At 41.9% G+C, this 144,179-nt stretch overlaps 1 protein-coding gene across 2 annotated transcripts; it reads left to right on the top strand.

Moving 5' to 3' along the window:
• The first annotated feature begins 53,733 nt into the window (after positions 1 to 53,733).
• Positions 53,734 to 122,689, top strand: SEPTIN7 (septin 7). Of its 2 annotated transcripts, XM_081971259.1 has the most exons (13): positions 53,734 to 53,830; positions 61,976 to 62,082; positions 73,591 to 73,691; positions 74,372 to 74,506; positions 77,304 to 77,421; positions 82,088 to 82,180; positions 83,598 to 83,694; positions 86,564 to 86,615; positions 87,485 to 87,610; positions 92,369 to 92,389; positions 96,130 to 96,265; positions 120,233 to 120,372; positions 122,437 to 122,689. In XM_081971259.1, exons 1-13 carry the CDS (start codon positions 53,821 to 53,823, stop codon positions 122,474 to 122,476), a joined length of 1,176 nt encoding a protein of 391 aa, XP_081827385.1. In that variant the 5' UTR covers positions 53,734 to 53,820; the 3' UTR covers positions 122,477 to 122,689. The 2 variants fall into 2 exon arrangements, with proteins under 2 accessions (XP_081827385.1, XP_081827386.1); XM_081971260.1 differs by lacking the exon at positions 92,369 to 92,389.
• Positions 122,690 to 144,179: the final 21,490 nt, after the last annotated feature.

The following is a 144,179-nucleotide window of genomic DNA, read 5'->3' as shown; positions in this document are numbered from 1 at the left end:
GTTCGAGGATCAAACACTATCGTTCAGTCATTGGTTCACTATTATACATTAGTAGTTGGACCAGACCCGACATTGCACTCAGTGTTAATCTTTTATCATGACACGTAGGTAAGGCAACACAATTTCATTGGGCATGCATTAAGAAGTTGTTGAAATACCTGAAACACACTAAACACATGAAGTTATTGCTAGAACCAACACACACTGATCAACCACAGTTAATTTGCTATGCTGACGCTGACTGGGCAAGCGATAAGAAATCACGCAAAAGCACTTCTGGTTACATGATGTTCCTGAATGGTTGTCCTGTTTACTGGCAAGTGAGAAAACAGAGTTTTGTTTCATGTTCATCTATTGAAGCTGAATATGCTTGTGTTTCAGATGCTTGTAATTCTCTAACATGGTTTGATGCTTTGATCACAGATATCTGGACCAATGTTCCCTCTAATTTTTTTTCGATGTGAGCAGAAAAGTATAGTGTTTGAGCGGCACATTTTCATGCCTGAGCACCCGAATTTTTTTCACAGATGTCACCTAAGACAACAACGAAATCAGTATTATTTGAAACTCAAAGTTATGTTTCTTCAAGGTACCCGCTTAATTCAAAGTGTTATATAATATCAGTATCACTTAACAACGCTCCTGCTTAGCAACCAAAATGTTGGCTCAGAAACTCTGGCATTTGAAGCACGCAACTCTTAAAGCTGTCAAGTTACAAGACCCTTGCACCCCTAACCCTTTAGGGGAAAAAAACCCCAGGGGTCTTCAAACCTGACAGCTTTAAGATTTGTGGACTTCAACTCCCAGAATTTCTCCTCCAGTCCTGTTGGCTCAGGAACTCTGGCATTTGAAGCATGGAAGTCTTAAAGTTGTCAAGTTACAAGACCCTTCCACCCCTAGAAAAAAAATGCAGAGCTCTTCAAACCTGACAGCTTTAACACTTGTGGACTTCAACTCCCAGAATTCCTCCTCCAGTCATGTTGCAGCGACGTCATCTGCGTGGATCTGCTCCATCTCTGCTTTCTTCATTGTGGGCAGGGCTGCTGCTGAAGTTGCCGACGAGTTGCCACCAGAATAACTGCTGCTACCTCCTCCTCCTCCAACAGCACCACCAGATTTGCTCCTGAGCTCAGCGCTGGGTAACCCGTGCCCGCTCCTCCTCCTCCGTGCTTTTGAAGAACCATGAGGCTTTTTTTCCCCCTGCTCCCTCCCCGCCTTCCTACTGTCTCCCGCAGCCTCATGGCTCTTCAAAAGCACGGCGGAGGAGGAGGAGGGGGCAGGCAGGGGTAACCCAGCGCTGAGCTCAGGTGCTCCGAGCAGAGGGGAGGCGCCGCTGCCACGCGCGGAGATGCCGGCTGGAGCTTTGCCGGCTTCATCTCAGCCGCAGCGCCGGGCGGCAAATCCGGCAGTGCTGCCTGTTAGAGGAGGAGGAGGAGGAGGTGGCAGCAGTTCTTCCGGTGGCGGTGGGGGCTTTGGGGCTTCACAACTAGCCTCAGTCGCCCCGTGCTCCTCAAAGCAAGTCTGGGGAAGTCCTTTGCAGGCGGCCCGTTCTAGCTGCCTGCAAAGGACCTCCCCAGCTTCCAAAGCCTGTGGCAATAGAAATCACTGCGCAGCAGTTGAAAACTGCTGCGCGGTGTTTTCTTGCCACCTGCGCGCTAGCGCAGCCACGCACCTTAGAGGGAACGTAGATCTGGACACGTCCGATTCGACCAATCACCGTGATGGAAGATAATGTATCTGTGGTTTATATTTCTGAGTCACATTTCACAGGTTCTAGGTCCAGACACATTGACATTCATTATCAAAACACAAAGCAATTAGTTAAGCAAGGTTTTGTTAAATTGCAATATGTTTCTACACATGATCAGATTGCAGATATGCTTAACAAACCACTTCCAGCAGCACAACATGAGTTTCTGCGAAAGAAGATGTGCCTTAAGTGATGATTTGATGACGTCAGCCCAACTAGCAAAAGAAGGGGTGTCACTGTGTTAAATTGTTTGCTAGCCTGAACTGACGAATTGAAACTAAATAGTTAAACTGAAAGAGTTACTGCGCAGGTCATAAGGTCTTATCTGACAATGATGTACTGCGCCTGCTCTTCACACATTCCAGAGTCTTCCCTTTTGATCTTTGTCCGTCTTCCAGGAAATCTGGGAGACAGAATTGCTTTTTCCAAAATGTAACAATTAGTTAGTTTTGTTTTATTTCCATTTATTATTTTTGTATTAAAGTCTGTTTCTAATTAGAACATGTTTCTCCAGAATGTTTTATTTCTTTTCTTCGCACCTTAAAGAATATGCCTGTTTGAAAACGCCGCGGTCTAAGCCTCGTTTAGTTCAGGGTGAAATCTTCCCCTGACAGCCCGCGCCACCCACGCCAGCCCGCCGCTTCAGCGAGGGAAGGCCCGAAGGCCTCCCCTCGCAGAGGCTTGCTGCCCGCTGCCGGCCGCCCACGCCAGCCCGCCGCTTCAGCAAGGGAAGGCCCGAAGGCCTCCCATTGTGGAGGCTTGCCGCCCGCTGCCCCCGCCAGCCCACCGCTTCAGCGAGGGAAGGCCCAAAGGCCTTCCGTCGCGGAAGCTAGCCTCCCGCCGCCCCCTTCGCCCTTAGTTGCTTACCTGAGGGAAGCAGCAAGCTCCTGGAAGGCGAAGGGAAGGACTCCAGCTAATCAGTGACCGGCGGGCTGGGCTAGCCTAGTTTAGTGCAGATGGGCGGGGGAACTAGTGAGCTGCGTCGGGACGGCAAGGGCGATCGAGCGACAGGGCTGGTTGCGGTTCCAGAAGTTACTTCCGGGTCTGGTTACTTCCAGGTCCGTTCATGATCCGGTTCGCCCGACTTTCTACCACTAGCACGGGAGCTGCCAAAATTTTCTATGTACCCTTTTTTTAAAAATGTTTAAAAACCAATAAAATTCTTCGAAAAAAAAGATGCACATTTGGAAGAATGGCAGAAAGGTATTAATAACTTTGTCTGGGTGGGGAAGAAACCAAGAGTAAAACTTAAAATAATGCAAGATATACGGGAAAGAGGTTTGAAAATGCCCAATTTAAAATTATACTATGAAGCAGTAGTGTTATCAACAATTAGTGACTGGATTAATCTAACAGAGGATAGAATACTGAATATTGAGGGATATGATTTGGTATATGGTTGGCACGCTTATTTAATATATGATAAGAAGGTGGATAAGATTTTTGAAAGCCATATATTAAGGAATGCCCTGTTGCGTGTCTGGAAAAAATACTAATATAGGTTAAATGATAAGATACCTATGTGGGTAGTATCCAGACACACGATAGAGAATATAAGTATAGAACAAAAACAGGATGTAATTACATATAGAGAACTTCTTAATATAGAGAGAGGTGTATTACAGTTAAAGCCTTTGAACGTATTAAGAGAGGAAAGGGTAATTCAAACCTGGTTCCAGTTACAAGCTAGATGGAAAAAAGATCAGACAATTGGTATCACGCAAAATGAGGATAGTTTGGTAAAACAAATTAGGGACCAGAGTCAAATGCATATAAAAAGGTTGTACAATATATTGATAGAAATAGATTCTGAAACAGAGTTAGTTAAAGACTGCATGATAAAATGGGCATAAAATTTCGAAGAGCCAATAATGATGGAAATGTAGGAAAAGATTTGTGTAAGAAATGTAAAATTCACCCAAGCTCAGAATTTGAGAGGGAATTTTTATAAGATGTTGTATAGATGGCATTTAGATCCCAAAAAATTATCCTGTATGTATCTGAATTTATAATCTAAATGTTGGAGATGTGATTGTGCTGATGCTACATATTACCATATATGGTGGACTTGCAAAAAGGTCAAAGCATTTTGGATAAAAATATGGTGGGTTATTCAAAAAATACTTTAAAAAGGATAAAGTTCACCCCCAGTTGTTTTTGTTAGGTATAATTACAGGCTGTACAGTTATAGAGACTAATTTGATTTTGAACTTAACGATGGCAGCAAGATTGTTGGTGGTGCAGTACTGGAAGAGGGAAGAATTGCCTACTATTCAAAGATGGACGCTAAAAGTAATAACTCAAGCAGAGATGGTCAAAATTACAGCATATTTGAAGGACCATTTGGATGAAAAATATAAGCTGGAATGGAGAAGATGGATTGACTATATTCAAAATAAATATCGGACTAGAAAATTTCAATTAGCTTATGAGTGAAGGCACAAAGAATGTTACAATTTACCTAAAGTTAGCTTAACAAAAGGGGAATTAAAGCACAAGAGGAGGTAGGATGTTAAAATCAGTTAGCTTATGTTAGTGTTTGATTGTTAAATGTTTATACCCTGTATTTTGCTCTGGGAGGTTGGAGGGAGGGAGGGTTGGAGGGTGGGAAGGGGAAGGGGAAGGGGTAATATTTGTAAAATTTGTTAAACCTTTAATTAAAAAAAATGCTACCACTGACAACCATTTTGAAGAAAGTGAACTGTGGATACAAACTTGAAAAGAAAGGATTGAAAATTTCGACTTGGTGTACATGGATGATTTGAAACTGGTAAAACAAAAGCTGAACTGATTTCATTAATTGAAAACACAAAAGAATTTAGCCAAGACATTGGCATGCAGTTTGGAATTGACAAATGTGCAACAATGGCAATCAAAGCAGGCAAGGTCACTGAAGATGATGGAATAGAACTTGAGAATGAAGAAATGATAAAGGCAGTAAAACCAGAAGAAGGTTACAAGTACTTGAGCATTTTAGAGGCCTCTGACTTAATGCATAATAAAGTCAAGGAATCAACTTCAGCCAAGTACATTTGATGAATTCGCAAGATATTAAAGTCCAAATTGAGTGGAGGAAACAACATAAAAGCCATAAATACCTGGGCTATACCTGTGAATTGATACTCTGCAGGAATAATTGACCCAGATGGAGTTGGATAATTTGGACAGAAAAACAAGGAAGCTTCTGACAATGAATCATGCCTTGAACCCTAAAAGTGATGTTGACCGATTATATCTACCAAGAGCAGAAGGTGGTCAAGGACTCCTACAAGTAAAGCAAACTGTGGAAGAAGGAAGACACAGCTTGAATGACTACATCCAGAAAAGTGAAGAACCAATGATTAAGGAAGTAAATAAAGGAGGCCTTTTGAAGACAACCAAGTTGAAAACTGAATACAAGAAAGAAGTAATGGAGAAGCAAGCTGAAAATTGGAAAAGCAAAGCTATGCATGGCCAATACTTGAAAAGTATTGAAGGCAAAGCTGACCAAAAGCTAACTTGGAACTGGTTAAGATCAGGAGTACTGAAAACAACAACAACAGAAGGCTTATGTTTTAATTGCATAATATATGTTTTTATTTATTGTACACCGCCCCGAGTCCCTTTGTGGAGAGGGAGCGGCTAACAAATCTAATAAAATTCAAAAAATTCAAAATTAGCACAAATTGCATAAAGGCAAAAATTCAGCATGTTACCACAAACAGCAAATGCCACCTCTGTAATAAGAAAAATGACACAGTCAACCATTTGATCAGTGGGTGCAGAAAAATTTCACAAACTGACTACCTACAACACGATGACTGAATTGCTAAAACCATTCACTGGAATTTGTGTCAGAAGTTTGGATTTGAGTACAGCAAAAACCATTGGGAACATCAGGTTGAGAAGGTTCTAGAGAATGAGAAAGTCAAGATCTTGGGGGATTTCAGAATTCAGACTGACAGGCACTTGGCCTACAACACACCTGACATAACAGTATTTGAAAAGAAAAAAATTTGGTTCATTGACATTGCAATACCTGGCAATTGAAAGATAAGCAGTAAGCAAAAATCACAAAGTACCAGGACTTGCAAATAGAAGTTGAGCGACTGTGGAAAAAGAAATTGTGTGTTGTCCCGATTGTAATTGGAGCCCTTGGAACCTTTGGAGCAATATCTAAAGGGCTACCTCGCTATTTGGAAATTCTAAATTTATCAGACTTGAACATTCTGATTCTAGAAAAAACCACCCAACTTGGAACAGCTTATATCCTCCGACGTTACCTTAACAGTTCCTAGGCCCTTGGTTTGGACTCGAGCTGTTGAGCTACCAACCAGCTCCAAAGGCTGTGAATCTCACCAAAGAAATAATAATAATAATAATAATAATAATAATAATAATAATAATAATAATAATAATAATAACAATAACAATAATAATAACAACAACAACAACAACAATAACAACAACAACAACAACAACAACAACCTGATTAGAACAAAAAGTCAAAAAATTAAGGGCAGATGCTAGCAACTTAAAGAACATGCATGAGCAACGGCTTAAAAACAGAAAAATCATAGATCAGCTAATCAGAAGATATAGATTGGATACAAGAAACATCAATGAAGCTGTAGAGATTGTAAAACAGCAGATAACAGCAACAGCTAGAAAAATTGAGAGATATGAGGCACGAATCATTCAATATAAATAAAATTAACAATTTCAATCAGACCAACGGCGTTTTTATCAAAGTCTTAATGTGAATGGTGACACCAAAAGTGAAAAAACAGAAAAGCAGGCCACAGCTGAATTCTGGAAAGAATTGTGGGAAAATGCAAAGGACTACAATAAGGAAGCAAAGTGGATACATGACTTTGAGGAAAGCATTGGTAATAAACAAATGCAAGTATTAGAAATAACAACTGATGGTCAAAAATCGAGTAAAAAAAGTAAAGAATTGGACATCACCTGGAAATGACCAATTACATGGTTTTTGGCTCAAATATCTGACCAGTTTACATGCAATGTTGGCCAGGCAACTGAATGAAATTTTACAAAATGGTCAAATTGATGAATGGTTGACAACTGGAAAAACATACTTGATTCAGAAAGATGCAACTAAAGGAACAATACCTGAAAACTACAGACCAATAACATGCTTGCCAACAACCTTTAAATTACTCACAGGCATTATTGCAGGTAACATTATGGATTATTTGGAAACAAACATCTTGCCAGTAGAGCAAAAAGGCAACAAAAGAAGAAGTAGGGGCACAACACAAAAGATCAGCTCCTAATTGATAAAATATTAGAAAATTGTAAGAAAAGAAAAATGAACTTGAATATGGTCTGGATTGATTATAAAAAAGCATTTGACTCATTGCCACATAGTTGGATCATAAAATGCTTAGAAACAACTGGCATTAGTAAAAATATTACAACCTTCACTGAAAAGGCGATGAAACAATGGAGAACTGAGTTGGCAGTAGGGAATGAGAACTACGGAATGGTCAATATCAAGCGAGGAATTTTCCAGGGTGATTCACTTTCACCTCTTCTCTTCATCATCGCGACGATCCCACTATCAGTAATCTTAAAAAAAATGAAATTAGGCTACCAAACAGCCAAAGAAGCTGAAAAAAATTCACATTTATTATATATGGATGATTTGAAACTCTATGGAAAGTCAGAAATAGAAATCCAATCACTGACAAACACAGTCCGAGTATTCAGCACCGATATTTCAATGCAGTTTGGCATGGAAAAATGTGCCACTGTATCCATAAAAAGGGGCAAAATCACTACATGTGAGGGAACTGAAATGCCCAATGGCCAACTAATTAAATGCAACGAAAATGAAGCCTACAAATACTTAGGCATTTTGCAGTTGGATAACATAAAACATGGAGAAGTAAAAACTATTGTCAGGAGAGAGTACACCAACAGAGTTAGGAAAATTTTGAAATCTAAATTAAATGGTGGAAATACAATCAAGGCCATAAATACCTGGGCAATACCAGTTATAAGATACACAGCTGGTATAGTTAACTGGACACAAGCTGATTTGGACATTTTGGACCGAAAAACCAGGAAACTAATGACAATGCACTACAGTTTCCATCCACGCGGTGACACTGATAGACTATACCTGCCCCGAAAATCAGGTGGCAGCGGATTATTACAAGTGAAGCAAATAGTTGAAGAAGAAAAACATACACTGGCTGATTATTTAAAAGAAATAAAGAACATCTATTAATCGAAATAAAGAACAAAAATCTACTGAAGGCCCAATAGACGAAACAAGAATACAGAAAAGATGTGATAAAATCAAGAATGGAGAGTTGGCAGAACAAAGCATTACATGGTCAATTTCTGGAAAAAATAAAAGATAAAGTGGACAGTGAAAAAACTTGGTTATGGTTAACAACAGGTACATTAAAGAAAGAAACAGAGTCACTAATCCTGGCTGCGCAAGAACAAGCTATCCGCACAAATGCCATTAAGGCCAAAATCGAAAAATCCTCTGATGATGCCAAATGCAGACTCTGCAAAGAAGTTGATGAAACTGTTGACCACATACTCAGCTGCTGTAAAAAAATCATGCAGACTGATTATAAATTGCGGCACAATTCAGTAACAAATTGCAGCTTCCTGCAATAACACCAGCGGAACTGCAAAAAATGGCACTACTCGGATATTTTAAGAAGGTACTTGGTTGATACCTAGGACGCTGGCAGCAACCCATATCAACCATTAGCACCAGTCAATGGTATTTGTGATGCATTTTTGAATGTTCAGTTGACTGAGTTTCATGGTTAATGAATAAAGTATATAATAATAATTTTGTAAAGTCTGGAAGTGACTTCCGGTTTGCTTGTAGGGTCAGTTTAAGCCCTCCGGAGGCTTCAGGGACCTTCAGGAGGCTTCCCTGAAGCCTCTGGAGGGCTTAAACCGACCCTACAAGCAAATCTGAAGTTAGTTCCTGAAGTTCCGGTTTGCCCATAGGACTGGTTTTTTGCACTCCGGAGACTTCAGGGAAGCTCCTAAAGTCTCCGGAGGGCCTCGGGGGGGGGAGGCTCTTTTAGTCCTCCCCAGGCTCCTATAAAGCCTCTGGAGCCTGGAGAGGGCGAAAAATGGCTTTAAAAAAGGGTGAACTCAGCTGGCCAGCACGCACAGGCACACTGGCCGGCCGACAGGGCAATGCCTCGTGTGCCCTGAGAAATTGCTCCGCGTGCCACCTGTGGCATGCGTGCCATAGGTTCTCCATCCCAGATATAGGAGAATAGTCTTCCAATGAAGTCTTCGCCATAGAAAATGGAGTTTAGACTATTATTAGCTCCAGTGAAGTTCAGCTCAAATGTTCTCTAAAGGCTGGGCAATGCCAAACATTGAGCAGACTACAAAAATTTCAGGTAGTCATTTAAAGTTTACCCTATTTAGTAACTGTTCAATGTTATGACAGCACTGAAAAAATAACTTTTTGTCTGTTCCTCAAGCCTATGACTGTTGTAACAGCTCTGCATTCACAATTGCCATTTGACTGCTTTGCAACTAGAACACATTTATGACAGTCACAGTGTCCCTCTGTTATGATTGCCATTTGAGCTTCACAGCTGGCTTCAAATAAATAGGCCAATGGTGACTCTAGCGTTAAAATCGTAAGTTAAATCATATGATATCTTACTTAATGACCACAGATGATTTCCTTAATAACTAAAGTGTAACTGACATCCTAAATCCAATGCAGTCATTGACATTTCACTTCACAACTGTCGCTTAGCAATGGTGTTGTCCTCATTAAATGAGGACTACCTGTATTGATAAAAGTATAATTTTAGTTAGAATGTTATGTTACAAAGCTACAGATAAATACAGAGACCATTCCAATCAGTATATCTAATAAACAATTAGAAATAATGTAATTTTCTTATTTAAAATAAATAGCAAGGAATCCATCTCAAGTCCATTTGAATTGGAGACAATAATAATTGCATAAAGGATAACCAAATGTTATTTGCTAATTTTTTGGAGTTGATCACAAATTTTGTCAGGGATCATGCATCCTTGCTTCGTCCTGTTCTGAATGGGAATTGGAAAGAAAATCAGCAAGACTCTTAATTGACCTGCATAAAATATTATCATGAAATGTCATAATCTAGAAAATTAGGCCTTGATACTGGGGGAGGCAGCCAAAGACTCTCTGGGAACATAGCCATATGTTGCAAAGTTCGAGGCTTTGTGGGTATCAATGAATAGGGCCTGGAAATATTCTATCTAGATCTCAAGAGAAGTAAGGCTGAATAATTCAGTTGAAACCTTATGGAAAGAAGGCCAAAGTACCAGAAAACAGAAGAAATTTACTCTCCAGCTGAACTTCTACTAATGTTCAGTTGAGCGTGCAGATTCCAGCATTTTTGTTTAAGCAAACTCTTTTAAGATTTTTGTTTCCCTTGCAGGATCCAGTCCCTGCAAGTAGCATGTGGCTCTACATGTCCCATGTGTCTCTATTAATTTAGTCTTGATCATAATGCATTCAACATTAAACCTGGCCTAAAATAATGCTTGACTCTACTATTTTGGTTGAAGTTTGAGCCATAGAGATGTCATGGATATTTTTGATTTCAAAATGAACATTGTGCAGAACCTGTGTTAATATTCAAGTTGGTGCAAATAGCATTCTATAATTGCACAACCAGAGGAACTAAGGGAGAGAAACTAATCCTGGGACGCCTCAAACTGAAACAGACAGCACTAATTATGTCATAGTACAATACAAAGCAAAGCATAAATTAATGCTGTGTAACATCAGATAATAATTAGATCTAATCGGCAAACTACTTCTTTTGAAAAAATATACTATCACTTACAAGCTAAAGAAAAAAATATTATCCAATCTTAAAACAAAATTTAGTTTTCTGATAAATGAGCATATCAATACAGTTCAGGAATAGAAGAGTCATATCGAGTGGGTCTTTCGGAAAGGATATTCAATTAGCTCTGTTTCCCATCTCAACTCTTTTTGCTGTGATAAAATGTCTGCCAATGCTCATAAAAGAAAAATTTGGATGTCTCTTCATTAATAATAACTCAAAATATTTGGGAAACAGACATTCTTAGATAACATTCTTTACTTTTGGTTTGGTATTCAAGGATATGACCAAGAATATAGACAATATCCTGCAAAAGATAAGTGGTATTGAAAGAAGCCAGCTGTGAAATTCCTCCCTTAGACACATTTACACTAGAAGAGAAAAATAACAAATCACAATCCATTCCACTGCTGCTGTGGGCTACTGAAAAGAGATTATTTCCCAAGGAAATTGGGATCCTGATAAAACAAGTTTTCCAAGAATTCTGCCACATGATACAGCTACTTCCCATTGCAAAGTCAACTCCTGACCATATCCATCAGAGAGTATCCAGAGAATTCCAGCTTGATATTCAAGTGATAAATACTGTTGGAAGAAATATCCATCTGTTTCAGTTTCAAGCTGGGAAAAAATCACTGGAAACATGGAGGTTGTTTGGAAAGATGATTTCTTGATGACGCAGAAGCACATAGGTTTGTGGTTCTGGGCAGCTGACAAAATGGAGTTGAGAGGGATGGGTGGGTTATACCTTCTCTGGCTTTGCACTTGAGAATCCTGTTCCTGTGCAAGAACATGTATTCTATTGGACGTTGTCAGATTCCTATGGGGTCATGTAGGGGTTATGTAGGGGTCATACTGGCTTTATAGGCAAAAGGGGAAAAGCAAATCCTAGGTGTTCATCTGAGCTCCCAGGTTTGGTTGAAGTTTGGACTGCTCTGGGGTGATGCAATGAAGAGCTTGTACTCTGAAAGGGTATTGGGCAATTCCTATTGTGGCTTAACAGCTTTTGTCCTGTTTTGGACCTTGAGTGAGGGCTAATCCTACCATTCTGCCTTTGTTCAGACTTTGTCTTGAATGGATTACCAAAGCTGCATTTCTAAACGCTGCCTCCTAAGTATCTGCTGGGGGCTATTAACAAAGACTGAGTCTATTTCCTACTTCTAAAAACATATTGCTCCATTTCTCTCTTTGGAGAATATTCTGCCTTTTTTAATATTTCCCAAAATATTTCATTCTTCTAGAAGAGGTAGGTGCTGACTTTCTACAATACTATTATTTGTATATCATTGAGTCAATCAATCAATCAATCTTTATTGATTAGCCCTTTGGGCCATATCAAAGTACTAAGTTCCAGAGACAAAAACTAGAGTTTAAAATGAGATTGAAATAAACCACAATTTAAAATGTAAATGGAATAAAATACAATTTAAAATATAAACAGAACAGAGTGCACTAATTTAAATTACAAGTTAAATATGCTTAAAATTATATTACAATGTCACCCCTACGTCTACCCCGTCAAGTGGTCTTTCCTACAATCCACCGCGTTCTGCTGCACCAACTTTGTCCTTGTTTCCATCAACTTTACAGTAAATTTGGCAATCCATTTCACCAACTTCAAATTAGTACCTAACAAACAATGTTGCAAAAAGCGCTCTTTGGACTTAGGAGTACTGATATAAAAGATCCTACGCAACTGGTCTTCCCTCAAATCTGAGTACAGGGGGCAATCAAAATTATGTGGGATATTGTTTCGACTTTCCCCGTCCCACATAAACAGACTTTTTCACTTGCAGGGATCCCCTTATATCTGCCCCAAAGCATGTTTGTTTGAAGTTGGTCCAATCTCAATTTGGAAAAAAAATCTCCTTATGATGGGAGATAAAGACGAAGTTAAATATTCTTCTATTTTAAAAATTTGTTTATTTACTGATAGCCAGGGGCAAACTTTTGCTGCTGTCACTTGTGCAATGTCTGATTGTGCACTTATGTCCATAAATCTCTGTACAATCCAAGATCTGATCTGCCTAAGATCGTACTGCTGCCAGTTTAAAGAAATACCAAAGCTTGGTACCTGCTTCAAAATTCTTGATAACCAATTATTTTTATTACTTGAGCTAATCTGCTCCATTAGTGCTATCTTTACTAACCTCCCTTCCTCCATCTCGATTATTCTTAGCCAGTAATAAACAGTCTTCAACATGGCCCTTGTGCCAATCGCATGTACTCCCAATTCTGCCCTCACTTCGCAGGCTGGGGCTCCAGGGGGCACAGCCAAGATTCTCCTCAAGAACTTATTTTGAGTGATTTCCAACCCAGGCAACTTAACTAACCCTCATATTTTTGCCCCAAAGGTAAGTATTGGTTCAATTTTCGCCTCAAAGACCTTTAACACTGGGGTTAATGAAGATGGAGTTTTCTCTAAGATAAGTTTATTTAATTGGGCCGTCCGAGCCAGAGCCTTCTGATGTCATTTAGTCAATATTTAGATATTGTGAAATGACTATGTTACTACTGGTATATACTACATTTATCTGTTTATTGCAAGCTATATTTTCTTAAGGAGCACAGATTGCATGGGATCATCTTCTATATTATCATCTAAAACAAACATACAAAATAGGTTTAACTGAGATACCATGATTGGCCCAAACTCTCCCACTGAAGTGCAGATAAAGCTAGATTCAAGGGACTTGAAACTAGCTTTGTTCAGTCTTGATTAATTATTTATTTACAACAAAAATATTAACTGATGTTCCTGACAAACTTGATACGAATCATAAAGTACCCAATATATATTTAAAGCCTTGAAAATTTACCTAAAAACTGCTACCTAAGAGATTAAGAATTTGTCCTATTGTATCATGACATAAAAACAGATTTAGTACTACTATTATACTTACAACAAAATACTCTTTTTCAATTTCAGACAATAAGTATATGTTTGTGCCTCTCACCAAGATTACATCATTGGATTTCTTTGGATCAAAGCTTCTTTCTTTGGATAACTGATGCAATGGACATTCACCAATGCAACATAAACACTTCTAAAAACAAGATTTTTGTGTTACAATTGTTCAGTACACAATGTGTTAATGTTTACATCTTTTTTAAAAATTGCAGTTACATTATTTTCCATTCATTAGACTTGAGGGAGATCAGCACATAGCTGGATGTAAAAATGTCAGTTTATCATATATTAGACCTATATGGCTAACACACTTAACAAAATAAATTAATGCAAGGAACTTACACTAATATAAAAGTTTAAGTGAGTTTGATGGAAATAATAAGAAAATGTGCACAAGATTGCAGTTTTTAAATAATCTGATAGGATGATAGGGAGTAAGTAAATACTGTATTTTTCACACTATAAGATGCACCGGACCATAAGACACACACTAGGAGGAAAACAGGGGGGACCAGGACTGCCTCTGTCTCCCAGCATCCATCTGGCATTCATATGGCTAGTATCCTTACAATAAACAGCCTGGACAGCTTCAGCACATTATCACAGCCCCCGCACATGGCTTGTCAGGGCTCTGCTTCTTTGGGCTCACTGATCAGCTCAGCTGAGCTGCCGCTGGGGAATGCTGGAGCCTTCACTGCCCAGCACCTGATTGGCAGTTGGATTGGCCTCCTGGAATACTACCAATCAGCTGCTCTATGTGGTGGGCATCCCCACTGCCATTTAGCGGCAGTGATTGATGATGACTGGTGGTGGTAGAGATCCCCGCTACCTAGAACAGCTGATTGGTGGTATTCTGGGAGGCCAATCCGCCAATCAGCTGTTCAACAGCGAAGACTCCAGACTAACAAACTTAGAAATATTGCTTTAAAAAAAAGGGCAAGCCGCATGTGATATGAATTCAGCCAGTTTTTACAACAATGGTTCTCAACCTTTTCTTCACCATGAATCCCTTTTAATATATTTTGTGGTCATGGACCACCAAGATTTAACTCAAGATTTAAATCATAACATTTTTCCAAGCCATCACAGCTGCCCAGGGGTTTGCAGACCAGTGATTGAGAACCACTATTTTACAGTATATCCTGATTTTGGAAGGACTGCATTGGAAAAATAGCTTGATACAATTCCCATTCATACAAACAGAAAAACAAACCATCCCATTTTAATGTTTTCACTTAGGATTTTTTCCCAGAAACAGAGAATGTTTGTTAAAGCCTTTATGAATAGAAATCTGTATCTTCATTGTGACACCAGAGGAGAAATGCTGATAACCACATTCATGTCCTAACTTATAAAGTGCCTTGTTTATTTTGTGTTGGAATATTTATTAGTAAAAGAAATTTGTATCTCAGATAGTGAGATGAAATTTAGCCATTTTGTGCTAGAAACCCTATGTCTGGAGGGCGAACCTATGGCACGCATGCCATAGGTAGCACATAGAGCCATTTGTCAGGGCACGCGAGGCGCTGCCCTGTCAGCTGGCCAGCCCGCAGCTGAGTTCACCCTTTTTAAAAGCCATTTTTCACCCTCCCCAGGCTCCAGAGGCTTTATAGGAGCCTGGGGAGGGCGAAAGGAGCTCCCCCCCGTAGCCCCCCCGGAGGCTTCATGAGCTTCCCTGAAGCCTCCGGAGTGCAAAAAAACGGCCTTATGGGCAAACCGGAAGTTCGGGAATGGACTTCCGGTTTGCTCAGATGGTTGTTTTAACTGCTCCGGAGGCTTCAGGGAAGCTTCTTGAAGGTCCCTGAAGCCTCCGGAGAGCTTTCTGGGGGGGCAGGGGAGGCTTTTTTTGCCATCCCCAGGCTCCTATAAAGCCTCTGGAACCTGGGGAGGGCAAAAAAAGGATGCAAAAAATGGGGGGTAATGCCTGTAGTGCGCATGTGCACTGGGGGGGTCGCGCATTGCATTATGGGTGCGGCACACCCGTGCACGACCCCCCTGAACTCCCCCCACTTATGGCACGCGAACCAAAAAAAGTTCCCCAGCGCTGCCCTATGCCAATTATGGATTAACACTATATTTAAATCCTAAATCAAGCAGAATCAATATTTAAAAAAACATTTTCTGTAGGCTGGAAAGAAATCAAGAGTCATTAAGAGTTGGGAGTGAGTAGATTGCACGTAATGATCCCAGAAAAGCTTAAAATATTGTATATTGCCAAGTTTTTGTGGTTGTTCCAATGCACAAATTATTTATATTTTAACTATTATTTAATTTTCCGAAATTCAGAAGTGTGCGGTATTGCTTTTTAAACAGTAGGATAAGCTTAATTTGGAAAACCTCTGTGCTTTTTGTGTTGAAGTAAAAACCCGAAAAATGTTGCAACGTGAAGTTACAATGAATGGGCCAAGGATGTCCCACAAACCAATTTTCTCACAACTTCAAACACAGCAGATTGTAGTAAAAATCAAACTGCCACAACATTTCTTTGTGGACATGAAGCCCTTGCTGTTGTACTATTAGAAGAATTCTTTACTGGCCAATTGTGATTAGACACACAAGGAATTTGTCTTTGGTGCAGTGTACATACAATAGTGATAGATTATTATCATAGTCATTGTAAAAATATATTCATCATAAAATATTAGATACAACACTTAGTGATAGTCATGGATACTAAATAAGCAATCAACATAAATCATACTAGGATACTAATTAAACAACTTAAATCTTGGAGTTACGGGGTGGAGTCACACCGGTGTGGAGTAGAAGAACAGGGCTCTGTTCTTTCTGCCCAATTTTCTATGCCAGGAGGTTTGCAAAGGCAGAGCTGGGTCTCGGAGGGTCCAGGAACAGAGAGGGGAAGCTCGGAGGTAAGAAGGAGAGGTGTGATCCCCTGTTATAGTAAGAGAAACCTCTCAAATTCAGCACGGGAGAGACTGGCCTTTATTGCCAGATACGGAGGCATGACAGCCCTTTAAATGGAGAAGGAAGAGAGAAGAGGGAAACAGCTGAAAGTATCGGTGGAGTTCGAGGAGTTGGAATGAAGTACTAGTGTGACTCTCAGGAAGTGCAAATCTATAGCTTGATGGGTGAGTGAGTCTCCAAGGAAGAAAAAAGGGGCAATTTAGCGGTGGGAGCGGAACCTTGAGAAAATGTAGTTAACATTCAGAGAAGGAATGGAGGAAATGTACTGATGGCTTGAGCTTGCTGGAGAATTACCACAGGGAAACGGAACACGAGTTGAGATTGTGATTAGACTGGGACTAAACATTGTGGATTGCAGAAAAGGAAAGAACAAACGACCAGAAGCTTCTGACTGGGAAGAAGACAGTGGAGATTTGAGCTGGCAGGGGAAGTGAGAGAACTGTGATAGTGACTGTGCTAAATAGATAGAAGACAACATCCTGGACATTAAGGGAGGAGAAGCTGATGCAACAGTAAGAACAAGGAAAAAGAACTTTCTAAGTTTCTGGAAATCTGTGCAATTTAAGTAACCTGATACAATTATATAAAATCCTGTATAGATATTATTTACTGTATAGCTGTTCGTTTAAAACTATAATTGGAACTTTATATAGAATACCTTAATGACCTTTATATTTTATACTTTCTGACATATATATTCTCATAGATACTTACAGATAATACCCAGTGGACATATGCATATGTGAAAGCAAACTTACATAGACATATAGTATATTTATATATATTTATATAGTATATTTATATATCCTAGATATTTTTATAACATAATCAATTTAATAATCAAATAAAAAACCACTATTTTTTATATTTATATTTCTATAAGTAGACTTAAGATATTAAACCTGTGATATAAGTATTATATTATATTATTCATAGTAAATACAATATCTATAACTTTTATATTTCTTATAATTAAATAACAATTAGATTAAGATTGCTATAACTGTTTATGTTAGTAGTCAGAACTGTTAGACTATCATTAGATTATTATTCGATCATTAATTGTATTGATCAATTGTATGAATAGGGTATTGATTGTATTATATATAGGGTGCTCTATATTGTGGTCACCAATAATAGTTAGTGAAGTAGGTAGAAGAATTGTGAGGAAGTGAGGTAGAGACCAAAAAAAAAAAAAAAGATAGATAGATAAAGGGGGCGGGAGAACGGGGATATATGGTACTGTGGAAAGACTTTTAAAAAAACATTAAAATGATGAGTACAACCACCAAGTTACCAAAATAGGGAGGGGGAACAACTGTGACGATAGCATCCCCATGTTCAGTGTAAAGCATGCTAGGAAGTGAGAAATCAGGCTCCACTATAAATCTACATAACGTGCAATCAACCCTAACATCAATTCAGGAGACAATGATGAAGATGCAAGAGGTAATGACAAAAAATCATGAAGAACTTAAGAGTGATATGGGGGAGGTGAAAGGAAAGATATGCAAACTAGATGATAAACTTGGTACAATGCAGGAAAAAATAATACAAAATGAGCAAAAAATAAAAATAGTGGAAGCTAGAATGGAACAAACGGAAAAGAAACTAGATAAAACAGAAAGTAAAATGATGGTGGTAAACAGAGAAATGGAAGAGGCCATTATAAATTTAGAGATGGAGAGATCAATGTTTTATCTTAAGATTCCAAAATATAGTGAAAACTAAGGAGGAAGATCTTCCAAAATTAATGGCCAAACTCCTGGCTGAACTTCTGCAAAAAAGCAAGCAGGAAGTGGAAAATGACTTGGACAAAGTGTATAGGGTTCACACAAACTGTGTGTGCAGACATAAACTTCCAAGAGAGATACATATAAGATTTACAAGAAAAAAGACAAAATATTAAGTCTACAGCAAAACAAGAGAAGAGTCTTTGGCTTATAAGGAAAAATAAATCATAACATTAAAGCAGATACCAAAACGGATAAGGGAATAGAGAAGAAACTACCATTTCCTATCGACCCAACTGTTCAAATACAGTTTACATGGCTTATCCTTGAGGGGATGCTAATAACCTGGCATGAAAAAAAGATCCGCATTGACTGTCTGGAAAAGGCACAAGAATTTTATGATCACTATATAATAGGAGAAGACGAACAAGATAGTAGAGAGGAAACAGAAAATAAGAGTCAGAAAGAACAGACACCAGAGGAAAAACTTACGGAGCAGGATATAAGGGACCAAAGGGAACAGAACAGCAGGAGAGAGAAGGAGTCAGGAGAAGAACACAAACTGAGAGAAGAATAAGGAAAGGACCAAAACCAACATACAAATAAGACGGAAGACTAAATAAAGATGACATCCTTGAATATCAATGGCATCAACTCACCGGCCAAGCAAAAACAAAAATTAACAAGGCTCAAAAGACAGAATATGGATATTGTCTGCCTACAAGAGGTCCATATCGAAGAAAAATATGGTAATATTCTAGAATGCCCCAAATTAGGAAAGCTGCATCTGGCAGCACAAAATAAGAAAAGAGGGATTGTGGTATACATAAAAGATTGGTTAAATTTGAGGAAAATATTTAGTGACAGATAAGGCAGATTTTTAATGACGGAAATAACAACAAATCAAAAAAGAATTCTGCTGGTGACAATTTTTGCTCTAAATATAAACCAAAAAGAATTCTATAATAAATTACACAAGAAAATAATTGAATCAGATTGGGAAAATGTCTATATAAAGAACGTTGGTCTTACCTGAACGTTTCTTTTAAGGAGAGTAGAGGGAGGGGTCACGTGAGGGTTTAACACAGCCTGATTGGTCCATTAGACTGAGAGAAAACTTCTTAACCTTCAGCTTCTCCTGTTGGTTCCCAGTTTCCGCGATGTCAAAGTCAGCTTCTGCAATTCACAAGAAAACACAAGGACAAGCCCACCCAGGCCCCCCGGTCCTCCCCCCTCAGACCCTGTCTAACTAACTAGGGTGGGATCGTGACCCCTCCCTCTACTCTCCTTAAAAGAAACGTTCAGGTAAGACCAACGTTCTTTTTCCAGTAGAGTAGAGGGAGGGGTCACGTGAGGGACATATCCACGCTACATCCCAGGGAGGGTAGACTGGGTCCCCGGGGGAGGATCGGCCACCACCCTCTGGAGAACCCTCCGACCGAAGGACGCCTCAGCCGAGGCGTACACATCTAGCCGATAGTGCCTAATGAAAGGGGTAGGAGATGCCCAGGTAGCTGCTCAGCAGATATCTTCAAGAGGAGCCCTGGTGGCCCAGGCTGCAGTAGTAGCCGCACTCCGAGTCGAATGAGCGGTTATGCCCGGGGGAGGGGTCTGCCCTGAAGCTCCATAAGCGTCAACTATGGCCTGTCTAATCCACCTCCCAATTGTGGAGGAGGATACCTTGGCCCCCAACAACCCCGGCCGAAAAGAGACGAAAAGCGCCTCTGTCTTCCGCACGCCCTCCGTCCGCTTCAGGTAGATGCAAACGGCGCGTCGGACGTCCAGCCTGTGCCACGCCTGTTCCCTTTCCCTCGATGGATTAGGGCAAAAGTTGGGCAGGACAATTTCTTGAGCCCTGTGAAAGGGCGTGTTCACCTTCGGAATAAAAGAAGGATCCAATCGAAGGACTACCCTGTCCTGGTGGATAAGGCACAGGTCACTGCGTGAAGAGAGTGCCCCTAGTTCCGATATGCGTCTGGCCGTAGTGATGGCCACCAGAAAAACCACCTTAAGGGTGAGTAGACGCATATGGACTGTTCTAAGGGGCTCGAAGGGAGACCCTGTCAAAGCCCTCAGGACCAAGGAGAGGTCCCAGGTGGGAAACCTGTGAGCGGGGGGTGGACGGAGATTAGCTGCCCCTTTTAGGAAATGTTTCACCAACGGGGAGTGGGAAAGAGAAAAGGACCCCTCCCCTTTCAGGATGGTGGCCAAGGCCGCCACCTGACGCTTTAGTGTATTGTGGGACAAACCGTCCTCCAGTCCCTTTTGCAGAAACTCAAGGATGTCCGGGACTGTGGCTCTAGAGGGATCAAGCCCAAGGGAAATGCACCACCTGGCGAAGGCCGCCCAGGTGGCGTTGTAAATTCTGGTGGTGGATGGCCTCCTGGAGGCCTCCAAAGTCGCAATGACCCCCGAGGATAGTTTCCTCCCCCTTAGGAGTCCCCGCTCAAGAGCCAAGCGGCTAGTTTGAGCCACTGCGGATCTGGATGGAGTAGGACCCCCTGGCGTGGAACTATCTCCCCTAGGGGAATCCTCCACGGCTCGGACACCGACAGCTGGATCAGGTCCGCGAACCAAAGCCTCCGAGGCCAGTAAGGTGCCAACATTATGACCAGCGCCCTCTCTGCCACTATCTTCCGGATCGTCCCGGGAATGAGGGGTAGGGGCAGGAAGGCGTAGAGAAGGCCTGGAGGCCAACGGCACCTGAGGGCATCAGTGCCCTCCGCCGAGGGAGACTGGAACCGGGAGAAGAACCTCGGCAGCTGGGCATTGTCGGGATTGGCGAACAAGTCCACCAGCGGCGTGCCGAATCTCCGGCAAATTTTCTGGAACAACTCTGGAGCCAGCTGCCACTCGCCATTGTCCAGTGTCGCTCGGCTCAGCCAGTCCGCTTGGTGGTTGGACACTCCGGAGATGTGCTCCGCTACTATTGAAGCCAGGTGTCTCTCCGCCCACAAGCCCAGGGTCTGCACTTCCCGCCAGAGGGCGCGGGAGTGAGTCTCCCCTTGGCGGTTTACGTGTGCTTTTGTTGCCACGTTGTCCGTGAGCAGGAGGACGTGACGCCCCTGCAGGTGCCGGTGAAATTTGTGGAGAGCCAGTCTCGCTGCCTTTAGCTCCAGCCAGTTGATATTGTGGCTGAGATCTGAGGCAGTCCAGCGTCCTTGGGCCATGTTGGAGCCCATTATGGCCCCCCAGCCAAAGAGGCTCGCATCCGTCGTGACGGTCACCCTCTCCGGCTCCCAAAAGGAGCCCCCCCTGTCGAATCGCTGGGGACAACCACCACTTTAGGGACAATCTCACGTCTGTCGGTATGGGAACCAGTCGCAGGGAGTTGCTCATCATCCTCTTTTGCGCCGGGATCAAGGCCCATTGAAGAGGTCGAAGATGGAGTCTGGCCCAGGGGACTATCCCTATACAGGACACCATCTTCCCCAGGAGTTGGGATAAGGTCAGGATGGAAACAGACCTTTTTCTTCGGATGGAGGTAACTAACTGTCTTAAGCTGACTAGGCGGTCTGGAGACAGGCGTACCCTCCCTGACACTGAATTTATTACCGTCCCCAAATGGAGGATCTGTCTCGACGGGGTTAAGTGGCTTTTTGCAAAGTTCACCGAGAACCCCAGGGACTGAAGCCAGTGGATGGTCAAGTGGAGGTCTGAAACTGCTCCCGGAAAGAACCTTGCTTGGACTAGGACATCGTCCAGATAGCACTGGAGTCTCACCGGAATGGATAATAGGTGAGCCGCCAGTGCTGCCAGAACCTTGGTGAAGGTGCGGGGTGCTGAGGCCAGACCAAATGGGAGGGCTCGGTATTGGTAATGTTCCCCCTTGTGGGAGAAGCGGAGATAGCGGCGGTGATCCTGGAGAATGGGGATGTGGAGATAGGCCTCTGTGAGGTCTACTGAGGCCATATAATCCCCCCTCCTTATGCCCTGTAGGATCGATTTTAAAGATGACATTTTGAACCGCCTGTAGACCAGGTAGCGGTTCAGGCGTTTTAAGTCCAGGATTGCCCTCCAACCCCCCGAGGCTTTCGGGACTACAAACAGATTTGAGTAGTAGCCCTGCCCCCGCTCTGGAATCGGAACGACCTCCACCGCTCGAATTTCCAATAGATGAGCGACTGCGAGGTCCATAAGTTGACGACATTCCGGACTCCTGGCGGGGGGAAACACCTTGAAGAACCTCGGAGGTTTGGAGAGAAATTCCAACCTCAACCCGTGGCGCACCGTGGCCCGAACCCAACCGTCTGTGGTGACCCTGTCCCATTGGTCCGCGTATAGAGCAAGGCGGCCGCCTATGGGATGACTCGGGTTCGAGTCATTTCCCTCTGCGGAAGGGGCGGCCGCCCCCCCCCGCGAAAGGGCCGTTTGGACTGCGGTTGGTAGCATGAACGGTCTTGGTAATTTGGCCTGTGGAACTGCCTGTCCTGTCTGTAAGATTGGGAATGCTGTTCCTGATCCCTATCAGGGGGCCTGAAGGAGGTCCTGCGGTAAGGGTGGCCACGGGACTCCGACTTCTTGGAGGAGGAAGGCATGACCTTCTTCTTTTCTTTGTTCTCTACCAATATGGGATCTAGAGCTGCTCCGAACAGGTTAGGCCCGGCATAGGGGGCAGCCACGAGGTCCCACTTAGCCTTGCTATCAATTTGCCAGTTCCTAAGCCATAGGAGCCGGCGCGAGGCGACTGACATGGCCAGGGCGCTAGAACTGAACCTCACAGCGTCCAGGGTCGCATCAGCGGAGTACTGACAAGCGGCCATGATTTTAGTCAGGTCTTGGTGGATGCGGTCATCTAAGATGGGAATCCTGTTCTGAAGTTGGCGAAGCCACATTACCGTAGTGTGGTTGAAATACGAAGCTGCGGCTGCAGCTCTAACCGCCCACGCGGAAGCGTTGAAATTCTTCCGTAGAGTGAGTTCCGCCCTCTTGTCCTCAGGTTTGAGCTTATCGGCCGCATCCCCTGAGACTACCGGGGACGAGGAAACCAACGCAGCTATGGGCTGGTCAATGGCAGAAAGCTGCAGGGCCTGTACAAAGGACTTCTCCATATTGTAGGCGCGACGGTCGTTGCTGCCTGGAGATGAGAAATTAGAGGGACGGGCCCACTGGTTGGTCACTACTTCTAGGAACAGAGGAGGGGCTGGAATTTCCTCCTTATTGGTGGCCGTGGCTGAGAACATGGCCATGTCAGGGTCCCTGGGGGGGGCACCGTGGGATCCTCTGTCCCAATTTTGGTGGTTTTCCTGGCCTTTCTGAGCAGGGGCTTGAACATGGCCGGGATAAAAAGGTTAGAAGAAGGAGGAGAGTCAGGGGCCGCCTCCTCATCTTCAGAAAACCCCAGATCATCCTGAGCCCCTCCCCCCTGGAAGAAACCTCACTCATAATGGAAGGGGAGGAAGCCCTGGATCTGGACCTACTGAGGGGTTGGGCCCTGCCTAGCTGAGCCCCCTATCCCTTTGGGCAATGCCCCTAGTGATAGCTGCAGAAATTAAACGTTTCAAGCCTTCTGGGATGTTTTCCAAGTCATCTTTCTCATAGTCTGTACCATGGCCTCGAGGAGTCAAGGATCTGCTAGGCCTTCTGGCCCTGAGCTTTTCGTCAGAAGGATCAGCCATAGAATCCTGTTCAGCTGCAGGAGAAATAGATGGTGAAGGTGAATTCTCCCAACCCCCACTCCTCCCTGACCTGGATAGAGAGACCGAGGGCGAGGAGGGGCTGAATCCTCTGTTGACAGAAGGAGAAGGACATGAAGCTCCAGTTAGAGGAGATCTGGACCTGGGCCTGGTGGATTGTGCCCTCTTCTCAACTCTTGCAAAGGTTCTTTCCAATACCTTAGAGCATCTGAGTTCGTCCCTTTCTCTGGCTCTGGATGGTCTGGAAGGTGCAGAGGCCCCAGAGGCCCGAGGCCTAGGTTGCTCAGTGGGGCCTTCCCTGGTCTCTTGGGCCTGAGTGGGAGCGGCCTGTGCCGCATCAGCCCTCGCTGCCATCACCCCACTCACGTGCTCCTCAGCAAAAAGTCTGTACTTCCACCAGCTGCGGGCCTTGCCAGCAAGCTGCGCCGACTGGTAGTGGGCCTCGCGCTCACTTCGCGCCATTCCGAGCTGTCCTAGGGCCTTCCGAATAGATGCAGGCCCGGCGCACGTGGCGCCTCCCAAAATGGCTGCCGGAAGTTCGCCCGTTTCTTTTCGCTCTTCGGGCGGCCGCCGCTTCAGCGATCCGCCTCTAGCCTCCCTTCTTTGGCTTCTAGCAAGCCTTGCGCTCCCTTAAGGGACCGCGGCACACTCGTGGGCCTCCCAAAGGGCCTGAAAAGATGGCGCGGCAAAAAAACGGTGATCGCTGGGCCGGTTATCGCGCCGTATATCGCGCTGCGGCTCTTCCCTCACCTTTTGGCTGCTGCACGTTGCGGGCTGTAGCAGGAGGCTTGGTGACGCTGCTGGATCGCCCAGCACACCCGAAGCCCGGGAACCAGTCCGGAGCGTCCTGGCCCACAGGGAGGAGGGAAAACTGCCCCATGGGGCTCCCCCTGCCTGCTCAGGACAGTAACAGGCTGTCCTAAAGGGCACAGCGATTTATTTTAGTAAATTTAGAATATCCAATGAGTCAAATTGTTCTTTAAGAATTTAGATAGAATCAAATCTCACTAGGAACCAAACACAGTGCTTGGACCAGACTGAGAGGAAACTGGGAACCAACAGGAGAAGCTGAAGGTTAAGAAGTTTTCTCTCAGTCTAATGGACCAATCAGGCTGTGTTAAACCCTCACGTGACCCCTCCCTCTACTCTACTGGAAAATAGGCGATTTCAATGCAGTGGCAGACAACAAAATAGATTATAGGACTACAAAGGAATAAAAAGAAAACACGACAACTATCGAGTACCTTCTTTGAAATGGTGCAAGAATTAAATTTAAGGGATGCATGGAGACAATTAAAAAAAAAAAAGACAGTACACTTTTTTTCCCAACTGCACAATTCATGGTCGCAAATCGATATGGCATGGATGAACCCAGAATTGATCAATAACATAGAAGATATGGATATTTTGCCAAATACATGGGCAGACCACAATCCATTAATGGTAAAATGGAAAGGTCAGAGGAAAAAATTCAGACGGATGCTAAATAAGAGAATTGTAAAAGAAAAATCATATATACAAATGATGGATAAGGAATTAGATATTTTCTTTAAGGAAAACAAGAAAAATCAAACAATACTACAAACCTATGTACGGAGTATAACAATAGCGTATATGGCAAGGAGAAATAAGGAAAAAAGAAAACAGCAAACATTATTACAGGAGAAGCTTAAAGAATTGGAGACCATGTTGCAGGAAGAACCACAAAATACTAAAATGAAAGAAGAGAGAGATTTGGTGAAACATAAAATTAATCTAACACTTCAAGAAGAAATGATACACAATTTAAACATGGCGAAACAAAACTATTCCGAAGCAGCAAATAAACCAGGTAGATGGCTGGCCCACAAATTGAAGAAAGAAAAAAACAAAAAGCTAATACAGCAATTACAGGACGAACATGGGAATTTGTTCCATAAGACAGAAGAAAAAATATAATCCAAAACTTTTTTCAAACTCTATACAGTCAGGAAAATATCTCCAAGAACTCCAAAATTATTTACAAGAGAGAAACATACCAAGGATTTCAGAGGAAGCAAGAGAAATGCTAAATGAGAAAATAACTCTAACAGAGATAAAGGAGAAAAATAAGAAACAAAAAAAAAAACAATACATCACCAGGACCAGATGGGATTCCCGCAGATATATTAAAAATTTCAAGAAACTTTTGAGGAAATCATGTTAGAATTGTACAATGAAGTATTAGAACAAGCAAAAATGCCAAGTTCATGGACTGAGGCATATATAAGATTAATTCCAAAAGAAGAAACAGAAAATCAATTGATCCAAAACTATAGGCCAATCTCGCTGCTAAATGCTGACTATAAAATATTTATGACGATCATTGAGGAAACACTTTAAAAATATTAAATAAAATTACTCATTCGGATCAAAATGGATTCCTACCCAAGAGACAATTAAGAAATAATACAAGAATTATAATGAATGTATTAGAATACTATGAAGCACATCCAGAGAAACAACTAGCATTACTATTGGTAGATGCGCAAAAAGCTTTTGATAATTTAAATTGGCAGTTTTTTATTACACAATTAGCTATTATGAAATTTGGAGAAAAATTTATTAGAATGATTAAGGCAAAATATTCAAACCAGACAGCTAAAATAATGGTAAATGGATATCTAACAGACAAAGTCACTATAAATAAAGGGGTCAGACAAAGATGCCCACTATCTCTTCTATTTATCCTCTCATTGGAGATTTTACTAACATGGATTAGGGAAAAAGAGAAAATAAAAGGGTTAAAAAATTAAAAAGAAGAATACAAACGTCAGGCATTCGCAGACCATATGGTTTTTATAGTAGAAGACCCCCTTGAAACAGGGAAAATATTAATTCAAGGAATTAGGAGGAATCTGGTAAATGTTGCATGCTTAAAAATAAATAAAAATAAAACCAAGATAATTACTAAAAATCTTACACAATGATAAAATGAGGAATTAGAGAGAATATTGGAAATGCAAATAGTTAAAAAGGTAAAATATCTTAGAATCTGGCTAATGGCTAAATGTTCTACCATAAAAGAAGATAATTATTCAAAATTATTGCAACAAATACGAGACTTGGAAAATTGGGCTAAATTATAATTAGCGCTGATTGGAAGACTTGCGACCTTAAAAATGAATACCCTACCAACATTTTTATTTCTATTCCAAACTGTACCAGTAAAATTAGTGAAACATTTTTTCATAGAACTTTTATCTGGAAGGAAAAGAGTAAAGCCCATAAATATTTCCAGAGGCATCAGGTAAGAGGGGCCTTACTAGAAGTATGGATGAAAATTAAAAAAAAAACTTCTACACAAAAAAATTCCCAGATAGATATCAACCATGGAAGCAATTATCTACCCCAATGTAATAGATTTGAATAGGATATTGACATATAAAGAGTTATTGGATGGGCAAGGAAAAGGTAAAACAAATCAGGAGTTAAAATTACAGGAAATTGAATTAGGCTGGTGGCTGTACCTACAAATTCAAACAAGATACAAAAAGGATTTAGAACAGTATGGATTTCAAAACGAACAACAAGAATTGGACAAAAGAGTAACAGGAACAGAAGAAAAAATGATTAGAAAAAATTGTCTCTTAAAATTCAAAATGGAGGAGGAAACCGTGAAGGAAACAATGATAATTTGGGCTAAAAACCTTGGGTACAATATTGAATTGGAGTACTGGAAAAAATGATAAATTGACAATGTCAGCATCTTATAAAGAAAAAATCTACAAAATGTTTTATAGGTGGCATTTACCCCCAGTGAGATTGGCCAAAATGTTTCCAAATAGATGTCCAAACTGTTCGAAATGTAACCACCAACAGGGGACCTTCTATCGTATGTGGTGGATGTGTCTGAAAGCCAAAGAATTCTGGACAAAAATTCACAAATGGTTAGAAGAAATAATAGAACAAAAAATTGATATGAACCCTGAGCTGTTTCTTCTAGGAATTAAAAAAAAACATTAGTAAGGATATCCAATATATGATGCTTCATATAATCACTGATGCTAGAATTTCATTTGTCCAAAGTTGGAAACTAAGAAACATTCCCTCAAATGCAGAAATCATAAAAAGGGTGCTAGAATGTTCAGAAATGGACTAACTAATGATGGAACTAAGAGATAGAGAAGAAACAGAGTAGTACAAGATATGGAACAGGTGGTATAACTGGCTCGAAAAGAGATGTAAAATCAATACATAAGGAACATATAGCAAACACAATGAAGAGATGACATATACTTAGAAAGCAATAGAGATGGAAATATTGTATGTATGTGTATGTATGTATGTATGTATGTATGTATGTGTATATATATATATATATATATATATATATATATATATATATATATATATATATATATATATATATATATATATATATATACATACATACACACACACACACACATATATACATATACATATACATATACATATATATATATATGTTGTATTTGTGCTGATAAAATATATATATATTGTAAAACTGAGAAAGGATGAAACAAAGAAGAATATGTATAAGATAATAGAATGGAAAATGGAAAACCCAAAATCAGAAAAAAGAAATAACGACAATAGAAAGCTGTAAAAGTGTAATTGTGACTTTAATGTTTGGAAAATGTCAAATAAAATATTTAAAAAATAAACAACTTAAATCTTAAGATGCAAGCAACAAAATTATAGTTATAAGATAAGGTAATAGGTAATAGGGAAGATGAGAATAACGATGGTAATACTGCCTTCCTAGATAGTTTAACAGAGTTGTAGGAATTAGTTGTTTAGCAGAGTCATGGCATAGGTGAAAGGGGCAGACCTATCCTTGTGTCTAGTTGTTCTGAAGTGCAACGCCCATAGAGCAGAAAGAAAACTTTGGGGTGAGAAAGAGAAAGAGGAGCTTGCGAAGTCCTGTTGTTTAAATGTTGCAATTTCCAGGCAGTCGTTTCACCTTCATTTTTCACAGATTTTTCTATTCATTACTCAGAGCTGACCTTCCTCTCAGCTATAGCTCCCTCATAATTAACTACCTTCCTTGAGAAACTGTTGGCGCTTCTTCCACACGTTTCAGTAGGTCTAGAGGCCCAACCCTGAAAGCCTCGCAAAACTACGCCTGCCCACGAACAGCTCCTATCTCGCAATCAAAATAGCTGTTGCGCAGTAACCGTGACATCCATCTTTGAAATGGGCAAAATCTTCTATTTTTTTGTAGCTTCCCTTGCGGAAACTAACTGATCCTAAATAAGTACCTATCTATAGACTAAAGTTCGGTACGATATAAACACCACAAGCAGCTTGTTTTCATAGACATCACTTAAGTTTCATGATGGAGAAATATGCCCGAGATAAAGATGGAGGAAAGCGCCTTAGTGGTTGGGATAGAAAAAGAAGGGAGACAGAAAAGTGATTGCGGAAAAGATGAAATATTTTCAGGGTGGAAATTCTCGCGATATCTTAGACGAGGCCGGAAGAGGATAAAGACAGCGGAGTCTCCCAGCCCCTTCGGCCTATCAGTACGTGTGCGTAGGCGTCAATTAGGCTGTTCGGCGGTTACGCAGCGGAGTCAGCGTTGGGGTTTTTTGGGGGGTTGGGGGGGAGAATTGGTGGTGCAGCGGGAATAGTAGCAGAAGCACCACCGCTACTAGGTGCGGGAGGGAGTCGTTTAGCTTCTTGCCGCCGCGGCTGAGTGAGAAGAACATCAGCAAGAACAGCCACTGTCGCCACCAGCACCATGGGTGAGTCTCCATCCCGAGCTCTTTTCCGCTGCTGGGGAAGGGCGGGAGTGGAAATGCCTGCTTGAGCGGGGACGGTGACAGAAGGAGGAGCAGGTCCTGGGCTCATTTAGGCACCTTCAGTTTCTTTCTTCCCTTCTTCCGGTGGTGGCGAAAGATGTAGCGGGGGGCCGAGCCTCAGCTATCCGCGCTTGCTGCTCGCCCTTCATGGAGGCTCGCGCCCAACTAGTAGTTAACCAAAACCGCATTTCTTTCTTATGGCTCCTTCTTTCGACTGAAGGAGACTGAAAGGCTGCAGGGACGGACAAGCTCGCCCCAACTTTCCTCTCGATTCCTTGGGGCTCTGGGTTGAAGCTCGTTTTCTTTCCAAAGCGAAAGTCTCCCTTTATCCGCACTTTTGTTCGACGCTTCTCGGTCATATCTCAGTTCCCCGCCCTGCTTTCTCATTCAAATTCTTCTTCCCTTTACCGACCCTATTCTTCTTTTATTTTTTTTTCTATTGTGCTTTCGAGTTCTCTCAGTCTGAAAGGAGAGAATTGCTGATTGGAACCTCTATGCGCGCGGACACATTTCCTGTGTCTTATTTTACGGCGGCGACTTTCTGCGGGTCCCCCTCATTTTTCAATACAGGAAACTAAAACGCTCGAAAACGGAATCCATTCCTCTGTGATGCTTTCTTTTCTTTGCGTCCGTTCCTTAAACCATTCCTTTCAGCCTCCTGGTTTTGGAATGGATGGGATTTGTTAACAGGAATGTAAGGCAATATATAAGTTTGGGGTGATAGAAGATTGGGAGATATCAAAAAAAATCTCAAAGCAGGAAAAAGGAAGACCAAAATGAACGTGTACTTACCAGCATAAATATTGCTGTTTTCTCTGTAGTTATAGTACTCTTCTATAAGTTAAAGTTATTACCGTTTTCAAAAGCTACTTAATTGTACTTGTGGCTGCATGTGATTTCATTCTGGTTGTTTGGTCACACCTTGGAAAGAGCATTCCAGACTATTTTGTATTACTGGTATGTAGGATAATTTGAGTTTGCCTACTGTAGATCCTTCTAGAAATGTTTTTTTTTTAAATTGTAAAATTTAAATATTCATTTTGTAACATTTTATGCTAATTGTTTTTAAAGAAAGAAAATGTTTCTTATTCATGCTAATATTTAGAACCTGAAATTCTGATTTTGAGATACTGATTAATTTTCTAATTCAAGAATACGCATGTGAAGATCTGTATAACATTCCAGGTCATTTCAGTTATTAATACTATGAGATTTAAATATACTTGATCCAGATAAAAATTTAAATACGATAAAAGTATTAACATTTCACATACTTGCTGTTGTGCTTAAATCAGTGATTCCTAAACAATTATTACATGCATTCTAGTTAGATTGCTTCATTTTAAAACTGGCTTCAGAGGAATGGGAATGGCTGTTTGATTGGGAGAAAGTTTGATTGGGTGTATAAATGCCTTTTGGTTTTAATAGTTTATTCTTACATGGTAAATGTTGATCCAATTTAATGAAATTAATGCTGTTTCTGCTTAAATGCACACTAGATCAAAACATTCGTGGGTTTCAGTCTATAGATTTCATTTCAGTTAATATTTTTATCATAAAGGTAGAGAGATTTAATTAGGAATGGATAGTAGAGTGTGCTGAAAGATAAGTACTTACGTTTTATCAAATTGCATTCACAAATGTTTCCAAGATAATTATAGAAATTGAATTTTTCAAGAATATCTACAAAAAGATGGATTGGGCCAGGTTTCAATTATGGGAAATAAATCTTGTATATAGAAGTGTAATTATTTTTGAACCTGACTAATTTTTATGTCTGGTTTATCATACTTTTGAAAAGGGCCTTTTAGTCCAACTGCCTTCTCAGTGTAAAATCCAAATTAATGCATTCTGAGCAACTGGTTGTTCATCCTCTGCATACGCATATCCAGTCTGGCAAGATTTATTCTTGACAAATCTATGACTTCTGATAAATACTGCAGAGTTTCAAGATGCCTGGAGATTATTTTTTTTAATCTGTTGTAGAATCTTCCTAGGTGTCTACAGCTGTGATTCTTTAATCCCTTCTTTTTCATCTTTTTAAAGACATATGTTTGTTTTCTTCCACTCATATGGTATTTAAACTATTTTCTAGGTCAGCAGTTCACATACATTTTTCTCTCAGGACCTCTTTACATTCTAAAAAAACCAAAGAAGACCCCCAAAGAGCTCTGGGTTGTAGATATAGATATATCTATCAATATTCATTGTATTAGAACTTGAGACATTTCAAAATATTTATTTGACTTCAGAGACTCCCTGAAAGTGTATTGAAGACCACTTTGAGAACATCTGCTCTAGGTAATAGATAGGATCATATCTAAAGACTGTCTAGCCCATTAGCTGTTTCTTTCAATCTCAAATACAGCTTCAAACTGATATGCACAGTATCCTAACAACAAACTGATAATGTGCAGAGTGAGTTGTTTATGTACTTGTGTTCTGATACATCTATATAAATTGCAGCACTTGCATTACGATGTAATTTTGTCACTTCTTTCATCCCATCCACAGATACCCATCACTGGCCATTTAAATTTAAATAAACTAGGTATTGCTTGGTGCATTTATATTCTCCTTTTGGAGAAGACTTGGACAAAACAGGAGCAGAGTTTCTTAGTGTTATTTGTCAGCATTTTTTTAGCTTTCACTTGGTAGTTGGTATAATTGTTCATTTTTTAAATTTATCTTTTGATCATATTTAAAAAACAAACTGAAGTAGAATGAAAAAGAAGGGAAGAAATAATTAAATGTGCAAAAGGAGTACAAAGTAGAAAAATGAAGTTACAGCAATCTTCACACAATTATAGGTACAATTATATTTTAATCTCTCTAAAATTATTTTCTTTCTATAATTTATCCTGTCTAATCAAAGCCATAAACCATTCACTTTTTTTCTTTTTTTGCATAAAAAGTCTATAAGATGTTTTCAATCACCAATAATGTAAATATTTTCTCTAATTAAACAATTTATCCATTTAAGCAAGTTCTGTCATCTTTATCAACTATTTATCCATTGTAAGTATTATCAGATCTTTCCCTTTTTGTACATACAATGATGTCACTGTAGTTATCATATCTACTAAATGTTTATCCTTCAGTTCCAGGAAGATTTCTGAAAATTTCTGATTTCAATTGAATATTATTCTTTAAAATCCTCTGAATCACTGTATGTATTGGAACCCAAAATTTTCTAGCTTTTTATACATCCACCAATCATGATAACATGATTCTTCTGATTGCTTACATTTCCAAATGTGAAGTATCTTTATACATCTCAGATAATTTTTCTGGTGTCATATATCAATGGTACATGACTTTAAAAAAATTATCTTTAAGATGGTAATGTAAATTATAATCCTGTCAACACATATTTCCCATTGTTCAATTTGTACATCTTAACCAAAGTTTTTTACCCACTCTATTGTACATTCTTTGACCCGTTCCTTTTTTGTTTCAAATTTCAATAAAAATTGACAATTGACAATTACATGTTCATTATTTCATACACAATCCATCTCAAATTCTGTCCTATATTGTTCAATACCATGAATTCATTTATCTACTTTAAATCTTTCTGATAATTGTAAGAAAGCCATTGACAATTATGTCTCTCTTTTAGTCTTTAGATTTCATTTTTTATTCCCCTTTATCAAATTCTTCTATTTCATCTTTTTTGAACCATTTATCCTTACTTGGTTATACTTTTTTTGATTTCTGGTCATCTTATATATAAGTTCATTATTTTTAAGATTTTTACACAGTTGTCTAACTGCATTGTCTCTTTTCTTTTAAAACGATTCATTAAAATTATTTGTAATTTTAATATGTACTTTTAATAAATACTCATGTCTTTCCATTAGATTCTTTTAGTCCTGTTATCAATGCTCTGTTTTTTTGACAGTCTAAAGTACATGTTTCCTTTATTCAGTTTAAAATCAAGAATTCCAGCAGAACATAGTCGTTTCCTCCATTTCCTATTTTAACAAGTATCTCAGCTGGGTTATTGATTGATCTCAAATTAAAGATAGGTTAAGAGATATAGTATGCTTGACAGCTTCTTCCTAGATAGTTATCTCTGATACTTAATTATGAGTTTTTATTTGTGTGTGGTTGAAATTTAAAAAAAACATTCACATGAAATACCTGTTGATCATAGTGAGTGCATACATAAAAATTTGGATGGCTAAATGCAGTCTCATTATGAAAAATTCCAATCTGTATACTGTAGAATGTTCTAAAATAGATCAAAGACTATTTTGTGAGAGTGAAATACTTGTGATAATATTTGATTACAAGCCCTCACCCCCTTACTGAAGATATTTGTGTCTTGCAGAAACCTTTGTCAATGAAAAATTGAAAAAAATTCAAGCTGAATTGATCTTTGTAGTAGGTCTCTGAATGTAGGGTGAATGCCAACATCGTCTTCAATATTTCCATATAATAGACTAGCTGACTTTGTTTTAAAAAGTTGTGTACTATACTTGTAGTCTCTGATTTTGAAAATGTAATGATACAAAAAGTATATTCAATATTTTGCTGTTGTTGTTAGTTGCAAAGTCGTGTTGGACCCATTGCGACCATATGGACAGTGTTCCTCCAGGCCTTCCTGTCCTCTACCATCCTCGAGTCCATTTAAGCTCACACCTACTGCTTCAGTGACTCCATGCAGCCACCTCATTCTCTGTCGTCCCTTTCTTCTTTTACCCTCAGTCTTTCCCAGCATTAGGCTCCTTCCTTCTCATTAGGTGGCCAAAGTATTTGAGTTTCATCTTCAGGATCTGGCCTTCTAAAGAGCAGTCAGGGTTGATTACCACTAGGACTGAACGGTTTTATCATCTTGCGAGGGACTCGTAGGAGTCTTCTCCAGCACCATAGTTCAAAGGCCTCAATTCTTTGGCGCTCAGCCTTTCTTATGGTCCAACTTTCCCATCCATACATTGCAACTGGGAAAACCATAGCCCAGCGATGGTGAACCTTTTTTGGCTCGCGTGCCATAAGTGGGGGGAGCGCAGGGGGGTCGTGTGCAGGCGTGCCGCACCCATAATGCAATGCATGACCCCCCCAGAGCGCATGTGTGCACAACAGGCGCGACCCCCCCATTTTTGCATGCTTTTTTCGCCCTCCCTAGGCTCCAGAGGCTTTATAGGAGCATGGGGAGGGCGAAAAAAGCCTCCCCCGCCCCCCCCCAACTTTACTAGCATGTGAAATTAGTGCAATGGGTGCGATAGTTTGAACGTTCTTTAGCATTGCCTTTCTTTGGAATTGGAATGTAAACTGGCCTTTTTTCCAATGGTGTGGAAACTGTTGAGTTTTCCAAATTTGCTGGCAAATTGGGTGCAGCACTTTTACCACATCATTTTAAAGATTTTGAATAGCTCAGCTGGAATACTGTCACATCCAGTAGCTTTGTTGTTGCTCAGATTTCCTAAGGCCCATTTGACTTCATATTCTAGGACAGTGGTTCTCAACCTTCCTAATGCCACGACCCTTTAATACAGTTACTCATGGGTGACCCCCAACCATAAAATTATTTCCGTTGCTACTATGTAACACCGGAAGCCACAAAACCTGGTGGGTGTGGCCAACTCAACATCACTCCCACCCAGTCATATGACACCCCCCAGCAAAATGAGATATACCTGGTTGTCGCACTGTTCTGTTAGGTAGCAAGAAAGACATATGTTTGGTTGTTGAACTGCTCTATTAAAGGAATAAATAGACAAGGTTTGAAACTAAGTCAAAAGTCTGGAGTGGATGGCACAACGAGTCGGATAGAGTTCTTCGCCGATAACTGGGGTAGTACCTGGTGACCAGGGCGTGGCCTAAAGAGCTTATCTGACTCAGCCCAATCAAGAGAGGACAAGGTCAACCCATCCTGGATACTCCTCCCCCACTATGAGAAGAGGCGTATCAGGTAAGTACCAACGGTCTTTCCCCTGGCCGAAAGGGGTCGGGGCCAATACTCCAACCTGTTCGTGGTCCCGAAGAGTTCGGAGGCCTGGAGGGCAATTCCGGACCTCAAGCGCCTGAACCGGTTTCTAGTTTCTAGCGCTTCAAGATGTTCTCCCTCAAGTCTATCCTTCAAGGCATCTGGAAGGGGGACTTCTTAAGCGTCAATAGACCTGACAGAAGCCTATCTTCGTATTCCAATTTTCCCAACTCATCGCAGGTTCCTGAGGTTCTTGCATGGGGACCGCCATTACCAGTACAGGGCTCTTCCATTCGGGTTGGCTTCGGCCCCTCGCACATTTACGAAGGCATTATATACACTACAATACACTACAGTGCTGTATTAGTATTAGAAATGTGCCATTAAGGTAAGAAGAGACCCATGACAAAAGTATGTCTCCAGTTCTCAACTTCTTCAGATGGTTCAGAATAGTACATTAATTTATGGCAGTGGTTTTCAAGCTTATCTGTTTTAACCTGTGTGGACTTCAACTTCCAGAATTCTCAGGCAGTATGTTCCCAGCCAGTTCCAAGTTTGAAAACACTGATTATGATATCAAAAGTTCTAAAAGTCTCAGGTGCATAAACACACACACACACACCCATTATAATTTTTCAACAAATTATCTATCCCATTGGAGCAAAAAAGTTGTCTTTGTTAATTGCAGGTTCTATGTTTGCAAGAATGTTCCAATAAAATAGTATTAGGTGGCTGTGCTTCTGCACATTTGGTGGCATGCAGCCAAGTATTATTTTATCCTGAATGATCTAGTAATTATTAGGAATTGAATATGAATTTTACCATGGAATCTTTATAAAAGAGTACGTTTTATTCAAAACATTCTAAATGAAGTTATACTTCTTTATATAAATTATATATCTGAGGATGTTTCTAGAGCCATCATTATCATAGATGCAAATTACCTCTACTACAACTACCGTGTTTCCCTGAAAATATGACCCGTCCCGAAACTAAAGCCTTGCCACATTTTTCGTGTGGGCAAAAACATAAGCCCACCCCTGAAAATAAACCCCCTGGACAACCCCCCCCTCTGGCCAGGCAGAGCACTGCTCACTGACCTAACATCCTGAAAGTGCCAAGTCGCAGGAGCCGGGGGGAGCGCTCACGTTGCTTGCTGCCTTCGGGATACCGCTAGGTTGGGGAGTGGTGTTCTGCCTGGCCGGAAGGGAGAGTTGCCGAGCGGTTGCTCCCTTGTGAACTGGCTCCCGAAGAGCCGGGCACAGCCTCAGGGGCGACGCAGCCATGAGGTAACCATGCTCACGAGCAGCCGCCCGGCAAATCCCCTCTCCAGCCGGGCAGAGCACCATTCACTGACCTAGGGGGTATCCCTAAGGTGCCAAGCCATGTGGCGCTCTGCCCGCCCCCCAGCTCCTGCAGCTTGACACATTTGGGATACCCCCTAGGTCAGTGTATGGAGCTCTGCCTGGATGGAGAGGGGAGCTGCGTGAGCATCTGTTCCGCCTGCAGCCTCACCAAGCCCTTGCGCAGCTCTCCCAGGCCACCGCCGCTGGCTGCTGCTGCCCACCGCCGCCCCTGCTCCGAGCATAACTTCCAAAATCCAAAACTCAGGGCCGAGACTTCCGGCATCGGCCGCTCTAGGAGTGCTCTCTATGGTGGGCTGTCTGCCGGACAGAGAGTCTTCTGGACAGAGAGTTTTCCAGCAGCCGGCCCACCATAGAGAGCACTCTTACAGCGGCCGATGCTGGAAGACTCAGCCCTGAGTTTTGGAGTTTGGAATTTATGCTCGGAGTGGGGCGGTGGTGGGCAGCGGCGGCCAGCAGCGGTGGCCTGGAAGAGTTGCGCAAGGGCTTGGTGAGGCTGCGGGTGGAACAGGCACTCGCGCAGCTCCCCTCTCCAGCCGGGCAGAGCTCCATGCACTGACCTAGGGGGTATCCCAAATGTGCCAAGCCGTGGGAGCTGGGGGGCAGGCAGAGCTCCACATGGCTTGCACCTTAGGGATACCCCCTAGGTCAGTGAATGGCGCTCTGCCCGGCTGGAGAGGGGATTTGCTGGGTGGTTGCTCGTGAGCATGGTTACCTCATGGCTGCTTCGCTCCTGAGGCTGTGCCCGGCTCTTCGGGAGCCAGTTCACAAGGGAGCAGCTGCCCGGCAGCCCCAAAACAATAAGCCCTCCCTGATAATAAACCCAAGGGCATATTTCGTGGGGCAAAAGAAAATAAGCCCCTGTCGTATTTTCGTGGAAACACGGTATAGTAATTTTAGGTTTTACCTAGTATTCCAATTATGCGTATTCCCAATTCGGAATGGCATCTGGGGGCTGCAGCATTTGTCAGCTTGCTTTTTATGGGGTTTTGCTGCTTCTTGTAAAGCCTGCTTGGTATTTTCCCACCCCTTCCTTCAGTGACTCCATCCATTCATTTAGCAACATGAATGAGGGGGGCTCACTGGTGAGTTTCAGACATGGCAACGAATTCCATGTCACTGGAAATCTGGAAGGTGGTCAGGCCGTTGTAACTGTGCATCGCATTAATGTATGCTATCTCAGTGAATGACAGTAATTCTGCCCAATTAGACTGCGATAGTTGACATACCACCTCAAGTACTAATCCACCATTGCGTTTCTGCGTTCTGTTTTTTATTTGTTTATCCCTTAGCTTTTTTATGTATGAAGGATCAAAGACTCAAGCTATTATAATTCTACATTCCTTATTTACAGAAATCATATCAAAATTTAGAATGAAATTCTAAATCACTGGGAGCCATCTCATATAGGGCAGGCTCTGAGTCCCTCTAACCAAAAAGTGTTTATCGATAGAAAAGAATATTTGTAACTCATGGTTGAATTGTGGGGTCCTTGGTGCTCTCTGAGCTTGATGGTTTTCTTGCAGATGTTTCCTTATCTAACTAGATAACATCATCAGTACTAGAAGGGAATGGAGTTTCCTCTTATTTTCATATACTAGTGGCTTACTCTGTCAGTGTTGATCAATTGGTTCACAAAATGTGTTATGATTGGTGCCGGGTCTCTACAGCCTCAGGCAGAGAGGGCTATTCTGCATCCCTCCCGCAAATATTCTTGAAATACAGAGCTTCCCAGCATTCCTTTAGGAACCTCCAACATGCAAACTGTGGTTACTCATCCTAGAATAAATCCTCTTTAGCTGCAGCTTCAAAATTTGCTGTTTGCTGGGAGGGTATGTAACTAAAAGTCAGTCTACATTTAATGTACAATTGACTGGGAATATTTCTTCATAACCAAACAAAAGTGTATTTTCTGTACAGGTCATGCCCCTTGCTTGCTGGATATGGAATCACAAAGCAAAGCCCTCATTTTGTAATTAACCCCCGCGCCCCATTTTGGCTGGCAGAGTGCTTCAGGAGGCTGAGGGCTGTCATGGTTACGCACCCTTGCCATGCCCCACCAGCTCTCCAAGGTCAAACATAATTCTGATGCAGCCCTCAGTGAAATTGACTTTGACACTCCTGCTTTAGTTTTTATCTTCAGAATCAATCTCTTTCGCTAGCATCCTTTTCCTCTTAGAGCCTGCTCAGAAACATTCAAAGTGCCAGCTTCGCTAACATTTTCCACAGATTTGAGGTCTTTTTCCTTCTCCTTCATGGAGAGGAAGGAAAATCTCTGGTGCAAGATTTGAAATCTATTGTTGAGGAACATATCTCAAATTGTCTGAACCTTCCCTGTCAGTTTTTCCAGAAGCAGGCATAAAATATTGCAAATGTGATTACATAATCACTGGGTGCCTGGCAACAAGTTGTAAGGGGGTAATTCCATGTCAAGTGGTCTGATTTCAGAAAAGTGCCCCGCTCACCAACATGGATTTCGATGAAATTTTGTGCACACATGTAATCAGTGAACATTGGTAAAGTGTTAGGTGTGCTGATGCAATACCTGCGGAGATATAGTCATTTGTTTGACCCCATACCGCAGCCTTCTACAGCAGTTGTCACCAATCGATGGTCCATGAGAAAATTTTGTTGATCCACAGAGAAATCTTTGCATTTCTCTGGAGGAGCCCAGGTGAGGTTTCCTGTGCCACGTGCCTCAGCACTTTGACTCCCAGGGACAGGATGGGGTCCTTCAGGCAGTTAGCTTGGCCACCTGTTAGCGGAGAGAAATACCTGGGGTCAACCCTACCTTTGCTGCCCATTGTGGATGCTAGATTGGCCACCTGCAAACTCCTGTCTCTCGAGGAATGCTTGCTTAAGTGGTGCGGGAAACTTTGGCCCACTGACACTTCAGGGCTTTGGGGCTCTGCCCAGGGGTGACAGTCCCCCCCACATACCGCACCAAATGCACCTCGACCAATCCTGATTTAGCAGAGCAGGGGATTCCATCCACTTCTGCTGGCTTGCGCCCTGAGCAGATGTTTCCCATGTGTGTCCCCAATTTTCAGGACATTATAGCAAAGGCTCTGCAGCAGTGTATGGCAGCTGTGTTACAGCAACCACAAGCCCACTCCTACAGGGGTGTACCTCCTACAGGGGGGTACCCTACAGCACCATAGGAGTTGACATCCAGGCAGAGGATTGATTCGGAGGAAGGCGAAATTAGAGAGGAAAACCTCTCTGAGGACGAAGGTATGCTGCCTGCCAAACCCACGTTTTCTGGCCTCTTCCAGCCATCTTTATTGAAGTCTCTCTTATTCAAGGCAAAAGTCTCAGCTAAATTTGGCAACAAGACATCGGATACAACTGTGCAACATTCAGGGATTTCAGCAGAAACTATATTTGCTGAACAAGCCATTGAGGCGGAGACGGTGCCCACACCAAAGATCTTTCTGGATCTCGTTAATAGACAATGGGCATCTCCCTCTTCAGGCCCAATGCCCACCTCTAATTACAGGACATTTTTCAACGTCAACAAGGATTTGGCCCAGGTGCTACTACTACCTAGCATTGATGCCCCAGTGACTGCCTTGCATACTTCTGTTAATATGCCTGGGGCACCTGAAGATGCTCTAAAGCCTGAGGACAAGAAGGCAGACCTCACTTTACAACAGGATCATCAGGTGGTGGCCTGGGCGGTCAGAGCGGCTACGACTGCTTCCTTTTTTAATCGTTCTTGTCTGCTCTGATTACAGGATTTACAGCAGCGGATCCCTATAGCGGACATCAGAGCCCAACAGGACATTAACAAATTGGTAGCAACCATCCACTTTTTTTTGGATGTCACCTTATCTGCAGCCAGGTTTGCTTCTAGGGCGATGCCATCTGTGGCATCCCGCCGGTTGCTATGGCTACGTCAGTGGCAAGCAGATGTTTGCCACAAATGGTGTCTGGAGTCAGCGCCTTTCACTTGGGGGGGTCACTCTGGCACCACTCTCAATCCCTTTTTGGTGGAGAATAAGGATAAATGAAAGATCTCCCCACCGCACCAAGAAAGGGCAATTTCCGAGCTGCACCATCTCTTCAAAGGTCGTCCTTTCGTTCGCATGACTACGGGTCCTCCTTCTGGGGTCAGGATTATGGATCTTCCATTTGGGATTCTGAATGTGGGGCCCCAGGGTTCTGACAGTATCAGAGGGGCTACATCCCTAGGCAGAAATACCAGCCAGACTGCCGACAGAAGGGTAGACAACAGATACACCCTTTTAGAGGAGGTGGAGAGACCGATGGTGGCCGCTCCTACCAGAGGGTCTAGGTCTAGGCCTAGGCCTGGCTCTCCACCCATCAGGGGACGCTTGGCATATTTCGCCTGTTTATTGGGACTTATCCTCCTCAGATGCGTGGGTTCAGGTCAGATCAGGGCTCTCCCTGGAATTCCTTTCCAGCCCCCCGAGGTTTTTTGGGGACATGTGCCCGGTGTCAAATAACCCGACTCGGAGGAAGCTTATGCAGGAGGCCATTCAACACCTATTGGATATTAGGGCTATCCAGCCTGTGCCTCTGGACCAACAGGGTCAGGGTTATTATTCCATTCTCTTTGTGACCCCAAAACCTCGGGCGGTTGGAGAGCTATTCTTGACCTAAAGATGCATTATCAGAGATTCAAAATGCATTCGCTGCATACTATTGGGGGGGGGGGGGTATAAGGCAAGAGGACTTCCTCACTTCTATAGACCTCGCTGAAGCCTACCTGCATATACCCATAGTTCCTGAACATCGACAGTATCTCAAATTTGTTATTTAGGACACCATTTCCAGTACAGGGCCTTACCCTTTGGATTGTCATCTGCGCCTCGGGTCTTTACGAAGGTAATGGTGGCACTGGCAGCGTACCTGAGGCAGGTACCTGTAAGACTCTAGTGCTATTTAGATGACATATTGTTACAGTCATCCTCTGTTAATGGTGCCCTAAGAGACTTAGACATTGCCATGTAGACCTTGAGAGCTCATGGTTTTTCTATTAATCTGATGAATAGTTACCTGCAACCTATCACAAGGCTAATTCATCTAGGAGCCTTGTTAAACACAGTGTCAGGCACAGTCTTTCTGTCACCTGAGAGACAGCAAAACCTCAGGGAGTTGGCATCCCAGGTCATCAGGGAGAGAAGGGTGTCCCTAGCTACATTGTCCAGGTTGTTTGGCACTATGGTATCAGCCATTGGCATTGTCCTTGGGCACGCCTGCACACTAGAGACCTTCAATGGTTTCTTTTGCCATTTCAGTAAAGGCTCATGAGCTGCTCCCAGATCAAGGTCATTCTACCAGCGGAAATATCCCGTTCCTTGATATGGTGGAGGTCCCCAGCTATCATCAAGGAGGAATACTTCAGGACTCCAGACCTGTGACGGTCACAACAGATGCCAGTCTGTTTGGATGGGGGGCCCATCTACAAGCACAGATGGCACAGGGACAATGGAGCCAGGTGGAACTAGCTCACAATATCAATTGATTGGAAATCAGAGCGGTCTGCCTGGCTCTCACCACTCTGTCAGTGGCAGACATATACTTAACCTCACAGACAATATAGCCACCAAGGCGCATGTAAACAGACAGGGAGGGAACAGGTCAAAATCCCTCATGCTGGATGCCAAGAAATTGGTGCTTTGGGCCAAGAGGAATGTACTGTCCATTACGGCAGAGCATATAGCAGGGCCAAGAGGAATGTACTGTCCATTACGGCAGAGCATATAGCAGGGAACATACAGGCCGATTATCTCAACCGGACCGTGGTGGACAATGCTGAAGGGCAGCTTCATCCTTCGATCTTTCGGGCAATTGTGGACCTTTTTGGCAGCCCTCTGGTAGACCTATTTGCCACCCCGCTCAGTGCTCAACTCCTGAGGTTTTACTCCCGGTTTCCATCACCGAATGCGGAGGGAGTGGATGCGCTCCGTTACAGTTGGCCCCGGGGCCTCCCTTACACCTTCCCCCCATTACCCCTGATCCCGAGGGTCATACAGAAGATCATAGGAGAAGGGGTGGAGGTGGTGATGGTTGCTCCCCATTGGCCCCAGTGGCCTTGGTTCGCCGACCTTTAATTGCTCTCAGTGGACAGAACCTGGAGGATCCCTCGGGACATGATCTCCCTCAGCCAGGGGTCGCTGGAGCATCCAGATCCTCAATGGCTTCAGTTGACCACCTGGCGCTTGAACGGAGTGTCCTGAGGGAGGACAGTTATTCCTTCAGCGTCATACAGACAATCCAAGCAGCCCGCAGGCCATCCATGGAGCGGATCTATAACTCCACTTGGAGATCATTCTGCTCCTGGGGTGCTGGTAAGAATCTAGATCCTGTACAGGCTACAATTCCACAGATCTTGCATTTTCTCCAAGCGGGTCTGGACAAAGGGCTGGTGCCTAATACCATTAGGAGACAAATATCAGCGATATGATTTGTGGGAAATCTCAGCCACTGACTCAACATCCTATGGTTAAACGATTTCTTAAAGGGGCTTTGAAGCTTAAGCCATCCACGGTACATAGGTACCCTTCTTGGGATTTCCACAAGATGCTGGACGCTCTTATGAATGCCCCCTTTGAGCCGTTACAGGATGTGTCTTTTGGATATCTCAAACTCAAGGTGGCTTTTGGTGGCCATCACCTCCACTAGGAGGATATCTGAATTGCAGCCAATGTCTACCAGGAACAATTTATGCATATTTCATCGAGACAGAGTGGTTTTATCCCTCCTTCATACCCAAGGTGTGTTCCTGTTTTCATTGATCCCAAGAACTGGTTTTGCTAACTTCTGTCCAGATCCACCTCACCTCTTAGAAAATGGCACACCTTGGACGTGAGTAGGGCTCTAAGAATATATCTCAAAAGAACATTGCCAACTAGAAAATCTGAGGCATATTTATCTCTTTCCAGCCGGGATCCCTTGGGAACAAGGTTACATCTACCACCATTGGCAGGAGGTTGCGTGCCTGCATCGCGGCGGCTTATCAGTCATAAGGGGCCCGGGTTCCAGGGAGACTTACCGTGCATTCCACCAGAAGCGCGGCTACTTCAGCCACCTGGGCAACTCAAGCTTCCTTGTCAGAGATCTGTAGGGCAGCTATGTGGACATCTCCTTCCCCTTCATAAAGAATTACAAAGTAGACTCTTTTGCTTTGGCTGAAGCCGCATTTGGACGCAGGGTCTTACAGTCTGTTCATAGAGACGGTGATTCCACGGAACATGCATAAACCCTCCAAAGGGAGACCTTAGTTTTGGTACATTCCAGTCCTGATGCTACTCTCCCCACTATGGGGAAAGGGCGTTGGTCCTTACCTGATGCGCCTATTCTCATAGTGGGGGAGTAGCATCCAGCCTCTCCCTAAATTTGACAGGGTGTTCTTTGATTGTTAACCTATTGTATATAGATGTTTTTGCAGAATAAAACTGGCATTAACGACTTGATTCCTGGTTTGGAGAAGATGACACATCGAGTCTGATAGAAGTCTTTCGCTGGAAGCTGGGTCTGCTTAGAAACAGGGGCGTGGCTTAACAGTCTTCTCAGACTCAGTCCAATTAATGAGCGGATGAGGTCAATCCAGTCTGGATGCTACTCCCCCACTATGAGAATAGGCATATCAGGTAAGGACCAACACCCTTTCTCCATAAATACAGAGAAGAGCCACCTGGTTCCTAGCCCCGGCCTTCTCCATCCAGGGGCAGTGATCGACACCAAACTATCCATGGTCTTCCTCTCGCAGGATTGCCACAACAGCATACAAGTCCTTGTGAACACTGTCAGCTCTCACTACAATGTGCCACTGATTCTATTCTCCCGCCTCTTAGGGAAACTAATATCATGTATTGACATAACTCCATGGGCTTATCTTACACCCGTCCATTGCAATAGCTCTTTCTTCGGCACCAAAGAGCCGGCACCTTCACATCTCCTGCGACGAGCCACGTGCCTCGCAGAGTTGTCCGATCCCTGCAGTGGTGGACCTCCCATGCAGTGCAGAAGGGGACCTTGTTCAGGGAGCTCAATCAGGTCACTGTCACCTCGGACACCAGCCTGTTCGGCTAGGGTGCCTATATCCAAGTTCAGTTGGCCCAGGGTTGTTGGTCACAGGACGAGCTGGGGAACAGCATCAGCTGGTTAAAACTCAGGGCTGCCCATCTGGCCCTCCATCAGTTCCAGAGGCACATATTCAGTTGCCCTCGTCCCTTTCCTTGATTAGTGAAGTTTCTTCCAGGGGGGAGGACAACCAAAATAACATGGGGTTTTCGGAAGACGACGATGCTGCTCCTCCAGACTCCTCCTCTTCTTCGAGCCTGCTCCCTCCAGCCATGTTCAAGCCCTTACTCCACAAGGTTAGAAAGACCACCAAAATTGGGACAGGGAACCCTACAGTCCCCCCTCCCAGGGATCCCGACATGGCCATGTTTTCCAACATGGCTACCAATAAGGAGGAGATTCCTGCACCCCCATTGTTTATGGAAGTGGTCAAAAATCAGTGGGTCCGCCCTTCCAACTTCTCTACTCCTGGCAGCAACGATTGTCGCGCCTATAATCTGGAACAGAACTTTACTCAGGCCCTCCAGCTTCCCACTATCGATACGCCGATAGCAGCCCTTGTCTCCTCCTCCACGATAGTTTCTGGGGATGCGGCAGACAAGATGAAACCGGAGGACAAGCGGGCGGAATTAACCCTGCGGAAAAACTTTTAACGCTTCTGCATGAGCGGTCAGAGCGGCAGCCGCAGCTTCGTACTTTAACCATACAACAGTGATGTGGCTCCGCCAGCTCCAGGATCGGATCCCGATCCAGGACGACCACTTCCATCAGGACATCACTAAGATTCTGGCCACCTCCCAGTATTCCGCTGACGTGACTCTGGACACGGTCAAGTTTGCTTCCAGTGCCTTAGCCACTTTTGTCACCTCCCGTTACCTCCTGTGGCTCCGCAGTTGGCAGATGGACAACAAGGCGAAGTGGAATTTGGCTGCAGCCCCCTATTCGGGCCCCAACCTCTTCGGGGCGGCCCTGGACCCCATATTGGTGGATAAAAAGAAGGTGATGCCTTCCACCACCAAGAAGAACGATTCCCGTAACCACCCGTATCGCAGGCCCTTTTTTAGGGCCCCTGATCATGACCAACAGCAGCGGTATCAGTCATTCAGGCAAGGCAGACAGTTTCCGTGATCATCCTATCAGAACCGCTCCCGGTTCCAGCCCCAGTCTAAAGGGCCCTTTCGCGGAGGGGACGGCCGCCCCTTCCGCAGAGGGAAGTGACTTGAACCCGAGTCCTCCCATCGGCGGCTGTCTAGCACTGTATGCGGACCAGTGGGACAAAGTCACCACAGAGGCCTGGGTCAGGGCCACCGTCCGGTACGGATTGAGGTTGGAATTTCTCGCCAAACCCCCGAGGTTCTTCAAAAGTTCCCCCCCTCCAGGAGTCTGGAGAGACGCCGCCTCATGGATCTCGCCGTGGCACACCTCCTGGAAATTCAGGCGATGGAGGCCGTTCCGACTTCAGAACGTGGGTGGGGCCACTACTCAAATCTATTCGTGGTCCCAAAGACCTCGGGGGTTGGAGGGCCATTCTGGACCTCAAACGTCTAAACTGGTTCCTTGTCTACAGGAGGTTCAAAATGTCCTCCCTAAAGTCCATCCTGGTGGGAATCAGACGGGGGGATTACCTGGCTTCGGTGGACCTAACAGAGGCCTACCTCCACATTCCCATCCTCAGGGTCCATCGCAAATACCTGCGATTTTCCCACGGGGAGAACCACTATCAATACCGGGCCCTCCCCTTCGGACTGGCCTCAGTCCCACGCACCTTTACGAAGGTCCTGGCGGCATTGGCAGTTCACCTGCACTCGGTGCTGGTGAGACTCCAATGCTACCTGGACGACGTCCTAGTCCAAGCAGGCTCCCTGTCCAAGGCGACATCAGACCCCCACCTCACGATCCGGTGGCTCCAGTCCCTGGGGTTCTCTGTCAACTTCCCCAAGAGTCATCTATCCCCATCCACGTGGATCCTCCACTTAGGGACGGTCATAAACCCGGAGATATGGATGGTGCAGCTGTCCCCAGACCGGCTGTCCAGCCTTCGCCAGCTAGTCACCTCTGTCAGAAAAAGAAGGTCCGTTTCCATCCTGACCTTGTCCCAGCTCTTAGGCAAGATGGTGTCCTGCATAGGGATAGTCCCCTGGGCCTGTCTCCACCTATGCCCTCTCCAGTGGGCCCTGATTCCATCCCAGAGGAAGAGGATGAGCAACTCCCTGCGGTCAATTAGCCTCCAGGAAGAAGTGAAGTCATCACTTCAGTGGTGGCTGTCCCCGGCCTTGCAGCAGGGGGGTTCCTTTTGGGAGCCGGACAGAGTGATTGTAACGACGGACGTGAGCCTCTTCTGCTGGGGGGACATGATGGGCTCCAACATGCCCAAGGGCGGTGGACTGCCTCAGATCTCAGCCACAACACAAACTAGCTGGAACTAAAGGCTGCGAGACTGGCCCTTCGACACTTCTGCTGGCAACTACAAGGTCAACATGTCCTGCTGCTGACGGACAACGTCGTCACGAAAGCCCACGTGAACCGTCAAGGGGGTACGCACTCCCGTGCCCTCTGGCGGGAGGCACAGACATTGAGCTTGCGGACGGAGAGGCATTTGGCCTCAATAACAGCGGAGCACGTCTCGGGTGTGTCCAACCACCAGGTGGACTAACTGAGCCGGGCGACTCTGGACAGTGGCGAATGGCAGTTGGCGCCAGAACTGTTCCAGAAGATCTGTCAGAGATTCGGCGCTCCCCTAGTGGATCTCTTTGCCTCCCCCGTCAACTCCCAACTGCTAAGATTCTTCTCCCGTTTCCAGACTCCCACAGCGGAGGGCACGGATGCTCTCAGGAGCCGCTGGCCGCCAGGCCTCCTTTATACCTTTCCTCCCCTTCCCCTCATCCCGGGGACCATCAGGAAGATAGTGGCAGAAAGGGCCCTCGTCATCATGCTCGCCCCGTACTGGCCTAGAAGGCCATGGTTTGCGGACCTAGTCCAACTGTCAGTGTTTGAACCTTGGAGGATTCCTCAAGGGGAAGTCGCCTTGTGTCAGGGGGTCCTGAATCACCTGGAGTCTCAGTGGCTCCAGCTAACCGCCTGGCACTTGAGCGGCGATTACTGAGGAAGGCAAAGCTTTCCTCAGGGGTCATAGCTACCATTGAGGCATCCAGACGGCCTTCCACCACCAGGATCTATAACTCTACCTGGTCGGTGTTTGCGAGGTGGTGTTATTCCTTCGGCCTCAATCCTTCCAGGACCAAAGTGCTGAATGTCCTGGAGTTCCTTCAGAGGAGTTTGGAGGACGGCTTGTCGCATAGTACCCTGCGACGCCAAGTAGCTGCCCTGGCCACGGTACTAGGGGGGAGGGTTCCCACACGCTCTCTCACTCACCCCTGGTGAAGCGTTTCCTCAAAGGGGCGGCGAACCTTAGGCCCCCTACGGTCCATAGATTCCCGACCTGGGACCTTCCCCTAGTCCTTAAGGCATTAACGGGGTCTCCGTTTGAACCTCTTCGGAAGGTTCATATGCGTCTGCTCACTCTTAAAGTGGCGTTCTTAGTGGCCATCACTTCAGCCAGATGTATATCGGAGTTGGGAGTCCTCTCGTCCCGGGACGACCTCTGTCTTTTGTATCAGGACAGGGTGGTCCTTCGCCTTGACCCATCATTCCTCCCGAAGGTGAACCCACCTTTCCATAGGGCCCAAGAAATCATACTCCCTAATTTTTGCCCCAATCCATTGCAGGAGCGTGAACGTTTGTGGCATAGGTTAGATGTCCGCCGAGCTCTCCGCATTTATCTGAGTCGGACGGAGGGTACCCGTAAGACGGAGCACTCTTTGTGTCTTTCCAGCCGGGTCTCTTGGGACTAAGGTTTCCTCCTCCACCATCGGTAGGTGGCTTCGACAGGCCATTGTCGAGGCTTATGGTGCCTCTGGTCAGATTCCCCCTCCTGGTATTACGGCCCACTCCACGCGTAGTGCCGCTACCACAGCGGCTTGGGCTACTAGAGCTCCCTTTGAGGACATCTGCCGGGCAGCCACCTGGGCTTCCCCAACACCGTTCATTCACCTTTATCGGTTAGACGTTTACGCCTCAACTGAGGCGTCCTGTGGCCAGAGGGTCCTTCAGCAGGTGGTGGCCGATCCTCCCCCTGGGCCCCAGTCTGCCCTCCCTGGGACGTAGCTTAGGTATGTCCCTCCCTCTACTGGAAAAAGAACATTGATCTTACCTGAATGTGTCTTTTAAGTAGAGTAGAGGGAGGGGTCACATCCCTCCCTAGTTAGTTAAGATAGGGACTGGGTGGGGGAGGACCAGGCGGCCTCGGGGCTTGTCCCTCTTGTTTTGACTTTCAAGTGCAGACTTGCGACATCAAGGAAACGGGGAACCAATAGGAGAGACAGAAGGTTAAGAAGTTTTCTCTCAGTCTAATGGACCAATCAGGCTGTGTTATAACCCTCGTGTGACCCCTCCCTCTACTCTACTTAAAAGACACGTTCAGGTAAGACCAACGTTCTTTCTATTATTTTTTGCTTTGTTTGTTTTATATAGACATCATCATTATTATTATATTGCATTGGTCCATGGTGACACTATCAGTTCATTGCAGGCACTTGACCCAGCAACCCCATCACCATAGGGGATATCCCCAATAGCTGTGCAATACCAGTCATGGGGGGTTTCTTGGTTCAGGATCCCAAGCCTGTGGTTTGGTTTCTTCCTCGAGGTTCCAAAGCCTTGTGTTGAGTATCTGTCCGGTTCCCAAGCCAACAATTGGGCAACTTATCCTAGGTTCCCAAGCCTAAAGTGGGTATCTTATATGGTTCCCAGGTCGAAGTCCATACTGCTGACCTTGCTCTTTCATTTTATTAGCTTGAAAGACACGATGTTTGCTGGGTTCCAGAACCACTCCTTTTTTGGGTGCTTCCAGCGCCTTCAGTTACATCATCAGGACAACAGTGTCAATTCCGAGAAGCTACGCTAAAGAACATCACACGTAAATTCAATAATAAGTGATCATTGGAATCTGGCAGTTCAAACAGTATGGACTTTGGCTTGTGAACCATATAAGATACCCAAGATATCCATATGATCTAGATGGAGATCGCTCGTGAAAATGTTCTTATTATTTTGTTTAATAGAGCACAAAAAGTTGTACAAGATGGTCAAGTTTTGTTTCTCTCAACAAAATATTGCTGGAGATGATATGTCTCAAAAGTTGCTGGAACCTCAGAGTCATACTGTAGAAGGCTGCAGTATTGAGGTCAACCAAATGACTATATCTCTGCAAGTATAGCATAGGCACACGTAATACTTTACCAATGTTCATTAGGGACATGTGTGCATGTTCACACAAAATTTCATTGAAATCCGTGATAGTTGAACGGGAATCCCCAGACCACTTGACATGGAATGACCCAGAGACAAACAGGTGCCATGTGCCTGAAATACAGACATATATAAATTATTTTGGGTGGTGCAGTGCAGAGCAATTTTTCAGCACTACCCAAAAGTAATTCAATAATATTATTAGATAATAATATATTTTATCACACCTTTGTCATATTAACTCAGCTCCTGCTTCCTGTTTTCCCTACGTCAACAATAGGTTGGGCTGAGAAAAAGTGACTGGCATAAAATCACCCAGCCAGCTTTCATGCCTATGGCAGTTCCAGTATTTGGTTTCTAGGCTAACATTTTAACCACACTAAATTGGCTCTACAGTAAACATCAGGGTCTTGTTGCCTACCAGTACCTTCCCCTTTTCCAAGATGTTTCGTAGACATCTTGTCAGGACAATTCTTCATGACCAGACAAACTATTAAAAAGAAAAACATGCAATCATCAGACAAATGGATTGAGGACATCCAGAGGAAACTGATGAAGTAGAAGAAGAATTCTGCTTTACTAACCTCTCTGCTGTGTAGCAATCTTCCCAGTTGAACTGTTGGAGACCATTTCAATGGAGATGGGTTGGCAATAGAGTTTCACTGTGGGACTTCAATCTGCTACTCCTGGGTTTGTCCTCAAGTGGACCAGGAGTTCAGGACAACCATGCTAACTATGGGCTTATCCAGATCATCCATGTCCCAACTCAAGACAGTGGTCATACTACAAATAAGATCATCTTGTCAGAACAATAGCAACATAACCTCATGACCTTTCTAGGAAAGGTAGTGGCTTTGCAACTCTAGAGGGTCCTGGATGAAACACATTATTGAGGCCCTTTTTGGTCAGGTTTCAGGCCTGGTCATGGGATAGAAATAGCATTGGTTGCACTTATCAATGATCTCTGGGGAGAGCAGAATGAATCCATCCATCCTTGCTTTCCTTGACCTCTTGGCAGCTTTCAGTACTATCAACCATGGTACGCTTTTGGAAAGATTGTGGGATTTAGGGCTGAGAGTTGCAGTGTTGCACTGGTTCAGTTCCTTTCTCTGGCCAGTTCCAATGGTGTTGATAAGGGGCAAGAGGTCCAGCTGAAAGCCACTCCTCAGGTGGACTCTGTATTCTCTACTTTTTAATATCTACATCAGGGGTGTCAAACTGGATTTCTTCGAGGGCCGGATCAACATTGTAGTTCTCTGAAGCGAGCAGGGTGTGTGTGTGGGAGCAGGGAGAAGACGGGATGGACACTTCTTGCAGCACCCTGCTGGCCAAAACGAGGTGCCAACTGCCTCGTTTTCTTCCTGAATGGCCTCATGCGGCACTTTATTGGGCAAAATGGGGCACGGGGTGCTGCATGCAGCCCACTATGCCTCAGTTTCGACCTCCCCAGCCTCTTGCAGCACTCTGCCAGCCAAAAACAGGCTGCACGGAGGTCTCCCAAGGCCCCTGTTCAGCCCATTTTCAGCCTCCCTGGCCTCCAGCAGCCCTCTGTCGGCCAAACATGCAGAGGCCTACCAAGGTGCTATAGGAGCCGAAAACAGGCCACGTGGGGGCCTCACTTGGTCTGTTTTTGCCGGCAGAGGCACCATGGGCCGGTCCTTTGATTTTTCCAGGATGGCCCCATGGGCTGGATTTAAGTATCCCTGATCTACATTAAACTGCTGGTGAGTTTTGGTGTGAGATACTAATTTGCGGCTGATACTCAGCTTTACATCTTGACTTGGTGATCCAAGTGATGCTATGGCTGCTCTTTCACAGTATTTGAAGGCTAAAGGGGCCTGGAAGGGTAAAACAGGCTTCAACTAAACCCTAGATGGAGTTGCTGTGGGTATGCGGAGCCTTGTGATTTGGAGCTTTATTATTTTTAGTTCTGGATGGGCTGGCAATATCCCAGACAAACCTGGTGCACAGTTTGGGGGTTCTCTTAGACTTGTGACTCCTGTTCAAAGAACAGACGACAGTTGTGGTTAGGAGAGTTTTCACACAACTTCATGCAGTGCTCCAACTATGCAATTTTTTAAATTCAGTTTTTGTTTACATTAATATAAACAGAGGGCTTGACTGAATGAGAGTGTATACATAAAAGTTTAAAACTTATCCTTAGTTTCATGGTTTCCCTTTTAAAGCTCTCATAAAGAGATTGCGATCTGTGAAGTGTCTGTGAGAAAGAAAATTAAGGCTGTTCTTCCATATGAGCCCTGATGCTTACACTATTCTAACAAAAAATGAGAAATGCAGCTATTTGCTAAGTTTTAATATATAATTAAATTAATAATGTAATATATAATTTTACTCTGTGTTATGCAATAATAATGATATACTGACTTGCTTTTTTACTTGATATTTTAATATTTGTTAAAATGAATAATCACTGGTAAAGTTTTAAATTTATTTTTTTTAAAGATCTTAGCATATGTATCTTTCCTTCTCCTATAGAATAATAGTGAAAGATAGACATTCAAAGTATAAAAGTGAAATCATGACACATTTCTTCCTGGCTTGCTTGAGGCAGGCAGTACTGTTTCATGATATCCATGGTAGATTTTAATTCTGGGATTTGTTTTAAAAGTTCTGCTTTTAACTGCTTATTTATTGTATGATTCTAAATACTTTATTGCTTTGAGCAATAAAACTAAACACACACACACACACAAAAATCTTCATTGTACAAATGTAAGTAACTCTATTTTTTCTTTTTCCCTTTCTCTTTTTGATAAAAACTGAATCTGGCTTGTGTTACCAAATTACTGGAATTCTTTGCTTCCTGTGACTTCTGGCTGTATTTTGGTTACTTATGGACGTGTAAAATGATGGAAACATGTTGTTTACAAAGTAGCTGTAAGTATTATTGTCTTTTCTAAAGGTAGATTTTATTTTAAAAGAATATTGTATTTTTTCTTGTGCTTAAATAGCATATCTGTCTTTAAGAAAATGGAGGGGGAAATGTATATATCTTCAGTAAAATTAATAAATATGTAGAAGATAGCAGATTATTGAAACAACTTATTGATTTATAATTTTACTAGTGAAAAATGATAGTACTTACCTATCATAGAACTCTTCAGGAAGATGTTACAGCCTGTTCCAGTTCCAGATGATAGCTTGTGTGCTATCTGAACTTAGGGTTTTTATTAGAAACAATATTCCAAGCCAATGCTTTATTGCATTTGAGATCAGATGGTATTCACTTATCAAGAACAGAATACACTATAATACTGAATATCAAAATATTTTAAAATAACAAGAGAGACTGAAAGTAATTTTAATTATTGTAGTTAGAATATGAGGTACAAAGAACATAGCCATTATCCTAGGTAGAGAATATGGTTCTTAAAAGTAATGTAAATAAGAAGTCAGTTATACTAAAACATAAGTAACCTAACCATTTGTTTTTATCCTAGCAACAGAAGAATCTTGAAGGATATGTGGGGTTTGCAAATCTCCCCAATCAAGTTTATAGAAAATCTGTCAAGAGAGGATTTGAATTCACACTTATGGTAGTAGGTAAGTTACATTTTTGTAACTTCATTTATTTTTTTTAGTTTAAATTTTTAATTTGTTTATAAATCTGCCTTATAGGTAGATGCCCCTCCCCTACTAATGGAGTACTTACTTTATTTTCTAAATCTCTGCTTGATCGTCATTACTTTGATGTAGAACCATAAATAATAAAATTAATATGGTAGGACACAGTCTGTATTTTAAGTAATAGAAGTTTCTATTCTTGTTTTACTTAGCAAATAATAAAAGACATTCAATTTGTGAAGGCAACTTGAATAGCTATGCTTTCTGACATTGAAAATGTATCATGAAAGATGGTTGATATAGTAGTGCTCTTCAGAAATGTTATGCAAGAATTGTTTCTTATTCATGTCTGTCTTTAATAATTACGGTGTTTCCCCGAAAATTATTTCCTTATTTTCTTTTGGGCCGAAATTAAGCACCAGGTCTTATTTTCAGGGGATGTCTTACCCGCTTACCTTAGGATCACCTCAGCCAGGCTCCCCACACCCCAACATTTCTTGCACTGCTGCTCGACTTCTTCTGCATCCGCTCACAGAGAGAAGCCAAGTGGCACATTACTCTGGTGCTGCCATTCGTGGCAGAAGTATGTGTGGTGTGGTGTGCCCTTGCATGAGCGAGTGGCAGTGATGTGATGTGCCACGTGCATTGCCGCAAGTGGCGGCACTGGTTGTGATGTGCCATGTGACATTCTGCCGCAAGCGGCGACACAAGCACAATGAGCACGTAGCCTCCTGCCACGAATGGCAGCCCCGGCATGCTGCACCACATGGCACCCTGCTGCAAGCGGCAGCACCGTTGCAATATGCCACTTGGCATCTGGCTGCAAGCAGAAGAATTCTGGGCATGGGAGGCCTGGCTGAGGTGGTCCTAAGGTAAGCGGGTGTGGCCATGTGGGGCAGCTCCACTACCCCCACCCCCACCTAGGTTTGGGGAATATCCAGGAGGCAAGCACAGTAAAAGACAAGGCATATAGTTGGAGTTCTATTCATGACATAGCCTACCAAAGTGCACTCACTTGATCTGATCTCACTGACTAGCAAAAAGAATTAGGGACAGGTTGGGTTATAGTGTCCCTTAGGCCACCATTTTACCTTCCATGCTTTTTAATACCTACATAAAACTGCTAGGACAGGTCATTCAGGGATATGGGTTGTCATGCCTTCAAGATGATTTCCAGCTCTATTTTGCCTTTTCCTCTTAACACAGGTGAGTGTTGAATCAGTGCTGAAGAATACATTAGATTGAAATTCATGGAATTCTCCAGAAAAACTCTACTGATACTCATATAAACACCAGGTCTTATTTTCAGTGGATGTCTTACCCGCTTACCTTAGGACCACATCAGTCTGGCCTTACACACCCCAACACTTCTTGCACTGCTGCTTGACGACTTCTGCATCCGCTTACGGATAGAAGCCACATAGCACATTGCATTGCTGCTGCCTTTTGTGGCAGGAGGATGTGCACTGTGTTGTGCCCTTCCATGAGCGAGCAGCAGTGGCGTGATGTGCCACATGGCCTGCCGCAAGTGGTGGCACTGACATGATGTGCCGTGTGGCTCCTGCCACGAACAATGGCATCGGTGTGCTGCACTATGTGACATCCTGCTGCAACGGCAGCACCACTGTGATATGCCACGTGGCGTCTGGCTGCAAGCAGCTGCAGAAGAATTAGGGCAGCAGGTGTCTGGGCATGGAAGGTCTGGCTGTGTGGTCCTAAGGTAAGTGAGTATAGACAAATGGAGCAGATCCATTACCGCCATCCCCATCCTAGCTTGGTTTTTACAATTCGTCTAACCCCACCTCATACAACCAGATAGTTGGATGGCGTGGGAAGGGTCTTAACTGGGGCTTATTTTGGGGATAGGGTTTATATTAGGTGCACACGTAAAAATCAAGCTAGAACTTATTTTTGGGATATGTCTTATTTTCAGGGAAACATAGGTAGTATAAATTTAATATTCAAAATCAGGCTTTTTCTTGCCCCACCACACACATGTCCACTTGCCTTTCACCTTTTTTTATAGCTAACAGGTATGCCCAGCCAATGCAAGGTGTAGCTATAAAGCTAGCAAATGCAGTCTTTCTAAAGGCAAGAAATGCTTTTTGAAGGCTAGAAAGACTGCATTTGCTAGCTTTATAGTTATATCTCGCATAGGTTGGGCGCATCTATCAGCAGCTGCAGAAAAATGTAAAGGAGTAGGTGCACCAGGCTTCCCAGGTCTTCTGGCACCCTTGCTTAGTCATTTAACGACTACAATTGGGAAAGCTGCGATTAGGGTCATTGAGCAAAGCAGTCACATTGACATCTCACTTAAATCTATTGATTTGCTAAGTGACTGAGATTCTGGCCCCAATTTCAGTCCTATGAGAAGGACTACTACTCCTCATTTTTATTTTACTGTATTCTAAAAGATGCATTCTCTAAAGTTTTTGGGCACTTTAATATGAACTTTCTTCCATTTTGGAATAGTATAATTTTAGAGGTATATTTTGCTGTAATTTTACATTCCTCTGGAAGCTATTATGTTTTTCGGTTTAAAATTAGGCTGGCTTTTGAGCATCTTTTTTAGTAATGCCTTTTGTTTTATTAGTGAGTTCAGCATTTTCATATATTTCATTTATTCAGCTCACATTGCAGCTTTCAGTTTTCTCCAAAGACAGAAGTTTTATTTTTATCTTTTAACTTTATGATAAAGTGCCATCTTTTCTTTGCTTCATAAATTCCCTAAGAATTAAGGTTAAAAAAAATCGGGGAAAAAGAGAAATCTGGTCATGGATAATGTAATGTACATTTATGTTTTCTTTGGAGTTTCTGGTAATTTGCTGATTCTTAACAAAGGTATACCTATGTCCTGCTGCCAGGTTCCAATTAGCGAATTATTATTCAGTTATAAATTGAGGACTACCTGTAGGCAATCCCATATTAGGTACATTGCAATTTTAGCCAAAACTGCCAGAAGCGGATAAGGCTGCAATTACTTTATCAAAGCTTAACAAAGACTGTTCTACCAATAGCTTTCAGAAATACACCCAAATCATGAAATACACAGGAAATGCAGGCCTTTCCAGAGATAACAATGGTGTTCATAGACAACTGCAATGAACAAACAGCAATCCCATCTTGCTTCGGCTTAATGTTATTTTCATTCAATCCTTACAACCTTCAAGCACTGGGATAAGATTGGCATTCCTCATAAAAGCTGCATATCACCAGTGTATTGACAATATCATACCCCAATTGATTAGATTACCTCTTTCACTGGTTCATATAGTTGTCAAAAAGCAGCAGAGAGAGGATTAAGATTGCCCATCGTGTAAAGCAGGAGCTACTGAGCTGACTTCTCATCCTCATTACTATAGATTGAACACATACTGAGGAAAGAATAGAACCGTTGCAAAACAATAATCCCATTTTAGTGTGATTCCATGATAAAAGATACTGAAAGTCCAAAAAGACCAAAAGAAATGACTACCTACATCCAGATCTTGACATAGGTTATCCAAGAGAATAACCACATCAGCTTTAGAAGGTAGACCAGACAGGAAACACAACCAGATAAATGCCATTGTAAAACTATATTAATATATTCTTGCAGATCTGAAAATACATTTTCCCACTATCACCTTTACAATTTAAAAAAGGTAAAAGATAAAATTTCCCCTTGCACATATGAGCTAGTCGTTAATGACTCTAGGGTGCGGTACTCATCTCCATTTCAATGCCAAAGAGCCAGCACTGTCTTAAGACATCTCCTTGGTCATGTGGCTGGCATGACTCAATGCCGAAGGTGCACGGAACGCTGTTAGCTTTCCACCAAAGGTGGTTCATATTTTTCTACTTGCATTTTTACATGCTTTCGAACTGCTAGGTTGGCAGAAGCTGGGACATGTAACGGGAGTTCACTCTGTTACGTGGCCCTAGGGATTCGAACCGCCAAACTACTGACGTTTCTGATCAACAAGCTCATTGTCTTAGCCACTAAGCCACCACGTCCTTTGACAATTTAGGAAGAGTATATTCTGAGCCTCTTGCTTTGCCCACTGTGAGCGGCAGGCAACGCTGTCTGTTATCAGATTGTTCCCTCAATAATATCTCTTTGCCTCATCTCCATGGTCTTTTCCACGTACCATTATTGATCAGTTCCATCTTAATCCCATAGGTGGGCCTGGGAGAGGGTCCAAATTTCTATGGTATTACATAATTGATTCTTTACCATTATCTCAATAATATTTCTCCAAAAGGGAAGGTTGGAGACCAATCAATAGTTACCTAAGACCAGCAGATATAATCTGTTCGAAGGAGATATCCTCCAAGATTTCAGGCTACTCCCTTTACTGTAGGGAAACAATGATAATATCTTGCCTCCAGATCTGCATCTACACCTCTGTTTTTTCCTCTCAAAATCCAGGTTACTGGTGGACAATCTAGACAACAGTGTCTATTTTGAACCCAATGACAATTTTAATTTTGCTTTAGGCAGAAAAAAGTTATAAAGAGTTCCTTACATCATTGACTTTCTAAAGTTTATTTGTGGTTTATTGATAATATTTTAACAGTATATTTATTACCATAAGAGATGTAACTTAATTATATTCTGCTATATTAAAATTGGTTTTCTGTGAGGGCTACGCAAGCACTGGCTTTGTACTGAAATAAAAAACATAGTTTCTCTAAGTATAATAAAGCAGATGCAGAATAGGATATTTCAGTCATTCCTGAAGTTCTTGTATTTACACTTAGCATTCCTTTGATCAAATGATTAGGGTGGATAATTAAAGGAACATGTTCAAATAAAAGCATTAGCAATCTATACTTGTAGAATTCCTTTGTCCATTAATCTTTGTGCAAATTTTGGGATTTTATGATAAAGATAGTTGATTTGAAGAAAGACATCCTTTAATTTTCCTCAGGTTACTCCATTAATGTAAAAGGATTCACTATATTTAATCAGCTAAGTACTAATTAACTACATAGAAATTTGTCAGGTACTTGTTAGTTCTTAAGTAGCTTTGTAAATGGCTGTTGAATGTAATAATAGCTTTTTAATCTAAGATGATACACACTTACATCTCTTATATTATTAACTTGGAAACGCCCTGAAAAAAATTGGAAAGGGGTTTGGTTTATGCATTTTTCTTTAAATATTTTTTCAGTCTTTTTTTTCCAATGAAATATACTGAAATGGAAACCCAAGTTTTTTCTCTCATAAAATAATTAAATTGCTTTTGGGATAAACATCTATTTTACATAATAGTTGCCAGTGATTGGTACTTAAATAATATTTTCATTGTTATATAATTGTAGTTCTTATATATTGTAAACTTATACGATATAGTTCTGAATCTTAAATTTGAAATTTAGTCCTTTTTCAGATTGCTCCACGCTATAGTGCCATGATGGAGAACCTATGCCACACGTGGCCGAAGGGGCACACAGAGCCATATTGCCTGGCACATGCAACGGCTTCCGTGTTTCTGGCATTCATGCGCACACGATGGTCAGCTGGCCTTTGTGCATGCGACAGTGCCAGAAACCGGAAGAGTTGGTCTTCCATTTTCTAGGGTAAGTATGTGTACCGGCCAGCTGATCGGTGTGTGCACATGCATTGCAATAACCAGAAGACTTGCTGGCTGGCACACATGCGCTCACTGGAAACGAAAAGTCAATTTTCCAGTGAGAGGATGCCCCCAGGCAGCTCCTCTTCCTGGTTGCGGCCCAGATGAGCAGATGCACAAAGTGCTCCCTTTTTGGCACTGGTGCCGAAAAGGATCGCCATCACTGCTATAGTGTGAGCAAACATTCTCAACATATGGGAAACTTTGCTATAGTTGTATGAGATTATAAATCTTGCCAGGCACCAAAAATAATATGAGTTTTTTTTTGGTATAATGTCCTGCTGGGTTGTGAAGGAGGAGAGAGAGGAAGAATGGTAAATAAAAGAGGAGTAGTCCCTTTAATTCCTGACTGTTTTTCTCCTAACCCGAATTCAGCCCTCAACATTAATTTGGGAATGTGCTGGTGATTGGAAAAAGTTGTCAATTCTGGTATAAGAGCATGTGACAGAAATTAATTCATTTATAGATGCATATAGTAGATTAATTCATTTATAGATGCATATAGTAGATGCATATAAGATGTGCCAGCTTATGAAGCTGAATAAGGAAGCTTGCATTTGTGGAAGTATTCATTTATCTGATAAGTTGAAATACTGAAAAGGCGGAATGTAAAGTATATAACTGCAATTTCTTGTTCTTTCATAAGCTTATTATTATTGAGAAGACTAGTAAATCAAATTATATAGTCACTGCTAGTGTTTTTTATAATATATTATGTGAACAGATATTTTACAGGTAATTCCTGGGTTAAGAACATTCCCTTAGCGAACGCTTGAAGTTATGCGATAAGCGCTCCCCCTCCCCGGCATTTGCAAATAAGTCCTGAAAATGCAAATATTGCAGCACCGTGGCAGTTGTTTGCCCTTACAAACAACTGCAGAGGCTCTGCAACATTCATCCTGAATGTTGCCAGCCAAAATGGAGCTTCCGATGGGCGGATCCGCTCCTCCGATTGTTCTGTTCGGGCGTCCAGAGGCCTTGCCCCTACCCAACCTCCCTCACTGTCTCATTTATCTTGTGAAGATCTAGTAAGCAGTTTCCTCTCCAGCCTCTCAGCCAAGTGTGCCCCTCTGCAGTTATGTTCAGGCCTCCTCAGGCCTCGGTAAACAGATTCTGGCTGAAATGAAACTTCTGAGGGGTGAATCTGCTCTGTGACATTCCATTCGGCCATCTGCAGCCTCCCCTGGCCCATTGCAGGCCAAAATGGATCTGGCCCCCAGAAGCTCCATTTAGACCTGCAACGAGGCAGGGGACTCCCACAGAGGGCCAAATGGAGCCTCAGAAGGCTGGCTCCACTACCTGGAAGCTTCATTTCGGCCTTCAACGGGCTGGGGGAAGCTTGCGGAGGGCAAAATGGTGCCTTGGAGAGACAGATCCACACCCCGGAACCTCCATTTCAGCCTTCAACCTGCCAGTTTTGGATGCCCAGACAGAAGTGCAGAGGAGTGCACACAGCTGAGAGACTGGAGAGGAGAGTGTTTGTTAGATCATCACAAGGTAAGTTACCCTGCGTGGCAGATGGGGGGGGGGGGATAGGGGAAGCAACTGGGGAGCATGAGGCATTTCATGGGTTGGGGAGGACTTAGATGATCTTAGGCAGGTGGCCTGTTTCATCAGTATCCCCCCCTCCAATGGCCTTCCCCTCCCCGAAATTCCTCATGTGCACTTAATGAGCCTCACATTCAATTAGCGAATGTGTGGGCGAAAGGAGGGGTGATCTCGTTCAAGGTACGAGATTCACTTCCATAAATCCTCAGTTTACAAATGGAATAGGCAGGCTCCATTTCATTCGTAACTTGAGAACTATACATTCTTTCTTTGATAACTAAGTGTTGCATACTTTTGCAATTTTTAGCTAATTCTAAATATGTAGCAAAGACTGCAGTCATACAAAATACCTTTTTTTTGTAAAAGCATGCTTTATTTTGGGACTTTATCTTTACCCAATTTTTCACTTAGGATATGATTAGGATATATTGCCTTCCTTTCTGTTTAGTGTTGAAATGTGTTACAGCAGCATAGCAGTCGCTAAACAAATGGTCCTTAAGCAAAGATTACCTGTAAATGTAAAACTTCATTTAAGTTACTCATACAGCATTTTTCAACGTTTCTAATTTTTTGTGATCTTCAACTTCCCTACATTTTGTTTCTAAGATTGGGAAACACTAAACAGTGTCTTACAATTCATGCCTCTTTATGCAGATAGAGAAAAATTGTCTTTGTGAATAATTTCTTAATAAATTTATTTTAAATTTAAGTCACAAGGGCTATTTGAGATGTTAAATCTTAAATATTTGGATGAAACTACCCCCTGCAAGAAAATCATATTAAGAATTGTATACATATTGTTTTTGATTTGAAGCCTACAAAATAAAAAATAGTTATGAACACTGCAAAATAACATGAAGTATGCAATAACATGAAGTATATAATAAAATGACCTTGAAAACATATCCTAATGAGTAGTGTCATGTGATAATTCTAATTGTACTTTTGTTTTTGGTAGGTGAATCTGGATTGGGAAAATCAACACTAATCAACTCATTATTCTTGACAGACCTGTATTCTCCAGAATACCCAGGACCTTCACATAGAATTAAAAAGACTGTACAGGTTTGCATGAAAAAGTATACCTTATATTTGCATTCATTTATATGCTAGATTGAAATAGAAACATTTAATTTTATTTATTAGTTCAATTATTTTTTTCAAAATAGTCAAAATCCTCTGAGCAGTTTTTAAGAAAACTGACTAAAACATGCAATCAGAGAATATGCTAAACTCAAACCAGGTATAAAATAAAAAAATATATAAATTGGGCTGCAACCTAATACTCATTCAAAAATTATGAATTTAATGTTTGGAAAATGTCAAATAAAAATATTTATAATAAAAAATTATGAATTAAAATACAGTTAAAAGTCAATTTAAAAGCTTGGGAAAATAGAAAGATACCAGAATGTTACTAATATGAGTATCAGTAGAGTTTTTCTGGAGAATTCCATGAATTTCAATCTAATATATTTTTCAACACTGATTCAACACATTGACCACTCACCCGTGTTAAGAGGAAAAGGCAAATTAGAGCTGGAAGTTATCTTGAGGGCATGACAACCCATATCCCTGAACGACCTGTACTAGCAGTTTTATGTAGGTATTAAAAAGCATGGAAGATAAAATGGTGTCCTAAGGAATATTATAACCCAACCTGTCCCTAATACTTTTTGCTAGTCAGTGAGATCAGATCAGGTGAGTGCAGTAGAACTCCAAGTATATGCCTTGTCTTTTACTGTGCTTGCCTTCTGGATATTCCCCAACCTTAAATATGCAGATAACTCTCACACTGATGACCTTAAGGAAGCTATTACTGTTTTCCCCTGAAAATAAGATCTATCCCAACATAAGCCCTAGATTAACTTTGATGTCTGTACCTAATATAAGCCCTACCCAAAAAATAAGCCCTAGGTAAGACTCCCATCCCTGAACAACCTGTCCTAGCAGTATTATGTAGGTATTAAAAAGCTTGGAAGATAAAATGGTGGCCTTTGGACCATCTCAACCAAGCTTCCCACGCCCAGAATTCTTCTGCAGCCGCTTGCAGCCAGCTTCCAAGTGGAACATTGCAAGGTGCTGCCACTTGCAGTAGGGTGCCATGTGGTGCAGCATGCCAGGGCTGCCATTCGTGGCAGGAGGCCATGTGCTCACTGAGCTTGTGTCACCACTTGCCGCATGTGGTCACATGGCACATAACTAGTGCCGCCACTTGCGGCAATGCACGTGGCGCATCACTTCACTGCCACTTGCTCATGCAAGGACACAACACACCGCACACCCTCCTGCCACGAACAGCAGCACCAAAGTAATGTACTACTTGGCTTCTGTCTGTGAGCGGATGCAGAAGAAGTCGAGCAGCAGCGCAAGAAGTGTTGGGGTATGTGAGGCCTGGCTGAGGTGGTCCTAAGGTAAGCGGGTAAGACATCCCCTGAAAATAAGACCTGGTGCTTATTTTGGGGCACAAAAAAAATAAGAAGGGTCTTATTTTGGGGGAAACACGGTACTAGTAGACCTAAACTTATGGCCATTCATTTTGATGACCATTTGAAGTTACAACAGCATTGAAAATTGTGACTTAAAACCGGTCTTTGCACTTACTACTGTTGCAGCATCTGTAGAGAACATTATCAAAGTTTAGTTGCTTTGGCAACTGGCATGTATTTATGATTATTGCAGTGTCCTTGGGTTACATAATCACCATTTGCTACTTTCAGTGGAGAAGCCAGAGTCACTTATCAACCATGTGATCACAGTGATCCGCTTAATGGCTACAGAAAAAAAGATAAAAATAATAAAATTGGGTGCAGTTTATAGACCAATAGATGATGGATAGTCAAACCATGGGCAGTTAAGACCACTTCACATGCTGTTGAGAATATTTTTGTTGACTGAGAAGAAGCATAGTTAGAATGGAATGTAGAGTAATAAATTGTTACTTCATTTAACTTATGTGAGATAATATAAGAAACACTGGGTTAGGGTGAAAAAGTGAAAATGTATCTTGGATATGCTAGTACCACCACTTACATTACCCGAAGGGAGGAAGACTTATCTTGTTGAAGATGAAGAAGGGTGTGCCATAAGATTATGTTAACAGGCAGAGCCCTCATAATGCTCAAAACATTCATAAGGATGACAACTGAAAGTTATGAAATAGAAGATACGAGTGCTTGAAAGAAAGACTACAACATATGTAGTCATACTATATGCACTGCAGAAATATCACACTTAACATGAGAATTTAAGGCCATAATATTTCCATCTATAAACTATGCCTGTGAAAGCTGAATCATTAGAAAGGCTAAATGAATAAAAATGGATGTCTTTGAATTGCAGTGCTGAGAAAATTGTGAAACTTAAGTGTAAAAAGAAATCATTGAGTGCAAAATAAACTAAAACCAAATTGCTTACTTGAAATACTGTAACCAAGAAAGTTAATGCTTAAATCCCAAAGGTGCTTTTTTCAAGAAGCAACTGAACTTTCTGGTTTTTCTTTGAAGTTGTTTTGCTTCTTATCCAAGAAGCTTCTTCAGCTCTGACTGGATGGTGGGAACTTTCTATTCTCCTGTGCGCTGCTTGGAGAGTCCAAGCATGGGTTAACACAGCCTAACTGCCCTAGGACTGACTGAGTTTTTTCCTTGACCACGCCCCCTTTGCCTCTGGCAGGTCAGTTTTAAAAACTCAGTCCGCCCGATAGGACTGTTGCAGGGGAGTTCCCCAGTTTAGGCTTTTTGCTTGGACTCCCCACATCAGCATTTAAAGAAATTCCTGACCATTTTATTTTGACAATCAGCTAAAGCATTTCTTGACAGCTCAGGAGGTCTGATATTCATCATCTGCTGCTTGTAAGCTAAGCGAGGTAGGATTGAGGCTTGTCCGGCTCCAGCTGGCGAGCGGAATCGCTACGAGAGACAACCAGCTGTTTGGCGCTGGGGATCTCTTTTTAAAGCCGCGGAAGCTTTTTTCGGACCCTTTAGGTGCCCTAACGGCTTCCAAATTCTGCCTGGCAACAGCGGCGGCCATTTTAAACCTTTCGTGCCCTTTTCTCCACTTCGGAGAGGGTTGCCTTGGTTACTGAGGCTGCGCGCGCAGCGGCGGCCATTTTAGAGCACCAAATTGCCTCAGGATTCAAACGGCAGAGCTTACAGACCTCGCAGTCAGACCTCGACAGTAGCAGCAGCAGCAGCGACGCTTAGTGACTGAGGGCCTTGTCCGGGGCTCCGGCAAGACCGAACGTCTCGAATACAGCCGTTTTCGCACTATAAGGCAGGGATTTCGCCGGCTGGCTTCCCTTGCCTATTACAGCAACCGCGGACGTTTTCGTGGCCGTCTGGCTCGTCCCAGCGGTGCCCTCCAGACCCATCCAGCCTTCCTGTGACTCCAGATCAACAATGGCAGACGAAGGTTTGGAGGTGCAGGCTGGGCCTTCTTCCAAGAGGCCCAGAGTGGAGCCCCCCCCCCAAAGGAAACAAGGGAGGGAGAGGCAATCCCAATAGATCCCCTTCCCGAGCCTCAGGGGACTTACCCACCAGTAAGGAGGGAACCCGTAGAGGCCATACCTCACAGGCCCAGAAAGCCAGCAGGTCCCCAGATCAAGAGGAGGCATGGGCAAGGCCTCATTCTCCCCAAGGGAAGGTTCAGGATCAGGACTCTCCCCACCAGGATGGATCACCTCCATCAACTGGGGGGATTTCAAGGGACTCCTCCCCAGATGCCTCCTGGGGCTACCCAGACTCTCCCAGTTCTTCTGTTAGGGAGGAATTGGAACCATATCAGGATATATTTCAGAGGGAGGAAAGGAGAACCTCCAAGGGCTCCAAGGGACGCCCAAGAGAGGACAAGGGTCCCGCATTATCAGCTGAAATGAAGGAGATCATAACTAAGGCCATCTCCCAAGGAATAGCTGATGGTCTCAAACAGAAAGAGACTGGTTCTGCTAGCACTCCTAAAGCCAGGGCAACCCCTGCCCCTGTAGGAGGCCATGCCCCTGCTTCGCCTGGCACCTCTATTGCCACGGAGGACACAGGATTAGAGGAGGGGGAAATAGAGGATTTCGAATTATCGGAGGATGAGGATCTTCCTCCTGATAAACCGGCCTTTACAGGGTTATTCAAACCATCCCTGTTTAAATCCATCCTTCACAAGGCCATAGCAGCCACTGAACTTGGTCCCACTCCCAAGAGTGCCTCGACCCCCCCCCCCACCAAGGATCATAAGGAAGGTTTATTCCAGGAACCTTCCCCAACCCAGGAACTGATTCCCGTTCCGGACTTATTCCTGGACGTAGTCCAAAGGCAGTGGGTCCAACCTGGTACCCTGACCAATCCCAGCGGGGGGGACATATCCCTTTACGCTGTAGAAGACAAAATGGATGAGGTGCTGAAGTTGCCTGAGGTGGATGCCCCGGTGGTCTCTCTAACTTCTACTTCTAATCTTCCTGCAGATTTACTCGAGGGACTCAAGGCCGAGGACAAACGCTCAGAAAAGGCGTGCCACAAGACGCACCAGGCGGCTGCCTGGGCCATTAGAGCATCCACCTCGGCATCATTCTTCACCAGGGCTTCTCTCCTCTGGCTAAGACAACTCAGGTCCAAACCTCCCTCAGCAGGTTCTAGATGGCGGCATGACATCAATAAGATAATAACCGCCGTAGAGTATTCAGCAGATGCCTCCCTTAATGCGGCCAAATTCGCATCTAGGGCCTTGGCGTCCAATGTGACATCACGTCGTCTGCTGTGGCTCCGCCACTGGCAGGCTGATATGAAGGCCAAATGGAAGCTTGCTTCCGCCCCATTTAAAGGAGGGCAACTCTTCGGAGAGGCCTTGGAGAAGTTTGTCATAGAAACAAAGGACAAACGCAAAATTCTCCCGGCCACCCTGAAGAAAGCGGAACGTAAGGGTTCAGGTTCATTCAGGAGACAGCCCTTTAGAGCGCAGGATAACTCTCAAGCTTCCGGCTCTAATTCTTCTTATCAGAGGCCATTTCCCCAGACAGGTGACAGGGGACAGGACAGGACAAATTACGGGTCCAGAGGAAGGCAGCAACAACAGCATTCCTTTCGGAAGCCATTTCGTGGGGGATCCAATTCCCGACAGTTTCGTAGGGGGAAGTGACCATCACAGGAATCCTCCCATAGGGGGTCGGCTCCAAATATATGCCGACAGGTGGGAGGAGATAACTTCGGACACTTGGGTCCTCAACACGATCAAGAGGGGCCTAGTGCTGGAATTCTTATCCTTCCCTCAACAAAAATTTATTCGTTGCCCCATCCCCAAGAATCCCCAAAAGAAAGATCTCATGCAGAAGGAGATCCTCCATCTGCTCGAAATCAGGGCCATAGAACCGGTTCCCAAAGAACAGGAGAAACGAGGATATTATTCCATCCTCTTTCTAGTCCCAAAGAACTCAGGAGGGTGGAGGGCCATCTTGGATCTAAAGTGCCTAAATCAGCATCTGGCATACAAAAGGTTCAAGATGCAGTCCCTCCACTCCATCCTGGCTTGCACTCGACAGGGGGATCTCCTCACATCGATAGATTTGAAGGAAGCTTACCTCCATGTCCCCATTCACCCTGCCCACAGAAGGTTCCTGAGGTTCCACTACGACGGGAGGCATTATCAATACAGGGCCCTGCCATTCGGCCTCTCGTCTGCCCCCAGGACCTTCACCAAAATCTTGGCAGTGGTGGCGGCCCACCTCCGGAATCGACCAATTCGGCTAGAGTGTTATCTAGACGACATAATAATTCATTCTTCCAATCAGAATCAGGCCCGGAGGGACGTTCAGGTGACCATACGGACTCTACAACACCACGGGTTTTCAGTGAACCTGCAGAAGAGTCACCTAGAACCGACCACCCGAATCCAACATCTTGGCACCATAATCGACTCCATCTCCTGCCAGGTATTTCTGTCTCCAGACAGGATGGCGAATCTTCAGAACAAACTTCGTCTATGCAAAGCTCCCAGGTCAGTGCCGATTTTACAACTATCCCAGCTCCTGGGCATCATGATCTCCTGCCTAAAGGTGGTTCCCTGGGCACGGCTTCACGCAAGGGAGCTGCAATGGTTCCTTCTGCCAATGCAGAGATCAAGGGACAGCAACTCGTTAAGACGCGTGAAACTACCGCCAAAAGTACTTCGCTCCCTGCATTGGTGGAGCACAGCGGCGGTCAGGAAAGGGTGCCTCTTCAAGGAGCCCGAAAGGCTGGTTGTAACAACAGATGCCAGCCTACAGGGATGGGGAGCACACTGCCAGGGACATCTTGCGCAAGGAAAATGGACACTGAGGGAGGCGGCCCACAGCATAAACTGGCTAGAACTGAGGGCCGCTCGCCTCGCTCTACGTCATTTTGCTTCTCAGATTGTGGGTCATCATGTACTGTTGTTAACAGACAATGTTGCCACAAAGGCCCACATCAACAGGCAGGGAGGCACGCACTCCAAAAATCTCATGCAGGAGGCGGAACTATTGTGCAGATGGGCGGAGCGACATCTGGTGTCCATAACAGCGGACCACATATCGGGGACGAGCAACCAAGAAGCGGATTGGCTGAGTCGGCAGACGATAGACCACTCAGAATGGCGGCTGCATCCAGACATCTTCTCTCAAATCGTGGAGAAGTTCGGCAAACCGCAAGTAGACCTGTTTGCAACAAGCACCAACACACATCTGCCCCACTTCTTCACTCGATACCACTCGCCCTTAGCGGAGGGGACAGATGCGCTGAGGAGCACTTGGCCCTCAGGACTCCTGTACGCGTTCCCACCGCTCCCTCTCATACCCCAAGTAGTGACCAAATTACTGTCAGAAAAGGCCGATCTAATCCTAGTGGCCCCTCACTGGCCCAGGAGGTCCTGGTACGCGGACCTTGTCAGCCTCTCCATCCAAAGTCCGTGGAGGATTCCTCAGGAGCAGATCTCCCTCAGCCAAGGCGTTTGGCGCTTGAGGGGGACCTCCTGAGGAAGCAGAGATTTTCAGACAAGGTCATCAGAACTATTCAAGCGTCCAGGAGACCTTCCACTACTAGGATATACGAATATACGTGGAACGCTTTTTCATCTTGGTGTCAGGACAAGGGTGTGCAGGACATTTCGGCTTCAGTGCCAAATTTGCTGGAATTTCTCCAAGAGGGTCTGGACAAAGGTCTCGCGCCCAATACGCTCAAGAGGCAGGTGGCGGCATTATCCACCATTCTTACCTGCAAATCTGCTAGATCACTTAGTCAGCACCCACAAGTAAAGAGCTTCCTCAAGGGGGCGATGAACATCTCTCCTCAGGTGGTTCATCGATATCCCTCCTGGGATTTGCCATATGTCCTGAAGGCCTTAACGGGGGCTCCCTTCGAACCTCTCAGGAAGGCAAGCCTCCATCATCTGACTATTAAGACGGCCTTCCTCATAGCTATATCATCGGCTCGCAGAATTTCTGAATTGGCTGCGCTGTCTGTGAGGGAGGACCTTTGCATTATTCATACTGACAGAATCATTCTGAGACTTGATCCATCTTTCATCCCAAAGATGAATACTCAGTTTCATAGAGCCCAGGAAGTGATCCTTCCTAATTTTTGTCCAAATCCAGTACATCAGAAGGAAAAAATCTGGCATAAATTAGATGTAAGAAGGGCAGTCAAAATTTACATCAAACGATCAAAGGAATTTCGCCGTTCCGAATCCCTATTTGTCTCCTTCCACCCTGGGTCCCTTGGTCGCAAGGTTTCATCCCACACAATTGGACGTTGGCTGAGGGCTTGCATCAAGCTAGCCTATGAGACACAAGGCAAGACTGCACCACGAAGAGTAACCGCGCACTCAACGAGGAGCGCTGCAACTTCAACTGCTTGGGCGACCCAGGCGTCTATCATAGACATTTGCAGAGCGGCCACGTGGGCCTCGCCCACGGCGTTCATCAAGAACTATAAGATCGATATCTTTGCCTCGGCAGAAGCCTCCTTTGGAAGACGTATATTACAAAGGGTTGTGGAGGCTACAAAGGACAATGACTCTGCCTGCCCTGGGACACGATAGCTTGGGTATGTCCCATGCTTGGACTCTCCAAGCAGCGCACAGGAGAAGGACCGTTGGCTTACCTGAACGGTCGTTCTCTGGGCGCTGCGGGAGAGTCCAAACCCACCCAGGGTTCGAGGATCCAGATCTAAAACTCTGCAGAGACTGGTTGAAGGCGTCCTATTGAACCTTTCGTTTTTAAAACTGACCTGCCAGAGGCAAAGGGGGCGTGGTCAAGGAAAAAACTCAGTCAGTCCTAGGGCAGTTAGGCTGTGTTAACCCATGCTTGGACTCTCCCACAGCGCCCAGAGAACGACCGTTCAGGTAAGCCAACGGTCCTTCCCCACCATCTAGTCAGAACTGAAGAAGCTTCTTGGATGAGAAGCAAAACGTCTTCAAAGGAAAACCAGAAAGTCCAGTTGCCTCTTGAGAAAAGCACCTTTGGGACAACCATGACCTGGATGACTGAGAATCTCCATAGACATTAATGCTTAAATATTTAAGACATATAATATGAAGGCGACTAATTGGGGGAGAAAAGCCTAATGTCTGGGAAATGGAAGTTAATGAAAAAGAGAGTGACAGAAAACAAAGCAACTTGATGTTATTGTTGATGACAATATAAACATGAATGTAGAAGAATTCAAAGAAGCAATTACCGACAGACAATCCTGATAAATGTAGTCTTTCAAGATTACAAAGACTCAAATGTCTAAGCAAAAATTGTTACTGCATTTAGTCTACTAATCTTATTTTAACCTATTTGGCTAGAATAATATTACTGTTTTCAGTTTCTTTATAGCTTTATAGCTAGCTTGAAAGAACATTTTAGCATCTTTGTATATGTGACTTATTTATTGATATTAATACGTTACCATGTTTAAAATTAATAATTAGTAATTATGTAAATTTTAGGTTTAAGAATTTTTTAATTCTTAAATGTAATATTTAATTATCTTGCTACTACTGTGTTTCCCCGAAAATAGGACCGGGTCTTATATTTTTTGGGTCACCAAAAAAGCACCAGGTCTTATTTTGGGGGAGGTCCCCTTGTGCCTCCTTGCCTGTCATACTAGCAGCTTGGTGCTTGGAACAGCTGATCTGCCGGTGCGCTCCTCCCTCTTCCACCAAGAAGCATGGCTACTTTTGCAGCCGATTGAGGCTGCAAAAGCAGCAGGAGGCCCCACGCACCTCATGCCCCCTTCAAGAACAGTTTTTCCTTACCAACAACTTGGTCAGGAGGCCAAGTGAGGTGCTCCATGTGCCTCGTGCCTCCGTGAAACAGCTGATCTGATCTGCAGGTGTGCTCCTGCACAGCCTGGAGCTCAAACCAGATGCTCCGAAGCTGTGGCAGAGCATTGCAGTGGGAGGCCTCCACAGGTAACATTGTTTTCCATGTCTTGCTCCAGCGAGGAGTGTAGGCTGAGGGCTCAACAACTAGGGAAGATGGGGTTTTGGGGTGCAAAGGAGGAAGGGGTGATCTCCCTCCTCCATCCTGCTGCAGGGCCACCACGCAGCTCGCACAGGGCAGCGTGACCGCTAATGAAGGGGGCGCTGGCAGGCCAGCTGCAGGGGAGGTGATTTGGAGAGTTGCCCCACACCAGGCAGGAGCAGCCCAGCTGGATGAGTGAGAGCAGCCCAGCCAGAAGGGCAATGAGGCCCCGTGAAGCAAGGAGTAGCAGGTCCAGCAGCCGGGCGGGGAGAAGAACCAATTCCAACGGGCTTTCTGCCTCATTGTAGCAGCAGCCTGAGCAAGATCCGAGCTCCAGGCCTGGCAGAGCACAAACTGTGGTCACCCTTGCTTCAGAACCACAAGTTGAGCTGCAGAAGAGAGAGGCCCTCAGCTGCGAGGTTGCCTGGCACTGCGGGCAGGGCTGGGGCTGGCACGAGTATGCCAGAAACATCTCCAGATGCCTAGAAAGATAGAACGAGAGGCACTTCCAACCCTCATGGGCTGCGATTAGAGGCCAAGCTGCCATCAGGTGTCCAGGGAAGGGAAATGTTGCCTCCTGTGCTAGCCATGCCCACTCCTTCACTAGGCCTTATTTTTGGGGCAGGGCTTATATTAGGCCTACCTCCAAAAAATCAGGCTAGGATTTATTTTCAGGGTAGGTCGTATTTTCGGGGAAACGTAGTAGTTGAAATACTTAGACTATTTTAGATTATGCATGGAAGGAGTCACGCTTTTATACTTTAAATGTGTTTGGTTAAAATTAAATCACTTTAAATATCTCTGCTTCCCATGAAACAGAAATAACAGAAAGCTGTTCATAAACTACATCAAATAGACAACTTCTAAAGAATAAGACAACTTTAAGTTTATAAATCTGACATGGTCTGTGAATCTGATCCATGTTTATTTAAAATAGAGTGCATGGGAAAATAACCTTACTGTTAAAAAATGTGCATTCCAAGATGGAGCTAAATTATTTTTCCTAAATCCCCATGGAGTAGTTCTAAAACTAAATAGGATTCATTTGAAGTTGTAATGAGGATTGATGCTATTTACAATAGTTTTCTGGCTGGCTTCCAACAAATAGTACATTATGAGAATTTGTCCTTGTATGGCCATTTACTTTTTCTTTTAAAGAAAAAATTGACCAGATAGAATGTACAAATGAATTCAGCTTGAATATTTACTTTATATTATATTCAGATAATCTTGAAGCTAAGTCTTAGAGGTTTTAAATAAAAATTTCTAATTGTAAAGGAAATACAATCATCAACAACAATATATTTATTAAAGCTCCAGCAGCTTAAAATAAAATATTTAGGACATGTCTAGGTAATGATGTAGTACAAAATAAAAATAATCACTAATGTAAATTGAGCTGTTTTGGTCTTTCTGTTTCCTTTCTGATATTTTGATCAGCTGTGGAATGGTGTGTAGATGTTACTTATCTCTATGCGCCTGTTGATGTTTGTTGATGCTTTCTGAGATGACATTCAGACTATTATAACAACATGGCCTAATTGTAGTACATGAACCAACTAAAGCCCTCCAAAATTCCTCTGTTAAGCAAGGGCATTGAAAACCCATCTCAATTTTGGTTTCTGCTGTTAAATCATTTATTTTTTTTACGTCATAAAACATTTTTTCCAGAGTTGGAAAAACAAATTGAGCAAAGAAATATGAATAGAGAAAAAAATACACGATTTGGATTCTCAACTGATATGACTGCTATGATCCTACATGTAGGATACTTTTTCAAGAAGAAAATAAAAAGCATTTTTGTTCTGTTCTTGCGTACTCATTCAGCCTCTCCTGAAGAGTTGAGAAGATGCTTTTTATCAATGCTTCATCCTCTCCTACCAGTAAAGGATTCTCCACTAAATCAAAGTTTTTCCCTGAATCAAAAGAATTACTCCATTTATAGAAAAGCAATTTGGCATACGTAACATTCATTTATGGTCATATTTTAAACAACATTTTTAGGAGCAGTTGACCTCCTGTAATATTTTCTTTTTAAAAATTCTTAAATTATCCAAAGTTTTTATTAGCAAAGCACCATTAATATTTAATGTAGATGCATTAGTTATCTTTTTTATTATTTTTTTCAGGTTGAGCAGTCTAAGGTTCTAATTAAGGAAGGTGGTGTGCAGTTGTTACTAACAATAGTTGATACACCAGGATTTGGTGATGCAGTGGATAATAGCAATTGGTAAGAACATTCTAATATTAGTAATGGCTATTATCTTGCAATACTTGCATATATTTAAAGTAGAATAAGTTTTTTTTTCTTTGTAAGGCACTCTTACTGCAGTTCTCTTGGCCAAAAATGATATAAAACATAATTTTCCAAATGTAGTTATCAAACTGCCTTGTTTCTATGTGTTTGAATATTAGTATATCTTGTTTCTCTCTGATTAGCTCAGAGTTAAATATTATTTGGTTATTACTGAGAAAAGTCAAAAGATTAAGTACCATTGATATCTATGAGATTCATTTTCTGATGTCAAGAATATGTCTTTGGTTATTATAAAAATTAATTTAATATTAATGTAATGAATAAATAAATATTCAATCTGTTAATTAATGTAGATAGTTAACAATAAATGAAATTTGATAAAGACCATTTACCAAATAGCTTTGGGAAGTATGATTGTGTTCCTTCACACCATTTCTATAACACTTCCTTTTACTACTAAGAGCTTGTTGCTCTTGTTTCATATATAAGAATGGGCATTGCTTTTCTCATACAGCAACCTAACTAAATTTCTTTAGGAAAATTATATTTGTGATATTTACATGCCATTTTTAATATTATGATGTGCAACTTGTACTAATATAGCAAATTTTCCAAGTTAATCTGCTTTTTAAAAATGTGTTTGTACATTGCAGCTGGCAGCCCGTTATTGATTACATTGACAGTAAATTTGAAGACTATCTTAATGCAGAATCACGTGTGAACAGACGACAGATGCCAGATAACAGGGTCCAGTGTTGCTTATATTTCATTGCTCCTTCAGGACATGGGTCAGTATTAAACATTAATGTTAATTAAAGTTTTGCTCCTACCATGCGATTACTCCACTCAGAAACATTTAAACTACATTGTTAGATATGTCATATCATAGAAATTGTAAGTAACTTAGATAGTTTTCCTTCTGTTTTTACAGAATCCAGAAGAGCAAGAGTTAGGATTATATGTTACTAGTTCCGTACTTTGGATTTTTCCAATTGGTTAAATTGAAAATAATTTTCCATGCTTTATTTACAGTATCACAATAAAAGATGATTAGTTAAATATATGTTGACATTTTAGATTTGTGCCAATGCTTTGAATTGCTTTTTATCAAATATTTATACATTATAATTTGTAGTACTGGTAATTTTTTATAAAGCACTTTGTTTTTGAAAGCAGTGGTAAATATTGCCCTAATTCTTAGACCATAATAGATATAAATATTTGAAAAGTTCACATAGCTTTCTCTTCTCTAACAAGTGTACCTTAAATAGAGCTGCAAGCTTGAAAAATATACATTACGTAGCAGTAGAAAGGAACTTTGCTTGTGCGAGTTTTGAAATTCTGAATCATTTTCAGAAGCATACATCTTTTAGTGTAGAAATTTTATTGTATACGTATTTGCAAGGCAGATGCAATTACAATAGTCCTCCAGATATGAGAGATCAATTATTAAAAATCGAAAGTTATGACAATTACCCCAAAACTGCATATTGCAACTGAGGCCTTTTTTCAAAGTTAGGATGGCTGCAGGGTCCCTAGGTCATTTATCATTACCACTGACTAGGGCAGCGATGGCGAACCTTTTTTGGCTCATGTGCCACAAGTGGGGGGAGCGCAGGGGGTTGTGTGCGGGCGTGCTGCACCCATAATGCAATGCGCAACACCCCCCCAGTGCGCATGCGCGCACAACAGGCGCAACACCCCATTTTTACATGCTTTTTTCACCCTCCCCAGCCTCCAGAGGCTTTATAGGAGCCTGGGGAGGGCGAAAAGAGCCTCCCCGCCCCCCCGCAGGCCCTCCGGAGGCTTCAGGGACCTCCGGTTTGCTCAGAGGGTCGTTTTAAGCGTTCCGAAGGTTTCAGGGACGATCCGGAGGCTTCCCTGACGCCTTCGGAGTGTTTAAAACGACCCTCCAAGCAAACCGGAAGTCATTTCCGGTTTGCTCGGAGGGTCATTATAAGCGTTCCGAAGGCTTCAGGGAAGCCTCCGGACGGTCCCTGAAGCCTCCGGGGGGGCGGGGGATGCTCTTTTTGCCCTCCCCAGGCTCCTATAAAGCCTCTGGAGCCTGGGGAGGGCGAAAAAATGGCTTTTAAAAACAGTGAACTCAGCTGGCCAGTGCGCACATGCGCACTGGCCAGCTGACAGGGCAGCGCCTTGCGTGCCCTGACAAATGGCTCCACGTGCTACCTGTGGCACGCGTGCCATAGGTTCGCCATCACTGGACTAGGGGGATGCTGCAGTGCCGCCACTTTCCTTCCCCCATCCTGCTCCAGCACCACCCCACAGCACTTGGGCTTAATCCCCGTGTCTCCTAGCAGAAGCTGCCATTTTCAGTAGTCCAATAATTCCTTATAGAAAATGACAGCTGCTTTTGGAGCTCTCTGCCCTGATCAGCTGGCCTTCAAGAACCTTCAAACTTCTCCTGGCTTTTGCTAGATTTTGGGAAACCAGGTTCTGTTTGCTAAGATAGGATGAGCTTCCCAAAATATTTCCTTTGCTTTAACCTTCTCCCTCCCCCAGAAAGCCACATTTCTTCAGTAAAAAAAAAAAAAAAAGCTTGGCGGGACAGACTTCTTAATCTTGAGTTTTAGAGTCATAGCTGGGTCCTACAGAATTCAGACACTCAGCTAAAAACTTCATGACCCAGATTTTGTTTGGGTTTGTTTGGATTTTTTTTTTTTGGCTGCCCTTGCTTTCTGAGCTGAGTTTTATTTCTGCAGCTGCTCTAGGCAGAAAGCTGGAGAGTTTTTTGCTTGCTTTCTTCCTTGTCCGTCTGGAGTCAAGGTAAGCTTTTTAAAAAGGGTAGACACTGGAGGGAAGAAGTGAGGACTTTACTTTTAACACCTAATTGGGGAAATGGGAGAACAAGAAAGCTGTTCCTCCCAGCTTTTTACTGAAAAATGTGGCTTTCTGGAAGAAGAAGGGGGTTTGTAGCAAGGGAAAGTTTTTGTGAAGCTAATGCTGAAGCTGCTACCTTATCATGTAGGGTCTGGTTTCCCAAAGGCTGGCAAAAGCCAGGAGAAATTTATAGTCTTCCGAAGGATTGGTGGCCAGATGATTAGGACAGAAAGCTCTGAAAAGTTAGGGAACTAATCTTTTTGCCCCAGAAAGGCAGGTACACCTTGGCAGGAGGAAAGGCAGTGGCAGAACCACGAAGGGCGGGCACAGCTAGTGTTTCTTGTTGGTAAGACAACTGTGCAGCATGTAGCAACCCCTGAAAAGGCAGAATGGAGCATGGTGCATCTTGGAATGGGGGAGGCTTTGAGAGGTCTGAGGCAGGGGGCTTTGCCTTCACTAGGCCTCTCAGGATCTCCCCCATACCTGAGGCACCACGTGCTCTACATAGTAACACACACATTTATTAATTAATGCACTGGGAGAGCAGGGATGACTTCGCCATTACATGAGGCAGTTCATTTAGTGTTTGTCCCGACTTTCAACCCTAATGAGCAGATTCCATTACAGTCATAACTCACATCCTATCTGTATTTTACTTACTGTACTGTACATGGGTCACATTTTGTTTGTTTGGAAGCCAAATTTGCAAAATCTCATTTTTAATTTTTTAATTTTTATTTATGTTAGGCTTAAGCCTTTGGATATTGAGTTTATGAAACGCTTGCATGAAAAAGTGAACATAATCCCGCTCATTGCCAAGGCCGACACACTCACACCTGAAGAATGTCAACAGTTTAAAAAACAGGTAATTTTCTTTTTTTCCCCTTTTAATATAATTATATTTTTCTCCTTACTTTCACAATAACATGCATAAGAACAATTTTGCCAGATGCAGCCAAAGCCCATCTTAATCCAGCATTTTATATAGAGTGGCCAAACAGATGCTTCCAAGGTGGTCAGAAGTAGAAGTTAGACATATGTGCTTCTCCAATTTCTGTTCTCTTGGATTTTATATTTAGAGACATGTTATTTCCTACTTGGAATTAACATTGAGTCTTCAAGATTATTAACCCTTGTTAAGCCTATTTTTCATAAATTTATCCAATCCTCTTTTAAAGCTGTTCAAGTTAGTGAACATCACCACATCTTATGATAATGTGTTCCACAGAAGGATCATTTGAAGAAATGCTTTCACTCAGCTCATTGGATCGCCCCTGGAAATTATATTTTTCTCAGACATGTCTATTTTTATATACCTCAGTAATATCTTTCCTCAGCTACTTTATTTCCAAACAGCCTCCTAGCCTTTTCTCATATGGAAGATGTTCAAACCCCATATCATTTTACTTGTCCTCTTACGCGTCTTCTCTAGTTCTGGTGTATCCCTATTCTGAGCTGCATACTCACCTAGCATTTCCATTGTGTTGTCCCCTCTGAATCTTTTTCTGTGTGAGATATAAACAATTCAGAGTCTAACTGTGTATATAAAGTTAGGAGGGTTTCACCCAATCATGTATCTTTTTTCATCCATTTGCATATAATTAGTCACCCAGTGTAAAGAGGTCTTAACACCTCTTGGTTGATTTTGATATTATAATTATTTTAGTATCATCCACAACTTTACAGGTTTGCTGTTTACCTGTAAATATTACTTATGGGGAAATTAAAAGCACTTTCTCCATCAGAGATCCCCAATGGGCTCTGCTTCTGTTGTCTTTGTCTGTGTGTGTGGGGAGGTATTGAAATTAAGTATATTTTTTAAAAATTAAAACTTTAACACAACTAATACACAATAAAGAAAGAAGAAGAAAAAGTGCAGAAAAGTAATGAACTAGAAATAAGGTTCAATTATAGAAACAAAGTTTCATGTTTTTTTCTGCTTGTCAGTCCTTTAGTCCCAAAAGAAAAACTTTTGATTTTAGTTGTACTTTAGTTTTTCAAATCTTCTGAATTAATATATGTATTTGTATTGAAATTTGTTGGCTTTTTTATACATCCACCAAACATGATAGGGTGTCTCCCCACGTTGTCATTTCCAACAAAGATTCAAAGTACCTTGATGCCTTCTAGACTATTTAGTGAAAAATGCCAACAATATATCATTTTATAAAATTATCTTTAAAATTAGACCATAATGTAAATTTCAATCCTTACAACCACATATTTTCCCATTGATCCATTTGTATATTGTCACCAAAACTTTGGCCCATTTTGTTACACATTTTTTCACTTGTCTTCTTGTCTCATATTTCAACTAACATTTATGCATTTTAGCATAACATGTTCATCATTAGTGCTTAATTCTGTTTCAAACTCAAGTTTTATATTGTTCAAAATCATAAAATCTTTTATCTTCTTTAAACCTTTCTTATAATTGTACATTAGAAAACCATGGAGAAGTACGTATATCTGTTCTTGGTTTTATTTTGCAATCCTCTTGGAGAAATTATAGTACATCATGATAAATTAGCCATTTACTTATTTGTTGTCTATAAAATGCTTTTTGTGCTGAAAGCCACAAAGCTGTTTTCAGCCACATCCTGTACTTACATTTATTCCATACTATAAATATATATGTTCATCCAAATTCAGATTCATGTCCTCCTAACTCCAATAACCTGTTTCTTTGCAACACCTACTCAAGGCTAAACAATAGGAACAAAATATAAGTTCAAATCTGGTAGATCTAATCCTCTTTCCTTTGTATCTTGCAATACCTTATATTAATTTGTAGAGTTTTTATCTTATGTTATACAAATTCCACCAAACCTACTTCTGACTTTTTTCCACTGAGAAAATTCCCATTTATTTGTATTCTTTGCTTTCTGCTGTTATTGAATTAGCAATCATTGTTCTTTATTTAAGAATCTTTGCTGAGAAACTTTGTCAGAGGATTAGTAAATGCATATTTGATTTTTTAGTGAATGCCCTTAAGTTCTCATGATCAATTGTTTGTTTGTTTATGAGGCTTGCAGGTCATGTGACGACAAAATGATTCTGTGCAGCTTGTATTAAATAAAAACAATAAACAAAGTCATGTAAAACAGCAAGAAATCCCATCTATCTGGATTATTATATTACAGCCTTTTAAGATGTCCTAGAATATATTTTCTTTTTAGTTGCTCTAATTTGTTTAATTGTTCTTATTATATCCATGAGAAAATCTGTATGATTCAAGTATCACAGGACTCCTCAACCCACACGCTGTGGGCCATTACTGGGCCATGGCATGTTCGGATCCAGGTCATGCAAGCAATGGGCAAGGGCATGTATATGCAGCTCCTCTCGCGTGAGCAGCAACCACTTGTACTCATTTGCAAATCTCCCCTCATGTGAGCAGTGCGTGTCCTCTGCTCACATAAATGGAGCTGCTCATGTTCGCCCACCTGCCACTTGCAGGGAACTATGCATTTTCCTCCTCCTCCCCCCAGTCGGGCCGCCAAGCCAAAAGGTTGGGGACCGATGACGTATCAGTCCTTTATCTCCTACAATGAAGATAGTATTTATAAATACCGCTTTCATATATCATATAGTAGCAGATTAGATACTATAATCTATAATATCTAAGCATATTTAATGTGGATGGTGAATAGTTAATTTCTTTCCTGAAGGGAAAAGATGAATGGTATTTCATTCTTATTCATTCATATAATGATAGAGCTTTGATAAGAAAACTATGTATATGTAGTCCTTGACTTACAACTGTTCACTTGATGATTGTTTAAAATTATGACTTGGAAAAAGTGACTTAAAATCCATCCTTAAAATTTCTGTTATCACAGCACTCCCATCAAGTTCAATTGAGATTCTTAGTAACTGACTTACACTGTTGCAGCATCTTGCTGTCACATCATAATTTGTAACTTTGCTGTCCAGCTTCTAACAAGCAAAGTCAATTGGGGATGCTGGATTTGCTTAACAACTGTTTGAATAATTTAATGACCATAATGATTTGCTTAACAACTGAGATTCACTTAATGATCAGGGTAAAAATGGTCATATAAAATTGGACCTGGTCACCAAGCCCTTGCGCAGCTCTCCCAGGCCACCGCCGCTGGCCACTGCTGCCCGCCACCACCCTCCGCCGCCCCACTCCGAGCATAACTTCCAAACTCCAAAACTTGGGGCCAAGTCTTCCAACATCGGCCGCTCTAGGAGTGCTCTCTATGGTGGGCCGGCTGCTGGATAGAGAGTCTTCCGGACAGAGTCTTCCAGCAGCCGGCCCACCATAGAGAGCACTCCTAGAGCGGCCGATGCTGGAAGACTCGGACCCGAGTTTTGGAGTTTGGAAGTTATGCTCGGAGCGGGGCGGCGGCGGGCAGCAGCGGCCAGCGGCGGTGGCCTGGGAGAGCTGCGCAAGGGCTTGGTGAGGCTGCGGCCAGAACAGGCGGTCGCGCAACCCCCTTCTCCAGCCGGGCAGAGCTCCATGCACTGACCTAGGGGGTATCCCAAATGTGCCAAGCCGCGGGAGCTGGGGGATGGGCAGAGCACCACATGGATTGGCGCCTTAGGGATACCCCCTAGGTCAGAGAATGGCGCTCTTCCCGGCTGGAGAGGGGATTTGCCGGGCGGCTGCTCGTGAGCATGGTTACCTCATGGCTGCTTCGCCCTTGAGGCTGTGCCCAGCTCTTCGGGAGCCAGTTCACAAGGGAGCAGCCACTCGGCAACTCTCCCCTCTGGCCAGACAGAACGCCACTCCCCAACCTAGCGGTATTCCGAAGGCGGCAAGCAACGTGAGCGCTCCCCCCCTGGTTCCTGCGACTTGGCGCTTTCAGGATAACGCTGGGTTAGTGAGCGGTGCTCTGCCTGGCCGGAGGGGGGGGTTGTCCAGGGGGTTTATTTTCGGGGGTAGGCTTATATTTTTGCCCACGCGAAAAATGTGGCAAGGCTTTAGTTTCAGGACAGGTTGTATTTTCGGGGAAACACGGTAGCATTTGAGGTTTCTGTAAGGATGACTACAATTACCTGTCAGAATGGAAACTTAATGTTATATAGTTTTCTGAATTAAAAAATAGATATAAATCTAGTAATTTAGACACATGTGTACTGCAAATAACATATCAGACATGTAAGATCAGAATTGTTGCATAGCTTTTGAAACAATTGTGAAACACATCAGCTTGGATGCTTACAGTCTATTCTTAAAATTATGACAAGAATATTAAAATCTCCAATGATCCTATATTAGGAACTGTGAAGTAACAAAGCAGTTTATTGCTATATTGTGTGAATTGGAATGAGTGAAAGTAGGTTGACTTTGGGAAAAGGAAAAGAGAGAAGTACAACTTAATCTGAAAAATGACAAACACATAATCTGAATTTCAAAAGACATTGTAATTATAGAAGTATGCATATTCTGACATAAATGTGTGGTGTTCATCTTTACTACATAAAAATAAAATTCATCAGCATACTTTATTAATATATTCAACCCTTGTTACAGTTCCTTTTAAAAATATGTTTATTTTTAGATAATGAAAGAAATCCAAGAGCACAAAATTAAAATATATGAATTCCCAGAAACAGATGATGAAGAAGAAAATAAACTGGTTAAAAAGATTAAGGTACCAAAATATTTTGAAACAAATTTTTACAGTTTCATGTCACAAATTTCTCTGCAAATGGATTTTATTTTAATGGACAGAGTCATTCCACAAAAGAAAGTGTATCAGATATCTATCTATCTATAGAAAAATCTGGTATATATAAACTTTTAAACACTTTGACATACATCATAATAGTACCAGATTCTTAGGGAAAGTTTTGATTCTTGTTTAATATCTCAAGCCTACTAAAACAATTTTTATTTATAAAAATGTCCTTGCTTTTACTCTGTTGTAGTGACTGCTTTTAGATGTTTCCTTTATTACTGGTTAATAATAAAAGAATTATGCTACAAAAGAAAATAATTGTGAATCTTACTTGAATCCTCTCTTCTTTTTAAAGTAACAAGCATATTCAGATATTTTATTTTTGATTTTGTTTTATCGTAACCATCATCAATAGCTAGGCAAATATATTTAATTTTAACATAACTAATTGAAGCAAAGAAAAGAAAGGTCATATTTCCAGCCTAATGAAATGTTTGTAATATTTCTTATTTTTTTAACAAGTAAGATTTTAAAATGAGAGGATGTAGTGCCCTCTTAAGGTAGATTGCTTCATATCCTAGTGATTTCCCAATCATTCAATCATCTGCTCATTTTATTATTTTGTTATTTGGTTCTAAATGGATGTGCATGTGATTTTGCATGAAATATATTGGTTGTAAAATAATTCCAATTCGGAGGAATGTTATTGAAATTCACTGTGTGGCAGTTTAAGCTTAGCAATTATATGTTTATATAACATTCCTCAGAATTGAAAAGAGAATCTGGCTGACCCTAAAAAGAGTCACTGTGGGAGTGGGGGCATTCTGTAAATGCAATAAGAGCAGAGAAGTATTGATGCTCTTATTGCGTAAGCCTTAATAGTGGCTTTAAGTTGTGCTTGGTTGAGTTCATTCTTTCTTTTCCTCCAGCAATCTCTTGACCCTTTTCAACTCCCTCAACTCCTCCATGAACCACAGGGAATAACTGGAGTGATGGGCCAAGAGAGACCACATAGTCGCTATCCTATCAGTCTCAGCAGGACTGTGTAGCAAATCAAGTATTTGCCCCAGCTGCTTTGAAAACCAATTGGGGCCATTAATTGCTGGGGACAAATCAATCAAAAGGTTCTGCCTTCTGATGGATGGGATTAAAATTAAAGAATATAATCTTCAATTCCATCAGACCATGACCAGTCTTGAACAAAAAACTCTCCTAATTTTATAACCAGATGATGTTCTTTACACTTATAGTCCATCTTATATTGGCTCTTTTTTCTAATCTCCTTTGACACTTATTTTTATTGTGATCTCAGAGCAGTACAAACTGTTTTACTTTCTATCCAATCTGTTGGTAAGTTATTTTAGGAAAAAATATTCTGTTTCTTTTGTAGGACCGTTTACCTCTTGCGGTAGTAGGTAGTAATACTATTATTGAAGTCAATGGGAAGAGAGTTAGGGGAAGACAGTATCCTTGGGGTGTTGCAGAAGGTAAGTTAATTATACTTTACATCTTTTACCAATATTATAACAAAATCATAAGATTCACATGTATGTAAATTGAGAATTTCCTCAGATACTCAATTGAAGAATTATATTGTGGATATTTGAATTATTTTAAAACTCTTCTATAGGCAGTTCATTTTAACAGTCTAGACCAGTGATTCCCAAAGTGTGCGCTGCGGCTCCCTGGGGAGCCGCGCTATCGTCATAAGGGCGCCGCGAAATATTCAATTAATACCTGCGCCCGCTGGGTCTAACGCTGACGTCCCTCTCGGGCTTTGGAGGGAAGCTTCTGCAAAAGCCCGGGCATGACAAGTCTCCCAGGCTGAAATTTGCCGAGCTGTACGCGCGCGCCTGTTTTCCACGGTGTGGAGCAGCGGCGAGATTCTGGGCGGCGAGCGATGATTCCGGGGGGCATCAGTGGGGGGGGCAAGGTCCCCCTCGCGTTCCTCATCTTCCCAGATGGCCCCTGGAATCATCGCTCGCCGCGCAGAATCTCGCCGCTGCTCCACACCGTGGAAAACAGGCGCGTGCGCACAGCTCGGCAAATTAAAGCCTGGGAGACTTGTTGCCACTCGCCTTTGCAGAAGCTTCCCTCCGAAGCGTTCCGAGGGAGGGCTGTAAACTTCCCTCCGAAGTCTTGGGAAGTTCTGAGGAGCCCCCCAAGGCAAAACGCCGCTGCCAGGTAGCTAAAAGTACGTCTCTGATTCGTCTCTGTCAGTCTCTCTCTGATTCCCTCTCTCACTCCCTCTCTCTGTTCCTCTCTCTGTCTGTCTGTCTCACTCACACACACACACACACACTGTGGTGACCACAGTGTGTGTGTGTGAGTGAGTGAGACAGACAGACAGAGAGAGGAACAGAGAGAGGGAGTGAGGGAGGGAATCAGAGAGAGACTGACAGACAGACAGACACACACACACACACACACACAGAGGGGGAGGGAGGGAGAGAAAGATAGACAGAGAGAGAGACACACACAGAGTGAGTGATTAAGTGAATGAGTGAGAGACAGACACACCCACATACAAAGAGAGACAGAGAGAGAGGAAGGGAGGGGAGAGAGACAGAGGGAGAGACAGAGACACACACACACACAGAGTGAGTGAGAGACAGACAGACAGACACACACACACAGAGTGACAGAGATGGGGGAAGGAGGAGAGAGAGACAGAGATACAGAGAGAGAGAGAGACAGATAGACACCCAGAGAGAATGACAGAGGGAGACAGAGAGGGATGGAGGGAGAGAGAGACAAAGAGCCAGAGAGAGAGAGAGAAAGAAAAAGAAAAAAAGAAAGAAAGTGGGAGAGAGAGATGAAAGAAAGAAAGAAAAACAACATATGACCACAATTGAGCCCAAAATTTTGGTTGCTAAGCAAGAGCGGCTCTCCAAATAAATTTCAATCGTGGTTTTGGCGAGATTTGGCTCAGTTGAAAAAAAAGGTTGCCCACCACTGGGCTAGTGTGGTGGTTAAGTTACTTTTCAAAAGCTATTTTTCTGATCCAAGATTTGAGAAGTTGTGCAGCGAACAACAAGCCCATCCATCCCATTAATAATTTTAAATCATTAAACGATGTTCAATAAATTGTGAATTTAAAGCTCGTGTTTAATTTATTTTTCAATTAACCTAACTTTAACGAACTAAAAAGTAGATTTCCAAATCCTTAAAAAGTCAAAAATTTAAAAAAATCGGATGTACCTATTAAGGGAGCCGCGGAAAAAATCCGAAGTGTTATGGGAGCTGCAAACCGAAAAAGATTGGGAACCTCTGGTCTAGACTCTACAGAACTACAGTTCGTGGGCCCGCCAAAGCCATTAATCCAGCCTGTGTGGGATCATGAGGCTGCCCCTCCCACATCATCTCACCTATCCGCCAGACCCCACCCACCTTCTGGAGGCCAAAGCCAAAAACAGAATGCACAGAGGCCTCAGGAGGCCAAAAATGGGACACACTGAGACCTCAGGAGGCCAAAAACGGGCCTGTTTTTGCACAGCACAGTAGTCCTGGAGTCCAAGGAGGACAAAAACAGAGTGCATGGAAGCCTCAGGAAGTCAACAGCAGGCCTGTTTTTGGGCAGCAGAGTGATTCTGGAGATTGAGGAGGCCAAAAACGGGTTTGTTTTTTGGTCTCCCCGGACTTGAGAGAGAGGAAGATACACACATACACACACACACACGTCCTTCACACAAACCCCAGGGCAGCCAGATCCCTTCACTAACCTGCTTTCGACCCAGGAGCATAACAACTTAAAGTTTAATTTGTGTGTATTGTTTAACGGACTGCTAAATTGGCCATGTCTACCCAGTCACATGACCACCTAGCCACTCCCACGCAGCAGTCTGAGGGACCATGAATTGGCCCCCTGTTAAAAAGTTTGAGGACCCCTGCTCTAGAGCATCATTTTGCTTTTGAATTGGAAGCACAGCACAACTTTATTATGTATTTGTTAAACTGCAGCTAACTTTCATATTTGTTTTATTACACTTTGTTTATTTCTTTAATTGTATATTTGGATAATTATAATGATTTCAATAATACAACATTACATGTATTAAACTTGTTTTTACCTTTTTTATTGATCTTAAAAGAAATTAACTAATTGGACCTGGTTAATACTTGAATGTGGAATCTATAGGCAAACAGTTATGTACTAAAGTGGGAAATTATAGAAACTTCCTGAAAGAAGGCATCAGCAAATATATTAATATTATTGCAAAAAAAATAACATGGATGTATCCTTTGAATTACTAAATTTCAAGGGAAATTTTACTAATGGCAAATACAGGGTTTAATTTGCAGGTTGCTCATTTGATGTTGATTAAAGTGTTAAAAATGAGCATTTTTTTCATGCAGTTGAAAATGGCGAACACTGTGACTTCACAATTCTAAGAAACATGTTAATAAGGTAAACATGTCTATAACATTAATATTGGCAATGCATTTTTAAGTTATTCCGCTTCTTGAACCTTTCCTATATTCTGTGATAAGGAGTAATAGAGGACTGGGTCATAATTTCAGTGCAAAGTAATATGTGGTGGCACAAAGAAAGAGTATGAAAGGAAGAGTAAAAGAAAAACTTGATATCCGATGTGAAAACAGTTTATTTTCTATTTTTATATAATACATTTGGGAAACGGTTTGTTGGATATAATTTAAAATAACAACAATATTAAATGCATCCCAGAATAATGTTGTATTCTGCTCTTTGGGGGTATAGATGTAGAATTTTTCAGCCCTGAACTAATTTACAGTAACCACAATACAGATAGTCCTCGACTTATGACCATAATTGAGCCCAAAATTTATGTTGTTAAGTGAGACATTTGTTGAGTTTTTCCCCATTTTACGACCTTTCTAGCCATAGTTATTAAGTGAATCATTGCAGTTGTTAAGTTAGTAATATGGTTGTTAAGTGAATCTGACTTTCCCATTAACTTTGCTTGTCAGAAAGTCTCAAAAGCTGTTCATATGATCCCAGGGCACTGCATTCGTCACAAATATGAACCAATTGTCAGGCATCCAAATTTTGATCTCATAACCACGGGGATGTTACAATGGTCCTAAGTCAGTTTTTCAGTGCCGTTGTAACTTTGAATAGTCATTAAACAAACTGTTGTAAGTCTAATAGATAGTTGCTATCTAGTTCAGTTTTTAAAGAAACTTTTGAAAACCATTTCAACATTTTATGAAAGTAAAAATTAACACTGTTGCTTATATATAACATTTATACATCAGGAAATAAGTTGCTGGTGGGTTTTTGGTTTCCTTTTCTAGAACTCACATGCAAGACCTGAAAGATGTCACTAATAATGTCCATTATGAGAATTACAGAAGCAGAAAATTGGCAGCTGTAACATACAATGGAGTTGACAACAACAAAAACAAAGGGCAGTTAACAAAGTAAGTAGTAATTTAGATGGTGCTATAGTTTGGTCCAGCTGGTTCTGGAAAATTATTTGAGGTTAAATATTCTGAATCCTGTTATATTTTTAAAGGGTCATAAAACAGTGTAGAATCATGCAGCCTTCCAGGTTATTCTACCTCAAAATGCAAATGATTGGAGTATGGTATAAATACATCACTATTTCAATATACACTTTTCATAATAGATTGGCAGAGTGAGGAACAGGATCTTTTGAAGCAAATAGAATTTATCTCATCCAAACAGATCTACCACAGAATGCAATCATGTGCATGTTGTATTGATTTTAGTTAAACCTAATCTCAAATATGTATATGTTTTGCATAGTAGCTTGATTTCTTTCAAAATACTATACATATAATGTACTATTAGCTATTTGAAATTATTTGAAATTATAAGAATACATATATTCTTTCCAGATGATTCAAATTTCAGTACATTGTTTTCAAGATTTTTACTACACATTTCATAAATTACATTTGGTATTTGTATGTGTGTATTCCTTACGCAAACCTGGTTGGAACATTTTTTTTCTCAAAGATTCGTCTCGCTGTTTTGAAAAGAAACACCCGTATTCTAGTCCAAATGAGGTTCATGTAATGTATTGTAGTATATAGTTGTTTATGGACCAATTGCATAAAGATCAACTCTGCAGAGTCATAGATAACATGTAATAGGAAAGATGTTTGATATTTTATATTGCCAATTGAACTTATCTTATATGAATATTTGTCTTCAAAAAATAATCTTGTTTTTTTGGAACAATTTTAAATTTTAAAAAATTATTTGTAAGGTATGCAAACAAATTGGCCCTAGCATAACTTAAGGTTAGTAATGTTTTCAGTTTACTTCCTGTCTCAGAATTTAAAATTTTAACTATTCCTGGAATTTTTTGTTCATTTACTACTGAGAATTATTTATGTAAAATCAACAGTGAAAGTGTTTGCACCCTGATATTATTACCTTTGCTTTTCATACTGACAAATATCTGCAACATTAAACATCATAGTAAGTACACGGCTTTTAACTGAGCATGGATTTTTATTTCAGTGCTATTTCAGTCTCCTTGTTCCATCACAATTCAGAATTTTATTAATGTCTCACCCATAAAGCAATATTATTTATTCGTATCTATAGTGGCATGTACGCTTTCCAATATGTTTTTATTGTATTAACAAAGTTAAAATACTAACTGCAAACAAAAAAGAGAAAACAACAAAACTAAACTAAACAAGACTGCACAAAAATGTGCATAAAACTTCTGATGGGGGCTCAAGGTTGACTTCAGATTTAAATAAAACTTGATTTGTGAATTTGATATTATTCATAGATAGCATTAGAAAAACAATCAACAGTGAACCACAAGTTTGCATATATTTGTGGAATGAAAGTCTTATAAGTGTAGCATTTCTCTTTTAGACTAAATATCAAATACTATTCCATCCAGCCCATACTATTTTTATTGAGTTAAATTCTATACAGTGTTTAAAATGTAATATGTGGCACATATTTTTTGGCAGAATAACATATATGCCATCATCAAAAATGTAGGCTTTGCAGTTGTAATAATATCCTGGGTTATTGAATGAAACTTATGGAAGCAATTATCCAGATTCCAAAGATGCAGTTTAAAGATCAATATTAGTGCCTTAAATTAAGTCTGTAAACAAATTGACAGCTAATGCAATTCAGATAAAAGAAACATATTGGATCAAAAACTTTGGCTCCAGCAAGCAAACAATCAAAGCTTAAAAGGGGGAATAACAATTGATACCAGTAGTAGTTAATTTTTAAGTATTTGGGATCTGAACAATTAAATGTAAAAATGTAGAGTAGAGTGCTTTCAGATCATGTTCTACAGAAACTCTTTCCTCAAACCATTAAAACAAAGAATTATTGCATTGTTCTTTACTGTATCAAAACTATATTTATTTTCTTACTTGTCCTTCCAAAATTCAGAGCAATAAACATGCTTTGGGGACCAAGTGGGACAGAAAGGGAATTGGATATTTATTTATTAAAAGTTTCCACTGCAGACTTTAAATTGCCTAGTTGAAAATGAAACATCCCATCACTTTTTTAAAATTCTGCTTGTTTATATAGCTGTGTGTCTAGCTTCATTTGGGTTTTTATTATCATTATCAGATTAATTGAGGAATTTATTTTGAATATGGATCGCAAATGAAGATGTTATATGTGTCCAAGAATCTCAGTAATTTGTTCAGTTTGGTATAGACTGAAAAATTGAGGAAAATAACTTTTTAATTTTCACTATTTAGCACAGAAATATACAATTTTCTTAGCAATTCTTCTAAATAATTTTACCAAAATTAGACTGTTTAAATGTTGCCCACTCCTTTTAATACCATCGATTCTTTAAATTGGATAGGTTTATAAATGTTTATGAGTTTAGGACAAAACATTACAGATTTAACGTCTGCTTTTGTCTGTGGCATAAAACTTCATTGCTGTTTACTGTCCAGACTATAATATAGTCTAGTAATTCTTAGGCTGTGGTCTTGCATGTAATTGATATAATTACTTAGGACTGACAGCTTCTGTTTTGTTTTGCCAACTAACAAGGTAATATTTTAAAAGGATTTTAACAGCTGCATGGCTACAGCTTTTAGGTTAAAGTTTAAATGTTTTTTTAAAACTTATTTTTTACTACCTTTCTTTAAAACCTGGTGCCATCTTCTACTCTGATGAGTATCTCAATTAAATTAATACAATTTTTTTCTAATACTGTGTTTACCCGAAAATATGACATCTCCTGAAAATAAGGGATACCACTGGGTGGGTGAGTGGCACTCTGCCTGGCTGGAAGTGGGGTCGCGTGAGCGCCTTTCACCCCACCCCACCCCACCCCACCCCACCCCTGCTTGCGTGCCTCCCAGTCTCACCATGACCTGGGCCAGCTTTCCCTGCAGGGCCACTGCCGCCACCATCCCAGCACTGAGGATGGCTTCTTCTGCAGCTTCCAAACCTCGGCTAGAAGAGGCCAGTCAGGCCAGCCGCCTGCTGCCGAGTCTTCTGGGAGCCGGGGCAGAGAGCACACTCTCAGAACGGCCATTTCCAGAAGACTGTCTGCCCTGGCTCCTGGAAGACTCGGCAGCAGGCAGTTGGCCCAACCAGCCTCTTCCAGCTGGGGTTTGGAAACCTCAGAAGAAGCCATCCTCAGTGTTGGGATGGCGGCGGCAACCCTGGCCCTGCAAGGAGAGCCAGCCAAGGCCATAGTGAAGAATGGGAGGCACGCGAGCAGGGGGAGAACAGGCACTCGTGCAACTTCCCTCTCCAGCTGGCCAGAGTGCTATTCACCAACCAAGCAGTATCGAAGGCACCAAGCTGTGTGAGTGCCTGTTTTCCCCCCCTCACACGGCTTTGCGCCTTCGGGATATCGCTCAATCAGTGAGTGGTGCTCTGCCTGGCTGGAGAGGGGAAGTTGCCGGGCGGCTGCTCTCTTGCGAGCGAGCTCCCAAAGAGGGGGGACTGGAGGATGCGGGCACAGCCTCAGGGACGAATGGCTGTGTTGCGCTGTCGCAACAGTGCAACACTGCAGCCATAAGGTGACCATGCTTGCCTCCTTCACTTCCAAAATAATAAACCCCTCCCCCGATATTAAGGCCTAGCCATATTTTGAGGGTCAAAAAATAAGATCCTCTCTTATTTTGGGGAAAACATGGTATCTAATTCATCCCATAATTTTTGCTGCAACCTGATTTGATTGTGATCCGAACCTAACCAAAATTAATGCAAGAAATCACTGTTGTTGGCACTTACAAAAAAAAATTGCACGGAAGGGGAAATCAGCCACGGCCATGTTTGATCACCTCCTGAGTATGTGTTTGTGACCAGATTCAAAAGTTTTGTGAGTTTTTTTGGTCAGAACCTGATTTGGTCATGGTCAGAAGCATTCATGACCAAAGGTTCTATTGTAATTTTTTCATGATCCTTGAAAATATGTTCCTATGCGTGCCATAGAAAATTGGAGGTAATTTTTAAGGCAGTGGAATTTTTTAATTGGTTTCTATAGGATATAAAACTTGTTTGATTGAAACTTAGAAAATCATACTTTTAAGTCAGATGTGTAAGTTATCTCAAAATATGGAATATTTTAAGTTTGGGCCGAACTTGTTTCAATGCAGTGAACCTGCAGTCAATGTATACTGTTAAACCTGAGTTGTTTTTCTGGCTTTGTTAATCAGTAATGAAATATGAGTTCTGCTTTACCAAGACAAGAGTTGCCATTTGTATCTATTGTATCTTACTTATAGTGTTATCTAAAATTAATTATTGTCAGTATTTTCCAGAAATATACCTTTGATGTGGTCAGTCAAATGAAGTGGTTGCAATATTGCATTTTAATATACTTGCGAGTAATATAGGCCTAAAGAGAGTTGTAAATTGAAGTTTGCTTTGAATAGTTAATTAGATGAATATTTAGTCCTCTTTTTAAAAAGCATGCATAATTCTGGGCATACCAACATAGGCAAAGGGTTTTGAAAGCTTTGCACAGCAGTTGCATTAATTATGTGCAACACGTGTCTAACAGAATGTTTAAAGCCTAGCTTTAACTTACTGTCTACCACTATGATGGAAATCTTGCTTGAGAAGATCATAGAAAACAGCATAGCTTCAAATCCATAATGAGTTTGCTTTTTTTTTTTAATTGCTGCTTTTTATTTTTGTGGTTTTATTTAAGCATGCTAAGCTTCTGTATATTTTTTGTTTTTTAGATTTGACACAGTTGAAGGCATGTAAGTGGTCATTTCCATTTTTCAAAAGACTGAAGAAATTTTAAAAAACAAGGCTTTTAATGTTAAATGTAACATTTAAAATTTTAATTTCAGCTTGTGCATTTTATTTTGCTTTAATGTTTCTTTTATTCTAAAATTTCCCTAACACATGTTTAAATATTTATGAGGACTAAAGAGCATTTTTATTCACAGTCTAGAAAATGATTTGGCTATAATTGGGTATAAAATACATTATTAATACTATTATATGAAAACATGTCAAGCTTATTTCTTACCTCTTTAAATTAGAGGTTATCTGAGCACGTAAAAGCCCTATCTTGTAAAAACAAAGAAGGCTTAGAAATGGTTTACAAAAACTCATCTTTTGGTTTTGTATTCATAGGCTAATTACTATTCAGCTTTGTGTTCAACTGGTCACATGCATCCAAATTTTGCACAATACAGAGAACAAGTAATTAGGCAGTATTGCATATCATAATGTGGTATTTCTCTGCCCAAACGTCTTTTAAAATCTCCCCCTTTTCCTCAGTGCACAGCGTGTTTGTTGAAAGACTGAAAGATATATCCTGCTTATTTGTACATCTCGTTAGCATTTCAGAGATTCCCGAGATAAAAAATTCTCTCTGGGATGAAACACACAAATAGTTCAATGAAGTAGTTTATTCCTGTCAAATATTTAGTTAATTTACCTGAATTATTACTTTTAAGGGCTTAGGTCAGTGATGTCTAACTTTTTTGTCCTCACCGAAATCGTGCACGTGCGTGTGATAGCAAACATGTGCGTGCCCACACCCACAGTGCAATGCGCCCCGGCCACCACATATGCGCACATACATGTGCATATGGTCCCTCGTGTATGCGTGCACAACCCCCCCTCCCAAGGTGGGGGGATTTTTCGCTCTCCCCAGGCTCCGTAGGCTTTCCTTGAGCCCCCAGCAGGGCAAAAATGGCCCCTCCTGGGCTCCAGAGGCCCTCCCTGAAGCCTCCTGGCACAAAAAATGGAGTGCGGGTGGGAGCATGTGCATGCGTCTCCCACATGCACGGCAGACCCAAAAATCATATGGCCGGCAGGAAGCATACACTCATGCGCAGTGAAGCTTAGCTGGGAGATAGCTCGCGTGCCTGTAGAGAGGGCTCCATGTGCCACCTATGGCACGCATGCCATAAGTTCACTATCACGGGCTTAGGTTTTATAATACCTGTCAGAGATTAGGGAAAGGGAAATTTTTTTAAAGAAATCTCAGCCAGTTAGCTTTTTCTCCCTCTGAGAAAATATTTGGATTGTAAACTAGCAGAGCACATTAAAATATGATTGCTGGATTCTAGAAACTGTAATCTAATAACAGTCTGCACAAAGGGCTACTTTATTAAAATACATATAATGAATTTGTTACATTGCAAGGGAGGGGGATCCCTGTAGTATACATATTGATGTATATACTTTTTAAATATACTTTTACTTTTGTTGTACAAAATATTTCAATTAAACTTGGATTTGGTTTAGATCATATTAATTCTGTAGTTGTTCTCATGAAATCTTCATTGTTTACAGGATTCCCGTGACTTCTTCATTGTTTAGTTCTATATGCTTAGTTTCCTAGTAGAATAATTTAGTAAATAATACATTCTTTCTGTGATTTCACCTTCCATCTTCTCCGTTTGAATGTGTATTTATTTAATTCATTTGCTGCTTTGTCCTCATTGAACTAAAACTAGCACTTAAGGTTTTTTCTGATTGAAGCGGCTGTTCTGTTTTGTGATTTTGAGTTCAAGAGGTTTGTGTGTGTGTATCATATATATATGATAAGAATCATTTTTTAAAATATTCAAGCAGGTATAACTAAATAAAAGTATTCTCTTTTTTCAATCAATTTATCTAAGATACATACTCTGATTTTAGGAGTATAGATTGATTTAGTTCTTCCTTACATTGATGGATAATTTTGAAAATAGAAAACCAGCAGACACCTGAAGATTTGCTGTAATTACAGTTTTAAACAAAATCATTTAAGAAATGATAGCATAGTATAATTCTAGTGGTCTCATGAAGAACAGATTGGATTTGTATGCAGCTTTTGGTATGTTAAATTAGAATCTGGAGCATTTTCTACCGTTTGAACCTCTTTATGATATGGATTCATAGAAGAACTTCTATGAAAAATAATTCATTTTGAATTGTATAGAATGTGAACTTCTTCTATTTCAATTATTATTTTTTGTAAGCCACCCAACGTCACTGCTAGTGAGTGGGAGGCCATATAATTTCCCTTAAATAAAATAAATGAATAAATTTCCAAAATGTTTCAAATTGTTTGAAATATTTTGTTTTGAACCTGGTATAGCATTCATGTTCAAGACAAGTAGTTTCAAGAAGCTTTATGCTTGAAACCCTTCAAAATGAAACACGTTGTGCATTCTTATTTGTGATATACTTCTGTATGAGAGGTGGGTTGCTAATTTTTTTACTACCGGTTTGGGGGCATGCTGATTTGCAAGCACGACACGCTGAAGCGTCTGGGTGGGGGGGTACCTCTCGTTGCCACTACTACCAGTTCAGCCGAACTGGCAGCATTCCACCTCTGTTCTGTATATCAAACACTATAAAACTATTGCTTGAGTTTTAGAACCCTGTTGCCAATTGTACCTATTCATGCACAAATTCAAACTCCAAATTCTATTATCTCTTTCCAGAAGCAGTGACTCATTAATACAGCTCTAAAGCACTTCAAGGGGATTGTTGAAAATGCTTATTTACATTGCAGTCTTATTATATTTGGGGATAATATCCAATACATCAAGAAAATTCCCTATTTTTCTTCTATTTTTTTTGTTAAATTGCTGTATTATACTGCTATAGTAATAGTAAAAGGCACACCTAGAATAATTTCCCTTTGAGAATCTAGACCACATTCTTCCCCAAACTGGCACCTTCCAAAGAATGTTAATTGCAACTTATTTAAGGGTACCATGTTCCAAATATAGCTATCTGATTACTTTTCCTCAGTCTTCTCTAATACTTGCTTACTACTACTTTCTTATGTTAGTTCAGTCTCTTTCTCATTTTTGTCAATCTATTTAGATTTGATTGGATAACAATTTCTCAATCTTCTTTTTTTCCCTGTCATTCTTTCTTTTTTCCTGCGTTCTTTCTTAGCTGCTATTATATAAATCAATTACCAAGTCATTTCTACCAACCAAATTGATAGAATTTTCTTTTATCATAAAAACCTGATACAGGGTAGGTGGCTACGGATTAATTGGTATCGCAGGATTCAAAGCCTCTTTGTATCTGTCTGTCTCTGTCTATCTGTCTGTCTAAATGTAAGAGGACTAGCAACAGAATTGTTCCAAGTTAAGCCGACTGACAAGCAGTGATACTGACATTTAGATAGATTATTTCGCAGTACACTGCTTCTTAAGGATATCCATTATATACATACGGTATTAATACCCACTAGCCTGGCATATATTATTAACATTTTAGAATTACTGTTTTTGTTATACTATTGTAAGTAGAACATCAGATGATTTCATTATCTTCTAAACTAGTTTTTTATGTTATTTTTTAGTATAGAACACAATAAAGTGAGGCATATAAATCCTGTTTGTTAGCTGTGTCTCAACTCTGGGTTACTTCCTATTAGAATGTTGCTTGATTGTTATTGATAAATGTCTATTACATTTCTCCCCAATGAAGTAAAATAACATTGAATATAATTGTCTGTTTTGATTTATTCCAGGAGCCCTCTGGCACAAATGGAAGAAGAAAGGCGGGAGCATGTGGCAAAAATGAAGAAAATGGAAATGGAAATGGAGCAGGTATTTGAAATGAAGGTCAAAGAAAAAGTTCAGAAACTGAAAGACTCTGAAGCTGAGGTATGTATAGTTTGATTTTAAAAAATTCAATCTAGCATCAATTGAATAATAATTAGAAGGAATATAGTATTTATCATTGTAGTTGTGTTACTCTAAAGGCAAACATCTATCTGAGAAAGTACTATCAGAGTAATTTCTAATGTACCATGAAAGATAAGCATAATCCTAATAACCTCTTACAACAAGTGGGCTGTCACTGCAAGGCACAGAGATAATACAACTATATCACTGGAAAGGCTTTTGTGAAACATTTAACCTATTTTGATGGAAGGTGATGAATGATTCTGGAATGATAAAATGGAATAATAAATATGTTAAGTTGAATTTCAGATTTATTTTCATCACAATGGATTAGACTTGGACTATAAAACAAGACAATCAATGTAGTTTATATCCGATTAAAGGACTTTTAAAAGTGTCTCATTTGTAAAATTAATTGCTTTTTCATAAATGTACAGACGTCATTGCCTCACAAAGGCATAGTTAGTTACATCCTCATGTTTTCAGAGATACAGGACATACTCAACAAGCAAAATATGTGCTTTATATATATATATATATATATATATATATATATATATATATATATATATATATATATATATATTTACTTTGTAATCTCATTTAATTCAGTAGCTGTTATTTTTAATTAAATATGTACAGTATTATTTGCTTTACACTAAGGGTGGATTTGTTTGACATAATAAGTTGTCATGGCATGTACAATGGTGAACATTTGTGACGGTTTTAGAATTATTTTTAATCTTGCAATATTGTAACCTACAATGTTGTGATAAAAGAGTTTTATTTAAGTCCTAATAATAGGGATTCTGGTTAAATAATACTAAAACTGTGTCCTATCTATATTGAATACATTGAACCAATATTCACTGTATTTTAGAAAAAGTAGTAAAACTGTAGGATGATCAGTTCTAAAGGGGTGAGTCAGATGAAAGGACAATTAACTGATAGTTTGATGTTGCTTACTGCCATAGAGTTTGCTCTTTCACAAGTTTGTGAAAGTGAAAAATGCCTCAATCCAAAGACATCTCCGTGGTCTTCAGAAAGAAATAATGTAGCTTCTCTTCAGATAACTTTCAAGATCTGCAGACCATTCCTTATTATCTATTTTTACTATGTCTTCCATTAGGAAAGCATGAAACAAATGTAGTTTCTTGGGTTGGCTAAAGACCATTTGAACCATGCAACTGGCTGTTAGCAACTTCAGGTCCTGAATGGCTCATATTTATTCATGAGACAAAGGACCTCAGTTATTCAAGAAAAATCTGGGAGAATGTAAACGTTATCTACCAGTGACCTGAAACAGATATGAGTGAGGGTGAAGATTTGTTCTCCAAGCTTGTGGATTGGTTTCCAAAGGTTAAGGGCATAGATGTAAGTCATGCAGTACAACAGTGATCCTAACCCAAAAGTAAATCTACAATAGAATGGCTGAATCAGAAGAAATATTGAGTTCTCCTGTGCACTCTTGGAAAATCCAAGTATGGGGTTCTCCTGTGCACTGCTTGGAAAATCCAAGTATGGGTTGACTTCAGCCCATTAACCTAAATACTGAGTTAGAAAAAGTCTTAACTATCCTCTTCAGCTCTCCAAAGTTCAGTTTTTTAACTCAGTCTAGCCTAAAAGAGATGTATTCAAGACCACCTCCAACTCAATTTCCTTAAATGATACCTTTTTTTCTGTTTTGCAGCTTGGATTCTCTGTTTTTTTACAGCATGACATGGGACTTATTGGAAAAATTAGGTGCGCTAACTCCCATGCAGCTGGAGATACTGCCCGATCACTTGGGCTAGACTCCATTAAGCAGTTTGTGTGTGTGTGGTAGCTGGCGATTGAAGAGCCGGTTCACTGCTCTCACACGCTGCTCTTGCACTTTGAATTTTTGAATTTTGCGGCACAGCTAGTGGCGCAAGGAAATAGTATGCTGTTTTCATGCATAATTTCCTAAATGGCTGGCTGCCACAGTTATTTTTGGGGTTGAGGGAACTGGTTTGCTGCTCCTGCACCATTTTGACTGTGCATTCTCTACGGAGATGTGGACAATGCAGAGGCTATTTTGGAGCTCCTCAGTTTTCGGCTTTACGAACCTGTATTTGCTGTGACTGTTCTCTGCCTTGTGGCTAACTCCAACTGCGCCCAGCTGCTGCCTATTGAGATCTCAATGAGTGGTCAGCCTACGGTGTTGCTGAGGCTGTGTCAATGTTCAAGTTCCTTGGCGCATACTTGATCGCCTTTTTCACGGAAGGCTGCAGAATGGCGGATCACTCCGTATCGGGCAGCAGTGTGACAGCAGAACTCTCCCCCAGATGATTGCCTTCTGCGGAGGCGTTCAGTTCTAGGGCGGGTAGGGTCACCAAGAAGGGGTCATCAGTTAGGTCTAGGACCAGCAGATCAGTGACCCATTCAGTGTTAGCTGCTGCAACCAAGGATGCTGAAAGAAGGCAGAAGGCATTGGAGAAGCAGTTCTCCAAGGCCGCTAGGGGAACAGTGGGCTCCAGGCTTCTACCTTCTCCGATAGCTGAGAGTTTTCCTTGTTATCGCAGGCAGATTTCCCTCCTGCTCTAGAAGCCACACAGTCATTGTCCCCAGATAACTCCCATCCACAGGGCCTCTATGAGGCAATCTTTGGGCCAGGACCAGATTTACCAGCCTGCCTAACAGCAACAGGTCTCAATCCACCGGCCAGGGCAAGGCAATCCACTCTGGAGGCCATCTTCTCTCCCACTGTAGCGAGGCTCCACACAAAGGATGGCTCCATGCAAAGGATCACTCTTCCCCGACAGATTAGAGATCTGATCTCTGTAGCCATTTCCCAGGGGGTGGACTCAGAAATACAGCATAGAGGACAATCACTCCATCCGCTGACCATACCAAGGGCGCCTGCTGATCTGCTTCTGGACCCACCTTCCCAGCACAGCGCTGTTTGGGGAGGAGGATATGGGGGAACATGAATTTTTGGAGGACGAGAGCCTAGCTCGTGACAGGCCCACCTTTTCGGGGTTGTTTCATACGGCCTTATTTAAATCTCTTGTATACATGGCCAAAGCTAGAGCGAATATGGGTGGTTCAGATGCCCTGGCTGGCGCTGCCTTAGGGCTGGATTCCAACATCTATTTTCCAAGTTAGTGCCCAAGGAGGAGGTCATTCCTTCTCCTAAGCTATTTATGGATGTTATTCAGAGGCAATAGAATCAGCCCGGCTCCATACCTCCCCCAAGTAACAATGGCTGGAAGCTCTGTGATTCTGATCAGTAATTAGAAGGCTTGCTATATACTCCTTCTATATGCGCAGATTTTCGCTCTGGCTTCACCCGCCATAGTGCCCTCTGATGTTTCAGAGAAGCAAAAGGAGGAGGATTGCAAAGCGGAGCTCTCACCCCGTAAGACTTATCAGGTGGCCATGGCCTTCTTCAATTGGAATTCTCTAGTCTAGTTGCGTCAGTTACAAGGTTAGGATTTCCCCTGAGGACGTATGTCTACACCAGGATATTAACAAACTGGTGGTAGTCATGGAATTTTCCTCAGACATAACTCTGAATGTGGCCAAGTTCGCTTCCAGAGCTAGGGCCTCCAACATGTCTTCCCATCACCTCTTGTGGCAGGCTGACATGTGCTCTAAATGGCACCTCGCCTTAGCTCCCTTTAAGGGTGGGAACCTATTTGGGGAGGCCTTAGATCTCATATTGATTGAAAATAAGGACATGCTAAAGGTCCTGCCTTCCTTGCACCATCGAGCGGATCTCAGAGTGCAACCTTATTTTCGTGGACAGACTTTTTGGGCGACTGAACCTAGCTTCTGTTACCCACAATATCACCAGACCTTTTCGCAGGGACTGATCAGTCCCAGAACAGGTCTGGGTTCAGGGACAGGGGCAGACAGCAGCAGTTCCAACAGCAGCAGCCCGAGGCTAGGTGGTTCTTTCAAGGGTCGGACAACTGGCCCTTTTGGAGATATAAGTGACTCCCAAGTACCTACTTCCATTGGCGGTCGGCTCATACATTTCGCCAAACAATGGGAAGCGACTACATCAGATGCTTGGGTACTACAAACAGTAAGTCTGGGCCTGTCTAGAGTTCCTGTCCAGCCCCCCGAGACACTTCATCTGGTGCCCCACTTCCAAGTGTCAGGTCAAGAGGATCCTCATGGAAACTGAGATCTAACATCTGCTGGATATCCTAGCTATCGAACTAGTTCCATCGGGCCAGGGGGGGATTAGGATTTTGCTCAATCCTTTTAGTTCCCAAGAGCTCGTGGGGGTGGGAGTGGAGAGCAATACTAGATTTGAAATGGCTCAACGTCCATCTGGTGTACAAGCAATTCAAGATGCAGTCCTTTCAAGCCATCTTGGGATGCATATGGCGGGGAGATTTCCTTACATCTGTGGACATCAAGGAAGTTTACCTTCATGTGCCAATTTGAATCGCTCACAGGAGGTTCTTGAGGTTTTGTTTTGCGGGGTGCCACTGCCAGTATTAGGCTCTGTCATTCGCCCTGTCATCGGTCCCCAGGAGCTGCTGGAAGCCATAGTGCTCATCTGATGTAGATTCCCACGAGGCTGCAATGTTATCTTGAAGACATATTGATCTAGTTGCCATCCTCGCTCCAGGCACATTCAATAGCACGGATTTGTGGTGAACTTCAACATGAGCCATCTGATGCCTTCCAACAGCCTGCTTCCTCTGGGAGCGGTGATAAATACTGAACTATGCAAAGTCTTCCTGTCTCAGGACCGGTGCTCCAGTATCCGATTGATTGTCACCCAGATCCATGGTAAGCGGTCACTATTCTTTGCAGTCCTTTCCCAATTCCTGGGGGAAATGATTTCATATATAGATGTAGTGCCCTGGGATCAGCGCCCTTCAGTGGTTGCTGCTCCTATACCAATGAGCCAGCAATGCTGGCTCCAGCCTCAGGTACGAGTGCCCGTCAAGGAGCTCTGCTCACTGCGATGGTGGACATCTTACGCTCTGCTCCAGGGATGTCTATTCAGAGAACCAGATTGTGTGACAGTCACCTCCAACACCAGTCTCTTTGGGTGGGGAGCCCACTTCCAGACTCATGTGACCCAGGGTCGGTGGAGCCCACCGGAGTAGCCAACAACATCAATTGGCTAGAGCCCCATACTGTGTGCCTGGCTCTTCAACACTTCCGGAATCTGGTATTAGGATGCCACATTTTGATCATCACCGACAACATAGCCACATAGGCCCACATCAACCACCAAGGGGGCACCCACTTCAGGTCCCTCATGATCAAGGCGTAGAGGTTGGGCCGCTGGGCAGAAAGCCACACCCTTTCCATCATGGCTGAGCACATCTCTGGGATCGCGAATGTTCAAGGAGACTGGCTGAGCAGGTCATCCATGGATCATTCAGAGTGATGGTTACATCCAGACCTGTTCCAAGAGATCTCCCGGCGGTTTGGATGGTCAAGAGTGGACCTGTACGCCCATCCAACCAATGCTCAGCTCCCAAGGTTTTTCACCAGGTTTCCAATACACGGGGCGGAGGAATTCAAGGCTCTTTGCTGTCCTTGCCCTCGGGAGCTCTTATATGCCTTCCCTCCTCCCTCTCATCCTGAGAGTCATTCGGAAAGTTGGCAGAAGGAGCAGAAGAAGTCCTCCTCGTTGCTCTCCACTGGCCCAGACGACCCTGGTATGCCAATCTTGTCAATCTCTCCATCTCGCATCCCTGGAGAATTCCCAATGACAGGACAGTCCTCAACCAGGGGTTCTACTTCATCCAGAGCCTCAGCGACTCCAATTAGTCATATGGCATTTGAAGGGGGCATCCTAGGATAAACTAATTTCTCCACGAAGGTCATTCAGACCATTCAGGCAGCCAGACGTCTTTCTACCTCCAGAATATATGATACCACATGGGCAGCTTTCATCAGATGGTGCTGCGGGAGAGTGATTGACTCACTTGCAGCTTTGATCACACAGATCCTCAATTTTTTTCATGACGGTTTGGACAGAGGATTAGCCCTCACTACCCTCTGAAGGCAGGTAGCAGCCCTGTCCACTCTCCTGGCAGGAGCGGACAACCTTACCTTACTCACCACCCAAGGGTAGGTAGTTTTCTGAAGGGCGACCTCCTTTGGTGCACCATTACCCCACTTAGGACCTCCTCTTGGTGTTGCAGGACATCACCTCACCCCCGTTCGAGCCATTTGGGACTGTTAGCCTTCGGCTGTTGATCTTTAAGGTGGCCTTCCTCATAGCCATCACTTCAGTGAGGAGGGCTTTGGAGCTGGGACCCTATCAGTCAGTGGGGGCCTTTACGTCTTCCATGCGGACAGGGTTGTCCTAAGGCTCGACTCCTCATTCATCTCAAAAGTTAACCCATAGGGGCCAGGTCATTCTTCCGAATTTCTGCCCAAGATCGAGTCATCCATTGGAAAGGAAATAGCACTTGCTGGATGTCAGAGGGGCTCTTTGCAGGTATATTAAGCGGGCAGCATCTTGCCGCAAGTTGGAATCCCCTTTTGTTTCCTTTCATGGGCAAGAAAGTGACTCCTTCTACCATAGGCCGCTGGATTAAAGCCTGCATAGCTATGGCCTATGAGCAGCAGTCTCGACTACTACCCAGGAATATCACAGCTCACTCTACCAGGAGTGTGGCCACTATTGCAGCTTGGGCTATACAAGCTTCAGTGGAAGAGATCTGCAGGGCGATGTGGTCTTCCCCATTGCCCTTCATCAAACATTACAAGTTGGACATGTTCGCCCCGGCCGAAGCATCATTTGGGCAGCAAGTACTACAGAGGGTTCATTCGGCTTCCGGGATCCTGGACCAGTCTTCTTCCCGCCTGTGAGACATTTAGCTTCGGTATATCCCATGCTTGGATTCTCCAAGCAGTGCACAGGAGAAAGCACATCGGCTTACCTGAACAGCTGTTCTGTGTATGCTGCAGGAGAATCCAACCCAGTCCTATGACCATTTGATCCAGGGTCAGAGGAGACTTACCTGTTAGCAACAGCTCCTCTACATCATGAACATACCTTCTTACGGCTGAATCCCGTTAAAAAACTGAACTCCAGAGAGCGGAAGAGGTGTGGTCAAGACTTTTTCTAACTCAGTTTCTAGGCTAATTGGCTGAAGTTAACCCATACATATGTGTGTGTGTGTGTGTGTTGTATTTGTGCTGATAAATAAATAAAGGGAGACTAGTATAGATCCATTTCGAGCTATTTAGCTCTCATCAGCTAGCCATACCCTTACTGGGATTTGAACCTGGGCTGTATTACATATTAGGCAGGAGTCTTAGCCACTATGCCACAAGCTCTCCTCCTTTATCAGCTGAGCCAGAGAAATAAGTATGTATTTGTGTTACAACCCCTGGAATGCCCAAATATGAGAGGAAGCTCACTGCTCCCCCCTTCTGCCCTTCGGCTCACGTGTGTGTGTGTGTGTGTGTGTGTGTGTGTGTTTGTGTTAAAACCCCTGGTATGCCTAAATATGGGAAGAAGGTCACAACTCCCTCTTTCTGTCCTTCGGCTCATCACACAAGACCCTGCAGGCAGAAAACCATATTTTTATTTTTAATGTTGCCTTTTTATATTTGTGTTGTATTTGTACTGATAAATAAATAAATAAATAAATAAAGGGAGACTAGTATAGATCTATTTCGAGCTAATTAGCTCTCATCAGCTAGCCATACCCTTACTGGGGTTTGAATCTGGGCTGTATTATATCTTAGGCAGGAGTCTATATATATATGTGGCTTAGTGGCTAAGACTCCTGCCTAATATGTAATACAGCCCAGGTTCAAATCCCAGTAAGGGTATGGCTAGCTGATGAGAGCTAAATAGCTTGAAATGGATCTATACTAGTCTCCCTTTATTTATTTATCAGCACAAATACAACACACACACACACACACACACACATATATATGCTGGTTTTGTACATACATACACACACACAGTACTGTGCAAAAGGTTTTAGGCAGGCGTGAAAAAATGCTGTAAACAATGCTTTCAGAAATATAAATAATGATTGTTTATTTTTGTCAATTTTCAAAATGCAAAGTGAGCAAACAAAAGAAATATCTAAATCAAATCAATATTTGATGTGACCACTCTTGGCCTTCAAAACAGCAGCAATTCTCATAGGTATACTTGCACAAAATCAGAGATTTTGCAGGATTATAGTCAGGTGTATGATCAACCAATTGTACCAAACAGGTGCTAATTTACCAATCATCAATGTCACACGTAGGTTGAAACCCACTCATGAACTGAAACAGAAACAGCTGTGTAGGAGGCTTAAAACTGGGTGAGGAACAGCCAAACTCTGTTACCAAGGTGAGGTTGCGAAAGACAGTTTCATGTCATGGCAAGATTGCACAGCAACAAGACACAAGGTAGTTATACGGTATCAACAAGGTCTCTCCCAGACAAAGATTTCAAAGCAGACGGGGGTTTCAAGATGTGCTGTTCAAGCTCTTTTGAAGAAGCACAAAGAAACAGGCAACGTTGAGTGGTCGGCCAAGGAAAGTTAGTGCAGCAGATGAAAGACACATCAAGCTTATTTCCCTTCGAAATCGGAAGATGCCCAGCAGTGCCATCATCTCAGAACTGGCAGAAACCAGTGGGACCCAGGTACACCCATCTACTGTCCGGAGAAGTCTGGCCAGAAGAGGTCTTTGTGGAAGAGTTGCAGCCAAAAAACCATACCTCCGACGTGGGAACAAGACTAAGTGGCTAAAGTATGCACGAAAACATAGGAACGGGGGTGCAGAAAAATGACGCAGGTGCTCTACTGATGAGTCAAAATTTGAAATATTTGGCTGTAGCAGTTCATCGAGTTCATCGAGTGGTACAATAATGGAGAGTGGTACAATAATGGGTGTCTGCAGGCAACAGTGAAGCATGGTGAGATTGCATTTCTGCAATCCATTTCTGCAAATGGAGTTGGAGATTTGGTCAGGATTAATGGTGTTCTCAATGCTGATAAATACAGGAAGATACTTATCCATCATGTAATACCATCAGGGAAGCGTACGATTGGCCCCAAATTTATTCTGCAGCAGGACAATGACCCCAAGCATACAGCCAAAGTCATTAAGAACTATCTTCAGTGTAAAGAAGAACAAGAAGTACTGAAAGTGATGGCATGGCCCCCACAGAGCCCTGATCTCAATATCATCGAGTGTGTCTTTACATGAAAAGACAGAAGGATGCGAGAAAGCCTACATCCACTGAAGATCTGTGGTTAGTTCTCCAGGATATTTGGAACAACCTACCAGCCGAGTTCCTTCAAAAACTGTGCAAGTGTACCTAGAAGAATTGTTGCTGTTTTGAAGGCAAAGGGTGGTCACACCAAATATTGATTTGATTTAGATTTTTCTTTTGTTCACTCACTTTGCATTTTGCAAATTGACAAAAATAAACAATCATTATTTATATTTCTGAAAGCATTCTTTGTTTACAGCATTTTTTCACACCTGCCTACAACTTTTGCACAGTATTCTGTGTGTGTGTGTGTTTGTGTGTGTGTGTATGTATGAATGTTATACTACCACTTTAAAGTATATACTGCCATGATTGCTAATTTTATTCTCTTTTTTTCTTCCATCATACATAGGAAGCTAAAAGATCATTTTTAATATTTCTTTTAATTGAAATTATTTGTGTGTACAAGTAGTCCTCAATTAAATACCAGTCACTTAGAAACAATTTGACAGATCCCTGAAAACTACCATGATTTCCCGAAAATAAGACCCTGCTTTATATTTTTTTTCCGTCAAAAAAAGGACCAGGCCTAATTTTCGGAGGGGATGTCATCCACTGACTCATCTCACTTCACATGTTGCCCCAGCCTCCTCCTCGCTGTCAGAGGCCTTCAGGAACTTCTGTTGCCGACAAGGCTTTCCTGAAGACCTCTGCAACTGATAACAGAGCTCCTGATTCATCCGGAGTTCGGTTATCGGCTACAGAGGCCTTTAAGAAAGGGCTTGGCTGCAGAAGAAACGGGCCGGCAAGGCAGGTGTCAGGGTGTGTGAGGCCTGGCTGCAACTATCCAAAGGTAAGTAGTAGGGCAGCTCCACCTCCCATCTTAATTTTTACCCATGCACCTGGAGTGGCGGGATCTTAATTAGGGCTTATTTTGGGCACACGTGTAAAAATCATGTTAAGACTTACTTTCGGGGTAGATTGTATTTTCGGGAAAACACAATATAATTCATTTTGAAGTTACAACCCATGCTTTCCACAGGCTCAATTCAAGATGGCATAATCAATTCAAGATGGCAACAACAGAGGAAGCATAGTAACATCACGGGCAGATAAGTTGCTACTAAAATAAAATAAAACAGTAGTAGACTTAGAGAGGGAAAGATAAGTCATAGAAAAAGAAAACTGACTGAAGAAAGGAAAGGTAGAGGAAGATTGGAGAAATTAAAAGAGAAAGATTCCCAGCTGCACCTAAGAGGCCTAACCATTGGATGACATCAATGGGTCTTGCTGCTTTAGCAGATAAGGAAGATACTCAGAGATGATTCACAACCTGGTCAGTGTCTCTTCCACTTCTACCATCAGGCAGAAGACAATAAAGCTTAGCCAGCCGAACAAATAGGTTTAAAAATAGTTATGTTTAAGAGCCTGTCAGGCTCTTAAACACAACCACAATTACTCCATGCACATGTGGAAACTTATGACTAGTTTTTTCATTTTTTTTCTTTTCCGCTATAATTTTGCACCAGTGACGCTAAAACCAATTTCATTGTATTTATTTTGTACAATGACAATAAAGACTATACTATACTAACCCAAGAGACCGGAGGCACATCGAAGTGAGGCGAGCAGAGAGGCAAACCGACTGCAGGCAGCAAAGCCAATCAGTGGAGGCAAGCTGGAGAACAAGTGGGCCCAGCTGTGAAGAAGGGAGGAAAAACAGCTGTGAGGCAGAGAGGCCAGCCGACTGAGGACAGCGTAATGACCGGCAGAGAACAAAGAGGTGAGCCGGTGAGAGCAAAACAGAAGAGGAGAAGAGAAGAGACATGATCTTGCTGGGGACCATCCAGGCAGTCCTATTTGTTGGTGGAAGCAGTATCCCCAGTGACATGGATAGCAAACGGGAGCCACGTGGCTCCAGATTGACAGAGCAGCAGGGAGGAGAGAGAGAACCAGCAGCAGCGTGAGCTAGAGCCTGAGAACACCACAAAGAGCAACCGGGAAAGTGATGGTGGAGCTGAGTGGAGTAGACTGGACAGCAGAGCTGAGCTGACCAGAAAGCTGCACTGCAGGCTGAGAGCTGACCAGAGCAGGGATGAGGCTGAAAAGATCGGAGCACCAAGGACAGAAGGGAGAGAAAACAACAAAAGGCTGGAACAGCAAAAGAGGGAAGCGAAGGCAACAAATTAAGCCTGAGGTTCCAATAGGCGGGGTGGGGTTGGGGTGAGATCCCGGTAGAGAATAAAAATAAATACAGGACAGAAGATAAAAGATAAATAAATAGGCAAATAAGAAGGGCAAGAGTGGACAATTAGAAATCAAGGAAATAAATCTAGAAACCTCCAAGTAGCCTTCTACCCTAAATAGTTGTACTGTCTGTCTGTCTGTCTTTCTTTCTTTCTTTCTTTCTTTCTTTCTTTCTTTCTTTCTTTCTTTCTCCCTCCCTTCCCTCTGTGGGAACCCCCCCCCCCCAAATAAAATATTACTCATAAAAAAGGCTCCCAGAAAAGCAAGGTAAAATCAAGCTGCTAACAAAGAAACCTTCCTGAGGCTCATTCAACATTCCTGCCAGATAAGATAATGAGCCTATAGAAAGTTTGGCTTCATTCACACAAGCAGGCAAAACCCATTCAAGACAGGATATTTTGAAATTTCCTCGTGGCAAGTTTTGGCAACTAACAAAACAGAGTAATAGAATCAGAGTAAGCAGCCCCACACTCAAGATCTGACACAGGACGAAAGTCATTTAGCCACAATGGGAATCATCCAAACCCTTTTAGAAACACAATATTGCACAAACCCCAAAACTTCAAAAACATAGAACCGTATAAGAATCCTTCCTTTTATCCAGTTTGTTGTTCAGCTGACCCCAAAACAAACTGCTGAATGTCACTTTGCTTCTGCAATTAAAAACCTTCTGAGCAGCTTTTCAATTTAAAGCAGGGGTCTTCAAAGTTTGCAGCGTTAAGACTTCTGGACTTCAACTCCCAGAATTCCACAGCTAGCCATACTCAGTTTGGAGACTTCGTTTAAAGTGACAGCATTTTTTTTCTCCTTTGCTGAATCTCCTGGCTGAAAAGTTAGTTTCCTTCTAACACCTCCCTCTTTCTTTTTCTTTCTCTCTCCCCCCCCCTTTTTTTTAATTTTTAAAAGCCTTTTTTCCCCTTGCCTAAACTGGCAGGGAAAAAAGGCTTTAAAAAGTTTTTTTAAAAAAAGCTTCTGACAGTTGTGTGCCTCACAGCTGAGTCCCGCAATTGTCAGAACTTTTTTTTAAAAATGTAAGCCTTTTTTCCCTGCCCATTCAGGCAAACCAGCAGGGTAAAAAGGCTTTAAAAAGCTAGACTAGCACAAATGCCTGTGTGTAGGCAGGAGCAAGGAGGAGGCAGTTCTGTTGATCCACATGGCAAAGGTAAGGCAGGGCGAGCGTTGGAGTGAGCGGGTGTAGCCAACCAGTGCAATAAAAATTGTTATATGCAGAAGCAAAACCCAAGAGAACCAGTTCGGGGGTGTGGCCAGGCTGCCATTACTACCGGTTCGGAAAGGTATGCCAGATTTTTAATTATCTATTCAGCCAAACCGGTAGGAACCCATCTCTGAAGTAGCATCAATAAATTTGGGGGGGGGGGGGGGATTTTACAAACTTAAATAAATTAACAAGACAATTCATTTGGCTAGGGAAAAACCACATATTAAATTAATACTACTATAGGACAGTAGAGAGAAAGGAGGCTTTAGACTCCCAGATTGGGAACTTTATTACCAGGCAGCTGCTCTTACTTGGATAAAGGACTAGATAAATCAAAAGAATAAAAGAGTGTTAACAATAGAAGGACACAATTTACAATTAGGCTGGCATGCTTTCATTTGGGATGGGAAAAATAAAATACAGTTACTTCCAAAGGCACCAAATTAGAAATGCTCTATTACAAACATGGCAAAAAATTAAAAGAAACCATTAAAATAACAATTTGGTTATCGACTATGGAAGCATTAACTTACCCAAATGTGTTAGATATAAACAAAATAATAAGAGCTAAAGATCTATTGGACAATCAGGAGAAATTAAAAACAAGACAAGAATTAAAAAATCAGGAAATGGACATTGACTGATGGCCCTACATGCAGATACAGGCCAGATACAAGAAGGATTTAGAAATATATGGATTTTGCAAAGAACCACAAGAATTAAACAAAATTTTACAGGGGGCAGAAGAAAAATTGATTAGAAAAATATACCATTATCTATTATGATTGTAAATGGAAAAAGAAACATGGCCTCCTGATCATGATAACATGGGCAACAAATTTTGGATACAACATAGAATTAGAGAAATGGGAAAACCTCTGGGGGGAAAATTACAAATTAATAATGGCAACAACATACAGAGAAAACTTATACAAAATGTTCTACAGATGGCATTTACCACCAGCGGGAATAGCAAAAATGTTTCCGAACTGCTCACTAGATTGTTGAAAATGTAGCCAGGCCCACAGAACATACTGTCATAGGTGGTGGACGTGTATAGCAGCAAAAACATATTGAATAAGAAGAAAAAACTGGCTGGAGGAGATAATTACACAATCAATAGAACTGAAACCAGAAATTTTTTTTAGGGATAATTACAGGGAACTGAGAAAAAAATTCAATACTTAATACTACATGTCATAACTGCAGCAAGAATCATATATGCACAAAATTGGAAGAACAAAAATATATCATCAGAAGAAAATGTGATTAAAAAAAATATTAAGAGTGTACTGAGATGGACAGACTCTCAAAAGAAATAAAAGATAAAGGAGAATCTGATTGCTTAGTATGGAATTTATGGTACAAATGGCTAGACGAAAGATGTAAAGAATAAGAAAGCATCAAGGGAAGAAATTAAGAAATCAGAAAACAATCATAAGCATAAATAAATAAGATGGGGAGAGAATTGTAAGATATATAATATATAAAATAGTACAGACTAATAGGTATAAGGTATAATAGTACAGACTAATAGGTACACAGATAGATATAAGATGTATAGAAATTAGCACATTAAAAGAGTAATATGTATAGAAATATAAGTACATATCCATGGATATAAGATAGAGTGTAGGTGCATTAACATATTAGTAGATGAAAATGTGTATGTATGTATGTATGTATGTATGTATGTATGTATGTATGTATACATGTATGGACAAAAAGAGTACAATGGAAGTATACCGATATGGAAATGTTGCAAAGATGATAATTGTGTTAAAAAAAATGGAAAAAACTGTTTAATGAAAAAAAATAGGAAAAAAAACCCTGACCAACCAATTTCTCCCATTAGTTGAAAATTCTTATAACCTCCCTCTCAAAGAAAACATGCATCATGTTTTGAGACATCATCCAATATCCCTAAAAAAAGTCACATCTAGAAACTCACCTGGGATAAATGGAAGAGCACCCCAGACTACACCCCCTAAAAAAGGAAGACAAGTGTTTGTGATAGTAGATTCTTTTCTCAAAGGAACAGAACCAGCCATCTGCAGACCAGATATGCAATCTAGAGAGGTATGTTGTCTTCCTGGAACAAAAATTAAGGATGTGGCTGAGAACCTGACCAAAATAATTAGGCCCACAGATTACTACCCTTTTTTACTACTACATGAAGGGACAAATGACACAAAAAAGACTTTTTCATCTGTACTGAAAACTAAAGGACAACATCGGTAGGAGAACAAAGAATTCTAGAGGTGAACCACTAACTAAAGGGCTGGTGTCGCCAAAAAAACTTTGGATTCCTGGACCATGGTCTGCACTATCTCCATGATGGGCTTTTGGCAAGTGATGGGCTACACCTCACAAAGACTGGGAAGAATGTTTTTGGAAACCGACTGGCTCAACTTATCAGGAGGGCTTTAAACAAAAATTGAGGAGGGAGTGACCAGTCTTTAGGATCTCAGGACTAATTCCAAGCAACAGCCCCTAGAAAGCATGTCAAATAATGAAATGAGGGATGGGAAGGAAGACAAACTCAAACACCAAATAGGAGACATAGGAAGCATACTCAGAGTCAGACATAAAGATCTCAAGTGCCTATATACAAATGCACGAAGTCTGGGAACAAGTAGGGTGAACTTGAACTATTAATACATGACGGTAGATATGATATAGTTGGAATAACAGAAACTTGGTGGGATGAAACCCATGACTGGAACACACTGATAGAAGGATACAAACTCTTCAAAAAAACCAGACCCCATAAAAGAGGAGGTGGAGTTACACTGTATGTAAAGGACTACTATATTGCTACAGAAATGCATTAAACCAAAGACGAAAACCACCTAGAATGTATGCTACAGGCCACTCAGTCAAGCAGAAAAAAACAATGTCCTTGTTGCTAATCAACTAACAAATATATGTAGGAAACACACTAGAATAGTTATATGGGGACTTCAATTACGCTGATATCAATTGAAAGACCAATTCTGCACCAAGTGAGAAATCAAATAAGTTCCTAATCAACCTAGGTGACAACTTTGCTGGCCAAAAGGTAGCGGAAACTAGAGGGACAGCCATACTGGACTTAATTCTTACAGAGAAGAAGTGATAGAGGGAATTAAAACTGCAGGAACCTTGGATGAGAGTGACCATGTCATACTAGAATTCACCGTAACGCAAACACAAGCAATAGAACATTAATGATACCAGAGTCTTAGATTTTAAAAGAGCTGATTTAAACAAACTCATAGTCTAGGAAAGATTCCTTGGATGAAAATCCTAAAGGGGAAGACAACTCGAAGAAACTTGGGAAACTCTGAAAAATATAATCATAAAAGCCCACACCAGCACAATACCACTGAGAAAGAAAATGAATCCAAGAATAAACCAGCGTGGCTACATAAAGATTTATCTGACAAATTGAAAGACAAAAAGGACAAGTACAAAAAATGAAAAAAGGGACACACAACTAAGGCAGAATATGATCAGATAGCCAGAACTTGCAAAGGCGAAGTCAGGAAACCAAAAGCTCATAATGAACAAAGACATGCAACAAAAGTCAAAGATAAAAAGTTTCTTCCAACATATAAATTACAAGAAAAAAGTCAACAGTTGGTCCATTAAAGAGAGAAGATGGCAAGGAAGTAGCAGGCAACAAAGCAGAGCTGCTTAACTCATTCTTTAGCTGTAAAAAGATAAGACTAGAAACAAAAGTTAAAAAGCAAAAAAAGAGAACACCTGTAAGAGCGCCTCTCCTAACTTAAGAAAGTGAAGACTCTTGAAATGGAGTATTTCAAAAGGAACCTTTTATTAAGAAGAATGAAAACCATTAAAGTCAAAGCAACATCTGATTACCCTTAGGCAATGCAAGTAGAATTAAAGCAGTAGAGACCCCTCCCATTTGTTAGAATGCAGATTCTAGCCAATACACAAGTGTGAAGATGTTTTCTTTATCAACTGCCCTGAGAGCCGAATAAACATACATTCCCATGGCTATTTTCCATTAGACATTAAAGTAAAGTGACCCCACCTGGCCATCATAAACATTCCCCCAAAAGGTGGGGGGATCTCAAGGCACTTTGGTGCCAGGGAACCAGTTGTAAAATATCAGTTGTCACAGGCACTGCTAATAAATTGACTCTAAAGCCTCCCTCCCAGTTTAATGGCAGTATCAGTTTTAGAGATCTGACATGCTGCCGTTCTTTAGAAAAAGGATAAATCCACCTGTGAAAAGATAGGGAAAAAAATCCATCATAGTATTTTAACAAGGTTTGTCATGGTATGGGAGTGAATTTTTTTCAATAAGGTAGGGGCCCTAAGCATGGTGTTTAGCTACCCATTCATTTTGGGAGAAGGTAGATGCTTCCAAGAAAGTAAGTATTGGGTTTTCCCCCTGTGGATCTAGAGTCAAAGATTTCCTTAATTTCAAAGTGTTGTTTGCCTTCTATCATGATAGGAACAGGTGGTGTAGGTACAGGTGGTCTGAGTGGTGAGATTACTTCTCGTTTGAGTGAACTAATGTGAAATACTGGGTGGACTTACCTGAGTCTCTTTGGAAGGAGTAATTCTACTGTTACTGGGTTGATGACTCTAGTGATAAGGAAAGGTCCAATGAAATTCAGCCTAATGGCTGCAATGACTTCAGGAATTTTGTAGATAACTCCAACATGGAAAGGTTTGGGTTCCACTCTTCTTGTCAGCTTGAATTTTAAAAGCTTCTCTAGCTTCCTGTAAAGCTAATCTAATGTGTTTCGTAAGGTGTCTATCCACCCCTTAAGTGAGGGGTCAATGAGTTCTTTTGTAGGTAGTTCAGGCATGGGGCTGAAATCCTGGCCTGTAGCTACTCTAAAAGGAGTGAAACCAGTGTTTGAATGCACAGCGTTATTGAAGGCCACTTCCCCAAAAGGTAAAAGATCAATCCAGTTATCCTGTTGAAAATTAATAAAACATCTTAAATATTGTTCTAGGACCGAGTTCAATTGTTCAGTTTGCCCATTAGTTTGGTGCAATGAGCTCAACCCTTGGGTGGTGCCAAGTAAAGTTAAAAATGCCCTCCAAAATTTTGAAGTGAATTAGACCCCTCTGTCTGAGATGATTCTCTGCGGGGCTCCATGAAGGCGATAAATGTGTATCAGGAATAACTTGGCTAGGCTATTGGCAGTTGGGATTGTTTGGCAAGATATAAAATGTGCCTGTTTTGAAAACAGGTACGTTACGACCCAAATGACAGTATTCCCCGCACTTTCTGGTAGTTCAATAATAAAGTCCATAGCAATCTCTTTCCAGGGTGCTGAAGGTTCAATTACCTTCTGTAATAGTCCTGAGATTTTCCCTTGGTGTCTTTTAGCTGCCGCACAAATAAGGCAGCTAACTACATAACTCTCTGTCCTTTTTAGTGATGGCCACCAAAATTGTCTTTTAATTAGGTGTAAAGTTTTCACAAAAATCAAAGTGTCCAGCTAATTTGGAGTTGTGGCACCTTGCCATTAAGTGCAGTCTTTGCTAGCTGGACATACAACTTCCTACCACCCAAGCTAAGTTATCTTTCATCAGGCAGCTAGATTTGTGGCTCAAAAACCATTCATTGGTGGCTAAAGCTTGTTTAAAAGTTTGGGTGGTGTCATTATCCATCAATGTTTTTTGTTTTGCCTGGGACCTGGTGATTACTTTAGCGGCTAGTTGATTGTTTTGTATCATGGGTTTGATTATGTCTGGCTTCATACTATTGTGTTGCGGTTTTCTGGATAGTGCATCTGCCAGAAAAAAATTCCCCTCGGGAGATATCTGAGCATAAATTCAAACCGTTTAAAGTACTGAGCCCATCATACTTGTTTTAGGGAGAATTTCCTTGGGGTCTTTAAGGCTTCTAAATTTTTATGATCCATCCAGACTTCAAAAGGGATCTTATTCCCCTCTAGGAAATACCTTCAGGTTAAAAGAGCCCACTGAACTGCGTAAGCTTCTTTCTCCCAAATGGCCCACCTTTGCTCAGTCCCATTCAATTTTTTGGATACGTAAGAGCATGGTTGTAATTGGTCTTGCTCATTTTTCTGAAGCAGGACTGCTCCTATTGCCACATCGCTGGCATCTGCTTGGATGACAAATGGTTTCTCTGTGTCCAGGTGCTTTAGAATTGGCTCTGCTGAAAACAGCCGTTTTTAAGTTTTTCAAATGCAGCCCGGCATTCTATTGTCCAGTTCAAAGTCTGCATCTGTTTCCGGTTACCCTCTTCCTTCATTTTTAAAAGCTTGATGATGGGGAGAGCAATCTGGGCGAAAGCGGGGATAAACTGGTGATAAAACTTGGTGAATCCCAGGAAGCTTTGTAACTGTTGACGTGTTCTGGGTGGTTCCCAGTCAAATATCACCTGCACTTTTAAAGGATCCATTTCTATGCCCTGGTGTGAAATGTGGTACCCTAAATAATCAATTTTTTTTTTTTTGGTGGAATTCACATTTAGAGAGTTTAGCATTAAGTTTGGCAGAGTGGAGTTTGTTCAGAACAGCTGGACTAGTTTTATATAGCTTTGATCTCAGTATATAGCAAAATGTCATTTAAATATATCAAACAGCCCTTATACAAATATTCATGTAGCACTTCGTTTATTAATTGCATAAACACTGAAGGGGCCCCTTGTAGCTCAAATGGGATCACTTTGAATTGGTAGCATCTGAGATAGGTGTTAAATGCCGTTTTCCATTCGTCTCCCTCTTTAATTCTGATACATTAGTAAGCCTCCCTTAAATCCAACTTTGAAATTTTTTTCCCTTTAGCGAGGTGTGCTAGCATGTCTTTCATGAGGGGGAGAGGGTACATGTTCTTCACTCTGATCGTATTTAAGTTTCTAAAATCCATACAGAGATGTTTAGAGCCATCTTTTTTTCCTCTAAATAACACTGGGGCTGCGATTTTTGGTCGGGCTGGTTCAATGAAACCCATTGTTAGGTTTTTCTCAATGAATGTCCTCAGTTCTTCCAGCTCCTTCAGGGACATGCTATATATCTTGGGTTTAGGGAGTTTGGCACCGGGTAGGATTTCTATCGCACAGTCGAGCGGTGGGGTGTGGGGGGGAAAGCTCGTCAGAGGCTTTTTTCACTAAAAACCTCAGCCAAGTCTTTATATTTTTTGGGTATGCCCTGGGTTGGCAAAGTGTAAGCGGGCATTGCTGTTTCTTGGTGTTCTGCCCCCTCAGTTTCTTTTTGTGGATTCTCAGCAAAAGTCATGTGCATCTGAACTCTTATGGTGCCTTGCTTCCAATTAATTTTGGGGTTTCATTTTTTTCAGCCATGCAAGACCCAAAACTAGTGGCCATTCCATGCCAGGTGACACTATAAATGTAAATATTTCTTCGCGGCTTCCAATGCCTATCTGTAGAGGCAAATGAAGGTGGCTCCCCCGCCGCCCCCCCGCTATTGAGCCATCTAGTTGGCAAAAAGCTATGGGGCTTTTCAACTTCCTTACATTAATCCTCAACTTTCTTACCAGAGTTGGGCTGATCAAACAGCGGGTGCACCCTGAGTCCACTAAAGCAGAGATTTTTATCCCCCTCTCCCAGTTGGGGATAAACAGTCTTAGGGGGAGAGTAAGCAGTTTAATTGGTTTGCTTGCCAGTGGTTCATCCTCTGGATCGCTTCCGGATGAATATGGTTCCTCCTGAGAAACTGGGGTTTCCTCAGAGGGGAGGGGGTGGAGATTCTACGATCTCCCTGCTCCTCAGGGCCGTCTCCTTTCTGCACTGGTCACATTTCGTAGGTTTTCCCCCCAATGGGCACTCTGGTTTCCTTGACGGTGCTTGAGAACAGCATTCTGCAGCTCGATGCCCCTCCTTTCCACACTTGAAACAGGCTGAGGGTTTCGGAGAAGATGACGTTAGAGGATTGAAAGGCTCTTGCTTCCATTGAGGTGGGGATTTCTTCCACACTCGCCCCGCTCGATACTGGTTCCTGGCCATGTCAATCTCTGCCTCTTCAGCAGTGAGATACCACTCATGTAGGTGGCTTGGTGCCTCTCTTACCAGGATATCCTCTGGTCAGTTCACACGACATGCCAGGTCTCGGAATTCTTTGGTATACTCTGCCACAGGCCAGCATCCCTGCTGTGATGACCTTGGCATAAAATAAAGGCAGACAGCAAGGAACTTGAACTAGAGCTAGTATTTATTCAGCGGCAGCCATCTTTAAACTGACTTCTGCCCTAGATGACATCATTAAAAAAGTTAACTGTTTCCTAGCCTTCTTAAAGAGCTAAGCACAGCAATTGCACTTAAAATATAACGTAAAGCATACACATCATTACACCTGCTTCACAACTTTAATGCGGTCATGTGCTTTGCAGTTTATGAGGGGGTCCTTGAAACGTCGACGCAGGACCATCATGAAACGATTGAAGTTCCACAGTTCTGGCGCATCGGCATCAAGTAGGGTCACCATCCATCTGGCAGTGGCTCCTTCCAGGGCTAGGGTAACTACTTGCACTCAGGTTCCTTAGGTTTGAAAATCACACCCATATTCTTGCGTGTAGGTGAGCACATGTGCCACAAAGAATCCCAAGGGCTCAGAGGGGGTTAGTCCCTCTGGCGTCATCCGCAGCTGCTGCCCTTCCAATGCCTCTTGGCTACCATTCGGGCTCCCCTCGGATTTTGAGATTTTCCAAAATCTCCATCACCAATTGCGTTACGTGTCTCTTCAGACGATCCTCTCTCAGCGAGGCTTCATTTACCACCTCCTGGTCAAAAGGGGCTTCTAGCTCCAATTTCCAGCTCAGTTTTGAGTTACCATGAGTGAGGGTGACTCCCCTGGTCCTCCCATCCCAGCTATCTTTCGTCCTGATGCCGATTGACCAGCGGGGCTTTTTGGGGTCCTCCAAGTTTACCTCATCCTCTCTGACAGGGTACATGGAGCAGGCCTCCGGTTTGAGGAGGGGATTGATATCTCCCTCCACCATTCAACCTCCCCTTGTTCATTGTTGTCTTCGGACATGGTTTGCAGGGTCCCCTCGGTAGAGCAAATATTGCTTCTCCGGGTTGACCGTTTTGCAGAGATGTTACTTTATGTAAGGGCTCCTCTCCTAACTTAAGAAAGTGAAGACTCTTGAAATAGAGTATTTCAGAAGGAACCTTTTATTAAGAAGAATGGAAGCCATTAAAGTCAAAACAACATCTAAATCCCCTTAGGCAATGAAAGTGGAATTAAAGCAGTAGAGATCCCTTCCATTTGTTAGAATGCAGATTCTAGCCAATACACAATGGCTGAAGATGTTTCCTTTATCAACTGCTCTGCGAGCTGAATAAACATACATTCCCATGGCTATCTTCCGTTAGACAGTAAAGTGAAATGTCCCAGATGGCCATCATAAACGTTCCCCCAAAAGGTGATGGGGATCTCAGGATTTTCGGCACCAGGAAACCAGTTGTAAAATATCAGTTGTCACAGGCACTGCTAATAAATTGACTCCAAGGCCCCCCTCCTCCCAGTTGAATGGCAGTATCATTTTAGGGATCTGACAACACCTATCTGATCCTAATGAATACAATAGCAATAGCACTTAGATTTATATACTGCTTCACAGTGCTTTTTACAGCCCTCTCTAAGCAGTTTACAGAGTCAGCATATTGTCCCCAACAATCTGGGTCCTGATTTTACCAACCTTGGAAGGATGGAAGGCTAAGTCAACCTTGAGCCGGTGGGACTTTGACTGCTGAACTTCTGGCAATCAGCAGTCAGCAGAAATAGCCTGCAGTACTGCACTCTTAACCACTGCACCACCACTGGGATCTGATGGATTACATCCCAGAGTTCTAAAGGATCTGGCAGATGTCATCTCAGAACCACTGTACCACACCTTTAAAAAATCCTGGAGCACCGGGGAACTACCAGAGGACTGGAAAAGAGATGATGTCGTTCCCATCTTCAAAGGGGGGGGGGGCTTAGGAAATTACAGACTAATCAGCCTAACATCAATACCCGGGAAGATACTGGAAAAGATAATTAAAAAAAAAAGACATCTAGAAACAAGTAAAGTAATAACTAGTAGTCAGCATGGGTTTGTTATAAACAGATCATGCCAAACCAATCTTATTTCATTCTTTAACATAGTGACTAAATTAGTAGACCAGTGAAATATTGTGGACATAATATACTTAGACTTCAGCAAGGCATTCAACAAAGTAGACCGCAACCTACTTCTTGTTAAGCGAGAAAAAAGTTGAATAGATAGCATCACCACCAGATGGAATCGTAACTGGCTGACAAACCGTACTCAATGAGTAGTCCTTAATGGGTCTATGTCTACATGGAGGGAAGTAAGCAATGGGGTACCACAAGGTTCCATCTTAGGCCCAGTACTCTTCAATATCTTCATTAGATGAGGGAATAGAAGGGGAACTTATCAAACCTGTAGATGATACTAAGCTGGCAGGAATAACTAACGTCCTAGAAGATAGGCTCAAGATCCAAATGGATCTTGACAGACTTGAACACTGGGCCTTACCTAATGAAATTCAATGTAGAGAAAAGTAAAGTCCTATACTTAGGCAAGAAAAAACAAAGTACATATATAAACTGTGAAACCAGGCTTAATAGCAGAAACTGAGAGGGATCTTGGAGTTTTCATGGACAACCAGTTAAACATGAGCCAACAGTATGCAGCAGCAGCCAAAAAAGCCAATGCAATCCTAAAGTGCACTAACAGAGGGATACAATCAAGATCAAGTGTGGTACTAATACCACTCTATAAAGCCTTAGTAAAACCACACCTAGAATACTGCATCCAGTTTTGGTCACCACACTAGAAAAAAAGATGTCAAAACTCTAGAAAAAATGCAGAGAAGAGCAACCAGGATGATTAGGGGACTGGAGACTAAAACATAAAGAACGGTTACAGGAATGAGGCATGTCTAGTCTAGTGAAGAGAAGGATCCAGGGAGACAATATAGCAGTATTCCAATATTAGAGCGGCTGCCACTGAGAGGAAGAAGTCAAGCTATTTTCCAAGGCACTTGAAGGCCAGACAAGGAATAATGGATCAAGGAGATTCTGATCAATGAGCAATTCAACCTAGAAATAAGGATAAATTTTCTGACAATGAGAACAATCAACCAATGGAACAGCTTGCCTTCAGAAGTTGTGGGAGCTTCATCACTGGAGACTTTCACGAAGAGATTGGACTGCCATTTGTCAGAAATGTTTGGACAGGGGGGTTGGACTAGATGACCTACAAGTATTTTTTTTTAATTACAATTTAAAATGAATTTTTAATCAAAAATGATAACCATGTTTAATATGTTTTTCCTTAGCTCCAGCGACGTCATGAGCAAATGAAAAAGAATTTGGAGGCCCAACACAAAGAATTGGAGGAAAAACGACGTCAGTTTGAAGATGAAAAGTCAAATTGGGAAACTCAGCAACGTATTTTGGAACAACAGAATTCTTCAAGGTAATTTTTTGGTATTTCTGATGGTATGATTTTGAATTATAAAGATAGAATCCCATTACATAGAACAGTGTCTTGTTCTATATACAATTCTGTTTGCATAAACCAAATTTGACCAAAACTTTGGATGTATCTAAAAATGGACTACTTATTTTGGTTGGCACAAATAGAATTGTATATTTGTGAGCTATAATTCAAGTTTGCTGTATTTTAAAGATAATATATTTGTATCCCTCTCATAAATTGGCCTTATTTGTATTTATATGAATTGATTATTAAAAATATAAACAGTATCGGATTGAAAGTTCTTTTAACAAAGATAATTTTTTCCTGATCAAAGACTGTCTTTTTTCATTCCCATTTCAAGTTCTTTTTTATATATATGCCTGAAATTGCCATCCCTTTTATAGCCATATTCTTCTAGCACATAGAATAATAGGATTGGAAGAGATTTTGGAGGGCTTTTAGTACAACCCTCTGCTCAACCAGGAGGCATTTAACCTATATCATTCCAGACAAATTGTGGTCCATTCTCTGTTTGAAAATCTCAGCAATGAAGTACTGACAACTTCCAGAAGCAAGCCATCCCATTGTTTAATTTTTCTCATTAATTGTTATCAGGAAATATCTCTTTGGTTCTAGGTTGGATCTCTATTTAATGATCTTATGTGCTTTGAAGAATAATACCCTATCTTCAGACCCTTAAGTACTAGAAGATTGCTATTATATCTGGTTGTCATCTTTGTAGAGAAGACATACCTAGTCCTCTCAATTATTCACCATGTGATTTAACCTGCAGATCTTCTACTACCCTTGTTATTATTTTCTGCACTCTTTCTAGGGTTTCAACATATTTTTTGTATTGTGAACAGAACTGGGTGCTGTATTCCAAATGCGGTCTCATCAGTGCAGTATAGTGATATTATCTCTTCACGTGTTCTTGAAACAATCCCTCAGTGATGCAGCCTAGGACTTCATTGGCTTTTTTGGTAGCTGCAGCACATTCCTCGAGTAGCTGTGAGAGAGCTGGATCCTGATCCCTCTCAGCTACTGTTGAGCCATCTGTTCTGTACCTATGCATTTGTTTTTTCCTGCCCAAGTGCAGGCCCTTTCTTTTTTCATCACTGAACTGCATCTTGTTGTATACAATCTGTCAAGATCCCGCTGAATCTTGAGTCTATCTTTCAGAGTGTTAGCAGTTTCCCCCAGTTTGGTGTCTGCAAATTAGATGAATTACGTTTTTCCTTTCCTATGTGCAGGACCTTTTCTCAGCACTAAATTGCATTTCATTGGATAGGGCCCAGTGTTTAAGTCTATCAAGATCCCTCTGAATCTTGAGTCTGTCTTCTAAATTGTGTAAGCTATTCCTCACCACCCATCCCCAATCTTGTCGTCTGCAAATATGATGAATTCCCCTTCTATCCCCTCATCTAGATAATTTTGAAGACATAAAAGAGCTCTGGATATAAAACAACTTGAGGTATCCCACTGCATGCTTCCCTCCATGTAGAAGTAGTTCCATTGTGGACTACACACTGAGTGTGGTTGGTCAGCCACTTGTGAATCCATCTGGTGATGGTATTGTCTATTCCACATTTTTCTATCCACCAAGAAGTGGGTTGTAGCCTACTTTGTCAAATGCCTTATTGAAGTCGAAGTAAACTATATCCACTGCATTTCCCTTATTCACTAATTTAACCACATTTGTCAAACGATGTATTAAGGTTTGTTTGGCACAATCTGTTTTTGATAAATTCATGCTTGCTTCTAGTAATGGTTTTGCTCATTTCTAGGTGCTCACAAAGCGCTTGATTATCTTTTCTAGGATTTTCTCAGATATTGATGTCTGGCTGATAGTCTGTAGTTTCCTGAATCCGTTTTTTTCCCCTTCTTGAAGATTGGAATGACATCAGCCTGTTTATGTTTCCTGCCATAATCTATATTCAGAACAGAAGTTTTGGGAAAGGAAATATTAGATATATAAGATAGCATAATAGTACAAAGAGAATATTGATTATAGTATATACTGTGTCTAATATATCTGATGAGTTCTTTTTTCTCCTCCAGAACTTTGGAAAAAAACAAAAAGAAAGGGAAGATATTTTAAAGATATTTGCAGACCACCAGTTTTGTTTAATTGCCAATATTCTACCCTTGGACATCAGTGTGTCTAGAATCTGTTTGACCAATCTTGCACCGGTTGTATCCATCTGTTTGGATTTATCAGCATTATAAGTTTTTGTGTTAATTTTGATGACACTTGAGAATGCCTTGAATTGTTTAGAATGTTGTAAGCTTAGGAAAACAGATCTAAGTACTTTTTTTTTTACAAATACAAAAAAAGAACAGATATCATTTAAATGTAAAGAAACTTTCTGTTGTACAATCATATTCTGGTGGTTTGATTTGTTTACAGAATATTCCAATATATAAGGACTTGGGAAAATTTTCCATAAGGATACATTGCCATAATATAATATGAACTATGCGTCTATTATATAAAATTCCATTCAGTACGTCATATATTACGATGTAATTTAGTCTAACACAGTTGGCCCTATTTTTGACACTTCCATTGTTTTAAAAATAAACATGGAAAGACAAACTTATAGGCTTATGGGGCACCTAAAAGCTTTTTATAACAATCTTTTGTTTGTTTGGGATTCATTAAATATGTATGCTATTCTCATTTAGTATTTGCTTTAGCCCAATGGATTTCATTACTGCTTCATTTTTTGTAATAACATATAAATTAGATATATTTCCACATATTGGCTCTGCTAAATAGAATGTAGGTTTTTTTTTCATATGATAGGAACCAGTGAATAAAATATTTTCTTTAATTCTCCTTTTACATTTTATGATAAGTAGCAAGAAAATGCATTTATAAGTCATTTCTAGAAAACAGTGTGAATTTAACCACCAACATGTTTCTACCTGCGTGCAGTCAGTCTGGAAATGAGAATCATGGCCTTTTGAGAAAAGTCACCATTCTATATTTAGCTGTATTCATATACTGCATTTCTGTATTTTTATTTGTATTGTAAAAATTCACATAATAAACAATGTTGTGATGTAACATACTTGAGTATGAAAGATGGTTTGTTGAAAAAATGAGATTATTTTAAATCCTGGTACTATTTTACCTGGCATTTTATACATATTTTATGTATTTTATTTAAATCCCACCTTTATTATTTTTGTAAATAATTCAAGGCAGCAAACATACCTAATACTACTACTTCCTATTTTCTCCACAACAATCCTGTGAGGTAAGTGGCTGAGAAATACATTATAAACACAATTGGAACTTTAGTCTTTGAGCAAAGCAATCATTAAGCAAGACATCACATGACTATTTCACTCAAAGACCACAATCCCAGCACTTCCAGTTGCAATAGTTAAGTGATCTGGATCATTAAGCAGATGGAACAAAAAAGCTGACTGCCAAAGAATTTCAGCTCTTTCTAGCTGAAATACTCCCAAAAGCTGTTTTGAGAGAAAAGGACTGCCTGCTGCAGGATTTCAAATTTGCACAAATATGAAACCCAACAGGCAGCTCATTTGTTCTCAAATATTTGCTCTCCAAAGGATTTTCACTCTCTCCCATGCACAGAGGGGGAAATCCTTTGTGATGTTGCTGAAATCATCTCTCCATTTCCACTTGCAATCTTCCCTGCTACCTTCCCAATTGATTTTCTGGAAAATCTGGCAGATTGTAAGTGACAATTGCATGATCATGGAGCACTTGGCAACTGGTCATAAATATGGGCCTGTGGCCAAGCATTTGAAATATAATCATATGACCAAGTTTCTGATAGTCAGAATTGCTTTAAAACCTGTAAGGCATCCTTTCCAAGGCCATTGTAACTTTGAAGGGTCATTAAAACTGCTTTGGGGGGGGGGGGTTGACAATAATGAAATCTCCACTTATTGTTTTAGTCATTATTTTTATGCTTTGAAAAAAAAGTGATAAATTAATGGGAAAAAGTCAATTAGGAACCAAATTATGTGCAGCTTTTCAGTTTTTTAAAATGAGTTCTGATTATAACTTTCAGAATTAATTTCAGAAAAAAGAAAATTATTCTGAAAAACTGAGAATCTAATATTGCAGATGTTAGTGCATAAGTAAATATCTTATGTATATTTCTAGACTAGATGAGCTATTATAGTGAAAATCTACAAGAAAACTATAACTGCTGTTATTTTTTATATTTTCACAAATCATATTGAAATGGGTGGTAAAGTATCCATTATAATTATTGTCCTTTCCCCAAAAAACCTTAAATTTGACACAAGATTGCTTCACTCTGTTTCAGTTACAACCATTTTCCTATTTTAATTATTATATTTTCATGGTTCACATACCATATGGCTCAGAAATGTAACTGTCAACATGAGGGCTGGACTTGGAATTGCATGAGGATACTCCAAATGCAGACAACACTGAAAGTTTTTTAGCAAGAGGCTTCAGACTTTAAGGGTGAAGTGAACATTTTAAGAATCATCAAAGCTTAAGACATTCATTTTGAATATAAAACTAAAAAGAACAGTGACAAAACAAAATGATTGGAGTTGTGACTCCAATTCTGAAATGTTTGCTAAGGGAGAAAAGGAATACTTGTGAATCACTTGCAGCACCTGGTTATACCTTCTGCAATATTTTCATGTAAGCTTTACTATTAAGAATCCATCCTCTCTATTTTGTGTTTGTAATTCTTAAAGGGATACATTTTCAAAATCGAATTTTAAACTCTTCTAACAGGTCATATCAATTATACATTGTTAGTCACCTCTACAACATCATGTCCCATGTATTTCAGAAGCAAAAAAAAAAAACAATAGTTGTGACTCTTCTTCCATAAATCAGTAGGAAGCACTGTGGCTTAAAGAAACTGGAGATCCTCTTTGCTCCAGCAGTTCAAGTCCTAGCACTGTGGGTGAGTGAGCTCCTGTCATTTTCCTCAGCTTCTACCAACCTAGTAGTTCAAAAGCATGCTACATAAACAAGTACGTAAATACATAAATAGATACCACTTTGGTGAGAAATAATTGCATTTTATAGGATAGTGTACCAGACCTTTTCCAATGTGACTCCCAAGCATAAGGCAACTAGTGGAGGAAAAAGACTTGGATGTTGCCGCAGAATGCTGTTGAACCTTTCTGAGTGTGCAGTTACTCACTAAATAAATGTCTTATCCCAGTGATGGCTAACCTTTTTATCCTTGCATGCCAAAAGCACGTACACATGCACAACAGCATGCACGTGTGTGCCTACACCCATAGTACAAAGCACCTGCAACTTACCCCTGTGTGTGCCCCGCTCCCCTTCACCTAGATGTGCAACCTCTTTGGGCACAATGTATTGGGCCTAGCAGGCCCCCTGAAGCCTCCTGGGACCAAAAATGGGGTGTGGGAGGCACCTCACCCCTGCCCATGCTACCCTCCATGCGTGCCTATGTTGTTACAGGTGTTATATCTGCCTTGTATGCAGCTTTATTCCTCCAGCATTCATCTCCATTGTTCAGTAATGCATTCCTGTCTCTCTAGGATGTACCTCTATCTGCTCCTGTGAGGAACTTCCTGTTCCTGTTGCATGTATATTGATGGCTTGTATAGTGTTTTGCAGAGACCCGAAAATCAGCTGGCCAATGGGAGGCACATGCTTGGTGGAGCTCAGCTGGGACAATGGCTCACATGCTGGCAGAGAGGCCTCCACATGCCACCTGTGGCACGCATGCCATGGGTTCCCCATCACAGTCCTAGGGCCTGGTCTGAAAAGAATATCCCATATGGGGGGGGGGAGCAACTGCCAGCCAATCAGATGTGTTCCCACTAAGGATCATGGGATTGGTAGAGTCTCTTTCCTGTAGGCTTTGTTGCTGGGTGGTTGCAGGGAGAGCTGCTATGTGGGGAGACAGAATGGATGACTGCTGGGGGAAGCCCAGCAGTGAGGATACAGAACCAGGATTAAGTTTAAGTAAGAAATTGTTAGATTTACAGTTATTTTTCATCTGTATTTTCCCAGGCCATGTTTTACAAGGTTTTTCCTCTCAGAGAAATCTGGGGCTGGGCCACGCATGGATAGACCTTGCCAGACCTGTGTGATTCACTTCTACCTACTGAACTACCAAAGCATTTGCTCACTAAGCTGCAGGTTCAAACCGAGTGGGCAACTAGGGGGGGGGGAGGGTCCATAAGTTACAACCCCCTTTTTGTTCATGACAATCTTATTATTCATAAATTAAGCTAAGAAATTTTTTTTTTAATTTCCCTCTTTATGCGCCATCTTCTTTTAATATCACTGAACGAGGAGACTTGAGAATGAAGCTGACTAAATTGGAGCCTAATAAAAAATCTCTCTGCAGCAGGCATAAAGCATAAGGATTTCACTAACTTAAGTAGACTAAAGCTGCAATCCTACAACATTTTCCCCAAAATTAAGTCCCATTGAAGACAGTGGTACTTACTTCTGAGTAGACATGTATAGGATTGTATTGTAAATATGATCTTGAGGTGAGCTCAAATTGTATTTTGAATTTGTTAGGTTTTGTTAGGTTTATTTGCTGTTTTTTCATATCCCTTCATACTATTATTTTTTAAGTTCCTCAGTACTTTTTCTGTCTTTTGTTCTTTTATTTTTCTCTTTCATGGATGCCATGTTCTTTGAAACCTTGTTTAAACCAAGTTAATGGCCTTTTAGGCTTCCTCCATGTGAGTAGGAGTTCATTTTTTGAATAGTAAGAATTATATGTCGGGGAGGGGGGCATCAGGATTTATAGATGCTTAGGTGGGGCATGGCCAAAAAAAGGTTGGGAACCACTGCTTTAGACGTTCATTTCTTAAAAGAGCTGCTTCAAATGCCATATGAAAAACATGCTATAGAAGCAAAGAATTTCAAAAGGAATCAGAAATTACAACAATGGGGGTAGGGAATTTATAAATAATTTATAATTCCAAATCTTTTAAAATTTTAGTTGGGTTCTGAAAAATTAGTGGGAACTTATGGACTTTACTACAGCCTATACTTTCAACCACTACTTTAAAATACTACAACTAATACTATTTCTACTAATAGCAGCATGTAGGTAGTATCACTACCATGGCAGAACAGAGGAAGAATATAATCCTGCACAATATACTATATATTAATGTTAATATACTGTAATAATATCAATATCTCTGCATACATTACTAATTAAATCAATAATGCTGCTATTGGTGCCAAAGTGGCACTTTAATATAGCACTCTGCATTTTCTATGATTTCTCATACTTCCTTCCATTTACACTAAACTGCACTGTTGGATATTAATCAATAGTAGGTGTCAGCAACCCGCAGGTCTGGAGCCACATGTGGCTCTTTCATCGTTCTGCTGCGGCTCTCTATCACCAGTTTTGAGAGGAGCTTCCGGTTAGGGGGGGGAAGCAGGGCTTACCAGGAGGAGACTCTATGGCAAGGGGCGGGTTTTCCGGTCAGCTCCTCAATTGATAGGGCTTTTGATTAGAGCAGGTAGAGTAAAGGGATGCCTGGATAGGAGAAGACTCTATGGTGGGGAAACTGGACTCCCAGCCAATTCCAGAATTGAATGGGGGGCTTCCGGTTAGGACCTTTGTGGCCCTTTGAGTGTTTAAGGTTGCCAACCCCTGATCAATAGGAATAACCACTGATTTAGATTAACTAGCAAAGAATGAAACAGCAGGTACAAGGAACCAAGAATGACCAGAGGAATGATTCCAGTGCAGTTTCTTTACGTATTGTTGCTCACTTATAGATCAGAATCTTGTCAGACTAAAGCACATTTCTGCATAACTATTGGATATACTCTTTGGAAGTTTTGAGAGGAGTCTGCCTTGGCTTCCTTCCTATATAACAAAGACCATGCTAAATTACATCTTTGCTCCTTTGGAAAGTCACTCCTATCCCTGTCTGTGACACTACTACTTTCTCTACATCAGGTGAAATCAGACCTGATTATTCTAAATAGGAATTCCTAGCAACAAACTAAAAAGGGCTTTAACAATTAGGTGATAGTTGCAATACAAAGGAAAAACAACTTGAATAATTACTACTACATCTTCTCTGAGAAATAAAGGGAGGAGTTTTAGGCTTTGCCTCTTTTGTAAGGTAAGGGTAGTAAAAATTATTGCACAAGGAGACTATTAGCAGTATTTTCCTTACCTCAGGGAAGATAGCTACTGCAAAATTGGTTATGTAATATGTACCAAATTATGGTAGATTGAATTCAACATAAAAACCAAGACTAAACTTCAGAGGGGGTAACAGCCTACACGGCGCTTGAAATTCCCCAGATATGTCATGCAGTAACCTGCTAACTGGATACCCCCACCTATTTGCCACCACAATTAGTTTTATATTGAAATGTACAAATTAATGAGACTGCTACTTATAATAGTGGTAAGTAGAACCTTTCCATATTGAATCATTTATAACAATATAGTGTACATAAATTCACAGACAACACACAAAACTAATTAAGTAGGAGAGCACATGTGCAGGAGAAATGGTAGTGATAATGAATGGGAAAAGGAAGCATTCAGTAGAATCCAGCATCTGATTCATTTATGGAATAAAATATAACCAAGATGAGAAGAGGGAAGTAGTATAAGCAGTTAAGCTATCTGATATTGTCGACAATAATAACTAATACAATTTTAAGAAAAAGTATCAGTGAATTAATAAATCAAGGATCTCTGGAAAAGGACTTGAAAGTTGGAATAAGGATCTGGGAATTATGATTATCTGAAAAATTAATTAGAAAGGTGTTTTTAAAAAGATGATGAAAAAACATAGTTTGCCAAAGAAGGAACTAGTGAATATAATGCAGCAAAGCCTAAGATTCAGCATCCTTCCAGAAACTAAGGTGATCGGAGCACCATTCCCTATGAATAGATTAACTGTCAACTGTTTACTAAAAACCTGTCCACTACTTTTCCTGTTGACAGCTATTAAGAATGTCAAGGCAATGTACACAACCAATGTCCAACTGTTAGCTTTATTAGTCAGACGAAATTTACAAAAGAACAAGGGATGAACAGCTTGTCCATAAAGGAAAAGAAGTCATAACTCTTAAACAAATACCAAAGAGAATCAGAGAGAAAAGAAGGAATTACCAATTCCTCTCTACACAACTGATAAAATATAAAATAATGTTTTGCTGGTTGATACTGGAAGGCATGTTAATATCTTGGCAAGATAAGAAAATAAGGATTGACACCGCAGAGAAAGCCCGGGAATTTTATGAACACTACATAGAGGGGGAATCAGACAGCAGAGAGGAGCTGGAAACCAAAAGCCAAGAGGAGCAGCTGAAGGAGGAAAAAGGATTAGACCAAGATGTGAGAAAGAAGACCGATACAGCAGCCCAGGAAAGAAAAGGAGTGAGGACAAGAAACCAAAAGGAAACAAAACCAAGTAGAGGAATGAAGGCGATAAACTAGTAACAGGATGGAAGTGAAATTAATATAAGTCAATATAAGTGGATTAAATTCACCTATAAAAAGAAGACAAACAATTTCTAAGCTCCAAAAATAAAGCATGGATATCACGTGCCTACAGGAAGTTCATATTAAAAAAGGAAATGGTAGTATCCTGGAATCTCCAAAATTAGGAAAATTACATCTGGCCCTGGCTGATACAAAGAAAAGAGGAATTGCAGTATATATAAAGGACTGGCTAAAACCTAAACAGGTATATGCAGATGAAGAGGGAAGAATATTATTAATTGAAGTATTAATAAAACAAAGAAAAGTATTAATTGCAGTCATATATGCACCAAACACGAATCAGAAAGAATACTATAGTAAACTACATAAATGGATTGCAGAACTGGAACTGGATAACATATGTCTACTAGGGGACTTCAATGCAGTGGTAGATCCAAAGAAAGACTACAAAACGGATAATAAAAAAAATATGAAAGGAGAACTCTATCAAATACATTCTTTGAAATGGCCCAAGAATTAAATCTAACAGATGTTTGGAGAGAAATCAATCCAAAGAAGAGTCAATGCACATTCTTTTCAAACCCCCATAATTCATGGTCCAGGATCGACATGGTGTGGATGGATCCAGAAATGGAGAAAGATGTAGAAGAGGTAGAAATAACACCGAACATGTGGGCAGACTATAACCCATTAACAATCAAATGGAAAGGAGAAGCAAAAAGGAAAAAGAGATGGACCATGAATCAGAGGGTTGTAGAAGAAAATAATTATGTACAGTATGTAGAAAAAGAATTAGCATTTTTTCCTAAAAGAAAACTGGAATGAACAGACAACTATTCAAAACCTATGGGATACAACTAAAGCTTATGTGCGAGGCATTACAATAGCATATACAATGAGAAGAAACAAAGATAAAAAGAAACGATATACAGAGCTTCAGGAGAAACTGGGGAAATTAGAATATAAACTTCAGAAAGAACCTCAAAACAAAGAAGCCAAAGAAGAAAAAGAAATAATTAAACATAGATTAAACTTAATTACACAAGAAGAAGTGGCCCAGAAAATTAGATCATGTAGGCAAAATTATTTCAAAAATGCCAATAAACCGGGGAGATGGTTAGCCTATAAACTAAAAAAAGAGAAAGAAAAGAAAATAATACAGCAACTAGAGGATGAAGAAGGGGTGATATACCACCAAAAGGAAGAAAAAAATATAACAGTAAGATACTTCCAAGCATTGTATTGCCGAGAGGAAATAGAAGAGGAGGATATTAAAAGATATCTCCAGAAGAGAAATCTTCCAACCCTACTGGAAACAATAAAAGAAATATTAAATGAGAAAATAACAAGGCTAGAATTAAAAAGGGCAATCCAAAAACAAAAAAATAATAAAACGCCAGGCCCAGACGGAATTTCAGCAGAATTTTATAAAGGATTGCAAAAATAATTAGAGAACATATTATTAGAAATGTATAATGAAATATTAGAACAAGCTAAGACACCAAAATCCTGGATGGAGGCACTAATAACACTAATTCCCAAAGACAACGCTGAAAAACAAAAGATCCAAAATTATAGGCCAATCTCGCTGCTAAATGCTGATTATAAAATATTTATGGCAATTATAGCAGAAAGAATTAAAAATATATTAAATGGAATCATACACCCAGACCAAAACGGATTTTTATCCAACAGACACATAAAAAAGAATATACGAACAATAATGGACATATTAGAATACTACGAAATACATCCAGGAAAACAAGCAGCATTGATATTTATTGACGCACAAAAAGCATTCGAAATCTGAATTGGGATTTTCTTATAAATCTATTAGCAGTAATGAACTTCGGAGATAAATTCATAGGGATGATCAGAGCAATATATTCGAGTCAAGGAGGGCAAAAATAATACTAAACGGGGAAGCAGCAGAAGAATTCAGCATAACCAAAGGGGTAAGACAGGGATGCCCGCTATCCCCTTTGTTATTTATCCTCTCACTAGAGACATTGATATCACAAATCAGGCAAAATAAGGACATAAAGGGACTGAAAATTAGAACACAGGAATATAAAGTGCAGGCCTTTGCAGATGATCTTGCATTTATCATAAAGGAACCCCTAGAAACTGGACTAAAACTATTACAGGATATAAACCAATTCAGTAAAGTGGCAGGGCTTAAAATAAATAAAGAAAAAACTAAAATATTAACAGAATTTAACCAAAATACAAAATGAAGAACTGGAGAAGAAACTGGGAATTTCGAGGGCCAAGAAAATTAAATAATTGGGAATATGGCTATTGGCAAAATGTATTACAATAAAAGAAGATAATTACAACAAAGTGCTACGACAGATACAAAAAGATTTGGACAATTGGACTAATATACAGATATCACTAATTGGCAGAATCTCAACAATCAAAATGAATATACTACCCAAATTACTCTATCTTTTTCAAACAATACCGATTAAATTAGAGAAATTTTTTTTCGAACAACTAAATAAAATGGTATCCAAATTTATTTGGTCAGGGAAAAACCGCGTATCAAATACAAACTTCTACAAGATAGTAGAAACAGAGGCGGTTTTGGACTCCCAGATTGGGAGCTATATTACCAGGCGGCAGCCCTAACATGGTTAAAAGACTGGATCCAATTAAAAAATAAAAGAATCCGTATGCTAGAAGGACACGATCTCCAACTAGGCTGGCACGGCTTCCTCTGGAAGGGAAAGACTAAATCCCACTCCTACTTTCAGAGACATATAATAAGGGATGCTTTGTTTAGGGTCTGGGAATTTTTTTAAAAAAAAAACACTACCTGAAAATCCCAAGCTGGTTATCAACCATGGAGGCAATGAAATATCCATTTACTATAGACCTTAGTAAAATGGTAAGATATGCAGACCTCTTAGATGAAAAAGGAGAACTAAAATCGGTACAAGATCTGAAAGCACAGGGAATAAATATGGAATGGTGGCCCTACCTACAAATTAAAACAAGATCTAAAGAAGATTGGGAACAATACAGAATATATGAGACACAAGTGGAATTAGTTAAAATATTACTAGGAACGGGAGGAAAAACGATCACTAGATTATATAATTTTCTTTTAAAATATAAAATGGAGGAAGAGACGGTAAAGGAGACAATGATTAGCTGGGAAAGAAATTTTGGCCACAATATAGAGTTAGAAAAATGGGATAAACTGTGGGAAAGAAATTATAAATTTATGAAGGCAGCAGCTTACAAAGAAAATCTCTATAAAATGTTTTATAGATGGCATTTGCCTCCAGTGAGATTGGCCAAAATGTACCCAAATTTATCCCCTAATTGTTGGAGATGCAATCACAAGCCTGGAACATTTTATCACATGTGGTGGGTGTGCCCCATCACAAGGAAGTACTGGTGCAAAATTTGAAAGTGCTTAAAAGAAATTACTGAGCGAAAAATATAACTCAAACTAGAAGCATTCTTATTAGGACTACTGGATCAAAAAATGGACAAACAATCTCAATACATAATCATACATATACTCACTGCAGCCAGGCCTTCGCACAAAATTGGAAAAAAATTAATACACCCTCAGATGAAACTACAATCAGGAAAATACTTGAATGTGCAGAAATGGACAAAATGACAATAGAACTAAAAGAAAGAGAAGAATCGGACTTCTATAAAGAATGGAATAAAATATACAAGTGGCTAGAAATCAGAAGCCAAAACAGGAAATAGAGAATACAAATAGATGGAGATACAAATAATGAATATTACTATAAGTGTTAATATTATGCTTGTTACATCATAGGACAAGGTTATAGTAATAGGAAGGCAGTGCAGAAGGGAGAATTATAAAAGCTAGGCAGGAAAGCCGATATTGAAAGCTGTAAAATTACTCTATATTGTTATGTATGTTCCGTGTTTTGTTTTGTTTTATTGTGTTTTTTTCCTTGTTGTGTCTTTTTTACTGTTTTTAAAGATTAAAACATTCAATAAAAATTATTAAGAATGTCAAGGCAATGTACACAACCAATGTCCAACTGTTAGCCTTATTAGTCCAGTCTTTGCAATAATTTCAAAGTTTCTTCTACAGATAGGTTAGGAAAACAGTCTAAACTGCACAAGACAACCTTTTGCTTAAAGACTACTCTCTTTGAAGGAGTAACTAATTAGATCTGACATAAAGAACTAGCCTCAAAGTCTTGAAATTGATCATTAAGACCCATGGATGAGATTCAAGGATACTAGTGATTTCTTTCCCAACTTGGCCAAATGCATTTCTATTTAAGTGAATAATTTGTTTTCCACATGTGCTTATTTTGAATTTTCCATTTTTGCATTAGCTATGTATTTCTGACAGTCTTTAATGGTATATCTATGCATTAAATGGCCTATATAGAAAGTCATTTGATAAAATAATTCTTTTTTCTTACCTCAAAGAATAAAATAGGGGTATCGGCTAAAGACAGATACTAGCTGTAAATTCTGGAACATCCCTATATTTTACACTTTCTTCCAAAGAGAACCCATAGTGAACTCATTGTGAATCAGCAGTGTCATTCTTGAAGTATCAAAGCTGTGTACTATCAACATTTTCATCTTGACTGATACAAAAGTAATCCTGCTGCTTGTTGGAAGCATCCAAATAAAATCTAGTACACAACCCTAAAACTGTGTCCATGAGATTCTAGACCAAAACATGAACATGCCATGAATTTGGGGACATCTGAAAATGTATTCTTTATTGAAACAGCCCAAAGTTCTTAACTGCACTTAAAACAGTTTAATTCCTAGATCTTAGTAGTAGTAACATTTTAGAGGCAATCAAGTCAGAATTCAGTTGATGCACAGAATAATAGCATATCTTTAGAAAGTATGTTGAGTAAATTCTGATTGATTGATTGATATTATGTGCCATTAAATTGGTCAACTTTTTGTGACCATGTACACAGATTTTCTCCATGGCAATTTGTTATTAAACTAATCCTTCAGGTCTGTGTACCTATTGCCATTGTAACTGAATCCATTCACCTTGCTACTAATTTTTTCTTCTCCTTCTTTCTACATTTCTTAGCTTCAATGCCTTCTTCAAACAGCAAAACCTTCACATAACATTTTCAAAGTGTGATAACTGGAAGCTACGTATCACTTGTGCCTTGAGTGAATTCTGAATTGATAAATTCTATGATCTATTTGTTTGTTTTCCTGGGTGTCCATGTTACTATCAGAAATCTACTCAAGAGCACCAAAGTTCAAAAGTGTTAATACACTTTCTATTCTGGATCTACAAAGTCCAATTTCTCCTTTTGAATGTCACAGAAAATATCATTGCTTGCACTATCCTGTTTGTAGGCATAGACACATCATAGAATTTGAATAACTTTTCCAAGGCTTTCAAGGATGCTTTATGAAATGTTAGCCTGCAACATATTTCTTAATTGCTTACTCCTTTATTGTTGTTGGGTGTCTTGCCATGAGTGGTCTTTTTGTCTTTTATTGCTAAAGTTTGCAGGAGTTTGCATTTTTAGCTATTGGAGTATATCATCAGCATTGGTCAGGAAAGTATATGGTCTTGTTGCGTTCCTTTGCCAACTTGGAGTCAATTTGTTTCATCATGTTTTGTTTTTATGTGGCTTTCTGACTGGTATATAGGTTTTACATGAGAATGTGAGATGTTCTGATATTCCCATATTTCTAAGCATATTCCACAGTTTTCTGTGGTTGACACAATTAAAGCCTTTCTTTAATCAATAAAGCACATACTGTCTTCTTTTTTGTATTCTCTGTTATCCAGTTTGTATTCAACTATAATTTCCCTTTTAATATTTCAATTTTGTCATTCCAGTCTCCAATCAAGAGTACCATGTTTTGTTTGTATGTTCTGTCAATTGCAACCTGAACTTGATAATGGAACTCATCAACCTTTTTTCTATATTACCGTAGTAGTGGGAACATAAATTTGAATTCATATTAAAGGATTATTCTCAAGTTATATTATTCAATCATTATTTGCTTTCTAATCAATTACTGTGCTTGCTATGCCTTTTCTAACTATAAAAGCAATGCCATTGCTTTGTTTTTCGTATTCTGTATATTACATGGCATGCTTTCAATTGAGAGTCCAGTCGCAGTCCAACTCAGTTTATAATATAGTCATTTTTAAGGACAAAGGCTTTGAAACACCCTAATTTTTAAAATTTGCTTCCTATTCCACATAATGCTGTCTGATAGCTCCTTTAAGATATTCTCCATAGCGCTGCTTGGAGAGTCTAAGGATGGGTTAACACAGCCTGTTTGCCCATGGACTGAATAGATTTTTCCCCTCTGGCCACGCCTCCTTTGCCTCTTCTGGCTCAGTTTTAAAAACTCAGTCCGCCCGATAGGACGAGTTTTGGGGAACACTCAGCTTTGAGCAAATAGGCTGGGTTCTCCAATAGTAATTTTAGAGTATTTTATGTGTTGATATTTAGTTGTTATTAGGATTTTTCCCCAGGTTTTATTATTTTGACTTTTTATTATCCTTTTTTCTATTTTTTACCAAGAAGAGGATTTACTAAAGCAAGGCTGAGGCAGCGATCGGTTCCACAGCTGCTTAGTCGCAGCTGGGGGAACAAGCGAGGCCGCTTGTCCGGCGTCTGCTGGCGAGCGCAGGGAAGGACGGCAATCCCCGTGTTTTCCTGGTCGTTTTGGAGGAGAGGCTTTTAAAAAAGCCCTTGCTTCTCCAAACGGCGTCTTTTGCCGATCGGGAGAGCGGCGGCCATTTTGAAAAGCGCTGCTTTGGCGCGCTTTTCGGCTGCAGCCAATGGGAAGCGCCTGGCCCTTAAGTGAGGCTTTTGGTGCACAGAAGAACCGGCGGCCATTTTTTTGAGACTTTTTTACTGTCCGGAAGCAGCAGCAAGCAGCAGAGCTCTCCGCCTCAAGCAGACAGCCGCAGAGGATTGCGAGGGCTTGCCTGGGTCTCCAGCAAGCCTGAAGTTCCCCAGCCAACTAAGGGGAAGCGGCAAGGAGTGTCCTGGTGCCTGATCCAGCCTCCCAACTGAATCTGCAGACGCTTCTGGAGCCGTCGGGCCAGCGTCCACTGCCCTTCCCACAGCAGCGACCTCTTCGACTCAAGATCAACCAAGGATGGCTGATGAAGGTTTGGAGCGAAGGGAGGAGCTGGCAGGGCCATCTGCAAAGAGCAGTAGGCCAGATCCCTCAGGCCAGGGGAGAAAGGGAAACAAGGGCGCTGGGGGGAAAGCTTCCCACTCTTCAGCTGGGAGCAAGGCCCCCAAAATTCAAGGGGACAAGGGGCAGGACTCCCTAAAGGACAAGTCTGCTAGGCCCCAGGTTCCCTCTGCACCCTTACCAAGTGAGGCTGGGCCAGTTCCTTCCCCACCCATCCAGAGGGAGATAGAGCAGGGGGAGGAAATGGGGGATAGATCCCCATCCTTCTGTGATAGGGATTCCATGTCAGGATCCCCTGCAGCCTCTCTGGGTTACCCAGGTTCTCCTAGCTCTTCAGTCAGGGAGGATATCCCCTCCTTTCAATGCTGTTTTCATGCAGAGGATCAGAGAGATCCTCCTAGGGGTGCCAGGGGACAGGCCTATGACCAATCCAGGCCTGTAGAGGACAAGGGCCCAGCTATGTCAGCAGAAATGAGGGATCTCATCACGCAGGCTATTTCCCAGGGTGTGGTAGAAGCCATGAGGCTACAGGAAGGCAGGGGTGGCAAGGCCTCTACGCCTGCTCGCCCCCTGGGGGAAAAGAGGACCAGAGTACTCGATTCCCCGGGCACTTCTATCACCACAGAGGTGTCTACGTGGGAGGAGGAGACTGCTGAGGACTTTGCTCTTTCGGAGGATGAGGATATGCCTCCAGACAAGCCCTCCTTCACTGGTCTCTTTAAGCCATCCTTATTCAAGTCCATCTTACACAAGGCCAGAGCCTCTACTGAGCTTGGTGCCAAACCTAAGGGCAAGGAAGTCCCCTCTACTTCCCAGGACCTCATGGCAGGGCTGTTCAGCGAAACAACCCCTGACCCAGAACTGATACCAGTCCCTGACATGTTCATGGAGGTTATCCAGCGCCAATGGGCACAGCCAGGTACCCTGGCCAACCCCAGTGGCGCAGACAAATCACTGTATCCCTTAGAACCTAGGCTGGAGGATGTATTGAAGCCTCCAGAAGTGGATGCCCCTGTGGTCTCTCTGACCTCTAATTCTAATCTCCCGGCCGAGTTATTAGAAGGGTTAAAGGCAGAGGATAAGAGGGCAGAAAAGGCTTGTCTCAAAACGCACCAGGCGGCTGCCTGGGCGATCAAAACCTCCACTTCTGCCTCGTTCTTTACGAGGGCATCCCTATTATGGCTGCGCCAACTCAGATCTCAGCCCCCATCTGAAGCATCTCGTTGGCGACATGATCTTAACAAGATCATTACGGCTGTGGAATATGCCTCTGATGCATCTCTGCATGCAGCAAAATTCGCCTCCAGGGCACTAGCGTCCAACATCACTTCTCGCCGCCTGCTTTGGCTTCGGCACTGGCAGGCGGACATGAAGGCTAAGTGGAAGCTGGCTTCAGCTCCATTCAAGGGAGAGAACCTCTTTGGGGATTCCCTAGAGAAATTCCTAATTGAGACAAAGGATAAGAGGAAGGTCCTTCCTTCCACCTTCAGGAAGCTTGACAGGAAAGGTCAGGGCTCGTTCAGGAAACAGGCCTTTCGGGCACAGGAAGGCGCCCAGGCCTCCTCCTCTTCATATTCCTCCCAAAGACAGTTTAACCAGTCCTCTGACAGGTCCCAGGAACGAAACAACTTTTCTTCCAGGGGCAGACAATCCAATCAGGGGTCCTTTCGGAAGCCCTTTCGTGGGGGATCCCACAACTGTCAGTTTAGACGTGGGAAGTGACCGTCTGGGGTCTCCTCCCATCGGGGCCCGCCTGCAATTCTATGCAGACCGTTGGGAGGAAACAACCTCGGACAAGTGGGTCTTAAATACCATCAGGAGGGGTCTAACCTTGGAGTTTCTATCCTCTCCTCCGCGGACCTTTGTTCGCTGCCCACTATCCAAGAACCCTGTAAAGAGGGCTCTCATGCAGGCAGAGATAGATCATCTTCTGCAGATCAACGCAATAGAGGCAGTTCCTCCAGAACAGGAAGGGAGGGGGTTCTATTCCATTCTCTTCCTGGTCCCCAAGAATTCAGGGGGGTGGAGGGCCATTTTAGATCTGAAGCGCCTGAACAGACATCTGGCCTACAAGCGCTTCAAAATGCAGTCTCTTCAGTCGATCCTAAGCTGCATGCGACAAGGGGATCTGCTCACCTCCATCGATCTCAAGGAGGCGTACCTGCATGTGCCCATCCATCCTGCACACAGGAAGTTCCTGCACTTGTGTTACAACGGAAAGCACTTCCAATACAGGGCGCTTCCGTTCGGACTTTCTTCTGCACCCAGAACGTTCACGAAGCTTCTTGCAGCTGTGGCGGCCCACCTGCGCAAGCTTCCAGTCCGCCTGGAGTGCTATCTGGACGACATCATCATCCACTCAAGGACTCAGCAGCAAGCGGTGAGAGATGTAAACGTCACAGTTCACACCTTACAGGACCACGGTTTTTCCGTAAACATGGAAAAAAGCAACCTGACTCCTGCCACACGCATTCAACACCTGGGCGCCATAATAGACTCAGTATCTTGCCAGGTGTCCCTGTCTCCGGAAAGAATCCGCAACCTCAGGAGCAGGATCCGGTCATGTCGCAGGAACAGGTCCTGGCAGGTAGTGCAGCTATCCCAACTGTTAGGGATCATGATTTCTTGCCTCAACATAGTTCCCTGGGCACGTCTTCATGCAAGGGAACTGCAATGGTTCTTGCTTCCAATGCAAAGAGCAAAGATCAGCAACTCCACCAGGAAAGTTCGCATCCCACCAAGAGTGACTCGGTCTCTGAGTTGGTGGCAGTCTCGAGCAGTGGAGAAGGGCTGCCTATTCAGAGAACCCGACAGGATCGTGGTAACGACCGACGCCAGTCTCTACGGTTGGGGGGCGCATTGCCAAGGTCAGCTGGCGCAAGGCAGGTGGTCCAGCGCGGAGGCAGCCCGGAGCATCAATTGGCTAGAACTCAGGGCAGCCCGGCTTGCGCTGAAGAGATCTGCAGAACAGCTGAAGGGGCACCACGTTCTGCTACTGACCGACAATGTGGCCACAAAGGCTCACGTGAACCGACAAGGAGGGACCCACTCCAAAAGACTCATGTCAGAGGCGGAGGCCATAGGACGATGGGCAGAGATCCACTTAGCGTCGCTGAGGGCGGATCACATCTCCGGAACCAGCAATGTGAGTGCGGATTGGTTGAGTCGTCAGACCATCGACAACTCGGAGTGGCAACTTCATCCGGACCTGTTCGCACAGGTGGTAAGGAGGTTTGGTCTCCCACAGGTCGACCTGTTTGCCTCGGCGGCAAACACACAGCTCCAGCGGTTCTTCTCCCGCTACAAGTCAGCACAAGCGGAGGGGACGGATGCCCTGAGGTCCAGCTGGCCTCCAGGGCTTCTATACGCGTTTCCGCCCCTCCCTCTGATCCCGCAGGTGATCTACAAGCTGCTGAAGGAGGGGGCGGAGCTCATTCTGGTGGCTCCACATTGGCCCAGGAGATCCTGGTTCGCGGACCTGGTCGATCTGTCTGTGGAGCAACCGTGGAGAATTCCTCCAGACCAGGTATCCTTGCGTCAAGGGGCCATCAACCATCCAGAGCCCCAATGGTTGCAGTTAGCCGTCTGGCACTTGAGGGGCAGCTCCTGAAGGACCAGAGCCTCTCAGACAACGTCATTAAAACCATCCAAGCTTCCAGACGTCCGGCCACTACTCGCATTTATGACGCGACTTGGGCTGCCTTTTCTTCCTGGTGCAGCAAACGGGACATTGACAGTGTGGCAGCGTCCATCCCTCAGTTATTGGACTTCCTACAAGAGGGCTTGGACAAAGGACTGGCACCAGCCACTCTCAGGCGCCAGGTTGCTGCATTATCCACCATCTTAGCCAGACACCAACTTCAATCCCTGAGTCACCATCCTCAGGTCAAGAGCTTCTTGAAGGGGGCCTACAACATCCGACCCCAGGTGGTGCACAGGTACCCGACCTGGAACCTACCCTTTGTCCTGCAGGCATTGACAGCGGCTCCCTTCGAACCTTTGAGGAAGGTATCTCTTCGACATCTGACTCTTAAGACTGCCTTCCTCATAGCCATTACCTCAGCCAGAAGGGTATCTGAGATTGCGGCCTTCTCGGCCAAGGAAGAGCTGTGCATCATCCACCCAGACAGGGTCATCCTACGGTTAGACCCCGCCTTCATGCCGAAGGTGAATTCTCATTTTCACAGGTCTCAGGAGGTTATCCTCCCAAATTTCTGTCCCAGCCCTCAACACTCCAAGGAGCGCAGGTGGCACAAATTGGACGTGCGAAGGGCAGTCCGCATTTACCTGAAACGAACTAAGGACATCAGGCACTCCGAGGCCTTCTTTGTGTCTTTTCAACCAGGCTCGCTGGGTCGCAAGGTGTCATCTTCAACCATAGGTCGGTGGCTGCGAGCTTGCATTAAGATGACATATGACCTTCAGGGCAAGCCGGTTCCACCTCGTGTAACGGCACATTCCACCAGAAGTGCGGCCACAACCGCGGCCTGGGCGACTCAAGCATCTATTCTGGACATTTGCAGAGCGGCCACGTGGGCGTCTCCCACAGCTTTCATTAGAAACTACAAGATCGATTCCTTTGCCTCTGCCGAAGCCTCTTTTGGCCGTAGAGTATTACAGATGGTTATTGAGGCTCCGGACAATGTCACTTCTTCCCGCCCTGGGACACAATAGCTTGGGCATGTCCCATCCTTGGACTCTCCAAGCAGCGCTATGGAGAATGACCGTTGTCTTACCTGAACGGTCGTTCTCATGGCGCTGCGGAGAGTACAAGACCCACCCAGGGTGATTGTTTAGCTCCGAGATTGTATCTTTACACAGGTGTGAGCTGAGGACGTCTTCGTCGGACAAGACCTCGTTTTTAAAACTGAGCCAGAAGAGGCAAAGGAGGCGTGGCCAGAGGGGAAAAATCTACTCAGTCCATGGGCAAACAGGCTGTGTTAACCCATCCTTGTACTCTCCACAGCACCATGAGAACGACCGTTCAGGTAAGTCAACGGTCATTTTTGCTACACTCACAAATTAATTTTCACATGGATGTGAAAATTGATAGATTTTCTCCTTTGATTTCTTATTCAAAGTGAACTACTGAATCAAACAATATCTTTATTCATGCACAGTGCACTGATTTAGCTCCAATTGGCCCGCACAGACATAATTAGTCTCAGAGTTTAATATTACAGAACCACCAGACTTGGCTCTGTTCAAAACTCAAGAAAGAAAATCCCCAACTCCATTGTTTTAGAGTAGAGCTACTTTGACTAAGTTTGAATTTATAGCAGCAAAAGCAAAGCAAGATCTGATTCAAAACACGGGAAAGTTACAGATTGAAAGTCACACCAAATCCCCCCCCCCCAGGGTCCAGCACTGAGAATCCAATCAATGTCCAATATGATGTTGTGGAAAAGGCCATTTTCAGGTATTTCTCCCATATGAGTTTCAGGATGGTTGGTCTTGACAGAGTGTAAACATCTCCCTTCATCACAGTGCTGGGTTGTAGGTGGTACGCCCCAGTACGGGTATACTGGTGCCTGCTGGGAGCACCAGGTACCGTTCCAGTATGGTGCTCCAGAGGGCCCACCCACCCACTTGGTCTCCTAACCTGTATTTGAGCTGTTTGGGGCTTCCGCACACGGAGCATGTGGCGCCTGCATGACGCTCCTTCAAGCAGCTGGAGCTTCACAGAGGCATCACGAGCGGTAAGTACACATGCGTGCACTGCGCACGTGTGCTGCGTGCATTCATGTGGTGGACACTGGGCCCTGTTACACCGTTCTGGTTGCAACGGGATCTGGAACCCACCACTGCTTCATCAGCACCATATTTCATGAGTGCAAACCTTGCTTTCAGTTCTCATGAGACTACAACAGTTCACTTCCCCATCCCAAATACCCAAGGCCCCCTCCCAGTTAATATGGTAGCCGATAGCAAGCACACTGAAGAAACTAATGCTGTAAATCTGGTTGACACCACCATTAAACTGTGCTAAATTCTGTTTACCTGTGGAAATTGCAGAGTAAGTTTTATCACAATAATATTTTACAAAATGTTTGTTATCTAACCTTTCATGAATCCTCTTTGTTCTTTGTTTTTGGTGGGGTTTGGTTTTCACCTTACAAGCAAAGTAGCCACACTGCTGTTCTAATAACACTAAGAAGAGGCTTTTGTATAGCTTAACCTTGTGTTAATTTAGTAATTTGTAGTCACTTGCACAAAACAGAACAGGCCTTTGGGTCTTTTGGTCAGTGTTTTACTCAGGCATTGGAGCATGTTTGCAGTAATGCCTCCTGGTTTTATTTTATTTTATCAACTTTTAGTATGCCCATTGGATCCTTTTTTATTTAATTAACATTTTTCGATGGAGATAACAGCATAGGCCATAACACAGACAGAAGGTTTTGTTGCTGCTGAGGATTAAAAATGCATGGGGAAAAGAAAGAAATGCCATGGCACCAGCCCAGGATCTCTCCCTCCAGTGAAAACAGCAAAATAACCAAGAATTGAGGAGCACTTTGTTGGCAAGAGATCTGTAAGTAAAACTAACCCCCCCCCTCCCATTTCCAACAATCTGGAGAAATTAGAATGGGACCTCCAAAAAGATTTGGCAAAACAGCAGTTACTAGATTTTCTCGATCGGGTGGGAGGGGGAACAAATTGAAAGCCAGCTATTCTCACAAACAACTAGTCCAATTACATCATGTATGGAGTCTGAGTTAAAGGCTAAAAAGGTAAAGAACAACCAGATAATTCAGAGTACAGAGAGTTTACCTTGGAAAATTCAACGGAGTTTATGGCAAAGCAATGCCTTCTCACAGAGCAAACAATGGTTTCAATATTTGAACAACTAATTGCCATCCAACACGATTTAGAGACATTGAAAAAAGTCTTAGCTGTTTTTCTTCAAGTACAATATCGGGCCCCAGATACTCCCACTAAAGTTCTTGCAGAAGACTTGGTTAACTCCCATATGCAGGATAAGGAAGAGGAAAAAGAGCAAAGAGCCAGAGAAACAGTTAAAAATTCAGATAAAAAGTGACAGTCTACTCAGAAAAACAGTCCTCCACCCAGACAAGGCAATGAGAGGGAAACATATTAATAGAGAAGTCTCACGAGAAGTCAAGAAAGCATCTCCCCCCCTCCAATTACAACAATCACATCACTCACTACAACACAACA

Source organism: Natrix helvetica, assembly GCF_964273705.1.
Source record: "Natrix helvetica genome assembly, chromosome: Z".
NCBI classification, from domain to species: Eukaryota; Metazoa; Chordata; class Lepidosauria; order Squamata; family Natricidae; genus Natrix; species Natrix helvetica.
Note: the sequence above shows the minus strand (reverse complement) of the source record. Positions and strands in the feature narration are given on the sequence as shown.

Excerpts from the sequence above, each read along its gene's own strand:
- SEPTIN7 (XM_081971259.1), top strand. Across the intron at positions 87,611-92,368 it reads AACAAAGGGCAGTTAACAAA|ATTTGACACAGTTGAAGGCA; the intron begins GTAAGTAGTAAT and ends TTTGTTTTTTAG. Across the intron at positions 92,390-96,129 it reads TTTGACACAGTTGAAGGCAT|GAGCCCTCTGGCACAAATGG; the intron begins GTAAGTGGTCAT and ends GATTTATTCCAG.